At 42.4% G+C, this 144,179-nt stretch overlaps 2 protein-coding genes, 1 long non-coding RNA gene and 3 pseudogenes across 3 annotated transcripts; 5 read left to right on the top strand and 1 right to left on the bottom strand.

Moving 5' to 3' along the window:
- The first annotated feature begins 3,051 nt into the window (after nt 1–3,051).
- LOC139541704 (GTPase IMAP family member 8-like) lies at nt 3,052–23,204 on the top strand. The gene is made up of 5 exons (XM_071346650.1): nt 3,052–3,183; nt 4,439–4,528; nt 7,433–8,061; nt 14,504–15,264; nt 21,571–23,204. The coding sequence occupies exons 2-5, from the start codon at nt 4,447–4,449 to the stop codon at nt 22,637–22,639; spliced, it is 2,541 nt and encodes an 846-aa protein (XP_071202751.1). The 5' UTR covers nt 3,052–3,183; nt 4,439–4,446; the 3' UTR covers nt 22,640–23,204.
- A 21,735-nt stretch (nt 23,205–44,939) lies between these two features.
- Nucleotides 44,940–78,727, top strand: LOC139568286 (GTPase IMAP family member 8-like; annotated as a pseudogene).
- A 10,041-nt stretch (nt 78,728–88,768) lies between these two features.
- Nucleotides 88,769–91,918, top strand: LOC139568279 (GTPase IMAP family member 2-like; annotated as a pseudogene).
- A 4,472-nt stretch (nt 91,919–96,390) lies between these two features.
- LOC139541696 (GTPase IMAP family member 8-like) lies at nt 96,391–109,320 on the top strand. Its single transcript, XM_071346635.1, has 5 exons — nt 96,391–96,629; nt 96,738–97,627; nt 106,567–106,663; nt 106,857–106,928; nt 107,892–109,320. The coding sequence occupies exons 1-5, from the start codon at nt 96,548–96,550 to the stop codon at nt 108,845–108,847; spliced, it is 2,097 nt and encodes a 698-aa protein (XP_071202736.1). The 5' UTR covers nt 96,391–96,547; the 3' UTR covers nt 108,848–109,320.
- A 7,629-nt stretch (nt 109,321–116,949) lies between these two features.
- Nucleotides 116,950–133,669, bottom strand: LOC139568261 (uncharacterized; annotated as a pseudogene).
- Nucleotides 133,670–137,082: 3,413 nt separating this feature from the next.
- LOC139568263 (uncharacterized) lies at nt 137,083–140,200 on the top strand. Its single transcript, XR_011673561.1, has 3 exons — nt 137,083–137,302; nt 137,885–137,958; nt 139,355–140,200. It is a non-coding gene; the product is annotated as an uncharacterized lncRNA (long non-coding RNA).
- The last annotated feature ends 3,979 nt before the right edge of the window (nt 140,201–144,179 follow it).

Genomic DNA, 144,179 nt, shown 5'->3' with positions numbered 1-144,179 from the left:
TTGGCTGTTGTAACAGAGATGGAAGAGGAGGGACTCAGACGACTCTGTTCCTGTTGACACTCTGTTGTCACGACTTCTGCCGAAGTCGATGCCTCTCCTGTTCGGGCGGTGTTCGGCGGTCGAAGTCGATGCCTCTCCTTGTTCGGGCGGTGTTCGGCGGTCGAAGTCGATGCCTCTCCTTGTTCGGGCGGTGTTCGGCGGTCGAAGTCGATGCCTCTCCTTGTTCGGGCGGTGTTCGGCGGTCGAAGTCGATGCCTCTCCTTGTTCGGGCGGTGTTCGGCGGTCGAAGTCGATGCCTCTCCTTGTTCGGGCGGTGTTCGGCGGTCGAAGTCGATGCCTCTCCTTGTTCGGGTGGTGTTCGGCGGTCGAAGTCGATGCCTCTCCTTGTTCGGGCGGTGTTCGGCGGTCGAAGTCGATGCCTCTCCTTGTTCGGGCGGTGTTCGGCGGTCGAAGTCGATGCCTCTCCTTGTTCGGGCGGTGTTCGGCGGTCGAAGTCGATGCCTCTCCTTGTTCGGGCGGTGTTCGGCGGGCGAAGTCGTTGCCTCTCCTTGTTCGGGCGGTGTTCGGCGGTCGAAGTCGATGCCTCTCCTTGTTCGGGCGGTGTTCGGCGGTCGAAGTCGATGCCTCTCCTTGTTCGGGCGGTGTTCGGCGGTCGAAGTCGATGCCTCTCCTTGTTCGGGCGGTGTTCGGCGGTTGAAGTCGATGCCTCTCCTTGTTCGGGCGGTGTTCGGCGGTCGAATTCGATGCCTCTCCTTGTTCGGGCGGTGTTCGGCAGTCGAAGTCGATGCCTCTCCTTGTTCGGGCGGTGTTCGGCGGTCGAAGTCGATGCCTCTCCTTGTTCGGGCGGTGTTCGGCGGTCGAAGTCGATGCCTCTCCTTGTTCGGGCGGTGTTCGGCGGTCGAAGTCGATGCCTCTCCTTGTTCGGGCGGTGTTCTGCGGTCGAAGTCGATGCCTCTCCTTGTTCGGGCGGTGTTCTGCGGTCGAAGTCGATGCCTCTCCTTGTTCGGGCGGTGTTCGGCGGTCGAAGTCGTCGGTCTTCTAGCCATCACCGATCCATTTTTCATTTTCCATTTGTTTTGTCTCGTTTTTCCACACACCTGGTTCAAATTTTCCTCATTATGTGTTTTGTATTTAACCCTCTGTTTTTCCCCATGTCTTTGTGTGGTATTGTTTATCTGTTCATGTATGCGCACGTTAGGCTGGTTAAGCTGGGTAATGTTAATAAACCCTTATTTGTATTTCGAGTTAGTTTGTGCCGTGTGCTTTTGGGTGGCCAATAAAAGGCTCCATTTTGTTACCAACTATCTGCTCTCCTGCGCCTGACTTCCTACAGCCCTTCACGCATACCCTGACAATATGATTCTTTATAATTTTATTTAGAGGAACAAGCCTCACTATCTACGAAAAGATATTCTCACTAATTCCCAAGAACAAGGAGGTCTTGAGGTTTTAGATGTCAATACTCTAAATAATACTTTTAAAATAAATTGGATTCTGAAGTATGTTAAGAACCAGAACAGTATTTGGAATGTCTTCCCTAAATATTTATTTGACTCTGTTGGTGGTTTTAGAACTTTTGCTTCAAAGTAATTTATATGTTGATAAAATTCCAGTAAAGTCTTCCAAATTCCGTAAGCAGGCAATTTAGGCTGGGATGTTAACGTATAAACGCAATTTTTCCCCTCACAGATACGTTATATGGAACAACAAAGATATACGATTTAAAAATAATTCTCTTTTGTTCATAACTGGTTTGAGAATAAACTAATTTTGGTTGGTCAGTTACTGAATGAGGATGGATATCTACTCTCGTATGGGGAATTTCTTGATTAGTTTAAAATTCCAATAACCCCAAAATAATATTCAATTGTTTTTGACGCGATTCCAAGGGAGGTTGTATCTTTTTTAAATTTCTCTGTGGTTGATGTAAGTAACATAGATTTACATGAAATTATATTTATTGGCAATATTAACATAAAAGATAAATGTAGTAATAAACAGATTAGGAATATTGTTTGTGATACTACAATTCCCTCATCAAGACTCTTTTGGTTGAATATCTATGGTGATATACAACGGGGGAAAGCATGGAAAATTGCTAACAAATATTGTATCAGTAACAAGGTAAAGGAAGTTTCATTTAAAATGTTACATAGAATTTATCCTGTGAAACATGTTTTGGAAAGATTCAAGCTGAATATTGCCTATAATTGTGATTTCTGTGGAATGGAGTAGGAGATCATTTTCCATTTGTTTTTTGCCTGTATTTATAGTAGAATTTTTGGGATTGACATATAGAATTTTGTTAGAAAAAAATAGGACCGGTTGTACTATTTAATGGTTTTGATATAATGATTTATTTCGGAAATTCTGACATAGATAAAGATGTAGTATATTTAATTAAACTGCTAATAATACTAGGTCAATTTAATATTCACAAATGCAAATGGTCTAATTCAAAACCTAACTTTTTTCAATGTATAAATTAATTTTAAATAATATGGCACTACTTTAACTAAAATGAAAAACAAAAAGGCAATTAAAACTTGTTGTATTATCAATGAATGTGATTTGTTTGTTTAGGATTCCTGGCTATGTCAATAGTTTGTATGTATGCTTGTTTGCATGTGACTATTCCTCTTTTGTTTGTTGATATTTGTTAATATATATTTTTTTTTAATAAGAAAAAAAAAGAAAAAAAGGAAAGGGAACAAACAGATCTGGGACCAGACTAGGCAACTATAAAGTAACATTTTAAAATTCAATTTAATTTGTTATTTAATGTATAACAATTTTTGTGTCCAATGTGTCCAACACATTTCATCTTCCCCAAAGATGTGGCCTATCTTCTGATTCTGGCAAGCAGCCAAGGTTAAAAAGCTACACCCAATCAGAATTCAAACTCTGCCTATCCTGAGTAGAATCATGTTTACCTAGCAACACTCTCTCAATGGCTAGAAATGACTAATGACTAATTTCTGGGAAAATGAAACTTAACAGAATGTAAGGTGCAGCACATTGGGCGCTTTAGTTTTGCATGAGTTTTAGACCATTCCATTGGTCCTTAAGGTAAATCTCCACCCACCTGGGGCACCTGGCTCTGCAAAACCAGCAGGGCCACTGCTTCAGCTCTCTGTGACAACAGCAGACAACAATATACAGATCTGTGCAACCACAGTAAAAGTGAGTACTCAACTTAACTACCTTACTAATTAAATGTTGTACAACAATCTATGTTAAGTATTTGAATAACTGTAGCACAATATTAGGTAGACATTTTATTGATACCAGGTCTGTTCACATTTATGCATAAATAATCATACGATTACATCACTTAACATCAAAATGTCAAAACAGTTTAATCATGTAGCTGTTAACAATCACATTCTGCTATACAGTAGGTTTGTATTTATACACGTTTTAATATTGTAGAACAGTGAAAGGAGAAGCATGGTTAGACTTTTACCTGAAACATTTACCTTGTTTAGTGCAGAGATAGTGCAGTATACTGTACCTTGGTTAGTGCAGAGATAGTGCAGTAAACTGTATCTTGGTTAGTGCAGAGATAGTGCAGTATACTGTATCTTGTTTAGTGCAGAGATAGTGCAGTATACTGTACCTTGTTTAGTGCAGAGATAGTGCAGTATAATGTACCTTGTTTAGTGCAGAGATAGTGCAGAATACTGTATCTTGTTTAGTGCAGAGATAGTGCAGTATACTGTACCTTGGGTCAACACCCATCATATTGCAGGTTGTTGCTGTGAGGGACACACCTGCAGGTTTTTGTCAGTACCGACTAAGGTCACACTGCTTAGACGTTGCATGCATCAACCAATGGTTGACTGACAGATTGCTGAAACACATGATGTGGTTAGCTGATATGTAAAATACCTATCCAGGCGTTGTAAGATCTGGTGTCAGCAACGTCTGAGCAGAGGATCAGAGGAACACATGCTTTGTGTTCAGACACCTCCTGATTTACACATTAAGTACTGGTTTCAGTTATACTGATTCCACTTAATTATTGTCTGAACTCTTCCTGTCTGTCTACACAGTAGATGTGATGTTTGATGGTAATGGAACACGACCTCTAACTGGTTTATCTGGTCTTAACAGCAGCAGCCAGGAAACGGTAGAATAATAGCCATGTTTAGAATGTCATTTGATACGCCCCATATGAGTACATTATGTTCACCTGATGTAGGCTATGTTGTTTGGGAATGTACTGTGTTTATCCACAGTTATACCGCATATCATCACTATTTTTTTAGTTTATAGTTTAATCGTTTCTATTGTTTGAAAGTCAAATAGCTGAGAAAAAATTATTATCTGTAAAAGTAGGAACTTTGCAGAACACTGCATGAGTCACCAAAGAAATGTGGACTTTATATTTTGTAATGAGGTCATCGTCTGTTTCCATGTTTTTGATTGGCTGCAGTAGTAGAGATGGAACGAGGAAGAGGAAGGACTCTGAAGATTCTATTCCTGTTGACACTCTGTCTGCAAGACTTCACTGGTCAATGCCAAGGTACACACACACACACACACACACACACACACACACACACACACACACACACACACACACACACACACACACACACACACACACACACACACACACACACACACACACACACACACACACACACACACACACACACACATACACATACACACTTGTTTGTTTGTTTATTTGGATCCCATTGTCTTTTCCAGAGGCAGCACATAATTCTTCCTGGGGTCCACAAAAAAACACAAAACATGACAAGTAACAAAACACTGATAGACAAGGACAGTCACACAAATAAATAAATAAATAAATATATATACAGTGGGGAGAACAAGTATTTGATACACTGCCGATTTTGCAGGTTTTCCTACTTACAAAGCATGTAGAGGTCTGTAATTTTTATCATAGGTACACTTCAACTATGAGAGACGGAATCTAAAACAAAAATCCAGAAAATCACATTGTATGATTTTTAAGTAATTAATTTGCATTTTATTGCATGACATAAGTATTTGATACATCAGAAAAGCAGAACTTAATATTTGGTACAGAAACCTTTGTTTGCAATTACAGAGATCATACGTTTCCTGTAGGTCTTGACTAGGTTTGCACACACTGCAGCAGGGATTTTGGCCCACTCCTCCCTACAGATCTTCTCCAGATCCTTCAGGTTTCGGGGCTGTCGCTGGGCAATACGGACTTTCAGCTCCCTCCAAAGATTTTCTATTGGGTTCAGGTCTGGAGACTGGCTAGGCCACTCCAGGACCTTGAGATGCTTCTTACGGAGCCACTCCTTAGTTGCCATGGCTGTGTGCTTCGTGTCGTTGTCATGCTGGAAGACCCAGCCACGACCCATCTTCAATGCTCTTACTGAGGGAAGGAGGTTGTTGGCCAAGATCTCGCGATACATGGCCCCATCCATCCTCCCCTCAATACGGTGCAGTCGTCCTGTCCCCTTTGCAGAAAAGCATCCCCAAAGAATGATGTTTCCACCTCCATGCTTCACGGTTGGGATGGTGTTCTTGGGGTTGTACTCATACTTCTTCTTCCTCCAAACACGGCGAGTGGAGTTAGACCAAAAAGCTCTATTTTTGTCTCATCAGACCACATGACCTTCTCCCATTCCTCCTCTGGATCATCCAGATGGTCATTGGCAAACTTCAGACAGGCCTGGACATGCACTGGCTTAAGCAGGGGGACCTTGCGTGCGCTGCAGGATTTTAATCCATGACGGCGTAGTGTGTTACTAATGGTTTTCTTTGAGACTGTGGTCCCAGCTATCTTCAGGTCATTGACCAGGTCCTGCCGTGTAGTTCTGGGCTGATCCCTCACCTTCCTCATGATCATTGATGCCCCACGAGGTGAAATCTTGCATGGAGCCCCAGACCGAGGGTGATTGATCGTCATCTTGAACTTCTTCCATTTTCTAATAATTGCGCCAACAGTTGTTTCATTCTCACCAAGCTGCTTGCCTATTGTCCTGTAGCCCATCCCAGCCTTGTGCAGGTCTACAATTTTATCCCTGATGTCCTTACACAGCTCTCTGGTCTTGGCCATTGTGGAGAGGTTGGAATCTGTTTGATTGTGTGTGGACAGGTGTCTTTTATACAGGTAACGAGTTCAAACAGGTGCAGTTAATACAGGTAATGAGTGGAGAACAGGAGGGCTTCTTAAAGAAAAACGAACAGGTCTGTGAGAGCCGGAATTCTTACTGGTTGGTAGGTGATCAAATACTTATGTCATGCAATAAAATGCAAATTAATTATTTAAAAATCATACAATGTGATTTTCTGGATTTTTGTTTTAGATTCCGTCTCTCACAGTTGAAGTGTACCTATGATAAAAATTACAGACCTCTACATGCTTTGTAAGTAGGAAAACCTGCAAAATCGGCAGTGTATCAAATACTTGTTCTCCCCACTGTATATAATAATAATAATAATATTTATACAATACAATACAAAACATTTTTTGTTTGTTTGTGTATGTGTCCCTTCACATGTCCTGCCATTCCATGAGAAGTTGATTAATCTTATTTATTTGTTTAATGTTGGACTTGGGGACTGTGAAGAGACCTCTGGTGACATGTCTTGTTGGGTATATATGGGTGTATAAGCTGAATGTTATTTGACTATTTGACTAGAAGAGAAGCAGTTAATGTCTCGTCAACCCTTAACCAGGAAAGACACACACACACACACACACACACACACACACACACACACACACACACACACACACACACACACACACACACACACACACACACACACACACACACACACACACACACACACACACACACACACACACACACACACACACACACACACACACACACACATATATATACAGTATATACATGGACTTACATAGGGTTTTCAGTAGCCTTTTATCAAGACACCCACTATCAGTGTTAGCAGTTGATGTTACTCTTCAATAACACAGACCCCAAAGCAAATCAGCGGGAGAAAAATAGGTTTATTCAAAGAGGACAAATCATAGATGTTATGCTGAGAGGTAGATGTTCATTCTCCCCTGTCCTCAGATATTCTCTCCTTTTAGTGATTCTTTCCACAGAACAAAGGGACGGGATGTAGTTTTATTACGCAAGCCTAGCGTGTGGTTGACCAATCATAATTCCTTGCAATAAAACTGGGCCAATGGCCTATTTCAGGCTCAATGTCAAGACAAATTCCTCCCATGTCTCTGACCCATTGATCAATAATTTGCTTTTACAGAAAAAACACTATTTCCATTGATCGTTAGTACTCTATTGACTTTTAGTCCTCTTGACTTTTAGTCCTCTTGACCTTTAGTCCTCTTGACCTTTAGTCCTCTTGGTCTTTAGTCTTCTGCCTTGTGCATTTATCTTAAAATATTATTACAAAATCAATCATTTCTTGTCTGTTTCCACAGTTTCAGGGCAGCCCTCTAACCTGAGGATAGTTCTGCTGGGGAAGACTGGAGCAGGGAAGAGTGCAACAGGAAATACCATCCTGGGGACAGAGGTGTTTAAAGCGGAGGATTCTCCAGTGTCTGTGACTGCACAGAGTAAGAAACAGAGTGGAGTGGTGGATGGGAGGAAGATTGATGTCATCGACACCCCGGGGCTCTATGACACAACACTGTCTGAAGAAGAGATGAAAAGTGAAATAGTCAGGTGTATAGAACAGTCAGTCCCAGGACCCCACGCCTTCCTGCTGGTGATCAGACTGGGGAGGTTCACAGAGGAGGAGAGGAACACTGTGAAGTGGATCCAGGAGAACTTTGGAGAAGAAGCCTCAATGTACACCATAGTGCTTTTCACACATGGAGATCAACTGAAGGGAAAATCAGTGGAGGAGTTTCTGGCTGAGAGCAAAGAGTTACGGAAACTCATCAATATCTGTGGGGGCAGATATCACTCCCTAAATAATGACAAGAGAAAACACAACACTCAGGTCCCAGAGCTGCTGAAGAAAATAGAGGAGATGGTGGAGAAGAATGAAGGAAAACCCTACACCAATGAGATGTACCAGGAGGCCCAGAGGAAGATCGAAGAAGAGAAGGAGAGGAAGAGACAGGAAAATGAGAAGAGAGAGAGAGAGAGGAGACAGGAAGAGGAAGAAAGAATAAGAAGAGAAGAGAAATTGAATGACTGCAAGTGGTCAGCACTTGCCAGTACGGCTGCATTGGGGTTGGGAGCCATGTACAGCTCTCCATTGTCTTTAGCAGCAGGGGCTGTGTTCGCCGCTGTTAAAGGTTATGAATGCATGGGCACCTATTTCACCTCAGGTAGTTCCAACTCAGAAGACAGGAAGGAATAAGATTTCCACATCCACCATCTCAGATTAAGATGAATTATTGTGTTATATAATATAAAATTAAGATGAATTATTGTGTTATATCATATAATTGTAATTTGATCTCTGAGAAATTAAGCTAATTTATTGTGGCCAAATTTGACATTTTAATTAACAGGATTCATATACTATTCAATAAATATAGTACCCAACATCTGATCTGGATCCAATTTTTCCTCAACAATGATTAAGAACAAAGAATGGTCAAAAGCCTCAGATCAGATGTTGGCTATTATTTCACACTAATGCCTTGTTATCTGGAGGGTGGCCATATGCATCTCCCCAATGGTCCAAATGTGGAATCCGTAACCATGCCGATATCATGGACAGTAATGGTTTGAGAACATTCCAAGATTTGGAAGATACATACACATTACCAGATACATATACATTACCAGATACATACACATTACCAGGTACATACACATTACCAGATACATACACATTACCAGATACATACACATTACCAGATACATACACATTACCAGATACATACACATTACCAGATACATACACATTACCAGATACATACACATTACCAGATATATACACATTACCAGATACATATACATTACCAGATACATACACATTACCAGATACATATACATTACCAGATACATACACATTACCAGATACATACACATTACCAGATACATACACATTACCAGGTACACACACATTACCAGATACATACACATTACCAGATACATACACATTACCAGATATATACACATTACCAGATACATACACATTACCAGATACATACACATTACCAGGTACATACACATTACCAGATACATACACATTACCAGATACATACACATTACCAGATACATACACATTACCAGATACATACACATTACCAGATACATACACATTACCAGATACATACACATTACCAGATACATAAACATTACCAGGTAACTCTTGTTGTTTATATTTACAACTCAGGTCAGGTATGTTAGCCTATAGTGTCCCTTGGGAAACCCAACTACCAAACCATCCAATGATGGGATTTATAAATAAATGATCTGGGCTCCTGAAAGGACTGATCTCTATAACATACATGCTATATATGCTAACTTCTGTAAAGTGGTAAAACATTTTAAACAACTCCACCGCCTTGTTGTCCCAGCAGGGTTTCAAAGCCTCTGGTCGCATACTAGAATACATTTACATGTGTGGTACTTTAATAACCATTTATCTTCAGCTGGACAATTATTAGAAAGGATCATCTCTGAAAATGCATATCATTCTACTAGAGTCCTCTAGTCACATGACCTTGTAGAGAACGATGCACTAACAGACTCACAGACTGTATCTTCATTTCCCCATTTGATGTCTATGATGTACTATGTGCTATGATAAAGAGTGTAAATATATATATCCATAGCTGATTCACGTAATCCCTTCTTACTCTGCACCACTTATCAGAGAACCATTGACCTATATATTATAACTTGACAGTTGTTTCTGGTGTTGTCCCTAATATCTGTAAAGCAGGACATGTCCTCCCCCTACATAAAGGAGGAGATCTTTCTGACTTAAATAACTACCGTACAATTTGCCAATTATCTTGCCTTTCCAAAGTTCTAGAATCCCTGGCCAACTGTCAACTACGAACTTTTTAAACTTCCCACTCTATTCTTAATGTGAACCAATCAGGTTTTAGAATCCCATCTATTCTTAATGTGAACCAATCAGGTGTTAGACCTGGACAGAGCAGGTTCAGCTGCTACTCTTGTTTTAGATGTTCAATTACTTTGATCAGAAACATGATAAAGACTTGGACGCTGTTGACCATCACACTCATTTAAAGGTTGACTGAAATAAGCCTGGATCAGGCTTGTTGAAAGTGGTTTGAGAATGATCTGTCAGACAGGACTCAATGTGTGATTTCTGATGGTGTCATGTCCAGTTTCCTGCTACTGGAACCTGTTCTCTTTACTACTAATATAAATAATATTGGTTCATCTGTTATAACTTGTAATATTCATCTGTATGCAAAGTGGACTTCTGTTTTAGGACTAGATCTTGCCTCTCCCTAAATAGCAGGAAGCTATTTTTCCTGACAGTTCTTGACTATGGTGACACCATTTATCAGATTGCAGCAGCCACTACTCTTAAACCTTTGGCTGCAGTCTACCATAGTGCCCTTCACAGGTGACAGGTTTAATACTCACCACTGCATCCTGTATTAAAAGGTTGGCTGGTCCACATTAAAGTCCCGTAGATCTCTTCATTCCTCCCTTTTTGTTTACAAAGCTCTACTACAGCAGCTTCCAACGTACCTAACTGTGTTACTAATGTATGAAGGAATGAGCTACCAAAGCCGCTCGTAAGATTAGTTAACTCTTGAGGTTCCTCTGGTCTCCACCAATTTAGGTAAATCCTCCTTTAGTTTTATTGCCCCCATTGTTGGAATAACCTACAACATTCCTTGCATCTTGTTTCTCTGGAGACTCAAAGCCCCAACAGCCAAACCCCCTGACCCGGATGACGCTGGGCCAATTGTGCACCGCCCTATGGGACTCCTGATCACGGCCAGTTGTGATACAGCCTGGTATCAAACCCGGGTCTGTAGTGATGCCTCTACCACTGCAGTAAAATACTTTTGACCGCTGCGCAACTTGGGAGGCGGATTTCAGTTGTTTCGATTGATTGCGGTGGTTTATTTGTTGAAATTGTGGCATTGAGGTTGTGGTGTTGAGGGAATGGTGTTGAGGGAATGGTGTTGAGGGAAGGGTGTTGTGGGAATGGTGTTGTGGGAATGGTGTTGAGGTTATGGTGTTGAGGGAATGGTGTTGAGGTTGTGGCGTTGAGGTTGTGGCGTTGATGTTGTGCCTTGTGCTTATTTATATTGTTGCTGTTCTATTTGCAATGTTAGTTTTTCTTCCTGTTTGGGAGAAAATGTTTGTATTCAGAGCACCATTGGGAATGAGACCCTGGTCTCAATTGGGCTACACTCAATAAATATGGGTGCTGGTGGTATGCCTGAAGGCATGGCTGGTGGTCCCCGGTGCTGGTGGTATGCCCGAAGGCATGACTGGTGGATTCCCCCGTGCTGGTGGTATGCCTGAAGGCATGGCTGGTGGATTCCCCGGTGCTGGTGGTATGCCTGTGGGTTCTGACTCTTATGTAGGTGTCATAACCAGCCATAAAATAACTACATCGGTAGGTTCTGTGGGTTTTGACTCTTATGTAGGTGTCATAACCAGCCATAAAATAACTACAGTGGTCGGTTCTGTGGGTTGGACTCTTATGTAGGTGTCACAACCAGCCATAAAATAACTACAGTGGTAGGTTCTGTGGGTTTTGACTCTTATGTAGGTGTCATAACCAACCATAAAATAACTACAGTGGTAGGTTCCGTGGGTTTTGTCTCTTATGTAGGTGTCATAACCAGCCATAAAAATAATGTAAGATATGTCACAACAGGTCTACATATATGTATCATGACAGTGTTGTGACCATCTTATGACAAGTTATGACACATTATGTCAGCTGTTATGACATATGATATAGTTATGACTGTGTCATAACATGTTATGATGCTGGGTGTCAAGTAAAGTGGAACCATTTTAAGTGTTTCTAAAATCTATGGGACAAATGAATGGTGGAAAAACGATTGGAACCATTTCCCTGTTTGACAGCTAGGCTTTATGGGTAATATGACTCATGCTGTGGTACTCTATGGAGTTGGAAAGAGCAGAAACAGATCTGGGACCAGGTTAGGCAACTATAAAGTTACAACTACAGTATAAAGTTACATTTCAAAATGCAGTTTTATATGTTATTACATTTGTAACCTTTATTTGTGTCCCATGTGCCCAACACATTTCATCACCCAAAGATGTGGCCTATCTTCTGATTCTGGCATGTAGCCAAGGTTAAAGTTAAAAAGCAACTTCCAATCAGAATTCAGACCCTACCTGTCCTGAGTAGAATAATATTTGCCTAGCAGCACTCTCTCATTGGCTAGAAGTGATTTGTTGCTGGGAAAATGAAACTTAACAGAATGTAAGGTGCATTAGTTTTGCATGAGTTTTAGACCATTCCATTGGCCGAGGTAAATATCCACCCACTTGGGGCATCTGGCTATGCAAAACCAGCAGGACCACTGCTTCAGCTCTCTGTGACAACAGCAGACAACAATATACAGATCCGTGCAACCACACTAAAAGTGAGTATTCAACTTAACTACCTCACTAATTAAATGTTGTACAACAATCTACTCTACAGTATTTGAATAACTGTAGCACAATATTAAGTAGACCTTTTATTGATACCAGATCTGTTAACATTTATGCATAAAAAATCATGTGATTACATTACTTATCATCAAAATGTCAAAACAGTAAAATCTTGTAGCTGTTAACAATCACATTATGCTATGTGTGTGTATTCAAACACGTTTTAAAATTATAGAACAGTAAAAGGAGAAACATGGTTAGACTTTAACCTGAAACATTTACCTTGTTTAGTGCAGAGATAGTGCAGTATACTGTACCTTGTTTAGTGCAGAGATAGTGCAGTATACTGTACCTTGTTTAGTGCAGAGATAGTGCAGTATACTGTACCTTGTTTAGTGCAGAGATAGTGCAGTATACTGTATCTTGTTTAGTGCAGAAATAGTGCAGTATGCTGTACCTTGTTTAGTGCAGAGATAGTGCAGTATACTGTACCTTGTTTAGTGCAGAGATAGTGCAGTATACTGTACCTTGTTTAGTGCAGAGATAGTGCAGTATACTGTACCTTGTTTAGTGCAGAGATAGTGCAGTATACTGTACCTTGTTTAGTGCAGAGATAGTGCAGTATACTGTACCTTGTTTAGTGCAGAGATAGTGCAGTATACTGTACCTTGTTTAGTGCAGAGATAGTGCAGTATACTGTACCTTGTTTAGTGCAGAGATAGTGCAGTATACTGTACCTTGTTTAGTGCAGAGATAGTGCAGTATACTGTACCTTGTTTAGTGCAGAGATAGTGCAGTACACTGTACCTTGTTTAGTGCAGAGATAGTGCAGTACACTGTATCTTGTTTAGTGTAGAGATAGTGTAGTATACTGTACCTTGTTTAGTGCAGAGATAGTGCAGTATACTGTACCTTGTTTAGTGCAGAGATAGTGCAGTATACTGTACCTTGTTTAGTGCAGAGATAGTGCAGTATACTGTATCTTGTTTAGTGCAGAGATAGTGCAGTATACTGTATCTTGTTCAAGGGGGTCGATCTTGGGTCAACACCCATCTTATAGCAGGTTGTTGCTGTGAAGGACACACCTGCAGGTTTTTATCAGTACTGACTAAGGTCACGCTGCTTAGACGTTGCATGCATCAACCAATGGTTGACTGACAGATTGCTGAATCACATGATGTGGTTAGCTGATATGTAAAATACCTATCCAGGTGTTGTAAGATCTGGCGTCAGCAACGTCTGAGCAGAGGAACAGAGGAACACATGCTTTGTGTTCAGACATCTCCTGATTTACACATTAAGTACTGGTTTCAGTTCATCTGATTCCACTTAATTATTGTCTGAACTCTTCCTGTCTGTCTACACAGTAGATGTGCTGTTTGATGTTAATGGAACACGACCTCTAACTGGTCTATCTGGTCTTAACAGCAGCAGCCAGGCAACAGTAGAATAGTAGCCATGTTTAGAATGTCATTTGAAACGCCCTATATGAGTACATTATGTACATCCTATCTTAGGGAATGTACTGTGTTTCACAACAGTCGTATAGCATATCGTTACTCTTTTTATAGTTTATAGTTTATAGTTTTTATTGTTTAAAAGTCAAATAGCTGAAAAAATCAATAATTTAGTCTTTCCTCATCTGTGAACGTTAGAACTTGGCCAAACGCTTTGGATGAGTCACTGAAGAAATGTGGACTTTGTATTTTGTAATGAGGTCATTGTCTGTTTCCATGTGTTTGATTGGCTGCAGTAGTAGAGATGGAACAAGGAACAGGAGGGACTCTGAATATTCTGTTCCTGTTGACACTCTGTCTGCAAGACTTCACTGGTCAATGCCAAGGTACACACACACACATACTCTGCATGAACACACACATAGTGTCTTGATACATGGCTACTGAAAACGATCAACCTTTTGTCTGTTTCCAGTTTCAGGGCAGCCTTCTAACCTGAGAATTGTTCTGGTGGGGAAGACTGGATCAGGGAAGAGTACAACAGGAAACACAATCCTGGGTAAAAAGGTGTTTAAAGTGGAGGCTTCTCCAGAGTCTGTGACTGCACAGAGTGAGAAACAGAGTGGAGTGGTGGATGGGAGGAAGATTGATGTCATCGACACCCCGGGGCTCTATGACACAACAATGTCTCAAGAAGAGATGAAAAGTGAAATAGAAAAGGCCATCTACATGTCAGTCCCAGGACCCCATGTGTTCCTGCTGGTGATCAGACTGGGGAGGTTCACAGAGGAGGAGCAGAACACTGTGAAGTGGATCCAGGAGAACTTTGGAGAAGATGCCTCAATGTACACCATCATTCTGTTTACACATGGTGATCAACTGAAGGGCAAAACAGTCAAAGGGTTTCTGGCTCAGAGCAAAGCGCTACGGAGACTCATCAATATGTGTGGGGGCAGATATCACTCCCTAATCAATGACAAGAGAAGAGACAACACTCAGGTTAGAGAGCTGCTGGAGAAGATCGAGGAGATGGTGGTGGAGGACAATGGAGGAGAACACTACACCAATGCTGACTATGAAGCGGCTCAGAGAAAGATCATAGAGGAGAATATGTATAACTGTAAACTGGCAGCGTATGGCGGTCTAGCCACAGCAGGACTAGGGATGTTGTTTGCTTCACCAGTATTGGTGGCAGCAGGTGTAGCTGTAGGTGTCAGCCAAGGGTTTGAATGCACTAAGGAGATGCTAGGCTTTTAAAACACCAGGGGTACGTTCAGTTGGTCTTAACGTTTTGCTACGTATGGCAACGGTACTTACTGAATGATATGACAGTTCTTTCAAAACATTTGCAATGTTATAGATATGCTAGCCGTGTGGCAGGATGGCCCTAGCAGGGTGTGAACGTGGAAAATGTTAACAAAACACTCCTGCTGCACTGTACACAATCACCCTCTCATCACCTATAGTTACAATGTTCCTGAACTCAAATCATGACCGTTTTTGAAAGCAGCCCAGGTGTTGACCATGTTTATCTTAGTGCATGTATTTACTGTGGATATATAGTATTGTCATGTCTTTACTATGGATTAAATGATATGACATGCTATTTTATCAAATCAATTCTCTGTAATTAATTTTACCTGATTAAACTAATCATGTTATTGGTAATTAACTAGGAAGTCAGGGCACCACGGAAGAATGTTTATAGAGCTGTTGTCTTCCTAATAAACTCTTAAAGACCTGGTAATCTTTTATATCAATAGCAGTCAATTATTAATCGTCACCTTATTCAGTCTCATCTGAACGTCGTAAACTTATTTGTTATCTTCCCGAACCCTGGCTAACAAGTTGAATCTGCAATACAACATGTGGTTTGATTATTTATTTACTAAATACCTAAATAGTCACACAGAACGACATATACACAGGATGGATCATACATTGATTACTAATTATGTCATAAAAGAAAACGTCCCAAGCGGATGAATCCGATATGACGGCTAGTTACACAAAGGAAGGGGGTTGGGTTTGAATGAAAGTGCGGGAAGACTGAGGAACAAAAGTATTGGGTCTCTATCAGACCTTTATGCTATCATAAATACAGAATCTTATGCATTCTAAATAACCGCCCATTCGGAAAAGGAAAATGCAAGAAATATATTTTCTCTGAGCTGTGCTTCGATAGTTTGGTCGAAGATGGAAGGCTGGGTTGCCCAGCAGAGATCTCCCTTGTCCTTTGAAGAGTATTTCTGGGCGGATACGTTGTAGTCGTTCGTCTGGTGGTAGAACGGATACGAAGTAGTACCCTGTCGTTCCTTAGAGATTCTCCGTCTCTTCCCAGGCCACGCACGTCCACAGCTGTAGTTCCCTGTCGTTCCTTAGAGATTCTCCGTCCCTTCCCAGGCCACGCACGTCCACAGCTGTAGTACCCTGTCGTTCCTTAGAGATTCTCCGTCCCTTCCCAGGCCACGCACGTCCACAGCTGTAGTACCCTGTCGTTCCTTAGAGATTCTCCGTCCCTTCCCAGGCCACGCACGTCCACAGCTGTAGTACCCTGTCGTTCCTTAGAGATTCTCCGTCCCTTCCCAGGCCACGCACGTCCACAGCTGTAGTACCCTGTCGTTCCTTAGAGATTCTCCGTCCATTCCCAGGCCACGCACGTCCACAGCTGCTGCTGATAACTCGACGGCCAGGATGTATCACTTCTTTAGTGAACATAAGTCCCCCCTTGTTGGGTTCGATCTTGCTATTAACCTGCACGTTGCAAACCAACATAAAAATGACCGTGGGTTGTCCTGGTTGTGGACCATCGTTGTGGTCCCCCTCTGGTGGTTGACCCGGGTAGGGTTTATGCGAATGAAGCAGGCCGCTCCAAGGCTGGGCAGCGGATGTCCGGATTGGGATCGTCGTTCCGGACCCATCGTCTGGTCGTCCAGACTGGAAGATCTGGGCAGTAACTTAGGCAGATGTTAAATAAAGGTGAAATAAAAAATACAATGATAAAAAAGTACACACCCCTGTGGGGCCCGTGTTGAGGATCAGCGTGCTAGACGTGTTGTTGCCTACCCTTAACACCTGGGGGCGGCCCTTCAGGAAGTCCAGGATCCAGTTGCAGAGGGAAGTATGTTGTCCCAGGGTCCTTAGTTTAATGATGAGCTTTGTGGACACTATGGTGTTGAACGCTGAGCTGTAGTCAATGAACAGCATTCTCACATAGGTGTTCATTTTGTCCAGGTGGGAAAGGGCAGTGTGGAGTGCGATTGAGATTGCGTCGTCTGTGGATCTGTCGGGGCGGTATGTGAATTGGAGCGGGTGTAGGGTTTCCTGGAGGATGCTGTTGATATGAGTCAGCCTTTCAAAGCACTTCATGGCTACCGAAGTGAGTGATATGGGGCGTTCATCATTTAGGCAGGTTACCTTCGCTTCCTTGGGCACTGGGTGCATACACGTCTTATCTTTATATATATTAAATTATTGGTAACACTTTACTTGACACCCAGCGTCATAACATGTTATGAGACGGTTATAACCATTTTTTTTTTTTATTGATCCTTTATTTAACTAGGCAAGTCAGTTAAGAACAAATTCTTATTTACATTGAAGGCCTACACCGGCCAAACCCGGATAACGATAGGCCAATTGTGTGCCGCCCTATGGGACTCCCAATCACGGCCGGTTGTGTTCCAGCCTGGAATCGAACCAGGGTGTCTGTAGTCTGCACCTGACAATAATGGGCTACTCTCCCTTTTTATTTACCTGTCACTCTCCTGTCATGTCTCTGATATGAGCTGAGACGGCAAGGAAGGAATCCATAGGACTCAATATGATCGATATGACAACAGCCAGTGAAAGTTCAGGGCACCAAATTCAAAACAACAGAAATCTCATAATTAAAATTCCTCAAAAATACAAGTTTCTTATACCGTTTTAAAGGTAATCTTGTTGTTAATCCAACCACAGTGTCCGATTTCAAATAGGCTTTACAGCGAAAGCACCACAAACAATTATGTTAGGTCAGAGCCAAGCCGCAGAAAAACAGCCATTTTTCCAGCCAAAGAGAGGAGTCACAAAAAGCACAAATAGAGATAAAATGAATCACTAACCTTTGATGATCTTCATCAGATGACACTCATAGGACTTCATGTTACACAATACATGTATGTTTTGTTTGATAAAGTTCATATTTATATCAAAACATCTGAGTTTACATTGGCGCATTATGTTCAGTAGTTCCAAAAACATCCGGTGATTTGGCAGAGAGCCACATCAATTTACAGAAATACTCATCATAAATGTTGATGAAAATACAAGTGTTATACATGGATCTTTAGATACACTTCTCCTTAATGCAACCGCTGTGTCAGATTTCAAAAAAGCTTTACGGAAAAAGCAAACCATGCAATAATCTGAGAACGGCGCTCAGAAAACAAATACTTATATCCGCCATGTTGGAGTCAACAGAAATCAGAAATAACATTATAAATATTCACTTACCTTTGATGATCTTCATCAGAATGCACTCCCAGGAATCCCAGTTCCACCATAAATGATTTGTTCGATAAAGTTCATCATTTATGTCCAAATAGCTTCTTTTGTTAGGGCGTTTAGTACACAAATAACGTTCCAACCGGAGAATTCATATGTCTGTAGAAAAGCAAAGGAACGCAGCTCCCTCTCATGTGAAATGCGCGTGACCAGCGCGTGGCTCTCTGCCAGCCCTCTGACTCATTCCCCTCTCATTCGGCCTCACTTCACAGTAGAAGCCTCAAACAAGTTTCTAAAGACTGTTGACATCTAGTGGAAGCCTTAGGAAGTGCAACATAACCAATATCCCACTGTATCTTTAATAGGGGCTGAGTTGAAAACCTACAAGCCTCAGATTTCCCACTTCCTGTTTGGATTTTTTCTCAGGTTTTTGCCTGAGTTCTGTTATAATCACAGACATCATTCAAACAGTTTTAGAAAGAAGTGTTTTCTATCCAATACTACTAATAATATGCATATATTAGCAACTGGGACTGAGGAGAAGGCAGTTTACTCTGGGCACCTTATTCATCCAAGCTACTCAATACTGCCCCCAGCCATAAGAAGTTAAGAGCTGCATAACCAAGACCAAATTTGTGCGCTAGAAGAACCATCCTCACATTTATATTAAATGCCCTATCTCCCCTGGAGCACTCCTGCAACCTGGAGGAAAGTGTGAACTCTCCTCCTAAATGCATCACGATCACCTTCAGTGTGCACATTCTATCCTAACAGAATCCCTGGTTGGTGGGGTCTATGGTGATTTTCAGTCCAGTGTTCAGACACTTAGGGCAAATCAAATCACGTACAAGTTGGTTTATTTGTGACGTGGATTAAAAGCAACTGTTGGCTGGCTGCTGTCTGGTTGATCGTTGCTATCTGTCATCTTCATCTCAACTAATTTGTGACGCGCTGCTGCCTGCTACCTCCTTTTCCTCCTCTACCTGTACTACCACTGTCTCGATCGGCTGATCAGGCAAATGTTTTCTTTCATTCACTGCTTTTCTCGTATTGGCTTACTGAGATCGCCTATTTTTATTCACATACTGTCGGTATATTCTTGTAGATTTTCTCATTTTGTCTCTCTTTACGTGGATTCTTTGCGGGAGATATTTTCAAACAAGAAAGTGCTGCGCAGGACGCGAAGCATTTTAACAAACACTAAACAGGAAACAACCACCCACAAACACAGGTGGGAACAGGCTACCTAAGTATGATTCTCAATCAGAGACAACAATAGACAGCTGCCTCTGATTGAGAACCACACACTGCAAAACACAAAGAAATAGACAACATAGAACACCAGACATAGAATTCCCACCCAAACTCACGCCCTGACCAACCAAAATAGAGACATAAAAAGGATCTCTACGGTCAGGGCGTGACACTACATGAAACATGCTAACAAAAACTAAATGTATGCAGTTGACGGAGTTGGGATACAAATACACAAATCAAGTATTTATATACATTCTTGTCGATTTATTTGTACATTTTATGGAAGTTGCAAAATATCCCCAAATCTGAAAATTGACAGATGGAAGCAAAATCTAAATGTTTGCCTGTGGTGCCTGGCCTTAATATGTCATAACAGCTGACATAACTTGTCATAACCTGTCATAATATGGTCATAAGACTGTCATGATACATATATTTAGACCTGTTGTGACATATCTTACATTATTTTATGGCTGGTTATGACACCTACATATGTGAAAAATGAAAGGTGGAAAAATGAATGGAACCATTTCCCTCTTTGACAGCTAGGTTTTATGGGTAATATGACTCATGCTGTGGTACTCTATGTATAAAGTTACAACAACAGTTACATTTCAAAATGCAGTTTTATTTGTTGTCATTTTATCCAAAGATGTGGCCTATCTTATGATTCTGGCAAGCAGCCAAGGTTGAACGTCGATACCCAATCAAAATTCAGTTTTTGACTATCCTGAGTAGAATAACGTTTGCCCAGCAACATTCTCTCATTGGCTAGAATTGAGTACGTGCTGGGAAAATGAAACTTAACAGAATGTAAGCTGCAGCACAATGGTATTGTAAGGTGCAGCACTTTAGTTTTGCATGAGTTTTAGACCATTCCGTTGGTCCTTAAGGTAAATCTCCACCCACCTGTGGCACCTGGCTCTGTAAAACCAGCAGGACCACTGCTTCAGCTCTCTGTGACAACAGCAGACAACAATATACAGATCTGTGCAACCACAGTAAAAGTGAGTATTCAACTTAACTACCTTAGTAATTAAATGTTGTACAACAATCTACTTAAAGTATTTGAATAACTGTTGCACAATATTAAGTAGACATTTTATTGATAACATGTCTGTTAATATTTATGTGTAAATAATCATAATCATCATAATCAATCAATCATCATCAATCAATAATCATAAATAATCATATTTATGTGTAAATACAGATTGCTGAAACACATGATGTGGTTAGCTGATATGTAAAATACCTATCCAGGCGTTGTAAGATCTGGTGTCAGCAACGTCTGAGCAGAGGATCAGAGGAACACATGCTTTGTGTTCAGACACCTCCTGATTTACACATTAAGTACTGGTTTCAGTTATACTGATTCCACTTAATTATTGTCTGAACTCTTCCTGTCTGTCTACACAGTAGATGTGATGTTTGATGGTAATGGGACACCACCTCTAACTGGTCTATCTGGTCTTAACAGCAGCAGCCAGGCAACGGTAGAATAATAACCATGTTTAGAATGTCATTTGATACGCCCCATATGAGTACATTATGTTCACCTGATGTAGACTACTTTGTTAGGGAATGTAATTTTTCTTACAACAGTTATACCACATAACATTACTCTTTTTATAGTTTGTAGTTTAATAGTTTTTATCAGTTGAAAGTCAAATAGCTGAGAAAAATATATAATTTAGTTTATTCTCATCTGTAAACATTGGAACTCTGCCAAACACTCTCAGATGAGTCATTGAAGAAATGTGGACTTTGTATTTTGTAAGGAGGTCATCGTCTGTTTCCATGTTTTTGACTGGCTGCAGTAGTAGTAATGGCACGAGGAAGAGGAAGGACTCTGAGGATTATGTTCCTGTTGACACTCTGGCTGCAAGACTTTACTGGTCAATGACAAGGTACGCACACACACACACACACACACAGTGTTCAGAAGCCTTTTATCAAGACACTATCAACTCAAGCACTTCTTGTCTGTTTCCAGTTTCAGGGCAGCTCTCTGACCTGAGGATAGTTCTGGTGGGGAAGACTGGATCAGGGAAGAGTGCAACAGGAAACACCATCCTGGGGAGGGAGGGGTTTAAAGAAGACTCCTCCCCTGAGTCTGTTACCTCACACTGTATGAAGCAGAGTGGAGTGGTGGCTGGAAAGAAGATTAATGTGATTGACACACCAGGACTCTTTGACACAAAATTTACTGATACAGAAATGAAAAGTGAAATAGAAAAGGCCATCTACATGTCAGTCCCAGGACCCCATGTGTTCCTGCTGGTGATCAGACTGGGGGTAAGGTTCACAGAGGAGGAGCAGAACACTGTTAAGTGGATCCAGGAGAACTTTGGAGAAGAAGCCTCAATGTACACCATCTTGCTGTTCACACATGGAGATCAACTGAAGGGAAAATCAGTGGAGGAGTTTCTGGCTGAGAGCAAAGAGCTACGGAAACTCATCAATATCTGTGGGGGCAGATATCACTCCCTAAATAATGACAAGAGAAGAGACAACACTCAGGTTACAGAGCTGCTGAAGAAGATAGAGGAGATGGTGAAGAAGAATGGAGGAAAACACTACACCAATGAGATGTACCAGGAGGCCCAGATGAAGATCGAAGAAGAGGAGGAGAGGAAGAAACAGGAAGAGGATAAGAGAGAGAAAGAGAGGCAACAGAAGGAGAGAGAAAGGATCAAAAGAGAAGAAATATTGTCTCGATGCAAGATATCAGCATTGGTCAGTTCGGCCGTATTGGGGTGGGGATACAAATTCTCCTCTCCATTGTGGTTAGCAGCAGGGTCTGTATCAGCCATTTTTGAAGGTTATCAATGCATGGACGCCTATTTCAATTGGGGCGGTTCTGACTCAAAAGAGCACGAGGAATAGGACTTCACCATCTCAGATTGTTCTGAAGTTAAGATTAGTTTTCAAGCTATTTTTTGGGGGGGGTGGAAATATAATTTGATCACTGAGAAATTAAGCTAATTGACTGCACACAAATTGGCTATTTTAATTGATAAGATATTCAATAAATATACACTATATATACAAAAGTATGTGGACACGCCTTCAAATTAGTGGTTTTGGCTATTTCAGCCACACCCATTGCTGACAGATTTATAAAAATGAGCACACAGCCATGCAATCTCCATAGACAAATATTGGCAGTAGAATGGCCTTACTGAAGAGCTCAGTGACTTTCAACATGGCACCGTCATAGGATGACACCTTTCCAACAAGTCAGTTCTTGAAATTTCGGCCCTGCTTGAGCTGCCCTGGTCAACTGTAAGTGCTGTTATTGTGAAGTACAAACGTCTAGGAGCAACAACAGTTGAGCCGCGTCTCTGTCCTCGGTTGCTCATCTCTGTCCGTCTCTGTCCTCGGTTGCTCATCTCTGTCCGTCTCTGTCCTCGGTTGCTCGTCTCTGTCCTCGGTTGCTCATCTCTGTCCGTCTCTGTCCTCGGTTGCTCATCTCTGTCCGTCTCTGTCCTCGGTTGCTCGTCTCTGTCCTCGGTTGCTCATCTCTGTCCGTCTCTGTCCTCGGTTGCTCGTCTCTGTCCTCGGTTGCTCGTCTCTGTCCTCGGTTGCAACACTCATTACCGAGTTCCAAACGGCCTCTGGAAGCAACGTCAGCACAGGAGCTGTTCGTCGGGAACTTCATGAAATAGGTTTCCATGGGCGAGCATCCGTACACAAGCCTAACATCACCATACGCAAAGCGTCGGCTGGAGTGGTGTAAAGCTCGCCGCCATTGCACTCTGGAGCAGTGGAAACACGTTCTCTGGAGTGTTGAATCAAGCTTCACCATCTGGTAGTCCGACAGATGAATCTGGGTTTGGCGGATGCCAGGAGAACACTACCTGCCCACATTCTGTTTGAATTTTGTTTGTTTCCATTCCTGTCATAACATTCTTTATCTGACCTGGACTTTACTTGCATAAAAATGTTGGATGTGAAATGGAAGGAATTCGCGTCTCGACATCAACAAAGTTACAGTAACCTATAATCACAAAACATTAAAAATATTCATATCATGTGTAATAGTACAGTATAAACACCATTAATCATATAAACTTTATAAGTCTAAAAACACTATTCTTTACATCTGCCAAGAGAAACAGAGATTCGTCCTCTTCTTTGATGTGGGGCATCAACAAAAGAATGGCAGAATGGTCTTTTGGCTTTTAAAAATTTTGACAATTCTCTTACTCTTGTCCAGGAGAGCTTGAGTCAGGCGACTGTCAATCACGATGTCAGGGAGGGTTTTGAAGTGGTCGCAGGAAAGGCCACTGTTCCTGGAGGTCACTGATGCTTGGAGGAGGACAAGAGTCCTATCCATTGTTACAGATAATATCCATTCTTCATTTTCTTAAAAAATTACAAAGAAAAAAACGTGCTCCATACCAGCACAACAAGACAAACAAACAATTTAAAGAAACATTTGTATTTTTTTGTACTTTTATGTATTTTTGGCATTTCTGTCCCTTTCATTACATTTGTCTCGCTCCCTCATAGCATAAACCATTTATTTTGAGGGCAAACAAATTCACTTTTTACAGAACCTTTTTAACCTTGTGTGTGTGTGTACACTTAGAAAAAGGGTTCCGAAAGGGTTCTTTGGCTGTCCCCATAGGAGAACCCTTTTTGTTTCCAGGTAGAACCCTTTTGGGTACCATGTAGAACCCTCTGTGGAATGGGTTCTACATGGAACCCAGAATAATTCTACCTGGAACCAAAAGGGTTATACATGTAACGTTACCTGGAATCAAAAAGGGATCTTCAAAGGGTTCTCCTATGGGGACAGCCAAATAACCATTTTACGTTCTAGATACCACCTTTATGTAAATTTGTTACATTCGCCAATCAAGATCTCACCTCTTTGGTTGAAGGACTGAAGCAATTCCCGGCACTATGTTGGCGTCAAATGGTCTTTGATGTCCTCCGGTTGAACATAGTCAAGGTCTTTAATATTCTCCACTCCAACATTTGCCCTCAGATGCTCTGACAAAGATCTCACCGTCTCGGTCTCCAACTTGGGCAATTGGTGTTTTATTGCATCTTGAAGACCCTCCATGCCTACACTGGTTTAAAACCTCTCTGGGATATGTGGGACGGTAGCGTCCCACTTGGCCAATAGCCAGGGAAAATGTAGAGCGCCAAATTCAAAAAAATGATATAAAATCAAACTTTCATTAAATCACGCATGTAAGATACCAAATTAAAGCTACACTCGTTGGGAATCCAGCCACCATGTCAGATGTCAAGAAGGCTTTTCGGCGAAAGCATAAGATGCTATTATCTGATGATAGCACAACAGTAAACAAAGAGAGTGTAGCATATTTCAACACTGCAGGCACGACACAAAACGCAGAAATAAAATATAAATCATGCCTTACCTTTGACGAGATTCTTTTGTTGGCACTCCAATATGTCCCATAAACATCACAAATGGTCCTTTTGTTCGATTAATTCCGTCCATATATATCCAAATTGTCCATTTATTTGGCGCGGTTGATCCAGAAAAAAACAGCTTCCAATTTGCGCAAAGTCACTACAAAATATCACAAAAATGACCTCTAAACTTTGCCAAAACATTTCAAACTACTTTTTTAATACAACTTAAGGTATTTGTAAACGTTAATAATCGATCAAATTGAAGACGGGTCTATCTGTTTTCAATACAGGAGATCAACAAACTAACGCTACTTTTCTAGTCTTGCTCAACTCTCAAACAGTACACATGACGTTACACTGTTTCCAGGTGGCCTTACTTCTTCATTCCACAAAGGAATAACCTCAACCTATTTCCAAAGAGTGGTGACATCCAGTGGAAGCGGTAGGAACTGAAAACAGGGTGATTAGAAATCCACTATTCCAATGAAATCTCATTGAACAGACAGTGACCTAAAAAAAAAAAAAAAAGTAATGGTTAGTCCTCGGGGTTTTGCCTGCTACATAAGTTCTGTTATACTTACAGACATGATTCAAACAGTTTTAGAAACTTCAGAGTGTTTTCTATCCAAATCTACTAATAATATAAATACCTTATATTCTGGGGATGAGTAGAAGGAAGTTGAAATTGGGCACGCTATTTATCCAATAGTGAATTTGCTGCCCCCTATCCTAGAGTTAAGAAGAACACACTAAGGGATTCAGGGAAACAGAGAAACCTGAAAGATCAATGCAACAGACGACATGTCAACTTGGCTACTGTTGGCTAACACAATCCTAACAAGCTAACTTTAGCTAACACAATCCAAACAAGCTAACGTTAGCTAGCTAGTTAGCAGCTTAGTTAAGAAAACCTGCAGAAGGTATATATAGAAGAATATAGTATATGGAATTACTACATACTAATCAGCTGCACAAAAATATTTAGGCGACTTTTCCACAACAATAAAATAGCTAGAGTAGAACATAGAGCTTATTTTCTCATGAGTCTTCCCTCACAGACCGTTTGGCGAGGCGCATCGCATTAGTGGAAATCAAGTCTTTTATTGAAGTTATTGAAGTTAGTCATTCGATGTTAGCCATATTTGTTCGGTAACATTGAAAATGTTGGCACTGAAGATTACAGTCATTGCGGTTGTATTGATTCATGTGTGGGCAGTAGCAGCAATTTCATTGCAGTGAAAATCTGCTCTACTCAATAAAGGGCAAATAGTTAACTGAGCTCAAGGTCTCAGAGTAATATCCTGGCTGATGGTTACCTCATAGCTTGCAATGCCCGTTTCTAATCTCATATGAAAATATATGTACTTAATTAGGGTCAGTTAACCTGCCTGGTTGTAGATAGATTCGAGTCGCTTCGGGGACATTGTTAGTATTTTAGCTTTCCCTAACCTTTACCTAATTCTCCTAACCTGCTACGAAAAGTATATTCTGCTAGTCAAATCCGACAGAGCTGCCCTGAGAACAGTCTTGGTTTCAACTATGAGATAACAGCTCTCTTTCTCTCTCTCACACCACAGACCGTTTGGCGCCGCCAACTACAGCAGTGTTCCTGCACTACTGTAAAGAAATACAGTAAGTTAGAGTAATTTTTACAGGAGGCTTACATTTAAAGTTAACAGTATTTTTCAGCATTTTACCCATGATGCAATGCAATCTACAGTATTAATGCTGTAAAACACATTTAAGTTATTTTACTGTGAATTCTACCGTGTTTTACTGTTGAAATTACAGAAGAGTCTTACAGTGTACAGCATGGTCCAGAAGGTTAATGTTTTCTACAGTTTACTAAACCACTACTGATTTAGAACCATGAAGTTACCTCAAGTCAGCACAAAGACAACAGGAGCACCGCCTCCGCTATTCCAGCAACATTTACACTTAAACATTTAAACGTCATCAAATCAAGAAAGCTATATCTGCATAGTATAATACACAGAAAGCACACTTAAAGGTACCAAAAACAATTTAGTCCAATCAATGTTGCTAAATATCATGTGGCTTCCCTTGGTACTGATTTCTGTGTGCGCAAGTAAAACAAAACATGTTGACTCACCCTACTTGTAGACTAGTTGAACGCCAATGTCATCCTCCTCTCTTTCATGTTGGCTAAACGGTCTATGACTCTGTCATACAGTACACCATTCATTTTTTGTTGTCATATGCTACCTAGCTAAAATGCTTGCTAGCTTAAATTCCTCACATTGGCAACAATGAACCAGCTAAGTTAGCTAGCTAGTTAAAGTGAGCCTACTAGGCTACATCTAGGCTAAGATAGAACTTCAATCTACTTAGGCCAGTGGCACAACATATTAATTTATGGTTAGATCAGAATGCTGTCATAATCATTGACCTGTACAGAGAATTAAGTCAAAACTAGTCTCCATCCATGGCTTAGGAAAGGGCCAATTTAGCAAGCTAGCTACTGCAGGGCACAAACACAAACAGACCAGAAACAGACACGTTTTTATGAAGATTAGGTTTTTCTTAGTATGTGATTTGATTGGTGTATCCCTTGGGGCCGTTTTGCTGCACCAGCACAACCCACATTTCAGCTCAACGCTGATCAGCTAATTATTTTATAATGTTTTTATCAAGAGAGGCTAAATGCTTGCTGGCATCAATCAAATTCTATGGCGGCAACATGTTATATATTCTATTTTGGTCCAGACGGCATCAGACACATGGGTTACACATCCTGAGACAGAGGGGCATTTTACTCGCTCGGATCATTTCTCTGTTGAGATTCAGCCACTTGCAAATTAACTTTTACTTGCTACTCATCCCGGATCCGGGAGCACCCCCATCAGTAAAAAAAGCTGACTAGCATAGCCTAGCATAGCGCCACAAGTAAATACTAGCATCTAAATATCATTAAATCACAAGTCCAAGACACCAGATGAAAGATACTGTTAGTAAAACGTTCACTGTTGACAGGAGAACAAGAGGAGACAACAGGACGAGGTGGATAATTTTATAATAAGGCCGTTTAATCACATGTAAAGATATCCTAGTAAAATCTTGCAGCAAGGCTCTTTCTGTCTGATTCTTATTGAACCGTCCGGAAAAGAGACTAGTTTCAACAGTTGTACAGTTTTATATAGACAACAAGCAAAGTAGGTTGATCTGCGAGTCTGGCCTTCCGATTGGTCGATCTGGGTCTTGGGTAGTCCTGAACAGGCCTGGTGTCCACGTTCCATTGGTTCCTGAGATAGTTCTTTGTCTTGAGCTCCAACCCTGAGTTGTGTGTGTCTGTGTGATTGTCATGGGGGAGGGGAGTTGTGGGTGTCGTGTATATGTCTAATGAGTCCAGCATATGTCCAAGAGAAAGAGGGGGTGTGGGCATATTGTGTCAACTATAGCTAATGTTGAGAAGTTGTTAAAACAAGTTACCAATATCTAATACAATTTCTTACAAATCCCCCTCTTCACGTCTCACAAGAGACGTGACATAAAAGTATATAAAAAGACAAAACTAAAGGATAAAATTTGTCAGAAGACAAATTTTTAATTCCCTCTCTTCACGTCTCACAAGAGACGTGACATAAAAGTATCTTAGTCCTTGAATAGATAAACAGGTCCAGCTTCCCCATCATCAAGCAATGGGAACATTTGGGCCCTTTCCTGAATAGGGTCTATGGCGGCAGTGTTAACACGGCTAACAAGCGTGCGCGCACATGGAATGCAACAGCATCCACAAAGTACAAGAATGGCCGCAAAAACAGAAATTGATACTAGGATGGAGGAAACCAGCGTCTTATATTTACCAAAAGCATCCGTCCATGAGTCCCACATAGAAGTGTCCACTCCAGAATGCTGTTTCATCTTACCATTAAGGGTACGAAGTCCCTCCAATGCTACAGTCAGACTCCCATCCGTAGCTGTGTTATTGGGAATGAAAGTACAACACTGTTCACCAAACATTGCACAGACCCCCCCCCGTTCAGCCAATAACATATCAACCGCGATTCTATTTTGAAATGCCATCAGGGACGTAGCTGCCAATTGTCCATGGACCGCCTCGAAGCCTTGTTGAGTCCAATTGCCCAGTTTCTGGACATTAAAATGAATGTAGTTAATTCTGTCCACATTTTTACTAACTGTTCACCACCAACAGACAGAAGATTCAAACCCAGCTGTCACTTGGTCCACCAGTTTATATTCATCTGGCACCCCCTAGGGACACCAATAGCATCAATGTAAGTTGAGTCGTAAATGAGCAAGGACCAAAAAGGAGACCACTCCAATAACTACACCTGGAGTGGCCAACCACACATTAGTAAACCAAAAAACGAGAATATGTTAAACCCTCAGGTCCATCCCTCTATACAACCTGTACCAGGTGGGCTCGTCGCCACCCGGGAACTTCAAACCTTCACAACAGGGAGGACAAACATCACTTTTTATTCATTCAACAACATCAACTACAGCAAACCAAGGGTCCTCCTCTGTCAGCCCACTCTCCTGCGGAAGCTTGTTTTCGTATCAGCCTCTCCAACTGGAGCATCAAGCAACGGCATCTTACCAGAGGCCCCTTACACATCTGTAACAAACTTCTTCAAACAAGGTATGATACAAGCAACACAGAAATGAAAAACAACAACTAGTGTCAGAAATCCAGTAATCATCATTGCAGTGTACTTACCAAAACAACCACCCAGCCAGGGGAACAGTCCACTCTCCTCCACACCTGCAAGACCCTTCATCTCCACTGATAACCTTGCCAACCCACTCAGAGCTTTTGAAATGCTCCCATCCGGACTAGTATTGTTAGGAACAAACGTGCAACACTGTTACACCTCCCTAGTTGGCCAGACTTATGTCCAGTGTTAGTCTATTGTGTCTACTGGTTTGTGAGGTAGCATCCAATTGTTCAGCCATCCCTGTAAGTCCTGTGTGGGTGTGTTTAACAAATCATAATTAATTATAGTAGATATAATTGATCCAGACCTTTTGTTTTAGCATCAACAATAGCTGGGCCAATGATGGGCATCAGATGCCACAGGCCATCATTCCTGGTTAATGTCTGGAATTCGTGGGGGACCCCTATTGGGACCCCTACAGGTTGGTGTGCATGTTATCTGTACCCTCGGACCAAGGAGCGTCACGTTTCTGCCGTCTCCTGGGCTGGTCCCAAGCCTCTGTGTCCTGTGTAGCTCCCAGAAGTTGATTAGCTATAATAATAGGCAATGGTGGTATCAGACTGGCCAAAACACATGAGCAACGACAATTTCCTTTCAAAAATGGGGTCAACCGCCTGGCAGGTCCACACATCCACCATACATCAGCAACACCTCTAGTTCATAGTGGTATTAGTGATGCAGGTAGTAGCAGGGAGCCCTCCATAGTCTATACCTCTACCTGTACCAGTGATACAGCTGTTATATCCCCCATATGCCTTAACTCCCCACGGTACCTTCTGGGGAGGGACCACTGGGAACACAAGACTCAGAGTTTTACACAGGGTTGAATTTGGCTTGAACTTTTCCAATATGCACATCCAACCTTCCCCATTACTTAGGACAAATGGGTGAGCAGCCAGAATAGGTCTGGCATGTCCACATACGACACCGTCCTTTCTATTAAGTGTTTTGTAGGCCAACCACATATTCTCCCTTTCCTCATAACCAGTTTCAGTCCCCAAATGTTCACTATCTGAGATGTCTTTTATATTTATTACCTGTACCAGATTGGAGAGCTTAGGTGATGGTGTGGGACTTGGTCTTGAAGTGGTGGAGGAGGCCGGCCGAACCCTGGTCCGTTGGAACTGGTGGTGGTTCTGGCAGCACTGCGATGGTAACATCCCCATCGTATCCTGATCAGACAGCTCAGGACTACAAGCAGTCCTGTAAAACCCCACCCTCTCCCAGAGAACACATCATCAGCCAGAGATCAAGCAACACTTTCACTTCTATGAACGAACACAGTGAGGAAAGGTCGGGGGCAGGGAATTCTTCATTAAGGAGTTGATCCCCGAGCTCTATTAGCAACGGTTCTTCTCCCTAACTCTGTGATCATTCGGCAGTGTCAGTGTGTCTCACCCTCCAAGTGCGATATGCCCCCAGGTCGAGTGATTCACCTTCTCCCTTAATTCACCTGCAATGCATAAACTCTTGGACATACAGGTTTGGTTAACTAGACATTTTTAATTTTAAATACGTTTATTATCCAATAGGCCCCATCCTTTCCTAGACCACAATGTACCCTCCTTCGTTTGATACCTGGCTCTGGCCAGGTATCAACCTTACCTACTCTCAATAATGACTTAGTACATCATATTATAAGAACGTCCCTTTTATTCCCCGCATATCCAATTCTCCCTTGGGCGTACATTCATATCTATTCTTTTCCAATTCTCTGTCAAGTGACTTATCTACTTTGAAATGTATCTGTGCTGCTTATATATGTTAACCCCTTTCTCTCCTATCTTATTTCACAGCCTACCTTGCTCATTTCCTGGTCCACCCTCCCCACTCTGCTCTCAAACCTTCAAGGTCTCAACAGTGCGGGGTAGACCCATCTGTCTGCCTTTTTCTAATAATAGTCAATAACAACTATGTGTTCCTTTACAATATTAACTAAGTGTCTCACTGTTTTGACTTTATCTGCATGGATTTAAAAATAACAACAGGTCTTATAGTGTCAATCTCTAAAGTCCTAACATAACCTTAATTAACCTATCTCTATCTTCTAATGGCCAATACAAATGCTTACCTTATGGTCAAGAGTTATAAACTCTATTATAATCAATTTACCTCAAAACTAGTATCCCCAATGACACAACTTCATTATTCTCACTACATTTTCCCCGTGAGTGATCAAGTCACCGGAAAAATGCAACGAAAACAGAAAATAGGTCAAAAGGTTACACCTACATTCGTGTTCCATATCTAGACATACCAAAAGAACCCTTTATCTTCTCAAAGTCCCTTGCCTAAATAAAACTCAGAAAGTAAAACTCCTATTCCAATATGAGTGTATTCTTTTAAGATATCTTATCTCTGGGAACACGGAAACCCTTAACCTTAATGTTTACTCCAAAAAACAAAATTATGTCACAAGCATTCAACCAGGCCCCGCGTCGACTGGGAGACCATTGGGTGCTGCAATACTGCCATCTTCTGTCCATTCTCTGCACAGCTCTCCACCCACTCTTATTCAACCTTCTCAATTTGAGCCATATTAGTTTCTTATTTTAACTATTGTTTTCTAAATTTTTAATTTTTTAAATTAATTATTTTTTTTTTAAATCTATTATTACCTAGTTAGACTAGAGTGTCCGTGACATACATCCATGGGGATCCGGTTATAGTTATTCTATTAACCATGTGAAAGTGCCCAGGGACACCCCAAATATCAGTAGGAATATCACAAATAAGGGGCCAGATATCCCTAGCCTTGCCCAGGGAGGGAGAAATATCCCTCTAACTGGGCGAGGTTCCTTTATCAGGGGAGGCGGAGTTTGATTCCGCATCACCTGAGTCAGGAATGTCTTCATTTGGAATCGAATTTAAGCTGTTTAAATCAGCTCTGACTTCTGTCAGTGTTCTAGAAGGGATTGGGGCTGGAGTGCAATGTGTGAGGTGGTGCCAAGGTGCGCCTGATTTACCTTTGACCTGGACTGAGTGTGAAGTAACCTCCCTCACTTCGTACAGTCCAGTCCACCTGGGTTCTAGCCACTTTCTCTTGCCGACTTTTAACCCCACCCAGTCACCAATTTTTACCTTCAGTGGTGCCAGATCTCCCGTCAGCTTCCCCGTTGGACCTTGTGAATCTGTGTGGAGAGAGCTGCAGAAAGTTCCGTCAATTATCAGACATTACAATTTGTTGTACACCAAGGGCGGGCATATGACCTCCCTCCCCTGGTGAACCCAGCATGACTCCTCCAGCCATTGTCTCATGAGGAGAGAGATGGGTGCCTGCACCTGGAGAGGCTATCATGGCCAGCAACGCCAGGGGCAGGACTTTAACCCAAATCAACTTCAAACCTGCACATACATTTGATTGGCGCGTTCCACGAGACTTATGAGATTGTGGCCTGTACACTAACCCCATCATTAAACAACATCCATTAATCAGTTGACATTTACACATCCGACCCTATTGGTACATGGAGCGTTTGTCATTAAACAATACACATGAGTTCGGTTTGCAGCCACTTCCTTTCAGTGCTGAACGTGAATTCTTTGCTCATCAGATATGCTGCAACCCCATGGTGGGTGTGGATTTCCAATGGATGGCACATTATCATGTGGGCTGTTTTTCCAATAGCTTTTGCCACTGCAGCCACATACCTGGAGCATGTGGTTTGCCCTTCTTCAATGTGGTCCAGTTTGGAGGAGTGATACCTCAACACTCTACTCTCCCCTTCTAGGTTCTGGAAAAGGATGGATGATGTAAATCCCTCTTTTTCAGAAACATCCAGATGGAACTTGTTTTTTTTAGTCAGGTGCTGTTAGGGCTACTGCCACTTAGAGATCTGTTTTCAAGAGTGCAAAAGCCTTTGATGCTTCAGTAGTCCAGGACAATGATGAGTGTAGGTTAGTGGTGAGCAGCTTCAGGGCCATGGGGCATATTCGTCAGCCATGCCCTGAAAAGGGGGAGGTGATTGCTGATTCGGGTCTGGATTGGGGTGATTGTATGCGGGTTGAAGGGCCGCACGTGGTTGATACATCATTGGCCTGACTCCCCCTTGGTCTAGGGGCGTATCCTCGTCCCCTTTTGGCCAGAAACTGGCTTTGGGCCGGGGTTATTGGGTGCGGACACTGTCGCACCATGTGCCCAGCTTGTTTACAATTATGACAGCTTCCATAAGATCCAGAGTACCTCTGGGGCTGTCCCCATGTGGGTGAATATTTTGATTGTGGTAGTGGGTAGTAGGGTTGTAGTGGTGGTTCCGACGAAGGGTATGGCTGAAGCGGGTAGGCATACGGCAGTTGGAATGGCTGCTCCTGGGGTGGGTGTATAGGTGGTCCCTGCTGGGTGAAGATGGGTAGTTGTTGTTGCTGTATCATTCGGGAAACAGTTTTTTCAATAATTTGTGAGATTTCTTGTTGGTCTTCAGCCACCATCTGTTTCTTGGGTTTCTCTCCTTTCTGGGCCTCTTTCAATTGTAGTTTCAAAAGTTGTACCTGTAGGGACTGGATTTGTGGTTCAGCCCCTCCCTTATCCTTATTGTATTGGGTGATGTGGTGATGCACATGGGAGTTGAACTGAGCCTGGGGAATTGCCATTAACCCCACAGTGCCCCTGAGATGGATTGGGGCCGATGGGGCTGCTGTGGTGGTAGGTGGGGCGTCATTATTGTTGGGCCTGCCCTCTTTGGTGTCAGTTGGTGCTCCAGTGCCCACCCCCATCGTATCAGGTTTCCTGTAAGGGAGAGCTTTCCTAATTTCCTCAATCGCCCATAATCCTATTTTCATCTCAGCCTCTGCCTTTTCCCTTTGCTTTGTTCCTGCCTTTTTAAATAAGTGACTCTTATTCTTCTCAACTTCACATTCTATCCCTTGCTTCACTGCTTCCTCCAATTCTTTCTCCATAATGAGGAGTTGCCCTTTTGATGGGGCGACTCCACTAAGGAAACCTGCTTGCGTCCATCTCAGCCTCACTTCTTCCCAAATTCTTTTAACGGGTTTGTAGTGTAATCTCCCGCCTGCTCTGTCTTTCATTCTCTGATCTAAATATTCGTTGAATTTGTGTTTGGGGACGATAGTCGTGGTCATTTTGTCGTTAAGCTATGTCTGGGTCTATTATTATCTTTGTATACTTTAGCCCGTCACTGATCGAAACCAGCGATGTATTTTTTTCTCTTATCCCCCCCCAGTCTCGTGTCCGACCCGCGTGGACAAAGAATTTTATTGCCGTGTATTCGATGAATTATTTTCGTTTTCCAACAATATTTCAGCTATATCTTTTTGAAACAATATACGAATATATTCACGCGCTCCTGATATAATTGGAATGACAGTTTTAGGTACTTATAATAAAAATATTATTGCTTTTCGCTTATTCAATTAATTAAATACTTTGGCAAAATATTTCAGAAGTTTCCTTTTGGAAAAATATACTAATGAATTCAAGCGCTCCTGATATAATTGGAATGGCAATTATAAGATCTTTTATTCGAAAGATATTATTACTTTTAACTTTTTTCGATTAATTTGAACTTTTTTCCGATTAATTAAATACTTTGCCAAAACACTTAAGACATTTCCTTTGGGGACAACATACTAGTATATTCTAGCGCTTCTAAAATAATTGTCAAATTAATTCTAACCCTTAAGGATTTATCAACAGCACAAGAGAGAAAAACCAGGTCAACTCATCAACCGTAAATGGCTGCTTCACCGCGGCCCACAGATTCTGACTCGGCGGTCACTATGAACTGCAGCCTGAACTTAGCATATAGCTAATTAGTAGCATTCGGTCTCGTGGAACGTTCAATCCCCCACATTGCGACAACACAACTTACACATACAATATCACATTAGATTCCTCACGTAACACCTAGCTAAATATAGCTACTGCACGACTATTTGAATCGTATTATATTAATTATGGATTCTTCACGGTACCCCTATCTGATCGACTGTCAAATATGGCCCGACTGTGTGAATCGTTATATATTTTTTTTTATATTTTTTATGGGTCTTCACGGTAACACTTAGCTGATTTGCCAAATCTAACTACTGCCCGGCTATTTGGATCCCATCTTTTAATTATGGATTCTTCACGGTAACCCCTATCTGATCGACTGTCAAATATGGCCCGACTGTGTGAATCGTTATAAAGCTTATTCTTCACTGTACACCTACTCGATCAGCATACCGCGTAGTGCCAGACTATGTGAATAAGTCTTTGACCTATTAATACTTAGATATCTGTACACAATGCCTTAAATTCTAAACAATTCCACATAAATTTAGCAACAATTCACACTCACCACAGTAGTACTGATCATTGAATTTAGATATTGACTATAATACAATATACAGATTTTGATTAAACAGGCATCTGCTCACCCTTTATTTTCGAGCTCTCTGATCAGTTTCCTGGGTGGGTTGAATCGCGATTCTCCCTCGAAAAGGTCACCTCTCCTCTGGAATCTTTCTCCCTCTCGTCTCCTGTCCGATTAATTTTCTATTGGGCCGAATTCAAAGATGAAACCATCCTCTGCTTACCAATTCTGTTAGTAAAACGTTCACTGTTGACAGGAGAACAAGAGGAGACAACAGGACGAGGTGGATAATTTTATAATAAGGCCGTTTAATCACATGTAAAGATATCCTAGTAAAATCTTGCAGCAAGGCTCTTTCTGTCTGATTCTTATTGAACCGTCCGGAAAAGAGACTAGTTTCAACAGTTGTACAGTTTTATATAGACAACAAGCAAAGTAGGTTGATCTGCGAGTCTGGCCTTCCGATTGGTCGATCTGGGTCTTGGGTAGTCCTGAACAGGCCTGGTGTCCACGTTCCATTGGTTCCTGAGATAGTTCTTTGTCTTGAGCTCCAACCCTGAGTTGTGTGTGTCTGTGTGATTGTCATGGGGGAGGGGAGTTGTGGGTGTCGTGTATATGTCTAATGAGTCCAGCATATGTCCAAGAGAAAGAGGGGGTGTGGGCATATTGTGTCAACTATAGCTAATGTTGAGAAGTTGTTAAAACAAGTTACCAATATCTAATACAATTTCTTACAATACAGATCTTGTGAATCCAGCCATCATTTCTGATTTTTAAAATGTTTTACAGGGAAGACACAATATGTAAATCTATTAGCTAACCACGATAGCAAAAGACTCAACTTTTTTCTCTCCACCATTTTCTTACTGCATAGGTAGCGTTCACAAATTCGACCAAATAAAGATATAAATAGTCACTAACCAAGAAAAAAACTTCATCAGACGACAGTCTGATAACGTATTTATTGTATAGCATATGTTTTTTTAGAAAAATGTGCATATTTCAGGTATAAATCACAGTTCTACATTGCAGCTGCAATCTGAAATAGTGCCGAAGCCGCCAGAATAATTACAGAGACCAACGTCAAATAACTAATTACTCATCTTAAATCATTTCTGAAAAATACACAGCGTACAGCAAATGAAAGCCCAACATCTTGTGAATCCAGCCAATATGTCAGATTTTTTAAGTGTTTTACAGCGAAAACACAATATAGCATTATATTAGCTTAGCACAATAGCCAGAAACACAAGCAATTTACCAGCAGCACAGGTTAGCGATCGTAACAATACAGCAAAAGATATATAATTTTGGACTAACCTTGATATACTTCATCAGATGACAGTCCTGTAACATCATATTACACAATGCATATAGGTTTTGTTCAAAAATGTGCATATTTAGCAGCACAAATCGTGGTTACACAATGTGATCAGTGGCAACAGGTCATGCATTCTGGCCGGCGCCATCTTGGAAAGGCACCTAATCTAATCAATAAATAATCGTAAACTTGACTAAAAAATACAGGTTGGACAGCAAATGAAAGATGCATTAGTTATTAATGCAACCGCTGAGTTATATTTTTAAAATTAAAGTTACTAGACATACAGTGTGCGTTACAGCCAGACTAGTGCCGCAATAATGGCGGACAAATGCGTTTACATTTTTCCACATAAATAAGGAATAACATCATAAATAGCTCTTACTTTTGGACGAGCTTCCATCAGAATCTTGGGCAAGTGGTCCTTTGTCCAAAAGAATCGTTGCTTGGTTGTAAAACGTCGTCTTCAACTTCGGAATTAGCAGCTAACAATAGCTCTGTGGCCACAACATGCCCAAATCCTCAATACGCAATACTAAGGAATTTCCGAAAATAGCAATATACTCGCATAAACTGATATAACTCGGTTTAAAATAACTTCGTTATGATGTTTCTAACACCTATATCGAATTAAATTACAGACGGATATATCTAAGGTCGATAACTGAGCGTTTCAAAATGCCATCCTGAGGTCTTCCTTTGCGCAATGACGAACGACGAAAAGAGAGCTCCCTTCGTTCCTTGGCCTTTTATAAGCTCTGAGAACTACGTAGAATCTCCATTCCACTTCTCATTGGTTACTGACATCCAGGGGAAGGCGGGTGCAGTTCATGTCGACCCATAGGATACATACAGAGCTTTAAACTGATCTGAGAACAGAGCCTCGTTTTCAGACCTTCGCAGTTCCTGTCATGGATTTCGCTGCAGAAAGAGTTCTGGTTCACCCACAGACATAATTCAAATGGTTTTAGAAACTAGAGATTGTTTTCTATCCAATAGTAATAATAATATGCATATTGTACGAGCAAGAATTGAGTATGAGGCAGTTTAATTTGGAGACAATATTTTCCAAAGTGGAAACAGCACCCCCTATATTGAAAAGGTTAACGGAAAATGATGTTGACATGGGTGAAAAGTGATTGCATTCGTTTTAGAAGAGGCTGCTTCCCGGGTCTCACTTTCAACAAAAGTGACGAAAGTTATGCACGTAGAGTTAAGAAAGATGCCCCTCCTTTCCCCTTTTATCCGTTCACGTCACGGCCCAAAGCCCGATGCACCACGGTTCAGGTTAATCAAACTCCCCCAGTGGAGGACTCAGGGAATCAAGGCAATGTAACTGAAATCCTCCTTCAGAAGTGTGGGCCTTTTTGAAACCAGCACTGTTCTGTCCTCCACCTCCACCTCCCTCTTCCTCTCTTCTCTTCTTCTTATTCCATCCAGCACCTCCCTCCGCCTCTCTTCCCTCTTATTCCATCCAGCACCTCCCTCCGCCTCTCTTCCCTCTTATTCCATCCAGCACCTCCCTCCGCCTCTCTTCCCTCTTATTCCGTCCAGCACCTCCCTCCTCCTCTCTTCCCTCTTATTCGGTCCATCACCTCCCTCCTCCTCTCTTCCCTCTTATTCTGTCCACCACCTCGTTCCGTCTTTCTTCTCTTCCCTCTTATTCTGTCCACCACCTCCCTCCTCCTCTCTTCCCTCTTATTCTGTCCACCACCTCGTTCCGCCTTTCTTCTCTTCCCTCTTATTCTGTCCATCACCTCCCTCCTCCTTACTTCCCTCTTATTCTGTCCATCACCTCCCTCCTCCTCTCTTCCCTCTTATTCTGTCCACCACCTCGTTCCGCCTTTCTTCTCTTCCCTCTTATTCTGTCCATCACCTCCCTCCTCCTCTCTTCCCTCTTATTCTGTCCATCACCTCCCTCCTCCTCTCTTCCCTCTTATTCTGTCCACCACCTCGTTCCGCCTTTCTTCTCTTCCCTCTTATTCTGTCCACCACCTCGTTCCGCATCTCTTCTCTCCATATTCTGTCCACCACCTCCCTCCTTCTCTCTTCAACACCATCTACAGGACAATAAGAAATACTGCAGGCCAGTTATGGTTTATTTTTCTGTGCTAATTATGATGCCATATTTTTTACATTTACACAAATAACCTAAATTCTTCAACTGTTGCTCGTTGGCGTGGAGAGGTGTGGCCCTTTCTGTCCAATAAGATCAAATTTCTGGGGCCCGATCAAATGAACAGGGTCCCAGTGCTCCTGTCTTGAGGAGCAGACAGATAGGGAAGCCCTGGCTGCACAGACCAGAGTCTCAGGGACCTTTTCCTGTAAACAAACTCTTGTTTTAGACACTTCCCCTCTTTCTGGTCTTTTAGAGGTCACTGTAGAGCGTATGTGTGGTCTTTTAGAGGTCACTGTAGAGCGTATGTCTGGTCTTTTAGAGGTCACTGTAGAGTGTATGTCTGGTCTTTTAGAGGTCACTGTAGAGTGTATGTGTGGTCTTTTAGAGGTCACTGTAGAGCGTATGTCTGATCTTTTAGAGGTCACTGTAGAGTGTATGTCTGGTCTTTTAGAGGTCACTGTAGAGTGTATGTGTGGTCTTATAGAGGTCACTGTAGAGCGTATGTGTGGTCTTTTAGAGGTCACTGTAGAGCGTATGTCTGGTCTTTTAGAGGTCACTGTAGAGCGTATGTCTGGTCTTTTAGAGGTCACTGTAGAGTGTATGTCTGGTCTTTTAGAGGTCACTGTAGAGTGTATGTGTGGTCTTATAGAGGTCACTGTAGAGCGTATGTGTGGTCTTTTAGAGGTCACTGTAGAGCGTATGTGTGGTCTTTGTTTAAAAAATGGCCTGCGTCCCAATGTTTAAAAAATGTACTCATGATGACTAACAGTATCAAATGCTTTTTTGAAATCCAATAATAGAATAACAGGATTGTCATCTAATTAATCGTTATATTCCATCAAGTCCAAGACCTGCCTGATATTTGTTTTTAGATTTGACGCTCTTTCAAAAATCCAGATTGGCACTCATTAATAAAACTACACAGACCAGATTTCTTGCATTTTGCTGGAATGGAAGCGAGTATCTTATCTTTGTTTAGGAGTGTAATTGGGCCTCAATTATCAAGAAAGAATGTATCCTTATGTGGTTTAGGGGTAAGAGTTATAACACCTTATTTTAATGACGCTGGAAGCTCTCGTTTTCCGATGTCTTTCTTAAATGTGGCAAGTAAGAATTAGAGGTTTGCCCATCAGTACCAGGGGATGTGATATTCTTTAACTGTGTGACATCAAATCTGATCTCCTTTGTGGTCAAATCTTCGCAGAAAACTTTATTGAATTCCTCATCAACAGATTTGCCATCAGGAATGGAGCTGAATAATTGATTTGAATTCAATCAGGCAAGAGTCATATTAGTATCAATTCTTCTAAAAGTTTCCAGTGAAGTCTAATATTGATTTATTATCCACAGTGACTATGGCATCAATGCTAAGTCTCCTAACCATATTCAGTTCACCTCTTCTCATCAATGTTGAGTCTCCTAACCATATTCAGTTCACCTCTTCTCATCAATGTGCCGTCTTTCGGATGGGACGTTAAACGTGTGTCCTGACTCTCTGAGGTCATTAAAGATCCCATGGCACTTATCGTAAGAGTAGGGGTGTTAACCCCGGTGTCCTGGCTAAATTCCCAATCTGGCCCTCAACCATCACGGTCACCTAATAATCCCCAGTTTACAATTGGCTCATTCATCCCCCTCCTCTCCCCTGTAACTATTCCCCAGGTCGTTGCTGCAAATGAGAATGTGTTCTCAGTCAACTTACCTGGTAAAATAACGGTAAAATAAAAAATAAAAATAAAAAATGTTGAGTCTCCTAACCATATTCAGTTCACCTCTTCTCATCAATGTTGAGTCTCCTAACCATATTCAGTTCACCTCTTCTCATCAATGTTGAGTCTCCTAACCATATTCAGTTCACCTCTTCTCATCAATGTTGAGTCTCCTAACCATATTCAGGTGACCTCGTCTCATCAATGTTGAGTCTCCTAACCATATTCAGGTGACCTCTTCTCATCAATGTTGAGTCTCCTAACCATATTCAGTTCACCTCTTCTCTTTTACAAAATAAATAAATACCTGCTGTTCTTTTCTAACCACTGTTTTCTAGATCTTATAAAAGCACCTCTATCTTTAAACGTGACATAGAAGAATGTTGGTGGATTGAGACGCATCCAAAGCAAAAAAATGCAACATCGGAGAATGCAGTGGATTGAGACGCAAACCAATGCAAAAAAAACATATGTCTAGCTTAAATTGAGAGATTTTTATGGGGATTTTGGTATTATGCTAATTTGATTTGCATGGGGCATTGACCTTAGTGGGTTAAGTTCTCAAATGGAAATAAAAAAGTGCAATGAATTTAGGAAAATGTAGGAATCAACTGTCTGCCATACAGTAAGTGCACATTGCTAATAGTTAATGTAGGAATCAACTGTCTGCCATACAGGAAGTGCACATTGATAATAGTTAATGTAGGAATCAACTGTCTGCCATACAGGAAGTGCACATTGCTAATAGTTAATGTAGGAATCAACTGTCTGCCGTACAGGAAGTGCACATTGCTAATAGTTAATGTAGCAATCAACTGTCTGCCATACAGGAAGTGCACATTGCTAATAGTTAATGTAGCAATCAACTGTCTGCCATACAGGAAGTGCACATTGCTAATAGTTAATGTAGCAATCAACTGTCTGCCATACAGGAAGTGCACATTGCTAATAGTTAATGTAGGAATCAACTGTCTGCCGTACAGGAAGTGCACATTACTAATAGTTAATGTAGGAATCAACTGTCTGCCGTACAGGAAGTGCACATTGCTAATAGTTAATGTAGGAATCAACTGTCTGCCGTACAGGAAGTGCACATTGCTGATAGTTAATGTAGGAATCAACTGTCTGCCGTACAGGAAGTGCACATGTCACGACTTCTGCCGAAGTCGTTGCCTCTCCTTGTTCGGGCGGTGCTCGGCGGTCGACGTCACCGGTCTTCTAGCCATCATTGATCCATTTTTCATTTTCCATTGGTTTTGTCTTGTCTTCCCACACACCTGGTTTCAATCCCATTCATTACCTGTTGAGTATATAACCCTCTGTTTCCCCTCATGTCTTTATCAGAGATTGTTTTATGTCAGTGTTGTTTATGGTTGTATAGGTGCGCGACGGGTCCTCGTACCCATGTTTATTTTATGTATGTACATATTAGTGTTTGGAGCATGTTAAGTGGACATTTATTAAAAGACTCCATTTACACTCCGTTTGACTCTCCTGCGCCTGACTTCCCTGCCACCTATACACACGACTCTGACAGCACATTGCTAATAATTAATTATATCTATATGATGTGTAATATTTGTGTACAGAATTGTTAATAGAGGACGGGACATGGTGCGTCTGTCGGGTGAGTATGTATACTCATGTTTTACCACACTAATTTAGTTCTGAATACGTTTCTAGCCAACGTGCAGTAATTATATTTCTGTTTTTAAAATGTGGTTGCAAGGGAAATCGTTACAGTTGTTGTGTGAGGCTGAGAGAGAGAGAGGGAGAGAGACACAGCCGTACAGGAAGTGCACATTGCTAATAGTTATATTTGTAGTAGAACATGTATAGCTACTTCCCTTACAGGTTCAGCAACACCTACACCAGAAAATCAGAGAAGTTTGAATCATCATTTTTTGATGTACAGATGTAAAATCTTAATTTTACCAATATTACTGTAGCAAAATAACACTGCGGCAACAGGATTTTAAAGTTTTGTCGATAATGTTGCTTTATCGGTGGTTAGGCCATTAGCTAGACAAAAGTACTGTAGTACTGAGCAATAGTGTTAATATGACCATGTGTTAGGGTGGGTTTTCAGTTCATTTATGTTAATCACAAAGCAGGAAAATTCTCAGCAACAAAACAGTGATTAAATTAAGATCCTACAGCTATATGCATTGTTGTACGTGGCTGAATCAACTCTATATGTATTAAAATCTGTCAAATAAAATGAATTCATTCATTCATTCTTCAGAACTTGGCCAATATTGTCAATACCCACCCTATTGGGTCTCCAGGCCCGGTCCAGATTCAAACAATCCCTAGCCTGGCCTTGGCCTGGCCCCTAGAGCCTGGCCCCTTACAACCAACCCCTAGCCTGACCTCAAGCCTGTTCCTTACAGGCTGGCGCCTTACGACCAACCCCTAGCCTCATTACTACAGCCTACATACTTCCTGTAGATCTGGAGGAGTTGGACAGGTATAAGCAACATGGTAGTGACTCTACCTTGCCTGCTGATAGGTTAGGTGGACCTTCCACCATACTGCTGATAGGTTAGGTGGACCTTCCACCATACTGCTGATAGGTTAGGTGGACCTTCCACCATACTGCTGATACCTACACAAGCCTTTCAGATCTACTCCAGTCCCTGGGGGGTTGGGGCGAGGGGATGCAGGGGGGTAGGGGAAGTTTAGAGAAACAGTCCACGTGTTCGTACCAAATGGCACTCTGTTTCCTATATAGTGCACTTCTTTTGACCAGGGCCCTGCTCTAAAGTAGCAGACTATGAGGGGAATAGGGTGTCGTTTGGGACGCAGGCCATGTTTGTCAGAACTGTAGACAATCCAGGGAAGCAGGAACCTCCCCTCCATTCTGCCAGATGCACAGGATATTCCTTTCTTTGTTTGTGAGAAAACTTCAGTACTCAGACCGCTGGGTCAACGAGGCTTAGGAATCTGAACGAGCTGGTTGAACACAGGCAGGGGAGCTGAAAGAGCTGGTTGAACACAGGCAGGGGAGCTGAAAGAGCTGGTTCAACACAGGCAGGGGAGCTGAAAGAGCTGGTTGAACACAGGCAGGGGAGCTGAAAGAGCTGGTTGAACACAGGCAGGGGAGCTGAACGAGCTGGTTGAACACAGGCAGGGGAGCTGAGAGAGCTGGTTGAACACAGGCAGGGGAGCTGAGAGAGCTGGTTGAACACAGGCAGGGGAGCTGAGAGAGCTGGTTGAACACAGGCAGAGGAGCTGAACGAGCTGGTTCAACACAGGCAGGGGACCTGAACGAGCTGGTTCAACACAGGCAGGGGAGCTGAAAGAGCTGGTTGAACACAGGCAGGGGAGCTGAACGAGCTGGTTCAACACAGGCAGGGGACCTGAACGAGCTGGTTGAACACAGGCAGGGGACCTGAACGAGCTGGTTCAACACAGGCAGGGGACCTGAACGAGCTGGTTCAACACAGGCAGGGGACCTGAACGAGCTGGTTCAACACAGGCAGGGGAGCTGAAAGAACTGGTTGAACACAGGCAGGGAAGCTGAGAGAGCTGGTTGAATACACAGGCAGGGGAGCTGAACGAGCTGGGTCAACGCAGGCAGGGGGGCTGAGAGAGCTGGTTGAACACAGGCAGGGGAGCTGAACGAGCTGGGTCAACGCAGGCAGGGGAGCTGAGAGAGCTGGTTGAACACAGGGGAGCTGAACGAGCTGGTTCAACACAGGCAGGGGAGCTGAAAGAGCTGGTTGAACACAGGCAGGGGACCTGAACGAGCTGGTTGAACACAGACAGGGGACCTGAACGAGCTGGTTCAACACAGGCAGGGGACCTGAACGAGCTGGTTCAACACAGGCAGGGGACCTGAACGAGCTGGTTGAACACAGGCAGGGGACCTGAACGAGCTGGTTCAACACAGGCAGGGGACCTGAACGAGCTGGTTGAACACAGGCAGGGGACCTGAACGAGCTGGTTCAACACAGGGGACCTGACGAGCTGGTGACATTTGACAATATATTGGCAAAGAAGGACAGAACCATGACTGAAGGTAAAACTCAATATTTGGTTTAATATCTTATATTATATAATGAAATATCATATACATTAACTGTTTGAGAAGGATGTAGCAGACTGATCTGTTCATTAAACCTGGAACACGTGTAGCTATCACAATGATTCTGTACTTCAAATTCAGCTGTTTAACATTTAACTGAAATATACTTGTTATGTTATCCTAATAGCTATACCACTCAGAGAGATGGAGCTGAAACGGCTGCCTGAGTCTGATGGGTGTGGCTCAACAAATCATGATGGTATGTACTCTGTTTGGACTGTGATGTTATGGTCTCTAATGGTTGAGTCAAATCATAATGGTATGTACTCTGTTTAGACTGTGATGTTATGGTCTCTCGTGGTTGAGTCAAATCATGATGGTATGTACTCTGTTTAGACTGTGATGTTATGGTCTCTAATGGTTGAGTCAAATCATGATGGTATGTACTCTGTTTGGACTGTGATGTTATGGTCTCTCATGGTTGATACTAACTTTACTAGTAACTTATAATACTAACTCTACTAGTAACTTATAATACTAACTCTACTAGTAACTTATAATTCTAACTATACTAGTAACTTATAATACTAACTATACTAGTAACTTATAATACTAACTATACTAGTAACTTATAATACTAACTTTACTATAATTATAATACTAACTCTACTAGTAACTTATAATACTAACTCTACTAGTAACTTATAATACTAACTCTACTAGTAACTTATAATACTAACTCTACTAGTAACTTATAATACTAACTCTACTAGTAACGTATAATACTAACTCTACTAGTAACTTATAATACTAACTCTACTAGTAACTTATAATTCTAACTATACTAGTAACTTATAATACTAACTATACTAGTAACTTATAATACTAACTATACTAGTAACTTATAATACTAACTCTACTAGTAACTTATAATACTAACTCTACTAGTAACTTATAATTCTAACTATACTAGTAACTTATAATACTAACTATACTAGTAACTTATAATACTAACTCTACTAGTAACTTATAATACTAACTCTACTAGTAACTTATAATACTAACTCTACTAGTAACTTATAATACTAACTCTACTAGTAACTTATAATACTAACTCTACTAGTAACTTATAATACTAACTATACTAGTAACTTATAATACTAACTCTACTAGTAACTTATAATACTAACTATACTAGTAACTTTGAGCAGGATGTTATGGTTAAAATAATCATTGAATGAATCATTGAATCAATTGAATGAATTAAATGAATCAACATACATTATCTCTATTTTACAGTGTGATACTTGAATTACTTTTAATGTTTTGTTGTTGTTATAGTTACTGGTAGCTACATTGACTTTATCTGTGTGGTTTTTACAGGGTCTGGTTTGACTGCTGACCTGAGGATTGTGTTGCTAGGGAAGACTGGAGCAGGGAAGAGTGCAACAGGAAACACCATCCTGGGGAAGAATGTATTTAAAGTCGACTCTTCGCCTGCGTCAGTGACCGGACAGTGTGAGAGACAGAGTGGAGAGGTCAACGGGACGACGGTTCATGTGGTTGACACACCAGGCCTCTTCGACACAGCCAGGTCGGACGAAGAAGTGAAAGAGAAAATAGAGGAGTGCGTTAACATGTCCGTCCCGGGACCCCACGCCTTCCTGCTGGTGATCAGGCTGGGGGTGAGGTTCACAGAGGAGGAGAGGAACGCCGTGAGGTGGATCCAGGAGAACTTTGGAGAGGACGCCTCCATGTACACCATCTTGCTGTTCACCTGTAAAGACCAGCTGAAGGGGAAACAGGTGACAGATTCTCTGAAGATGTGTAAAGAGCTACGGAGACTCTCCATCACTTTAGGCGGCGGGTATCACTCGTTCAACAACGACGCCAAAGACGACCCCGCTCAGGTCCCAGAGCTGCTGGAGAAGATCAAAGAGATGGTGGAGCTGAACGGAGGAGAGCACTACACCAACGAGATGTACCAGAAGGCTCAGAGGAAGATCAGAGAGGCGGAGGAGAGGAGGAAGGAGGAGGAGAAAAGAAGGAAGGAGGAGGAGGAGAGAAAATTAAAAGAAGAGGTAAAGGTAGAGATAGAGAAAGAAAAGGAGGAAGAGAAAAGGGAGAAGGTAGATAAAAAGAGGAATCTCTGCATCGCTCTCGCAGTAACAGTAGTGTGTGTAGTAGTAGGGGTGATCATAGCAGCTGCTGCTGATACCACAGTGGCCCTGGCTCTAGCTCCACTCTTACTGGTGCTGGGAGCAGCCAGTGGAATAACGGCTATCTGCATAAAGAATGGAAGGTGTGGAGCTAAAACAAATAACAGCAGCTAATATAGTCACTATGCTAGTGAGCCTGACCTGAAATAACCCCTGCACATCTCATGACTGTTTTTAATCATGGCAGTTATCTACAGTTTCTCTTTCCCTGTTTGGAAACATGCAAAACTAGTTCATCATTGTTCCATTGGATAATAATGGACGTGGTAACATACAGAACTAGTTCATCATCGTTCCATTGGATAATAATGGACATGTGGTAACATGCAGAACTAGTTCATCGTTCCATTGGATAATAATGGACATGTGGAAACATGCAGAACTAGTTCATCATCGTTCCATTGGATAATAATGGACATGTGGTAACATACAGAACTAGTTCATCATCGTTCCATTGGATAATAATGGACATGTGGTAACATGCAGAACTAGTTCATCATCGTTCCATTGGATAATAATGGACATGTGGTAACATGCAGAACTAGTTCATCATCGTTCCATTGGATAATAATGGACATGTGGTAACATGCAGAACTAGTTCATCATCGTTCCATTGGATAATAATGGACATGTGGTAACATGCAGAACTAGTTCATCATCGTTCCATTGGATAATAATGGTCATGTGGTAAAAGATCAGATAAGTATCTAAAGAGACATCGGCACATGTAGGAGGCGTCACAAATGGCACCATGTTCCCTTAATAGTACACTACTTTAACCAGGACACTAGTGCACTACTTTAACCAGGACCCTAGTACACAACTTTAACCAGGACCCTAGTACACTACTTTAACCAGGACCCTAGTGCACTACATTAACCAGGGCTCTAGTACACTACTTGAACCAGGACCCTAGTGCACTACTATAACCAGGACCCTAGTGCACTACTTTAACCAGGACCCTAGTGCACTACTTTAACCAGGACCCTAGTACACTACTTTAACCAGGACCCTAGTACACTACTTTAACCAGGACCCTAGTGCACTACTTTCTACCAGGACCCTAGTGCACTACTTTAACCAGGACCCTAGTACACTACTTTAACCAGGACCCTAGTGCACTACTTTAACCAGGACCGTAGTGCACTACTTTAGCGCCCCCTTTTTCTCAGACTTTTCTTCACGCAAATGTTGGGGATTTGGGCCAGTTCTCGAGAAGGCAGTACATCCTTTGCGTCGGACTCGTTAAATAAAAAACCTTCATCCAGTTTGAGGTGAGTAATCGCTGTTCTATTATCCAGAACCTCTTTTCGGTCATAAGAGACGGTAGCAGCGACATTATGTACAAAATAAGTAAAACATTTTTGAAACAACGCAAAAAAAGTATCAACATTTCCCAGTTGGTTAGGAGCCCGTAAAACAGCAGCCATCCCAGTTAGTTAGGAGCCCGTAAAACCGCAGCCATCCCAGATGGTTAGGACCCCCTTAAAACGGCAGCCATCCCAGTTGGTTAGGAGCCCGTAAAACGGCAGCCATCCCAGTTGGTTAGGAGCCCGTAAAAAGGCAGCCATCCCAGTTGGTTAGGAGCCCGTAAAACAGCAGCCATCCCAGTTAGTTAGGAGCCCGTAAAACGGCAGCCATCCCAGTTGGTTAGGAGCCCGTAAAACATCAGCCATCCCAGTTGGTTAGGAGCCCGTAAAACGGCAGCCATCCCAGTTGGTTAGGAGCCCATAAAACAGCAGCCATCCCAGTAGTTTTGGAGCCCGTAAAACAGCAGCCATCCCAGTTGGTTAGGAGCCCATAAAACAGCAGCCATCCCAGTTGGTTAGTAGCCCGTAAAACAGCAGCCATCCCAGTTGGTTAGGAGCCCGTAAAACAGCAGCCATCCCAGTTGGTTAGGAGCCCGTAAAACAGCAGCCATCCCAGTTGGTTAGGAGCCCGTAAAACAGCAGCCATCCCAGTTGGTTTGGAGCCCGTAAACAGCAGCCATCCCCTCCAGCACCAGAAGTAAACTAACTCACTCTGGATCAGACCGTCTGCTAAATGACATAACATTTAAAAACATTTTAAAAATATTTGAGGTTCTAGACAGCACTTTTTTCTCTATAAACTGAGCAGGACAGTTATGAATAAAACAATTACATTAGAAGACCTAGGCAACTATGAGCCTTAGTGCCAGTCTGTTTGTGGTATCATTAAATCTCCTTGTTACTCGTCGTCATGGCTTGATAGTGATCAATGGAGTTGGAAAGAGAACAAACTGATCTGGGACCAGGCTAGACAACTACATAGTTACATTTGAAAATGTTTTATTTGCTATTTTAACTTGTCTTTGTCCAACACATTTCATTTTACCCAGAGATGTGGCTAATCCAAGGTTGAGTTGTCAGAGGAGGTTGATAATAGTGACACCCAATCAGAATTTAGCCTCTGCCTGTCCTGAGGTGAATTCTTTCTCTCATTGGCTAGAAATGACTAGTTACAGGTGAAACGAAACTTAACTGGGACTATAAGGTGCAGCACATAGCTTCAGCTCTCACAGTCACAACAGGGGACAACAATTAACAGATACGTGCAACTACACTAAAAGTGAGTATTCAACTACCTTACTGATTAAATGTACAACAATGTATTGTAATAACTGTAGCACAATATTGAGTAAACATTTTATTTATACCAGGTTTGTTGACATTGATGCATACATAATCAAACGATGACATCACTAGACATGTCAAGACAATAATTAATTATTAATTAATATTGTATAACAATGAAAGGAGAATTATCTTTTTCACTTTTACCTGAATCATTTATCTTGTTTTATTGAATAGAAACCAGAGGGTCTAGGACAAGGTAGTGCAGCACAGGTCCAGGTCTATGATATTTACCTAAGAGAGTTCAAGGGTTAAGTAGCCTATATGGCAGGGATCATCAGCTAGATTCAGCCACGGTCCGATGGTTTTTTTCTGGAGGGGATGGTCGAGGGGCCGGAACATAATTACAAATCATTTGTAGACTGGAAATTGACTGCAAGAAGCCCAAACAGATGTTTGACTAAAACATAATAATTTCAAAACTTGCTTACATTTGTGTATGATCACGTCTCTCTATTATGCGTGGGAATATTTAGGAAAAGATTTCTTAAATAAAAATGTATTGGAGCCGATTTCCTCGTGTTGTTTCAGTCTTAATGTTTTGCTCATACAAATTGGTGGGCCAAATTAAACCACCTGCAGGCCAAATTCAGCCTGTGGGCCGCGAGTTGGGTAACCCTGCTATATATCTTATTGAAGTGGGCAAACCTTGAGTCATCACACCTTATAGCAGGTTGTTCACATTGCTTTAAAGTGAAATAGCTGAGAAGAAATTCCAATTTAGTTTATGTGGACTTAGTTTTTGTAATGAGGTCATTGTCTGTTTCTGATTGTTTTTGATTGGCCGACTGTAGCAGCAATGGAACGAGCAAGAGGAGGGACTCTGAAGATTCTGTTCCTGTTGACACTCTGTCTGCTAACCTTCACTTGTCACTGTGAAGGTACAGAACACACACTCACGTACACACATGCGTGCACGTACACACACCAGGGCAATGCACAGACCTTTCAGGGGCAGGTGCTCAAAATTAAAACCAAATGCCTCTGTAGTTTACATTTTAATCATAGGCCTATTTCTTTCTGCAACAACACACTCAGTTCAGTGCCTCATAAGGACATGATTGACACGGGGAAAAGAGGGCGGGCTATCAGCTGATCATTGATGTTGATGATTGATGTTAATCTGCTGGTTAGCTTTATTTATTTTACTGATTGTAATTTACCTCTGTCTTTTCTTCCTCTCTCTCTGCTCCTATCAGCCAATCAGACTGAAGTATTGTCTTCCTCTCTCTCTCTCTCTCTGCTCCTTTCAGCCAATCAAACTGAAAAAGGATGATGATGTAGGCTAAATCAAGTGTTAAATATATGTTATGATGCTGTAGCTGTACTGTTGATATTTAAACTAGGTAGCTAGCTACACACACTCCATCGGTGACCGCATCTCTCAAGCCATTCATGTTTGGATACTGGCCATGCGCAAACTCCTTACAGGGCAGACTGGGAAAGAAGCCTAACCAACAAACTGGGTGGGGGGTGGTGAACTTGACAACTTGGGTTCTGAACAACAATGGCAGAAACATTTATCTTGTCTGTTTTCACAGATTCAGGGCATCCCTCTGAACTGAGGATTGTTCTGGTGGGGAAGACTGGATCAGGGAAGAGTGCAACAGGAAACACCATCCTGGGCAGAAAGTCGTTTAGAGAAGACCTCTCCCCTGAGTCTGTCACTGATCACTGTAAGAAACAGAGAGGAGTGGTGGATGGGAGGAAGATTGATGTCATCGACAAACCCGGGGCTCTATGGCACAACAATGTCTGAAGAAGAGATGGAAAGTGAAATAGAAAAGGCCATCTACATGTCAGTCCCAGGACCCCATGTGTTCCTGCTGGTGATCAGACTGGGGAGGTTCACAGAGGAGGAGCAGAACACTGTGAAGTGGATCCAGGAGAACTTTGGAGAAGAAGCCTCAAAGTACACCATCGTTCTGTTCACCGGTGGAGACCAGCTGGAGGACAAATCAATGGTGGACTTTCTAATGGATAGTGAGGAGCTTATGAAACTCGTCAAGGTCTTTAAGGGCAGAAATCATGTCTTCAATAATAAAAAGAAGAATGACAACACTCAGGTCACAGAGCTGCTGAAGAAGATAGATGAGATGGTGAAGAAGAATGGAGGAAAACACTACACCAATGAGATGTACCAGGAGGTCCAGAGGAAGATCAAAGAAGAGGAGAAGAGGAAGAAACAGGAAGAGAAGGAGAGAGAGGAGGAGAGGAAGAAACAGGAGAAGGAGAAGAGAGAACAGCAAGAGAGGGAGAAACTGGAGGGGGAGATCAGGAAACGTGAAGAGAAGGTGAGAGAGGAGGAGAGGAAGAAACAGGAGGAGAAGGAGAGAGAGGAGGAGGACATCAGAAAACGGGCAGAGAAGGTGAGAGAGGAGGAGAGGAAGAGACAGAAGGAGAAGGAGAGAGAGGAGGAGGAGATCAGAAAACGGGCAGAGAAGGTGAGAGAGGAGGAGAGGAAGAGACAGGAGGAGAAGGAGAGAGAGGAGGAGATCAGAAAACGGGCAGAGAAGGTGAGAGAGGAGGAGAAGAAGAAACAGGAGGAGGAGATCAGAAAACGGGCAGAGAAGGTGAAAAAGGAAAGGAAGAGACAGAAGGAGATCAGGAAGAAGGAAGAGGAGAGATGGAAAAAGTTCAAGGACATATCAGGAAAGATTGTTGGACTGGTAGCAACTGGTGTCACAGCCATTGTATCAGGACCAGCAGCTCTTGCAGTTGGAGGTGCTGTACTTGCAAAAGAGGTAGTTGAATATGTATTTGATTATTTCACAATTTTCAAATTAAGCAAATATGAGGAAGAGGTGGCAGTGTGAAGTACCACTCTCTTCCTCATCTTAATGTCAAGTAGTAGCAGAAGATTAATACTGTACAATGACAACCATCAGGGATTGTTCAACACTTTATAATATGATCAGTTATTTAACATGTTTATTACGACACTACCTCCCTGGTCTGTGTTCTCCCTCTCGCCTTTCTCTACTCTTCCTCCCTGGTCTGTGTTCTCCCTCTACCCTCCCTCCCTGGTCTGTGTTCTCCCTCTACCCTCTCTCTACCCCCCCCAGTCTGTGTTCTCCCTGTACCCTCCCTTTACCCTCCCTCCCTGGTCTGTGTTCTCCCTGTACCCACCCTCTACCCTCCCTCCTTGGTCTGTGTTCTCCCTGTACCCACCCTCTACCCTCCCTCCCTGGTCTGTGTTCTCCCTCTACCCTCCCTCCCTGGTCTGTGTTCTCCCTCCACCCCCCCTCCCAGGTCTGTGTTCTCCCTCTACCCTCCCTCCCTGGTCTGTGTTCTCCCTCTATCCTCCCTCCCTGGTCTGTGTTCTCCCTCCACCCTCCCTCCCTGGTCTGTGTTCTCCCTCCCTGGTCTGTGTTCTCCCTCTTCACTCCCTCCCTGGTCTGTGTTCTCCCTCTACCCTCCGTCTACCCTCCCTCCCTGGTCTGTGTTCTCCCTCTACCCTCCCTCTACCCTCCCTCTCTGGTCTGTGTTCTCTCTCTACCCTCCCTCCCTGGTCTGTGTTCTCCCTCCACCCTCCCTCCCTGGTCTGTGTTCTCCCTCTACCCTCCCTTCCTGGTCTGTGTTCTCCCTCTACCCTCCCTTCCTGGTCTATGTTCTCCCTCTGTTCTTCCTCCCTGGTCTGTTCTCCCTCTAGTGTCAGACTTAGGGTAAAACACCACATGATTAACACAGTGAGTAATGTTGTAATATACTGTACTGTACCTCATTACTGTATTTCTACTGTACCTCATTACTGTAATTCTACTGTACCTCATTACTGTATTTCCACTGTACGTCATTACTGTATGTCTACTGTACTTCGTTACTGTATTTCTACTGTACTTCCTAATCCAGGGGAAGGGACTGTCAGACAATTATTACTGAAATAATTACAATAGAGGAGCTAATAGAGGGATTTTTATTGTATAATTACATTTATGTATGTTTATTCCACTCATGGGTATTTGAAAATTTGTCTCAGCAGTTTGTGCATTAAATTGAAAGATAATCGATAATAGTAAAAGATAATAGTCTGCTGCCTCAGTTTGTATGATGGCTATTTGTGTAACGGCATTCGTCTTCCTCCTCGTCTGAGGAGGAGAAGTTAGAAGGATCGGAGGACCAATGCGCAGCGTGGTAATTGTTCATCTTATTTAATGAAAGTGAACACTACAAAGTACAAAACAACAAAGTAAAAACCGAAACAGTCCTATCTGCTGCAGACACACAAAGACAGAAAACAACCACCCACCCAAAACACAATAGAACACAGGCTACCTAAATATGGTTCCCAATCAGAGACAATGACTAACACCTGCCTCTGATTGAGAACCATATCAGGCCAAACGAGAAACCCCACATAGAAACAGAAAACATAGATCATACCCACCCAGCTCACGCCCTGACCACACTAAAACAAAGAAAATACAAAAGAACTATGGTCAGTACGTGACAATTTGCATATACTCCAGAATGTTATGAAGAGGGATCAGATGAATTGCAATTAATTGCAAAGTCATTCTTTGCCATGCAAATGAACTGAATCCCCCAAAAACATTTCCACTGCATTTCAGCCCTGCCACAAAAGGACCAGCTGACATCATGTCAGTGATTCTCTCGTTAACACAGGTGTGAGTGTTGACGAGGACAAGGCTGGAGATCACTCTGTCATGCTGATTGAATTCGAATAACAAATTGGAATCTTCAAAAGGAGGGTGGTGCTTGGAATCATTGTTCTTCCTCTGTCACCCATGGTTACCTGTAAGGAAACACGTGCCGTCATCATTGCTTTGCACAAGAAGGGCCTCACAGGCAATTATATTGCTGCCAGTAAGATTGCACCTTAATCAACCATTTATTGGATCATCAAGAACTTCAAGGAGAGCGGTTCAATTGTTGTGAAGAAGGCTTCAGGGCGCCCAAGAAAGTCCAGCAAGCGCCAGGATCGTCTCCTAAAGATGATTCAGCTGCGGGATCGGGGCACCACCAGTACAGAGCTTGCTCAGGAATGGCAGCAGGCAGGTGTGAGTTCATCTGCACACACAGTGAGGCAAAGACTTTTGGAGGATGGCCTGGTGTCAAGAAGGGCAGCAAAGAAGCCACTTCTCTCCAGGAAAAACATCAGGGACAGACTGATATTCTGAAAAATGTACAGGGATTGGACTGCTGAGGACTGGGGTAAAGTCATTTTCTCTGATGAATCCCCTTTCCGATTGTTTGGGGCATTTGGAAAAAAGCTTGTCCGGAGAAGACAAGGTGAGCGCTACCATCAGTCCTGTGTCATGCCAACAGTAAAGCATCCTGAGACCATTGCTTCTCAGCCAAGGGAGTGGGCTCACAATTTTGCCTAAGAACACAGCCATGAATAAAGAATGGTACCAACACATCCTCCAAGAGCAACTTCTCCCAACCATCCAGGAACAGTTTGGTGACGAACAATGTCTTTTCCAGCATGATGGAGCACCTTGCCATAAGGCAAAATAACTAAGTGGCTCGGTGAACAAAACATCAATATTTTGGGTCCATGGCCAGGAAACTCCCCAGACCTTAATCCCATTGAGAACTTGTGGTCAATCCTCAAGAGGCGGTTGGACAAACAAAAACCCACATTCTGACAAACTACAAGCATTGATTATGCAAGAATGGGCTGCCATCAGTCAGGATGTGGCCCAGAAGTTAATTGACAGCATGCCAGGGCGTATTACAGAGGTCTTGAAAAGAAGGGTCAACACTGCAAATATTGATTCTTTGCATCAACTTCCTGTAAATGTAAATAAAAGCCTTTAATTGATTCTTTGCATCAACTTCATGTAAATGTAAATAAAAGCCTTTAACACTTATGAAATGCTTGTAATTATACTTCAGTATTCCGTAGTAACATCTGACAAAAATATCTAAAGACACTGAAGCAGCAGACTTTGTGAAAATGTATATTTGTGTCAATCTCTAAATTTTTGACCACGACTGTACAGTGCCTTACAAAAGTATTCATACCCCCTTGGATTTCTTTAAATTTTATTGTGTTACAAATAATACATATATATATATATATATATATCAATATATATATGTCAACAACCTACAAAATAATACTCTAATGTCAAAGTGGTATAAAAATGTTAAAGATGAATACAAATTAAATAACACAAATATAGTCATGACATGTCACGCCCTGGCCATAGAGAGGCTTTTATTCTCTATGTTGGTTAGGTGTGACTAGGGTGGGCATTCTAGTTTCTTTATTTCTATGTTTTCTGTTTCTATGTTTTGGCCGGGTATGGTTCTCAATCAGGGACAGCTGTCTATCGTTGTCTCTGATTGGGAATCATACTTAGGCAGCCTGTTTTTCCACCTTAGTTGTGGGTAGTTGTCTGTGTTAGTGGCCTGTATAGCCCTAGTCAGCTTCACGGTCGTTTTTGTTGTTTCTTGGTTTTGTTGGCGACATTCATAATAAAAAGAAATGTACGCTCACCACGCTGCACCTTGGTCCGGTCATTTCCCTGACGACGTTCGTGACATTACATAAGTAATCAGCTCCAATAAAGACATCAGAAATAAAGAACATCTCAATAAAGAAAGAGTTAATAAAGAAAAACCCTTGAAAGGAAAGGGGGATACCTAGTCAGTTGTACAACTGAATGCATTCAACTGAAATGTGTCTTCCGCATTTAACCCAACCCCTCTGAATCAACCCGGAAGGTTGCTGGATCGAATCTCAGAGCTGACAAGGTAAAAACCTTTCATTCTTCCTCTGAACAAAACACTTTCCCCGAATGAGTATGTGTGAGTACACAGAGAGTGTTTATCTGGCCAATATGGCAGTGTATTATGTCTGTTGTCTGTAAACAGTGTGTTATATGTGAAAATGTGACCGTATTATAAAATGTATTTTAATGTTTAAGGACTCTTGGAAGATTAGTCTGAATGAGGACTAAAAGAGATCCTAATAAAATATGTGTGTGGTAGAGCCCAGAGGTCTGTGATGGTGTGTTCATTCCTCTGTCATAAACACAGACTGACCAGACTGTCTCACTGGAGCACAGCTCAGCACAGAGGAGTGGGAGGAGAGCAGCACTCAGCTGGGCTGGGTACTATGTCTCACACACACACACTCACTCACTCATTCACTCACTCACTCACTCACTCACTCACTCACTCACTCACTCACTCTTCTGTCACTCACTCACTCTTCTGTCACCTATTGAATTCCCGAAAACATCAGTAGCGATATCATTAGGTTTGGCAGCAGGATCCATTTCACTGGACACTGACTTCTGATAGGGAGGGGAAAGCAACTAATGATTCAGATGAAGAATCTACATTTTTTTGAAAATCTCTACAAATTTAACAGTAGTGTAAACTTCTCTGTCACTTCAGATTCAGATCAACTTTATTATCCCACCAGGGGGAAATTCATGTGGTCACATGCTTAAAAAGACAGTACATAAAACATGATAACACAGAAACGACACAAAATAATTAATTCAAAGTGCTATAGCTAAAGTCTCTTTCCCCTTGTCCGGGGGATGAGTATGTCCTGTAAAATCTTTTCAAGTTTTAGGAGGATGAGTTTTCTGCTTGATCTATATACCAATTATCCTTCTCGCCGTCTTAATCAAGCACTGAAACTTGATTTGGTCTTGCACTCGCATGTTTCCGAACACACATATGAGACCAAAGGACAGTACTCTGCAGGACAGATTTATAGAACAGATCAGACTAAAGGACAGTACACTGCAGGACAGATTCATAGAACATTTGGAAGATATGGCGGTTGACATTTAAATGGTTCAGTTTGCGTAAAAAAAAACATTATTTGTTGCAATTACTTTATCTTTGCAAAGGCATAGTCATTTCGATTCCCAGGTACTTATATGTGGCCACTCTATCCACTGAATCCCCATTGATCTTCGAAGGGGGTAGTAGAGTTTTGTTTCCTTCTGAAATCATTTTCCATCTCTTTTGTTTTCTTAATGTTTATTTCAAGAAAGTTATTTACACATCACTGGATGAATTTTGCCGCTTCTCTGTCAAAACCTTGAAGTGAGGCTTGGTCTGGGTGGAGGAAACCCACAACAGCAGTGTCATCTGAATATTTAAAACTCTTATGGGCTGAGTCAGGGGCTTGTCTACAGAGTGTACAGTATCGGTGAAAGTACCCAACCTTGAGGGGCTCCCGTATTCACAGTTCTAGGTGTAAAGATTGCGGAGTTAAACTTCACTTGTTGAGTACGGTTCACAAGGAAACTATTAATCCACTTGATCAGTAGAGAGTTGACATCCAAATTCACCAGTTTATCCACCAGTAGGTGGGGTTGGATGGTGTTAAACACGTTACTTAAGTCAATGAATACAATTTTCACTAGGCTACTTGCCTTTTCTAAATGTTGGTAGATATTGTTCAGCATGACCAGTAACGCATCCTCAACACTCATGGAGGCACAGTAGGCCAATTGGTTTGAGTCTAATTGGGATGAGAGACCAGAGAGAATATGTTTTTGAAATATTATTTTTTCAAAACATTTCATAAGTACAGATGTCAAGTGTACAGGTTGGTGGATTTACAGGGCGTAAATCGTTATTTTCTTTTCGACTGTTGTTTTTAGGTATTGGGACAATCAGCGACTTCTTCCATAAGTCTGGAATTATCCCACGGTTCAGTGACAGCTGGAACAGCTTCTGGAATGGTAAAGCGAGCTGGTCTGCACATGCCTGAAGTGCCTTGCTGCTGACGCCGTCTGGACCATATGATTTTCGTGGGTTGACACGTGGATAGTATTGCTTGACGTCATTCACAGAGATCTGTATATCAACAGCTGGTAAGCTGTCTATACTTTCCACGCCACCTACCGCAGCGATGTAAAATCACACGTCAAACCTACAATAGAAACTGTTCAAATCATTTGCAAAAGCAAGGTCATTTTTGACGGTCATGCAATGTCTCTTTGATTTGTAGCCTGTGATGGTTTGTAGCCCTTGCCAGGCTTTCCTACCGTCCTTGAAGAGGTTTTCTAATTTGTCTTTGTATGCTGCCTTAATTTTGCTTTTAATTTGTCTCTGAATATTTTTCCTTTCCTCTTTACTGCCACCAGGTTTAAACACTATTTTTTTCTGTTTGAGGAGCTCTTTTAATTCCTGAGTTACTCACGGTTTATTATTGGGGAAGATCTTAACTTTATTTTTTGGAATAATGAGATCTTCACAGAAACTAACGTACTCAGAGACGATATCTGCTGCCTCTTCCAGGTCATCGGCTCTGTCCATCAGGGCCGCCTAGTCAGTGGACTCAAAACAGACCTGGAGGGCTTCAGGAGTCCAGCTTTTAATCTCCACCTTTTTAGCCTTCTCTTGTGGCAGACGTGCTTTGTAGACTGGGATGAGCTTAACCATGTTATGATCCCAACCCCCAAGATTGGGTAGTGTCTTAGAAAATACACCTGGGGTGTAACCATTACAGAGGTCCAGACACTTGTTTAGGTCACTGTCTTTTGTTTTAACACACAATTATTTCTGAAGGAAAAATATACAAATATATGCAAGCTATTGTGAGGAGTTTGTAATAAATACTTTTTAACAACTGAAATCATCATTATTCTTTGACTGTTTTCCCCTATTTGGTCTGATGGGTCCTTCGATTGGTGACCTTGAACACAACACTAGATGAGAAGGCCAGTGTTTCTCAACCTTTTTCAGTTACTGTACCACCAAGTATATTCTGCTCAGCCCGGATTACCTCTGAAGTAAACCATCATTAAATTTTACCGGTAAATAATGAGTCTTCTCGCGTACCCCCTTTAGAAAGGCCAAGTACCCCCTTTAGAAAGGCCAAGTACCCCCTTTAGAAAGGCCAAGTACCCTTAGGGGTCCATCAGCCCTCGTTGAGAATCACTGGTGTAGGTCTACTGTAGGGACAGAGTCCTGGTTGATATCCACTGGTGTAGGTCTACTGTAGGGACAGAGTCCTGGTTGATATCCACTGGTGTAGGTCTACTGTAGGGACAGAGTCCTGGTTGATATCCACTGGTGTAGGTGTACTGTAGGGACAGAGTCCTGGTTGATATCCACTGGTGTAGGTCTACTGTAGGAACAGAGTCCTGGTTGATATCCACTGGTGGAGGTCTACTGCAAGGGGCAAGGGTAGAGACAGGTAGAGTCTGATTTAACCTAACACAGCTAAAATAGAGTAAAATAGATGCCTGTGCGGGGTCCCAAAAAGTTTCTTTCAGACCCTGCTGAGGGTGTCTTCTTGTGGAAGAATGGTGTCACATCTCTCTAATAGACAGACACTTGTAGAATCTATGCCAAGGCACATTGAAGCAGTTTTGGCGTCTTGTGGTGGCCCAACGTCCTATTAAGACTCATTATGTTGGTGTTTCCTTTATTTTGTCAGTTTCCTGTAAGGTCCAGCTAATAGCTTCACCTCTCAGCAGGCGACAACAATTAACAGATTTGTGCAACTACACTAACAGTGACTATTCAACTTAACTACCTTACTAACTAAATGATTTACAACAATTACATTAGAAGACCTAGGCCACTAATACCCTGAGTGCCAGTCTGTTTGTGCTATCTTTACAGCTACTTGTCACTCATTGGCATGGCTTGATAGTGATCAATGGAGTTGGAAAGGGCACAAACAGATCTGGGACCAGGGTAGACAACTACATCGTTACATTTTAAAATGCTGTAAAAAATAAATAAAAAATAAATAAATAAATCATATACCTTTTCCCCTAAAGGTGTCAGACACATTTCATTTTACTCAGAGATTTGGTATACCTTCTGACTCTGGGCAGACAGCCAAAGTTAATTTGTAAGGAGGAGGTTGATATGCAGCGACACCCAATCAGAATTCATCCTCTGCCTGTCCTGAATTTAAATATTTTTGCCTAGCAACACTCGCCCATTGGCTAGAAATGACTAGTTACGAGGAAAACGAAACCTAACTGAATATAGGCTCTCACAGTCACAACAGGGGACAACAATCAACAGATCAGTACAACCACACTAAAAGTGAGTATTCAACTTAACTACCTCACTAATTAAATGTACAACAATCTACAGTTTTTTTAACAGCTATAGCACAACATCAAGTAAATATTTAATTGATACCAGGTCTGTTGACCTTCATGCATAAATAACCATGTTTAGAATGTAATTTGATCTTGATACATGTTATGGGAACATTATGTTGACCTGGGAAGGGAATTGTTGATAATTCGTTTTACTTGAGACAGGAGATCAAGTGGAGACATAGGACGAGGTGGATAATTGTATAATAAGGCCGTTTTATTCAAGTGTAAAGATATTAGGCAAAGCGTGCAGCACGGCTCTTTCTGTCTGATTTGTATGAAATCGTCCGGAAGAGAGAGCGCTCTACACAGTACATACAGATTATATAGACAACTAGCAAAGTAGGTTGATCTGAAGTCTGGCCTTCCGATTGGTCGATCTGGGTCGTGGGTAATCCTGTTCGGCCTGATGTCGACGTTCCATTGGTTCCTGAGATTGTTCTTTGTCTGGAGCTCCAACCCTGAGTTGTGTGTGTCTGAGTGATTGTCATGGGGGAGGGGAGTTGTGGGTGTCGTGCATGTGTCCAATGAGTCCAGCATATGTCCAATATAAAAGGGAGTGTGTATATTGTGTCAACCATAGCTAATGTTGAGAAGTTGTTAAAACAAGTTACCAATATCTAATACAATTCCTTACAAAACCCCCTCTTCACGTCTCACAAGAGACGTGACATAAAAGTAAAAAACAAAAACTATGGGATGAAATTTATCAGAGGACAAATTTTGTAATTCCCCCTCTACACATCACACAAGAGACATGACATAAAAGTAAAAAAAAACAAAGCTATGGGATAAAATTTGTCAGAGGACAAATTTTTGATTCCCTCTCTTCACGTCTCACAAGAGACGTGACATAAAAGTATCTAAAAAGACAAAGCTAAGGGATAAAATTTGTCAGAAGACAAATTTTTTAATTCCCTCTCTTCACGTCTCACAAGAGACGTGACATAAAAGTATCTTAGTCCTCAAATAGATAGACAGGTCCAGCTTCCCCATCCTCAAGCAATGGGAACATTTGGGCCCTTTCCTGATTAGGGTCTATGGCTGCAGTTATAACACGGCTAGCAAGCGTGCGCGCACATGGAATGCAACAGCATCCACAAAGTACAAGAATGGCCGCAAAAACAGAAATTGATACTAGGATGGAGGAAACCAGCGTCTTATATTTACCAAAAGCATCCATCCATGAGTCCCACATAGTAGTGTCCACTCCAGAATGCTGTTTCATCTTACCATTAAGGGTACGAAGTCCCTCCAATGCTACAGTCAGACTCCCATCCGTAGCTGTGTTATTGGGAATGAAAGTACAACACTGTTCACCAAACATTTGCACAGACCCCCCCCCGTTCAGCCAATAACATATCAACCGCGATTCTATTTTGAAATGCCATCAGGGACGTAGCTGCCAATTGTCCATGGACTGCCTCGAAGCCTTGTTGAGTCCAATTGCCCAGTTTCTGGACATTAAAATGAATGTAGTTAATTCTGTCCACATTTTTATTAACTGTTCACCACCAACAGACAGAAGATTCAAACCCAGCTTTCACTTGGTCCACCAGTTTATATTCATCTGGCACCCCCTAGGGACACCAATAGCATCAATGTAAGTTGAGTCGTAAATGAGCAAGGACCAAAAAGGAGACCACTCCAATAACTACTCCTGGAGTGGCCAACCACACATTAGTAAACCAAAAAACGAGAATATGTTAAACCCTCCGGTCCATCCCTCTATACAACCTGTACCAGGTGGGCTCGTCGCCACCCGGGAACTTCAAACCTTCACCACAGGGAGGACAAACATCACTTTTTATTCATTCAACAACATCATCTACAGCAAACCAAGGGTCCTCCTCTGTCAGTCCACTCTCCTGCGGAAGCTCGTTTTCGTATCTGCCTCTCCAACTGGAGCATCAAGCAGCGGCATCATACCAGAGGCCCCTTACACATCTGTAACAAACTTCTTCAAACAAGGTACGATACAGGCTACACAGAAATGAAAAACAACAACTAGTGTCAGAAATCCAGTAATCATCATTGCAGTGTACTTACCAAAACAACCACCCAGCCAGGGGAACAGTCCACTCTCCTCCACACCTGCAAGACCCTTCATCTCCACTGATAACCTTGCCAACCCACTCAGAGCTTTTGAAATGCTCCCATCCGGACTAGTATTGTTAGGAACAAACGTGCAACACTGTTACACCTCCCTTGTTGGCCAGACTTATGTCCAGTGTTAGTCTATTGTGTCTACTGGTTTGTGAGGTAGCATCCAATTGTTCAGCCATCCCTGTAAGTCCTGTGTGGGTGTGTTTGACAAATCATCATTAATTATAGTAGATATAATTGATCCAGACCTTTTGTTTTAGCATCAACAATAGCTGGGCCAATGATGGGCATCAGATGCCACAGGCCATCATTCCTGGTTAATGTCTGGAATTCGTGGGGGACCCCTATTGGGACCCCCAACAGGTTGGTGTGCATGTTATCTGTACCCTCGGACCAAGGAGCGTCACGTTTCTGCCGTCTCCTGGGTTGGTCCCAAGCCTCTGTGTCCTGTGTAGCTCCCAGAAGTTGATTAGCTATAATAATAGGCAATGGTGGTATCAGACTGGCCAAAGCACATGAGCAACGACAATTTCCTTTCAAAAATAGGGTCAACCGCCTGGCAGGTCCACACATCCACCATACATCAGCAACACCTCTAGTTAATAGTGGTATTAGTGATGCAGGTAGTAGCAGGGAGCCTTCCATAGTCTATACCTCTACCTGTACCAGTGATACAGCTGTTATGTCCCCCATATGCCTTAACTCCCCACGGTACCTTCTGGGGAGGGACCACTGGGAACACAAGACTCAGAGTCTTACACAGGGTTGAATTTGGCTTGAACTTTTCCAATATGCACATCCAACCTTCCCCATTACTTAGGACAAATGGGTGAGCAGCCAGAATAGGTCTGGCATGTCCACATACGACACAGTCCTTTCTATTAAGTGTTTTGTAGGCCAACCACATATTCTCCCTTTCCTCATAACCAGTTTCAGTCCCCAAATGTTCACTATCTGAGATGTCTTTTATATTTATTATCTGTACCAGATTGGAGAGCTTAGGTGATGGCGTGGGACTTGGTCTTGAAGTGGTGGAGGAGACCGGCTGAACCCTGGTCCGTTGGAACTGGTGGTGGTTCTGGCAGCACCGCGATGGTAACATCCCCATCGTATCCTGATCATACAGCTCAGGACTACAAGCAGTCCTGTAAAACCCCACCCTCTCCCAGAGAACACATCATCAGCCAGAGATCAAGCAACACTTTCACTTCTATGAACGTACACAGGGTTGAGAGGTCAGGGTCAGGGAATCTTCATTAAGGAGTTGATCCCCGAGCTCTATTAGCAACGGTTCTTCTCCTTAACTCTGTGATCATTCGGCAGTGTCAGTGTGTCTCACCCTCCAAGTGCGATATGCCCCCAGGTCGAGTGATTCACCTTCTCCCTTGATTCACCTGCAATGTATAAACTCTTGGACATACAGGTTTGGTTAACAAACAGTTCCTCATTTGTTCTTTCTGATTATATATTTAACTTCTATGCCTAATTTTTTAGCTATAAATGTTTAATTTTAAATAAGTTTATTATCCAATGGGCCCCATCCTTTCCCAGTCCACAATGTACCCTCCTTCGTTTGATACCTGGCTCTGGCCAGGTATCAACCTTACCTACTCTAAATAATAACCTTGTACATCATATTATAGGAACGTCCCTTCTATTCCCCGCATATCCAATTCTCCCCTGGGCGCACATCCATATCTATTCTTTTCCAATTCTCTGTCAAGTGACCTATCTACTTTGAAATGTATCTGTGCTGCTTATATATGTTAACCCATTTCCCTCCTATCTTATTTCACAGCCCACCTTGCTCATTTCCTGGTCCACCCTCCCCACTCTGCTCTCAAACCTTCAAGGTCTCAACAGTGCGGGGTAGACCCATCTGTCTGCCTTTTTCTATGTGTTCCTTTACAATATTAACTAAGTGTCTCACTGTTTTGACTTTATCTGCATGGATTTAAAAATAACAACAGGTCTTATAGTGTCAATCTTTAAAGTCCTAACATAACCTTAATTAACCTATCTTTATCTTCTAATGGCCAATACAAATGCTTACCTTATGGTCAAGAGTTATAAACTCTATTATAATCAATTTACCTCAAAACTAGTATCCCAAATGACACAATCTCATTATTCTCACCACATTTCCCCGCGAGTGATCAAGTCGCCGGAAAATGCAATGGAAACAGAAAACAGGTCAAAATGTTACACCTACATTCGTGTTCCATATCTAAACATACCAAAAGAACCCTTTATCTTCTCAAAGTCCCTTGCCTAAATAAAACTCAGAAAGTAAAACTCCTATTCCCATATGAGTGTATTCTTTTAAGATATCTTATCTCTGGGTACACGGAAACCCTTAACCTTAATGTTTACTCCAAAAAACAAAATTATGTCACCAGCATTCAACCAGTCGGCTGGGAGACCATTGGGTGCTGCAATACTGCCATCTTCTGTCCATTCTCTGCACAGCTCTCCACCCACTCTTATTCAACCTTCTCAATTTGAGCCATTTTAGTTTCTTATTTTAACTATTGTTTTCTAAATTTTTTAATTAATTTTTTTTAAATTTTTTAATCTATTATTACCTAGTTAGACTAGAGTGTCCGTGACATACATCCATGGGGATCCGGTTATAGTTATTCTATTAACCATGTGAAAGTGCCCAGGGACACCCCAAATATCAGTAGGAATATCACAAATAAGGGGCCAGATATCCCTAGCCTTGCCCAGGGAGGGAGAAATATCCCTCTAACTGGGCGAGGTTCCTTTATCAGGGGAGGCGGAGTTTGATTCCGCATCACCTGAGTCAGGAATGTCTTCCTTTGGAATCGAATTTAAGCTGTTTAAATCAGCTCTGACTTCTGTCAGTGTTCTAGAAGGGATTGGGGCTGGAGTGCAATGTGTGAGGTGGTGCCAAGGTGCGCCTGATTTACCTTTGACCTGGACTGAGTGTGAAGTAACCTCCCCCACTTCGTACAGTCCAGTCCACCTGGGTTCTAGCCACTTTCTCTTGTGGACATTAACCCCACCCAGTCACCAATTTTTTACCTTCCTTGTGCCAGATCTCCCTTCTGCTTCCCCGTTGGACCTTGTGAATCTGTGTGGAGAGAGCTGCAGAAAGTTCCGTCAATTATCAAACATTACAATTTGTTGTACATCAAGGGCGGGCATATGACCTCCCTTCCTTGGTGAACCCAGCATGACTCCTCCAGCCATTGTCTCATGAGGAGAGAGATGGGTGCCTGCACCTGGAGAGGCTATCATGGCCAGCAACGCCAGGGGCAGGACTTTAACCCAAATCAACTTCAAACCTGCACATACATTTGATTGGCGCGTTCCACGAGACTTATGAGATTGTGGCCTGTACACTAACCCCATCATTAAACAACATCCATTAATCAGTTGACATTTACACATCCGACCCTATTGGTACATGGAGCGTTTGTCATTAAACAATACACATGAGTTCGGTTTGCAGCCACCTAATGACCTATTTTGCATCCTCCCTTGCTGTTGGTATTGCCTCAACCCATTTAGAGAACCTGTCTACCATAACTAACAGGTACCTTTTTCCATTTGTCACATTGTCTTTCCCCATATCTGTGTGTGTTGGTGAGTGGTTCGTTCCCCAGGTCAGGTCTCCGTTTCAGTTCCTGTGCAGCTCTTTCTGCACAGGAGTGGGGTAGACCTTCAGCATTGAGTGCGTCTGCCATGTTTTTGTCAGTGTTGACAAATGTGATGTGTGATTGTGTGCATTTATTCTGGATTTCCGTTTTCCTTTCAGCGCTGAACGTGAATTCTTTGCTCATCAGATATGCTGCAACCCCATGGTGGGTGTGGATTTCCAATGGATGGCACATTATCATGTGGGCTGTTTTTCCAATAGCTTTTGCCACTGCAGCCACATACCTGGAGCATGTGGTTTGTCCTTCTTCAATGTAGTCCAGTTTGGAGGAGTGATACCTCAACACTCTTCTCTCCCCCTCTAGGTTCTGGAAAAGGATGGATGATGTAAATCCTTCTTTTTCAGAAACATCCAGATGGAACTTGTTTTTTTTGTCAGGTGCTGTTAGGGCTACTGCCACTTAGAGATCTGTTTTCAAGAGTGCAAAAGCCTTTGATGCTTCAGTAGTCCAGGTCAATGATGAGTGTAGGTTAGTGGTGAGCAGCTTCAGGGCCATGGGGCATATTCGTCAGCCATGCCCTGAAAAGGGGGAGGTGATTGCTGATTCGGGTCTGGATTGGGGTGATTGTATGCGGGTTGAAGGGCCGCACGTGGTTGATACATCATTGGCCTGACTCCCCCTTGGTCTAGGGGCGTATCCTCGTCCCCTTTTGGCCAGAAACTGGCTTTGGGCCGGGGTTATTGGGTGCGGACACTGTCGCACCATATGCCCAGCTTGTTTACAATTATGACAGCTTCCATAAGATCCAGAGTACCTCTGGAGCTGTCCCCATGTGGGTGAATAGTTTGATTGTGGTAGTGGGTAGTAGGGTTGTAGTGGTGGTTCCGACGAAGGGTATGGCTGAAGCGGGTAGGCATACGGCAGTTGGAATGGCTGCTCCTGGGGTGGGTGTATAGGTGGTCCCTGCTGGGTGAAGATGGGTAGTTGTTGTTGCTGTATCATTCGGGAAACAGTTTTTTTAATGATTTGTGAGATTTCTTGTTGGTCTTCAGCCACCATCTGTTTCTTGGGTTTCTCTCCTTTCTGGGCCTCTTTCAATTGTAGTTTCAAAAGTTGTACCTGTAGGGACTGGATTTGTGTTTCAGCCCCTCCCTTACCCTTATTGTATTGGGTAATGTGGTGATGCACATGGGAGTTGAACTGAGCCTGGGGAATTGCCATTAACCCCACAGTGCCCCTGAGATGGGTTGGGGCCGATGGGGCTGCTGTGGTGGTAGGTGGGGCGTCATTATTGTTGGGCCTGCCCTCTTTGGTGTCAGTTGGTGCTCCAGTGACCACTCCCATCATATCAGGTTTCCGGTAAGGGAGAGCTTTTCTAATTTCCTCAATTGCCCATAATCCTATTTTCATCTCAGCCTCTGCCTTCTCCCTCTGCTTTGTCCCTTCTTTTTTAAATAAGTGACTCTTATTCTTATCAACTTCACATTCTATCCCTTGCTTCACTGCTTCCTCCAATTCTTTCTCCATAATGAGGAGTTGCCCTTTTGATGGGGCGACTCCACTAAGGAAGCCTGCTTGAATCCATCTCAGCCTCACTTCTTCCCAAACTCTTTTAACGGGTTTGTAGTGTAATTTCCCGCCTGCTCTGTCTTTCATTCTCTGATCTAAATATTCGTTGAATTTGTGTTTGGGGACGATAGTCGTGGTCATTTTGTCGTTGAGCTATGTCTGGGTCTATTATTATCTTGGTGCACTTAGCCCATCACTGGCCAAAACTAACAATGTATCTCTGGTGCTGACACAGTCTTATCTCTGGTGTCTGTCTCCCCCTTGTGTACAAAGAATGTTATTGCTTTATGTTTGGCGAATTAATTAAATACTTTCCCAAAGTATTTCGGCAATATCCTTTTGGAACACTCTACTAGTATTATCTAGCGCTTCTATTTTAAATATAATAATAATTTTAGGAACTATTTTCAAACAGTTATTATTCGTTTTCACTTTTTCGATTATTTAAATACTTTGCCAAAACATTTCAGAAATGTCCTTTCGTGACATTATATTAGTATATTCAAGCGTTTCTAGAATAAATATTTAATTAATTCTAGGACTCATTTTTCTCAAAAACTAATTAAAAAACTGAAAACTCAAAAACTAACTTAATTAATTAAATACTTTCCCAAAGTATTTCAAACGTGTCCTTTTAGGACAATATATGGTGTATCCTAGCGCTTCTAGAATAATTATCAAATTAATTCTAACCCTTAAGGATTTACCAACAGCACCAGAGGGAAAAACCAGGTCAATTTATCAGCAGAAAAATAGCTGCTTCACAGCAGCTCCCACCATCTGACTCGGCGGTCACTTAAACACAGCCTCAACCTAGCATATGGCTAAATAGTAGCAATCGGTCTCGTGGAACGTTCAATCACTCACATTAATTTGGAGAGTTTCAGGTTTAATACCATTACTCCTATTTCAAGCTTAGATTTATCACCGATGCTCCTAGTTGAAGAATATTTCGACTAGTCCCAGATTACTAATGCAACTTGAATCCCAATACGCCAAGCTTAGATTTATCACCGATGCTTCTAGTGGGGTGCCATTTCCACTAACCCCAGATTACTAATACGACTTGAACAGGCTACATGTCATGTTTTGTCTTTGATCATGTCTTGTCCCTGTGCTTCCCTCTGCTGGTCTTATTAGGTTCTTTCTCTTTCTCTCTCTCTATCGTTCCGTTCATGCTCCCAGCTGTTTCTCATTCTCCCTACGACCTCATTTACTCTTTCACACCTGTCCCCTATTTTGCCCTCTGATTAGAGTCCCTATTTCTCCCTCTGTTTTCCGCTCCTGTCCTTGTCGGATTCTTGTTTGATGTTTGCAGTTCCTGTGTCTTGTTCCGCCCTGTCGTGTTCTTTTACCTTCTTCAGATGCTGCGTGTGAGCAGGTGTCTATGTCAGCTACGGCCTGTGCCTTCCTGAAGCGACCTGCAGTCTGTGGTCGCGTCTCCAGTCGTTCCTCTCTATTGACGAGAGGATTTCAGTTTCCTGTTTTGGATTTCCATTGATTTATATCCAGGAGTATCATTATTTGTTTTATACTGGAATAAAGACTCTGTTACTATTACGTCGCTTTTGGGTCCTCATTCATCTGCATAACAGAAGAATCCGACCAAGAATGGACCCAGCGACTACGGATTCTCTCAACACTGCCGTCGAGTTCCAGGGAGCTATGCTCGGCAGACACGAGCAGGAATTGTTTGCTGCTCGTCATGCCGTTGAGACCCTGGCCGCTCAGGTCTCCGATCTCTCTGGACAGTTTCAGAGTCTTCGTCTCGTGCCACCAGCTACTTCCTGGTCTTCCGAGTCTCCGGAACCTAGGGTTAATAACCCACCATGTTACTCTGGGCAGCCCACTGAGTGTCGCTCCTTTCTCACCCAGTGTGATATTGTGTTCTCTCTCCAGCCCAACACGTACTCAAGAGAGAGAGCTCGGATCGCTTACGTCATATCACTCCTTACTGGTCGGGCTCGGGAGTGGGGCACAGCTATCTGGGAGGCAAGGGCTGAGTGTTCTAACGATTATCAGAACTTTAAAGAGGAGATGATACGGGTTTTTGATCGTTCAGTTTTTGGGAAGGAGGCTTCCAGGGCCCTGGCTTCCCTATGTCAAGGTGATCGATCCATAACGGATTACTCTATAGAGTTTCGCACTCTTGCTGCCTCCAGTGACTGGAACGAGCCGGCGTTGCTCGCTCGTTTTCTGGAGGGACTTCACGCTGAGGTTAAGGATGAGATTCTCTCCCGGGAGGTTCCTTCCAGCGTGGACTCTTTGATTGCACTCGCCATCCGCATAGAACGACGGATAGATCTTCGTCATCGAGCTCGTGGAAGAGAGCTCGCGTTAACGGTGCTTCCCCTCTCCGCATCTCAACCATCTCCTCCCACCGGCTCAGAGACTGAGCCCATGCAGCTGGGAGGTATTCGCATCTCGACTAAGGAGAGGGAACGGAGAATCACCAACCGCCTTTGCCTCTATTGCGGTTCTGCTGGACATTTTGTCATGTCATGTCCAGTAAAAGCCAGAGCTCATCAGTAAGCGGAGGGCTACTGGTGAGCGCTACTACTCAGGTCTCTCCATCAAGATCCTGTACTACCTTGTCGGTCCATCTACGCTGGACCGGTTCGGCTGCTTCCTGCAGTGCCTTGATAGACTCAGGGGCTGAGGGTTGTTTTATGGACGAAGCATGGGCTCGGAAACATGACATTCCTCTCAGACAGTTAGGGAAGCCCACGCCCATGTTCGCCTTAGATGGTAGTCCTCTCCCCAGTATCAGATGTGAGACACTACCTTTAACCCTCACAGTATCTGGTAACCACAGTGAGACCATTTCCTTTTTGATTTTTCGTTCACCTTTTACACCTGTTGTTTTGGGTCATCCCTGGCTAGTATGTCATAATCCTTCTATTAATTGGTCTAGTAATTCTATTCTATCCTGGAACGTTTCTTGTCATGTGAAGTGTTTAATGTCTGCTATCCCTCCTGTGTCTTCTGTCCCCTCTACTCAGGAGGAACCTGGTGATTTGACAGGAGTGCCGGAGGAATATCATGATCTGCGCACGGTCTTCAGTCGGTCCAGAGCCAGCTCCCTTCCTCCTCACCGGTCGTATGATTGTTGTATTGATCTCCTTCCGGGGACCACTCCCCCTCGGGGTAGACTATACTCTCTGTCGGCTCCCGAACGTAAGGCTCTCGAGGATTATCTGTCTGTTTCTCTCGACGCCGGTACCGTGGTGCCTTCTTCCTCTCCCGCCGGAGCGGGATTTTTCTTTGTTAAGAAGAAGGACGGTACTCTGCGCCCCTGCGTGGATTATCGAGGGCTGAATGACATAACGGTTAAGAATCGTTATCCGCTTCCCCTTATGTCGTCAGCCTTCGAGATTTTGCAGGGAGCCAGGTGCTTTACTAAGTTGGACCTTCGTAACGCTTACCATCTCGTACGCATCAGAGAGGGGGACGAGTGGAAAACGGCGTTTAACACTCCGTTAGGGCATTTTGAATACCGGGTTCTGCCGTTCGGTCTCGCTAATGCTCCAGCTGTCTTTCAGGCATTAGTTAATGATGTACTGAGAGACATGCTGAACATTTTTGTTTTCGTTTACCTTGACGATATCCTGATTTTTTCACCGTCACTCGAGATTCATGTTCAGCACGTTCGACGTGTACTCCAGCGCCTTTTAGAGAATTGTCTCTACGTGAAGGCTGAGAAGTGCGCCTTTCATGTCTCCTCTGTCACTTTTCTCGGTTCTGTTATTTCCGCTGAAGGCATTCAGATGGATCCCGCTAAGGTCCAGGCTGTCAGCGATTGGCCCGTCCCTAAGTCACGTGTCGAGTTGCAGCGTTTTCTCGGTTTCGCTAATTTCTATCGGCGTTTCATTCGTAATTTCGGTCAAGTGGCTGCCCCTCTCACCGCTCTGACTTCTGTCAAGACTTGCTTTAAGTGGTCCGGTTCCGCCCAGGGAGCTTTTGATCTCCTCAAGAAGCGTTTTACATCCGCTCCTATCCTTGTTACTCCTGACGTCACTAAACAATTCATTGTCGAGGTTGACGCTTCAGAGGTGGGCGTGGGAGCCATTCTGTCTCAGCGCTTCCAGTCTGACGATAAGGTCCATCCTTGCGCTTACTTTTCTCATCGCCTGTCGCCATCGGAACGCAACTATGATGTGGGTAACCGCGAACTGCTCGCCATCCGCTTAGCCATAGGCGAATGGCGACAGTGGTTGGAGGGGGCGACCGTCCCTTTTGTCGTTTGGACTGACCATAAGAACCTTGAGTACATCCGTTCGGCCAAACGACTTAATGCACGTCAAGCTCGTTGGGCGTTGTTTTTCGCTCGTTTCGAGTTCGTGATTTCCTATCGTCCGGGAAATAAGAACACCAAGCCTGATGCCTTATCCCGTCTCTTTAGTTCTTCTGTGGCTTCTACCGACCCCGAGGGGATTCTCCCTGAAGGGCGTGTTGTCGGGTTGACTGTCTGGGGAATTGAGAGACAGGTAAAGCAAGCACTCACTCACACTGCGTCGCCGCGCGCTTGTCCTAGTAACCTTCTGTTCGTTCCTGTCTCTACTCGTCTGGCTGTTCTTCAGTGGGCTCACTCTGCCAAGTTAGCTGGCCACCCCGGCGTTCGGGGTACGCTTGCTTCTATTCGCCAGCGGTTTTGGTGGCCTACTCAGGAGCGGGACACGCGTCGTTTCGTGGCTGCTTGTTCGGACTGCGCGCAGACTAAGTCAGGTAACTCTCCTCCTGCCGGTCGTCTCAGACCGCTTCCCATTCCTTCTCGACCATGGTCTCACATCGCCTTAGACTTTATTACCGGTCTGCCTTCGTCTGCGGGGAAGACTGTGATTCTTACGGTTATCGATAGGTTCTCTAAGGCGGCACATTTCATTCCCCTCGCTAAGCTTCCTTCCGCTAAGGAGACGGCACAAATCATCATTGAGAATGTGTTCAGAATTCATGGCCTCCCGTTAGACGCCGTTTCAGACAGAGGTCCGCAATTCACGTCACAGTTTTGGAGGGAGTTCTGTCGTTTGATTGGTGCTTCCGTCAGTCTCTCTTCCGGGTTTCATCCCCAGTCTAACGGTCAAGCAGAAAGGGCCAATCAGTCGATTGGTCGCATTTTACGCAGCCTTTCGTTTCGAAACCCTGCGTCTTGGGCAGAACAGCTCCCCTGGGCTGAGTACGCTCACAACTCGCTTCCTTCGTCTGCTACCGGGCTGTCCCCGTTTCAGAGTAGTCTTGGCTACCAGCCTCCTCTGTTTTCGTCCCAGCTCGCCGAGTCCAGCGTTCCCTCCGCTCAGGCTTTTGTCCAACGTTGTGAGCGCACCTGGAGGAGGGTCAGGTCTGCACTTTGCCGTTACAGGGCGCAGACTGTGAGAGCCGCCAATAAGCGTAGGATTAAGAGTCCTAGGTATTGTCGCGGTCAGAGAGTGTGGCTTTCCACTCGTAACCTTCCCCTTACGACAGCTTCTCGCAAGTTGACTCCGCGGTTCATTGGTCCGTTCCGTGTCTCTCAGGTCGTCAATCCTGTCGCTGTGCGACTGCTTCTTCCGCAACATCTTCGTCGCGTCCACCCTGTCTTCCATGTCTCCTGTGTCAAGCCTTTTCTTCGCGCCCCCGTTCGTCTTCCCTCCCCCCCCCGTCCTTGTCGAGGGCGCTCCTATTTACAAGGTACGGAAGATCATGGACATGCGTTCTCGGGGACGTGGTCACCAGTACTTAGTGGATTGGGAGGGTTACGGTCCTGAGGAGAGGAGTTGGGTTCCATCTCGGGACGTGCTGGACCGTTCGTTGATCGATGATTTCCTTCGTTGCCGCCAGGGTTCCTCCTCGAGTGCGCCAGGAGGCGCTCGGTGAGTGGGGGGGTACTGTCATGTTTTGTCTTTGATCATGTCTTGTCCCTGTGCTTCCCTCTGCTGGTCTTATTAGGTTCTTTCTCTTTCTCTCTCTCTATCGTTCCGTTCCTGCTCCCAGCTGTTTCTCATTCTCCCTACGACCTCATTTACTCTTTCACACCTGTCCCCTATTTTGCCCTCTGATTAGAGTCCCTATTTCTCCCTCTGTTTTCCGCTCCTGTCCTTGTCGGATTCTTGTTTGATGTTTGCAGTTCCTGTGTCTTGTTCCGCCCTGTCGTGTTCTTTTACCTTCTTCAGATGCTGCGTGTGAGCAGGTGTCTATGTCAGCTACGGCCTGTGCCTTCCTGAAGCGACCTGCAGTCTGTGGTCGCGTCTCCAGTCGTTCCTCTCTATTGACGAGAGGATTTCAGTTTCCTGTTTTGGATTTCCATTGATTTATATCCAGGAGTATCATTATTTGTTTTATACTGGAATAAAGACTCTGTTACTATTACGTCGCTTTTGGGTCCTCATTCATCTGCATAACACTACATTACATTTCAACACTTTGAGTTTCAAGTTTAATACCATTACTCCTATATCAAGCTTAGGTTTATCACCGATGCTCCTAGTGGGGTGCCATGTCCACTAGTCCCAGATTACTAATACGACTTGAACGGCGTCAAGCTTAGATTTATCCCCGATACTCCTAGTTGAAGAACAATTCAACTAGTTCCAGATTACTAATTCGACTTGAACAGCATCAAGCTTAGATTTATCCCCGATACTCCTAGTTGAAGAATAATTCAACTAGTTCCAGATTACTAATTCGACTTGAACAGCATCAAGCTTAGATTTATCCCCGATACTCCTAGTTGAAGAATAATTCAACTAGTTCCAGATTACTAATACGACTTGATTTTATACTTCGCAAATATCTTTACACAATGCCTTAGATTCTAAACAATTCCACATAAATTTAGCAACAATTCACACTCACCTCAGTACTTCTGATCATTGAATTTAGATATTGGCTATAATACAATATGCAGATTTTGATTAAACCGGCTCTGCTTACCTTAATATTTTCGAGCTCTTTGATCAGTTTCCTGGGTGAGTTGAATCGCCGACGTCTCCCTCGAGCGGGTCACCTCTCCTTCTTGAATCTTTCTCCCTCTCGTCTCCTGTCCGATGAATTTTCTATTGGGCCGAATTCAAATATGTTTTGACCATCCTCTGCTTACCAAGTCTGTTGATAATTCGTTTTACTTGAGACAGGAGATCAAGTGGAGACATAGGACGAGGTGGATAATTGTATAATAAGGCCGTTTTATTCAAGTGTAAAGATATTAGGCAAAGCGTGCAGCACGGCTCTTTCTGTCTGATTTGTATGAAATCGTCCGGAAGAGAGAGCGCTCTACACAGTACATACAGATTATATAGACAACTAGCAAAGTAGGTTGATCTGAAGTCTGGCCTTCCGATTGGTCGATCTGGGTCGTGGGTAATCCTGTTCGGCCTGATGTCGACGTTCCATTGGTTCCTGAGATTGTTCTTTGTCTGGAGCTCCAACCCTGAGTTGTGTGTGTCTGAGTGATTGTCATGGGGGAGGGGAGTTGTGGGTGTCGTGCATGTGTCCAATGAGTCCAGCATATGTCCAATATAAAAGGGAGTGTGTATATTGTGTCAACCATAGCTAATGTTGAGAAGTTGTTAAAACAAGTTACCAATATCTAATACAATTCCTTACAGAATGTACTGTGTTTAACGACAGTTATACCACATAGCATTAATATTTTTTATAGTTTAGATTTTTAGAAAGACAAATTGATGAGACAAATTATAATTAAGTGATAATGACCGACAAGGCAGTATTAATGGCACGGGTGTTGTTAGGTGTTGCAAATCATGTCACAATGCCAATATTTCCTCCAAGCACCAGCTTTCAGGGCATTATCACTTTTATACAACGTGTTACCAACATATTAAAACAATGATTGACATATTTTAATTAAAAAGGTTATTTTGATTAATTGATTCATACTATTTCATCATTCATCGAGATTTAGTCCCCACACATCTAGGACAGATATACCACATATTATTACTCGCTTTATAGTCCCCACACATCTAGACAGTTACACCACATATCATTACTCTCTTTATAGTCCCCACACATCTAGGACAGTTACACCACATATCATTACTCTCTTTATAGTCCCCACACATCTAGGACAGATATACCACATATCATTACTCTCTTTATAGTCCCCACACATCTAGGACAGATATACCACATATCATTACTCTCTTTATAGTCCCCACACATCTAGGATTGTTACCTCTACAGTTATACCACATATTATTACTCTCTTTATAGTCCCCACACATCTAGGACAGATATACCACATATCATTACTCTCTTTATAGTCCCCACACATCTAGGACAGATATACCACATATCATTACTCTCTTTATAGTCCCCACACATCTAGGACAGTTACACCACATATCATTACTCTCTTTATAGTCCCCACACATCTAGGACAGATATACCACATATCATTACTCTCTTTATAGTCCCCACACATCTAGGACCGATATACCACATATCATTACTCTCTTTATAGTCCCCACACATCTAGGACAGATATACCACATATCATTACTCTCTTTATAGTCCCCACACATCTAGGACCGATATACCACATATCATTACTCTCTTTATAGTCCCCACACATCTAGGACCGATATACCACATATCATTACTCTCTTTATAGTCCCCACACATCTAGGACAGATATACCACATATCATTACTCTCTTTATACTTTAGATTGTTTGAAAGTTAAATAGCCGAGAAGAAATTCTAATTTAGTTTATCCTCATTTGCAAAAAATGGAACTCGGACAAAAAAGATGAGGTCATTTTAATGAGGTCTTCGTCTTTTACCATGTTTTTGATTGGCCATTGTAACAGATATGGGACGAAGAAAAGGAGGGACTCTGAAGATTCTGTTCCTGTTGACACTCTGTCTGCAAGCCTTCACTGGCCAATGCCAAGGTACACACACACACACACACACACACACACACACACACACACACACACACACACACACACACACACACACACACACACACACACAGACACACACACACACACACACACACACACACATTTTTCAGAAGCCTTTAATCAAGACACTATCAACTCAAACACTTCTTGTCTGTTTCCAGTTTCAGGGCAGCTCTCTGACCTCAGGATAGTTCTGCTGGGGAAGACTGGAGCAGGGAAGAGTGCAACAGGAAATACCATCCTGGGGACAGAGGTGTTTAAAGCGGAGGATTCTCCAGAGTCTGTGACTGCACAGAGTGAGAAACAGAGTGGAGTGGTGAATGGGAGGAAGATTGATGTCATCGACACCCCGGGGCTCTATGACACAACAATGTCTGAAGAAGAGATGAAAAGTGAAATAGTCAGGTGTATAGAACAGTCAGTCCCAGGACCCCACGCCTTCCTGCTGGTGATCAGACTGGGGAGGTTCACAGAGGAGGAGAGGAACACTGTGAAGTGGATCCAGGAGAACTTTGGAGAAGAAGCCTCTATGTACACCATCTTGCTGTTCACACATGGTGATCAACTGAAGGGAAAATCAGTGGAGGAGTTTCTGGCTGAGAGCAAAGATCTACAGAAACTCATCAATATCTGTGGGGGCAGATATCACTCCCTAATCAATGACAAGAGAAAACACAACACTCAGGTCCCAGAGCTGCTGAAGAAGATAGAGGAGATGGTGGAGAAGAATGGAGGAAAACACTACACCAATGAGATGTACCAGGAGGCCCAGAGGAAGATCGAAGAGGAGGAGGAGAGGAAGAGACAGGAAGAGGCGAAGAGAGAGAGAGAGAGGAGACAGGAAGAGGAAGAAATAAGAAGAAGAGAAGAGAAATTGAATGACTGCAAGTGGTCAGCACTTGCCAGTACGGCTGCATTGGGGTTGGGAGCCATGTACAGCTCTCCATTGTCTTTAGCAGCAGGGGCTGCATTAGCCGCTGTTAAAGGTTATGAATGCATGGGCACCTATTTTACCTCAGGTAGTTCCAACTCAGAAGACCAGAAGGAATAAGATTTCCACATCCACCATCTCAGATTAAGATGAATTATTGTGTTATATAATATAAAATTAAGATGAATTATTGTGTTATATCATATAATTGTAATTTGATCTCTGAGAAATTAAGCTAATTTATTGTGGCCAAATTTGACATTTTAATTAACAGGATTCATATACTATTCAATAAATATAGTACCCAACATCTGATCTGGATCCAATTTTTCCTCAACAATGATTAAGAACAAAGAATGGTCAAAAGCCTCAGATCAGATGTTGGCTATTATTTCACACTAATGCCTTGTTATCTGGAGGGTGGCCATATGCATCTCCCCAATGGTCCAAATGTGGAATCCGTAACCATGCCGATATCATGGACAGTAATGGTTTGAGAACATTCCAAGATTTGGAAGATACATACACATTACCAGATACATACACATTACCAGATACATACACATTACCAGATACATATACATTACCAGATACATACACATTACCAGATACATATACATTACCAGATACATACACATTATCAGATACATACACATTACCAGATACATACACATTACCAGATACATACACATTACCAGATACATACACATTACCAGATACATACACATGACCAGATACATACACATGACCAGATACATACACATTACCAGATACATATACATTACCAGATACATACACATTACCAGATACATACACATTACCAGATACATACACATTACCAGGTACATACACATTACCAGATACATACACATTACCAGGTACATACACATTACCAGATACATACACATTACCAGATACATATACATTACCAGATACATACACATTACCAGATACATACACATTACCAGGTACATACACATTACCAGGTACATACACATGACCAGATACATACACATTACCAGATACATATACATTACCAGATACATACACATTACCAGATACATACACATTACCAGATACATACACATTACCAGATACATAAACATTACCAGGTAACTCTTGTTGTTTATACTTACAATTTAGGTCAGCTATGTTAGCCTATGGAGTCCCTTGGGAAACCCAACTACCGAACCATCCAATGATGGGATTTATAAATAAATGATCTGGGCTCCTGAAAGGTCTGATCTCTATAACATACGTGCTATATATGCTAACTTCTGTAAAGTGGTAAAACATTTTAAACAACTCCTCCCCCTTGGGGTTGGCAGAGCGCCAAGACATTAGAGCATTGGGCCAGTAACTGGAAGGTTACTGGATCAAATCCCTGAGCTGACAAGGTATAAATCTGTTGTTCTGCTCGTGAACAAGGCAGTTAACCCACTGTTCCCCAGGTGCTGAAGATGTGGCTGTTGATTAAGGCAGCCCTCTGCACTTCTCTGATTCTGAAGGGTTAAATGTGGAAGACACATTTCATTTGTACAACTGACTAGTATCCCCCTTTCCCTTGTTGTCCCAGCAGGGTTTCACAGCCTCTGGTCCCATACTAGAATACATTTACATGTGTGGTACTTTAATAACCATTTAGCTTCAGCTGGACAATTATTAGAAAGGATAAACTCTGAAAATGCATATCATTCTACTAGAGTCCCCTAGTCACATGACCTTGTAGAGAACGATGCACTAACAGACTCACAGACTGTATCTTCATTTCCCCATTTGATGTCTATGATGTACTATGTGCTATGATAAAGAGTGTAAATATATATATATATATCCAGAGCTGATTCACATAATCCTTCTTACTCTGCACCAGTTATCACAGAACCATTGACCTATATATTATAACTTGACAGTTGTTTCTGGTGATGTCCTTAAGAACTGTAAAGCAGGACATGTCCTCCCCTACATAAAGGAGGAGATCCTTCTGACTCTTATGGCTCAAAAATCAGCAGTGAGTATCAGCAGTGGAAAGAGGTGGCCATTTCAAACGGCCTCGTACTCAATTCTTGCTTGTACAATATGCATATTATTATTACCTTTGGATAGAAAACACCTTTTAGTTTCTAAAACAGGTTTAATTATTTCTCTAAGTGAAACATAACTCTTTTTACAGCCCATTTTCTGTAAAAAGTGACATTTCCAAGAAGCTATGTCTCTCTTCAAGATACTCTCTATAAAAGGCCTTGGCACTTAGGACTGTAGAAACACGTCACACATCTTCCCCTGGTTGTCATGCGGAAGTGAGAGAAAAAATGACTTGATTATCTCTGTCAGGGACTGAAAAGAACATCTTTGAGTGATAAGTGCGCACTTAATTTTTTTTCTGGGCACGAAGTAGGAACTGGACTGCGCTCCTGGAAAACACTCGTTATAGGTGAATATGACCTCCAGCTTCGATTTTCTTTGATACATGTCACAATATCATCCTAAAGTATGTTTTTTCAATATACTTTAATTATATTATTGAAATTTATTCTGGACTTTAGACGTGATGCGACGCAAGAATTTTGTCAAGACGGAGAGGTTAGCACGGCATGGCCAGTGTGTCATGCTAATTCAAGAGGGACATCGTTCGTTCTAGGTCCAAATGAACACGGTTCTGAACAAAGGACCCTTTGGAGAACATTCTGATGGAAAATCAACAAAGATAAGGACCCAATTTGGGATGCTTTTTCATATATCTGTCGAACTGTGCTATCGCTAGCGTTTGACTAGAATCAATGCTGCTGTGTGTTAGCTATTGTAGTAAGCTAATATAACGATATATTGTGTTTTCGCTGTAAAACACTTCAGAAATCGGAAATATTGTCTGTATTCACAAGATCTTTCTCTTTCATTAGCTATCCACCATATATTTTTCTGAAATCTTTTCTGATGTGTAATAAGGTAGTTGACGTTGGTGTCTCTATTTTCTCTGGCTACTCCCGTGCGATTTCTTACTGTAGCTATGATGGTAGCAGTAATGTAAAACTGATTTATAGCTAAAATATGCATTTTTTTTGAACAAAACATAGATTTATTGTGTAACATGTTATAGGACTGTCATCTGAGGTAGTTTTTTCTAGGTTATTTAGGTTGGTTTTAGGTTAGTTAGGTTGGCTTGTGCATGCTACTTCATCCTACTTGTGCTGTGAAAAATGTCTGTCCTCTTTTTTATTTGGTGGTGAGCTAACATAAATATATGTGGTGTTTTCTCTGTAAAACATTTAAAAAATCGGACATGTTGGCTGGATTGACAAGATGTTTATCTTTCAAATGCTGTTTTGGACTTGTTAATGTGTGAAAGTTAAATATTTTACAAAAATAGATTTTGAATTTCGCGCCCTGCACTTGCAGTGGCTGTTGTCATATTACGCCCGGTGCCGGGCTTGCAGCCTGAAGAAGAACTTCTCACTATATTCTTAATGTGAACCAATCAGGTGTTAGAATCCCATTATATTCTTAATGTGAACCAATCAGGTGTTAGACCTGGACAGAGCAGGTTCAGCTGCTACACTTGTTTTAGATGTTCAATTACTTTGATCAGAAACATGATAAAGACTTGGACACTGTTGACCATCACACTCATTTAAAGGTGGACTGAAATAATCCTGGATCAGGCTTGTTGAAAGTGGTTTGAGAATGATCTGTCAGACAGGACTCAATGTGTCATTTCTGATGGTGTCAAGTCTAGTTTCCTGGTAGTGGAACCTGTTCTCTTTATTACTAATATAAATAATATTGGTTTATCTGTTAACTTGGAATATTCATCTGTATGTAAAGTGGGCTTCTGTTTTAGGACTAGATCTTGCCTCTCCCTAAATAGCAGGAAGCAGATTGTACAGTCAACTTTCCTGACAGTTCTTGTCTATGGTGACACCATTTACCAGATTGCATCAGCTACTACTCTGAAACCTTTTGTCACGAACGTCGTAATCCTCCTCGTCTGAAGAGGAGATGTAGCAGGGATCGGACCAAAGCACAGCGTGGTTTGATGAATACATACTTGTTTATTAAACGAAAATGAAACGAAGAACACTTGACAAACTATACAAAACAACAAACGAACGTGAAGCTATATAACGAAAGTGCAGAACACAAGCAACTAACGTATAGACATAGACAATAACCCACAACCCACAATACAAAACAGGCTACCTAAATATGGTTCCCAATCAGAGACAATGAAAAACACCTGCCTCTGATTGAGAACCATATCAGGCCAAATGACACACCTAAACATAGAAACACAGAACATAGATTGCCCACTCCAACTCACGCCCTGACCAACTAACTAAAGACAAAAACAAAGGAAATAAAGGTCAGAACTTGACAGTGCCCCCCCCCCCCCCCAAGGTGCGGACTCCGGCCACAAAACCTGAACCGATGGATGGGCATCTGTCCGCGGTGGCGGCTCTGGCACTGGACAGACGGGCAGCTCAGGCGGCGCTGGACAAGTGTCAAGTGTTCTTTGTTTCGTTTTCGTTTAATAAACAAGTATGTATTCATCAAACCACGCTGCACTTTGGTCCGATCCCTGCTACACCTCCTCTTCAGACGAGGAGGATTACGACGTTCGTGACACCTTTGGATGCAGTCTACCATAGTGCCCTTTGCTTTATCACAGGTGACTGTTTTAATACTCACCACTACATCCTGTATCAAAATGTTGGCTGGCCCATATTAGATCACTTCATTACTCCCTTTTTGTTTAAAAAGTTCTACCACACAAGCTTCCAACGTACCTAACTGTGTTACTAATGTATGAAAGAATGAGCTACCAAAGGTCTCCACTATTTATGTAAATACTCTTTTAGTTTTACTGCCCCCATTGTTGTGATAACCTACAAAATTCATTGTGTCTTGTTTCCCTGGAGACTCTAGTGCAGGTTAGGACTCTGCTGTTGAATTATTTCAATGAAGATTGTATTTTACCCCCTTTTTCTCCAAAATTTCGATCTTGTCTCATCGCTGCAACTCCCCAATGGGCTCGGGAAGCGAAGGTCGAGTCATGTGTCCTCTGACCCACCAAACGGCGCTCCTTAACACCCGCCCACTTAACCCGGAAGCCAGCCGCACCATTGTGTTGGAGGAAACACTGTTCAACTGACGACCGGGGTCAGCCTGCAGGCACCCGGCCTGCCACAAGGAGTCGCTAGAGTGCGATGAGCCAAGTAATGGCCCCCCGGCCAAACCCTCCCCTCACCCGGACGACGCCGGCCTATTGTGTGCCGACCTATGGAGACTCCCGATCACAGCCAGTTGTGATACAGCCTGGGATCGAACCCGGGTCTGTAGCAACACCCCTAGCACTGCGATAAGGGCTTTAGACCGCTGTGCCTCTCGGGAGGCGGATTGCAGTTCTTTTGATTGATTGTGGTGGTTTATATGGTGAAATTGTGGTGTTGAGGTTGTTCCTTGTGCTTATTTTTATTCTCCTTGTTCTATTTGTCAGTTTTTCTTCCTGTTTGGGAGAACATTTTTGTATTCAGGGCACCATTGGGATGAGACCCTGGTCTCAATTGGGCTACCATGAATAAGTTAAACCAAAAATATTGGAAAGCTCTTATTCTGAGCTAGCCATTCAAAAAGTATGGTCCACAGGTCTAATTGAATCTGAACAACCCTTTAATTAACTGGAACAGAATATGTAAAAATATGGCATCCTGTAGTCCGAACCATCAATTTACACGTTGTGTGCAACCCAATCATCACCAAAACGTACCAGGGTGCTGGTGGTATGCCCGAAGGCATGGCTGGTGGTCCCCGGTGCTGGTGGATTCCCCGGTGCTGGTGGATCCGCTCCTGCAGGCGGTGGATCATCTGGACATAATATTGATGAAGCCGACTAAACCATTCCACCGTTTCTGCAAATACCTCCCCCTAACAAGCAACGTTTGAAATGTTTAACACTCTTGTGGCTTTGAGTCAATGGCTATTATAACAGTGACTTTTATCACAACCTGTGTAAAGTCACTCCAGTTCACACTGAGCGTAGTAGTAGTCCATCACAACTTTTCCCCACTGATCTTTGTCTATAGTGTCTGCTGAATTCAAGGCAGCAATGTTGTTGAGAGCAGTCCATTGCTGACGTTATATTAAAGCTGCTCAGTATTTTCACATAGTGAGCAGGTCACATTATAGACAGAAGCGGGCTACATGGCGGACCAATCCGAACTCATCTTTCGGCATGTCCAGCCCATCCATTATCTCAGCCAATCATGGCTAGCGGGAAGGTTCCTGTCTTTTTCTGTGGCTAACCCGACTGGGCCTGTATTTGCAGACATACAAGTTAGTTTTTTAAGGGATTTCTGTCAAACAATTAGTGTGGTAGCTAGCTTCTTGAATCGGGTCACTAATGAACATTCTATCATTAATGAGCTCGAACAGATAAGAGGATTTATCCTGATTTAAAAACCCTCACATATATCCTTATCACAAGGGTTGTGTAAATACAGTAAGTCTTTCACAGATCACGTTTTGTCCAACAGATCACATTGGTGTCCGGTTACTAAGCAAATGTTTCATAAGCTAAACTGACTGTTACACACAAAGAAATAGGATCCGGGTACACACGCTACGATGCCACACCTTTTACTGGAAATTACATTAGAAACACACCTCATGATGACAAGGACGTCATTCCATCAAAACACACCTCGTGATGACAAGGACCGTGAGGGAAGTCAGTGCATCATGTTGATGACTGCAGAACAAAGCAGACATTTCATACACCTGTGCAAAGAGACAGGTATCTAAATAGGAAGGACAGTCTCAAACACATCAACACATGTGGTAAGAGACAGGTATCTAAATAGGAAGGACAGTCTGAAACACATCAGCACATGTGGTAAGAGACAGGTATCTAAATAGGAAGGACAGTCTGAAACACATCAGCACATGTGGTAAGAGACAGGTATCTAAATAGGAAGGACAGTCTGAAACACATCAGCACATGGGGTAAGAGACAGGTATCTAAATAGGAAGGACAGTCTGAAACACATCAACACGTGGTAAGAGACAGGTATCTAAATAGGAAGGACAGTCTGAAACACATCAGCACATGTGGTAAGAGACAGGTATCTGAATAGGAAGGACAGTCTGAAACATATCAGCACATGTGGTAAGAGACAGGTATCTAAATAGGAAGGACAGTCTGAAACACATCAGCACCTGTGGTAAGAGACAGGTATCTAAATAGGAAGGACAGTCTGAAACACATCAGCACATGTGGTAAGAGACAGCTATCTAAATAGGAAGGACAGTCTGAAACACATCAACACATGGGGTAAGAGACAGGTATCTAAATAGGAAGGACAGTCTGAAACACATCAGCACATGTGGTAAGAGACAGGTATCTAAATAGGAAGGACAGTCTGAAACACATCAGCACATGTGGTAAGAGACAGCTATCTAAATAGGAAGGACAGTCTGAAACACATCAGCACATGTGGTATGAGACAGGTATCTAAATAGGAAGGACAGTCTGAAACACATCAGCACATGTGGTAAGAGACAGGTATCTAAATAGGAAGGACAGTCTGAAACACATCAGCACATGGGGTAAGAGACAGGTATCTAAATAGGAAGGACAGTCTGAAACACATCAGCACATGGGGTAAGAGACAGGTATCTAAATAGGAAGGACAGTCTGAAACACATCAGCACATGTGGTATGAGACAGGTATCTAAATAGTAAGGACAGTCAAACACATCAGCACATGGGGTAAGAGACAGGTATCTAAATAGGAAGGACAGTCTGAAACACATCAGCACATGGGGTAAGAGACAGGTATCTAAATAGGAAGGACAGTCTGAAACACATCAGCACATGTGGGATGTGTCACAAATGGCACCCTGTTTATGTCATAACCAGACATAAAATAATGTAAGATATGTCACAACAGGTCTAAATATATGTATCATGACAGTGTTGTGACCATATTATGACAAGTTATGACACGTTATGTCAGCTGTTATGACATATGATATAGTTACGACTGTGTCATAACATGTTATGATGCTGGGTGTCAAGTAAAGTGGAACCATTTTAAGTGTTTCTAAAATCTATGGGACAAATGAATGGTGGAAAAACGATTGGAACCATTTCCCTGTTTGACAGCTAGGCTTTATGGGTAATATGACTCATGCTGTGGTACTCTATGGAGTTTGAAAGAGCAGAAACAGATCTGGGACCAGGTTAGGCAACTATAAAGTTACAACTACAGTATACAGTTACATTTCAAATGCAGTTGTACATGTTATTACATTTGTAACCTTTATTTGTGTCCCATGTGTCCAACACATTTCATCACCCAAAGATGTGGCCTATCTTCTGATTCTGGCAAGTAGCCAAGGTTAAAGTTAAAAAGCAACTTCCAATCAGAATTCAGACCCTACCTGTCCTGAGTAGAATAATATTTGCCTCGCAGCACTCTCTCATTGGCTAGAAATGATTTGTTGCTGGGAAAATGAAACTTAACAGAATGTAAGGTGCAGCACATTGGGCGCCTTAGTATTGCATGAGTTTTAGACCATTCCATTGGTCCTTAAGGTAAATCTCCACCCACCTGTGGCACCTGGCTATGCAAAACCAGCCCACTGCTTCAGCTCTCTGTGACAACAGGGGACAACAATTAACAGATTTGTGCAACCATACTAAAAGTGAGTACTCAACTTAACTACCTTACTAATTAAATGTTGTACAACAATCTACTCTACAGTATTTGAATAACTGGAGCACAATATTAAGTAGACCTTTAATTGATACCAGGTCTGTTAACATTTATGCATAAATAATCATATGATTACATTACTTATCATCAAAATGTCAAAACAGTAAAATCATGTAGCTGTTAACAATCACATTATGCTATGTGTGTATTTATACACGTTTTACAATTATAGAACATTGAAAGGAGAAACATGGTTAGACTTTAACCTGAAACATTTACCTTGTTTAGTGCAGAGATAGTGCAGTATACTGTACCTTGTTTAGTGTAGAGATAGTGCAGTATACTGTACCTTGTTTAGTGCAGAGATAGTGCAGTATACTGTACCTTGTTTAGTGCAGAGATAGTGCAGTATACTGTACCTTGTTTAGTGCAGAGATAGTGCAGTATACTGTACCTTGTTAAGTGCAGAGATAGTACAGTATACTGTATCTTGTTTAGTGCAGAGATAGTGCAGTATACTGTACCTTGTTTAGTGCAGAGATAGTGCAGTATACTGTACCTTGTTTAGTGCAGAGATAGTACAGTATACTGTATCTTGTTTAGTGCAGAGATAGTGCAGTATACTGTACCTTGTTTAGTGCAGAGATAGTGCAGTATACTGTACCTTGTTTAGTGCAGAGATGGTGCAGTATACTGTACCTTGTTTAGTGCAGAGATAGTACAGTATACTGTATCTTGTTTAGTGCAGAGATAGTGCAGTATACTGTACCTTGTTTAGTGCAGAGATAGTGCAGTATACTGTATCTTGTTTAGTGCAGAGATAGTGCAGTATACTGTACCTTGTTTAGTGCAGAGATAGTGCAGTATACTGTACGTTGTTTAGTGCAGAGATAGTGCAGTATACTGTACCTTGTTTAGTGCAGAGATAGTGCAGTATACTGTACCTTGTTTAGTGCAGAGATAGTGCAGTATACTGTGCCTTGTTTAGTGCAGAGATAGTGCAGAATACTGTATCTTGTTAGTGCAGAGATAGTGCAGTATACTGTACCTTGTTTAGTGCAGAGATAGTGCAGTATACTGTACCTTGTTTAGTGCAGAGATAGTGCAGTATACTGGACCTTGTTTAGTGCAGAGATAGTGCAGTATACTGTGCCTTGTTTAGTGCAGAGATAGTGCAGTATACTTGACCTTGTTTAGTGTAGAGATAGTGCAGTATACTGTACCTTGTTTAGTGGAGAGATAGTGCAGTATACTGTATCTTGTTTAGTGCAGAGATAGTACAGTATACTGTATCTTGTTTAGTGCAGAGATAGTGCAGTATACTGTATCTTGTTTAGTGCAGAGATAGTGCAGTATACTGTACCTTGTTTAGTGGAGAGATAGTGCAGTATACTGTACCTTGTTTAGTGCAGAGATAGTGCAGTATACTGTACCTTGTTTAGTGCAGAGATAGTGCAGTATACTGTACCTTGTTTAGTGCAGAGATAGTGCAGTATACTGTACCTTGTTTAGTGCAGAGATAGTACAGTATACTGTATCTTGTTTAGTGCAGAGATAGTGCAGTATACTGTACCTTGTTTAGTGCAGAGATAGTGCAGTATACTGTGCCTTGTTTAGTGCAGAGATAGTGCAGTATACTGTATCTTGTTTAGTGCAGAGATAGTGCAGTATACTGTACCTTGTTTAGTGCAGAGATAGTGCAGTATACTGGACCTTGTTTAGTGCAGAGATAGTGCAGTATACTGGACCTTGTTTAGTGCAGAGATAGTGCAGTATACTGTGCCTTGTTTAGTGCAGAGATAGTGCAGTATACTTGACCTTGTTTAGTGCAGAGATAGTGCAGTATACTGTACCTTGTTTAGTGCAGAGATAGTGCAGTATACTGTACCTTGATTAGTGCAGAGATAGTGCAGTATACTGTACCTTGTTTAGTGCAGAGATAGTGCAGTATACTGTACCTTGTTTAGTGCAGAGATAGTGCAGTATACTGTATCGTATTCAAGGGGGTCGATCTTGGGTCAACACCCATCATATAGCAGGTTGTTGCTGTGAGGGACACACCTGCAGGTTTTTATCAGTACTGACTAAGGTCACACTGCTTAGACGTTGCATGCATCAACCAATGGTTGACTGACAGATTGCTGAAACACATGATGTGGTTAGCTGATATGTAAAATACCTATTCAGGCGTTGTAAGTGTCATGTTTTGTCTTTGATCATCATGTCTTGTCCCTGTGCTTCCCTCTGCTGGTCTTATTAGGTTCTATCCCTCTCTCTCCCCCTTCCTCTTTCCCTCTCTCGCTCTCTCTCTCTGTCGTTCCGTTCCTGCTCCCAGCTGTTTCTCATTCTCCTAACGACCTCATTTACTCTTTCACACCTGTCCCCTATTTTGCCCTCTGATTAGAGTCCCTATTTCTCCCTCTGTTTTCCGCTTCTGTCCTTGTCGGATTCTTGTTTGATGTTTGCTGTTCAGTGTCCTTGTTCCGCCCTGTCGTGTTTTTTGCCTTCTTCAGATGCTGCGTGTGAGCAGGTGTCTATGTCAGCTACGGCCTGTGCCCTCCTAAAGCGACCTGCAGTCTGTGGTCGCGTCTCCAGTCGTTCCTCTCTATTGACGAGAGGATTTCAGTTTCCTGTTTTGGATTTACCATTGATAATATCCAGGAGAATCATTATTTGTTTAATACTGGAATAAAGACTCTGTTTCTATTACGTCGCTTTTGGGTCCTCATTCACCAGCATAACAGTAAGATCTGGTGTTAGCAACGTCTGAGCAGAGGAACAGAGGAACACATGCTTTGTGTTCAGACATCTCCTGATTTACACATTAAGTACTGGTTTCAGTTATACTGATTCCACTTAATTATTGTTTGAACTTCCTGTCTGTCTACACAGTAGATGTGATGTAATGTAATGTAATTATTGTTTGAACTCTTCCTGTCTGTCTACACAGTAGATGTGATGTTTGACGTTAATGGGACACGACCTCTAACTGGTTTATCTGGTCTTAACAGCAGCAGCCAGGAAACGGTAGAATAGTATCCATGTTTAGAATGTCATTTGATATGCATGTGAGTACATTAAGTACGCCCTATCTTAGGAAATGTATTGTGTTTCACAACAGTTGTACCGCATATCATTACTCTTTTTATAGTTTATAGTTTTATAGTTTTTATTGTTTAAAAGTCAAATAGCTGAAAAAAGAAATAATTTAGTCTTTCCTCATCTGTGAACGTTGGAACTTGGCCAAACGCTTTGGATGAGTCACTGAAGAAATGTGGACTTTGTATTTTGTAATGAGGTCATTGTCTGTTTCCATGTGTTTGATTGGCTGCAGTAGTAGAGATGGAACAAGGGACAGGAGGGACTCTGAAGATTATGTTCCTGTTGACATTCTGTCTGCATGACTTCACTGGTCAATGCCAAGGTACACACACACACATACTCTGCATGAACACACATAGTGTCTTGATAAATGGCTACTGAAAACGATCAACCTTTTGTCTGTTTCCAGTTTCAGGGCATCCCTCTAACCTGAGAATAGTTCTGGTGGGGAAGACTGGATCAGGGAAGAGTACAACAGGAAACACAATCCTGGGTAAAAATGTGTTTAAAGTGGAGGCTTCTCCAGTGTCTGTGACTGCACAGAGTGAGAAACAGAGTGGAGTGGTGAATGGGAGGAAGATTGATGTCATCGACACCCCGGGGCTCTATGACACAAAACTGTCTCAAGAAGAGATGAAAAGTGAAATAGAAAAGGCCATCTACATGTCAGTCCCAGGACCCCATGTGTTCCTGCTGGTGATCAGACTGGGGAGGTTCACAGAGGAGGAGAGGAACACTGTGAAGTGGATCCAGGATAACTTTGGAGAAGATGCCTCAATGTACACCATCATTCTGTTCACACATGGAGATCTACTGAAGGGCAAAACAGTCAAAGGGTTTCTGGCTGAGGGCAAAGCGCTACGGAGACTCATCAATATGTGTGGGGGCAGATATCACTCCCTAATCAATGACAAGAGAAGAGACAACACTCAGGTTAGAGAGCTGCTGGAGAAGATCGAGGAGATGGTGGAGGAGGACAATGGAGGAGAACACTACACCAATGCTGACTATGAAGCGGCTCAGAGAAAGATCAACGATATTACCTTTGTACTGTAAACTGGCAGCGTACGGCAGTCTAGCCACAGCAGGACTAGGGATGGTGTTTGCTCCACCAGTATTGGTGGCAGCAGGTGTAGCTGTAGGTGTCAGCCAAGGGTTTGAGTGCACTAAGGAGATGCTAGGCTTTTAAAACACCAGGGGTACGTTCAGTTGGTCTTAACGTTTTGCTACGTATGGCAACGGTACTTACTGAATGACATAACAGTTCTTTCAAAACCATTTGCAATGTTATAGATATGCTAACCGTGTGGCAGGATGGCCCTAGCAGGGTGTGAATGTGGAAAATGTTAACAAAACGCTGCTGCACTGTACACAATCACCCTCTCATCACCTATAGTTACAATGTTCCTCAACTCAAATCATGACCGTTTTTGAAAGCAGCCCAGGTGTTGACCAATTTTATCTTAGTGCATGTATTTAGTGTGGATATATAGTATTGTCGTGTCTTTACTATGGATTAAATGATATGACATGCTATTTTATCAAATCAATTCTCTGTAATTAATATTACCTGATTAAACTAATCATGTAAATGTAATTAACTAGGAAGTCAGGGCACCACAGAATAATGTTTATAGAGCTGTTGTCTTCCTAATAAACTCTTAAAGACCTGGTAATCTTTTACATCAATAGCAGTCAATTATTAATCGTCACCTTATTCAGTCTCATCTGAACGTCGTAAACTTATTGGTTATCTTCCCAAACCCTGGCTAACAAGTTGAATCTGCAATACAACATGTGGTTTAATTATTTATTTACTAAATACCTAAATAGTCACACAGAACGAGCAGAGATCTATTCTGGGCGGACACATTGTAGTCGTTCGTCTGGTGGTAGAACGGATACGATGTAGTACCCTGTCGTTCCTTAGAGATTCTACGTCCCTTCCCAGGCCACGCATGTTCACATCTGCTGCTGAAAACTCGAAGGCCAGGATGTATCACTTCTTTAGTGAACATAAGTCCCCCCTTGTTGGGTTCGATCTTGCTATTAACCTGCACGTTGCAAACCAACATAAAAATGACCGTGGGTTGTCCTGGTTGTGGACCATTGTTGTGGTCCCCCTCTGGTGGTTGACCCGGGTAGGGTTTATGCGAATGAAGCAGGCCACTCCAAGGCTGGGCAGCGGATGTCCAGCTGGTGATCACTGTTGCGGTCCCCACTCTGGTGGTCTACCTTGGTAGGTATTCTGGCAGCTGCAAAGCATCACAGGAATCGCCAGGAGATGTCCGGATTGGGGATCGACATTGCAGTCCCCCTCTGGTGGTTGACCCGGGCAGGACTTCTGCAAATGAAGAATTCCGCTCCAAGGCTGGGCAGCGGATGTCTGGATTGGGATCGTCGTTCCGGACCCATCGTCTGGTCGTCCAGACTGGAAGATCTGGGCAGTAACTTAGACAGATGTTAAATAAAGGTGAAATAAAAAATACAAGAATAAATAAGTACACACCCCTGAGGGGCCCGTGTTGAGGATCAGCGTGCTAGACGTGTTGTTGCCTACCCTTAACACCTGGGGGCGGCCCTTCAGGATGTCCAGGATCCAGTTGCAGACGGAAGTATGTCGTCCCAGGGTCCTTAGCTTAGTGATGAGCTTTGTGGGCACTATGGTGTTGAACGCTGAGCTGTAGTCAATGAACAGCATTCTCACATAGGTGTTCCATTTTTCCAGTTGGGAAAGGGCAGTGTGGAGTGCGATTGAGATTGCGTCGTCTGTGGATCTGTCGGGGCGGTATGCGAATTGGAGTGGGTCTAGGGTTTCCTGGAGGATGCTGTTGATATGAGTCAGCCTTTCAAAGCACTTCATGGCTACCGAAGTGAGTGCTACGGGGCGTTCATCATTTAGGCAGGTTACCTTCGCTTCCTTGGGCACTGGGTACATACACGTCTTATCTTTATATATATTAAATTATTGGTAACACTTTACTTGACACCCAGCGTCATAACATGTTATGAGACGGTTATAACCATTTTTTATTTTTATTGATCCTTTATTTAACTAGGCAAGTCAGTTAAGAACAAATTCTTATTTACATTGAAGGCCTACACCGGCCAAACCCGGATGACGATAGGCCAATTGTGGGCCGCCCTATGGGACTCCCAATCACGGCCGGTTGTGTTCCAGCCTGGAATCGAACCAGGGTGTCTGTAGTCTGCACCTGACAATAATGGGCTACTCTCCCTTTTTATTTACCTGTCACTCTCCTGTCATGTCTCTGATATGAGCTGAGACGGCAAGGAAGGAATCCATTGGACTCAATATGATCGATATGACAACAGCCAGTGAAAGTGCAGGGCACCAAATTCAAAACAACAGAAATCTCATAATTAAAATTCCTCAAACATACAAGTTTCTTATACCGTTTTAAAGGTAATCTTGTTGTTAATCCCACCACAGTGTCCGATTTCAAATAGGCTTTACAGCGAAAGCACCACAAACAATTATGTTAGGTCAGAGCCAAGCCGCAGAAAAACAGCCATTTTTCCAGCCAAAGAGAGGAGTCACAAAAAGCACAAATAGAGATAAAATGAATCACTAACCTTTGATGATCTTCATCAGATGACACTCATAGGACTTCATGTTACACAATACATGTATGTTTTGTTTGATAAAGTTCATATTTATATCAAAACATCTGAGTTTACATTGGCGCATTATGTTCAGTAGTTCCAAAAACATCTGGTGATTTGGCAGAGAGCCACATCAATTTACAGAAATACTCATCATAAATGTTGATGAAAATACAAGTGTTATACATGGATCTTTAGATACACTTCTCCTTAATGCAACCGCTGCGTCAGATTTCAAAAAAGCTTTACGGAAAAAGCAAATCATGCAATAATCTGAGATCTGCTACCTCCTTTTCCTCCTCTACCTGTACTACCACTGTCTCGATCAGGTGATCAGGCAAATGTTTTCTTTCATTCACTGCTTTTCTCGTATTGGCTTACTGAGATCGCCTATTTTTATTCACATACTGTCGGTATATTCTTGTAGATTTTCTCATTTTGTCTCTCTTTACGTGGATTCTTTGCGGGAGATATTTTCAAACAAGAAAGTGCTGCGCGGGACGCGAGGAATTTTAACCAATCAGATTGCCGGAAAGGGCATTTAAATACCAGTAACCAATCGGATATCTGGAAATTACTAGTCTTTCAGTGTGAAGTACTACGTCTACAAAGGATATATCCATTTATGGACCAAAACGCACCTGAAAACTAGCTTTTAAAAATAATGGTTGATATGCTACATGACGTCGTTGGTGGAAGGAGAAGAGGACCAAGGTGCAGCGTGGTAAGTATTCATATTTTTTTATAAAATACGAAACACTTGACAAAACAAAAAAAATTACAAACGAACAGTCCTGAAAGGTGAAACAAACACTAAACAGGAAACAACCACCCACAAACACAGGTGGGAACAGGCTACCTAAGAATGATTCTCAATCAGATACAACGACAGACAGCTGCCTCTGATTGAGAGCCACACACGGCCAAACACAAAGAAATAGACAACATAGAACACCAGACATAGAATGCCCACCCAAACTCACCAACCAAATACCAACCAAAATAGAGACATAAAAAGGATCTCTACGGTCAGGGGGTGACACTACATGAAACATGCTAACAAAAACTAAATGTATGCAGTTGACGGAGTTGGGATACAAATACACAAATCAAGTATTTATATAAATATTTGTCGATTTATTTGTACATTTTATGGAAGTTGTAGTTGCAAAATATCCCCAAATCTGAAAATTGACAGATGGAAGCAAAATCGAAATGTTTGCCTGTGGTGCCTGGCCTTAATATGTCATAACAGCTGACATAACTTGTCATAACCTGTCATAATATGGTCATAAGACTGTCATGATACATATATTTAGACCTGTTGTGACATATCTTACATTATTTTATGGCTGGTTATGACACCTACATATGTGAAAAATGAAAGGTGGAAAAATGAATGGAACCATTTCCCTCTTTGACAGCTAGGTTTTATGGGTAATATGACTCATGCTGTGGTACTCTATGTATAAAGTTACAACTACAGTTACATTTCAAAATGCAGTTTTATTTGTTATTTCATTTTATCCAAAGATGTGGCCTATCTTATGATTCTGGCAAGCAGCCAAGGTTGAACGTCGATACCCAATCAAAATTCAGTTTTTGACTATCCTGAGTAGAATAACGTTTGCCCAGCAACATTCTCTCATTGGCTAGAATTGAGTACGTGCTGGGAAAATGAAACTTAACAGAATGTAAGCTGCAGCACATTGGGCGCTTTAGTTTTGCATGAGTTTTAGACCATTCCATTGGTCCTTAAGGTAAATCTCCACCCACCTGTGGCACCTGGCTCTGTAAAACCAGCAGGACCACTGCTTCAGCTCTCTGTGACAACAGCAGACAACAATATACAGATCTGTGCAACCACACTAAAAGTGAGTACTCAACTTAACTATCTTACTAATTAAATGTTGTACAACAATCTACTTAAAGTATTTGAATAACTGTTGCACAATATTAAGTAGACATTTTATTGATAACATGTCTGTTAATATTTATGTGTAAATAATCATAATCATCATAATCAATCAATCATCATCAATCAATAATCATATTTATGTGTAAATACAGATTGCTGAAACACATGATGTGGTTAGCTGATATGTAAAATACCTATCCAGGCGTTGTAAGATCTGGTGTCAGCAACGTCAGAGCAGAAGAACAGAGGAACACATGCTTTGTGTTCAGACACCTCCTGATTTACACATTAAGTAGTGGTTTCAGTTATACTGATTCCACTTGTTTATTGTCTGAACTCTTCCTGTCTGTCTACACAGTAGATGTGCTGTTTGATGGTAATGGGACACCACCTCTAACTGGGCTATCTGGTCTTAACAGCAGCAGCCAGGAAACTGTAGAATAGTAGCCACGTTTAGAATGTCATTTGATACGCCCCATATGAGTACATTATGTTCACCTGATGTAGGCTACTTTGTTAGGGAATGTAATTTTTCTTACAACAGTTATACCACATAACATTACTCTTTTCATAGTTTGTAGTTTAATAGTTTTTATCAGTTGAAAGTCAAATAGCTGAGAAAAATATATAATTTAGTTTATTCTCATCTGTAAACATTGGAACTCTGCCAAACACTCTCAGATGAGTCATTGAAGAAATGTGGACTTTTTATTTTGTAATGAGGTCATCGTCTGTTTCCATGTTTTTGACTGGCTGCAGTAGTAGTAATGGCACGAGGAAGAGGAAGGACTCTGAGGATTATGTTCCTGTTGACACTCTGTCTGCAAGACTTCACTGGTCAATGCCAAGGTACGCACACACACACACAGACACAGACACACAAACACACACACACACAGTGTTCAGAAGCCTTTTATCAAGACACTATCAACTCAAGCACTTCTTGTCTGTTTCCAGTTTCAGGGCAGCTCTCTGACCTGAGGATAGTTCTGGTGGGGAAGACTGGATCAGGGAAGAGTGCAACAGGAAACACCATCCTGGGGAGGGAGGGGTTTAAAGAAGACTCCTCCCCTGAGTCTGTTACCTCACACTGTATGAAGCAGAGTGGAGTGGTGGCTGGAAAGAAGATTAATGTGATTGACACACCAGGACTCTTTGACACAAAATTGACTGATACGGAAATGAAAAGTGAAATAGAAAAGGCCATCTACATGTCAGTCCCAGGACCCCATGTGTTCCTGCTGGTGATCAGACTGGGGGTAAGGTTCACAGAGGAGGAGCAGAACACTGTTAAGTGGATCCAGGAGAACTTTGGAGAAGAAGCCTCAATGTACACCATCTTGCTGTTCACACATGGAGATCAACTGAAGGGAAAATCAGTGGAGGAGTTTCTGGCTGAGAGCAAAGATCTACGGAAACTCATCAATATCTGTGGGGGCAGATATCACTCCCTAAATAATGACAAGAGAAAAGACAACACTCAGGTTACAGAGCTGCTGGAGAAGATAGAGGAGATGGTGAAGAAGAATGGAGGAAAACACTACACCAATGAGATGTACCAGGCGGCCCAGATAAAGATCGAAGAAGAGGAGGAGAGGAAGAAACAGGAAGAGGATAAGATAGAGAAAGAGAGGCAACAGAAGGAGAGAGAAAGGATCAAAAGAGAAGAAATATTGTCTCGATGCAAGATATCAGCATTGGTCAGTTCGGCCGTATTGGGGTGGGGATACAAATTCTCCTCTCCATTGTGGTTAGCAGCAGGGTCTGTATCAGCCATTTTTGAAGGTTATCAATGCATGGACGCCTATTTCAATTGGGGCGGTTCTGACTCAAAAGAGCACGAGGAATAGAACTTCACCATCTCAGATTGTTCTGAAGTTAAGATTAGTTTTCAAGCTATTTTTTTGGGGGGGGTGGAATTATAATTTGATCACTGAGAAATGATGCTAATTGACTGCACCCAAATTGGCTATTTTAATTGATAAGATATTCAATAAATATACACTATATATACAAAAGTATGTGGACACCCTTTCAAATGAGTGGATTCGGCTATTTCAGCCACACCCGTTGCTGACAGATTTATAAAATCGAGCACACAGCCATGCAATCTCTATAGACAAATATTGGCAGTAGAATTGCCTTACTGAAGAGCTCAATGACTTTCAACATGGCACCGTCATAGGATGACACCTTTCCAACAAGTCAGTTCTTGAAATTTCGGCCCTGCTTGAGCTTCCCTGGTCAACTGTAAGTGCTGTTATTGTGAAGTAGAAACGTCTAGGAGCAAAACAACAGCTGAGCCGCGTCTCTGTCCTCGGTTGCTCGTCTCTGTCCGTCTCTGTCCTCGGTTGCTCGTCTCTGTCCTCGGTTGCTCGTCTCTGTCCTCGGTTGCTCGTCTCTGTCCTCGGTTGCTCGTCTCTGTCCTCGGTTGCTCGTCTCTGTCCTCGGTTGCTCGTCTCTGTCCTCGGTTGCTCGTCTCTGTCCTCGGTTGCTCGTCTCTGTCCTCGGTTGCTCGTCTCTGTCCGTCTCTGTCCTCGGTTGCTCGTCTCTGTCCTCGGTTGCTCGTCTCTGTCCTCGGTTGCTCGTCTCTGTCCTCGGTTGCTCGTCTCTGTCCTCGGTTGCTCGTCTCTGTCCTCGGTTGCTCGTCTCTGTCCTCGGTTGCTCGTCTCCTTACCGAGTTCCAGACGGCCTCTGGAAGCAACGTCAGCACAGGAGCTGTTTGTCGGGAACTTCATGAAATAGGTTTCCATGGCCGAGCATCCGTACACAAGCCTAAGATCACCATACGCAAAGCGTCGGCTGGAGTGGTGTAAAGCTCGCCGACATTAGACTCTGGAGCAGTGGAAACACGTTCTCTGGAGTCTTGAATCAAGCTTCACCATCTGGTAGTCCGACAGATGAATCTGTGTTTGGTGGATGCCAGGAGAACACTACCTGCCCAAATTCTGTTAGAATTTTGTTTGTTTCCATTCCTGTCATAACATTTTTTTATCTGACCTGGACTTTACTTGCATAAAAATGTTGGATATGAAATCAAAGGAATTCACGCCTCGACATCAACCAGAGTTACAGTGACCTAAAATCACAAAACATTACAAATATTCATATCATGTGTAATAGTACAGTATAAACACCATTAATCATATCAACTTTATAAGTCTAAAAACACTATTCTTTACATCTGCCAAGAGAAACAGAGATTCGTCCTCCTCTTTGAAGTGGGGCATCAACAAAAGAATGGCAGAATGGTCTTTTGGCTTTTAAAAATGTTGACAATTTTCTTACTCTTGTTCAGGAGAGCTTGAGTCAGGCGACTGTCAATCACGATGCAAGGGAGGGTTTTGAAGTGGTCGCAGGGCCATAACTTGGTGAAAAGGAAAGGCCACTGTTCCTGGAGGTCACTGATGCTTGGAGGAGGACAAGAGTCCTATCCATTGTTACAGATAATATCCATTCTTCATTTTCTTTTAAAAATTTCAAAGAAAAAAATGTTAGGCTATGTGCTGCACTACATACCAGCACAAGAAGACAAACAAACAATTTAAAGAAACATTTGTATTTTTTTGTACTTTTATGTATTTTTGGCATTTCTGTCCCTTTCATTACATTTGTCTCGCTCCCTCATAGCATAAACCATTTATTTTGAGGGCAAACAAATTAACTATTTACAGAACCTTTTTAACCTTGTGTGTGTGTGTACACTTAGAAAAAGGGTTCCGAAAGGGTTCTTTGGCTGTCCCCATAGGAGAACCCTTTTTGTTTCCAGGTAGAACCCTTTTGGGTACCATGTAGAACCCTCTGTGGAATGGGTTCTACATGGAACCCAGAATAATTCTACCTGGAACCAAAAGGGTTATACATGTAACGTTACCTGGAATCAAAAAGGGATCTTCAAAGGGTTCTCCTATGGGGACAGCCAAATAACCATTTTACGTTCTAGATACCACCTTTATGTAAATTTGTTACATTCGCCAATCAAGATCTCACCTCTTTGGTTGAAGGACTGAAGCAATTCCCGGCACTATGTTGGCGTCAAATGGTCTTTGATGTCCTCCGGTTGAACATAGTCAAGGTCTTTAATATTCTCCACTCCAACATTTGCCCTCAGATGCTCTGACAAAGATCTCACCGTCTCGGTCTCCAACTTGGCCAATTGGTGTTTTATTGCATCTTGAAGACCCTCCATGCCTACACTGCTTTAAGAAGAACACACTGAGTGATTCAGGGAAACAGAGAAACCTGAAAGATCAATGGAACAGACCGACATGTCAACTTGGCTACTGTTAGCTAACACAATCCAAACAAGCTAACGTTAGCTAGCTAGTTAGTAGCTTAGTTAAGAAAACCTGCAGTAGGTATATAGAATAATATAGTGTATGGAATTACTACATACTAATCAGCTGCACAAAAATATTTAGGCGACTTTTCCACAACAATAAAATAGCTAGAGTAGAACATAAAGCTTATTTTCTCATGAGTCTTCCCTCACAGACCGTTTGGCGAGGCGCATCGCATTAGTGGAAATCAAGTCTTTTCTCAGGGCAGGCCTGGTTGTAGATAGATTCAAGTCGCGTCGGGGACATTGTTAGTATTTTAGCTTTCCATAACCTTTACCTAATTATCCTAACCTGCTGCGTTAATTCTCCTAACCTGCTACGAAAAGTATATTCTGCTAGTCAAATCCGGCAGAGCTGCCCTGAGAACAGTCTTGGTTTCAACAGTGTTCCTGCACTACTGTAAAGAAATACAGTAAGTTAGAGTAATTTTTACAGGAGGCTTACATTTACAGTTAACAGTATTTTTCAGCATTTTACCCATGATGCAGTGCAATCTACAGCATGCTGTAAAACACATTTAAGTTATTTTACTGTGAATTCTACAGTGTTTAACTGTTGAAATTACAGAACAGTCTTACAGTGTACAGCATGGTCCAGAAGGTTAATGTTTTCTACAGTTTACTAAACCACTACTGATTTAGAACCATGAAGTTACCTCAAGTCTGCACAAAGACACCAGGAGCACCGCCTCTGCTATTCCAGCACCATTTACACTTAAACATTTAAACGTCATCAAATCAAGAAAGCTATATCTGCATAGTATAATACACAGAAAACTCACTTAAAGATACCAAAAACAATTTAGTCCTTTCAATGTTGCTAAATATCATGTGGCTTCCCTTGATACTGATTCCTGTCTGTGCAAGTAAAACAAAACATGTTGACTCACCCTACTTGTAGACTAGTTGAACGCCAATGTCATCCTCCTCTCTTTCATGTTGGCTAAACGGTCTATGACTCTGTCATACAGTACACCTTTCATTTTTTGTTGTCATATGCTACCTAGCTAAAATGCTTGCTAGCTTCAATTCCTCACGTTGGCAACAATGAACCAGCTAAGTTAGCTAGCTAGTTAAAGTGAGCCTACTAGGCTACATCTAGGCTAAGATATAACCTCAATCTTCTTAGGCCAGTGGCACAACATATTCATTTATGGTTAGATCAGAATGCTGTCATAATCATTGACCTATACAGAGAATTAAGTCAAAACGAAGTCTCCATCCATGGCTTAGGAAAGGGACAATTTAGCAAGCTAGCTACTGCAGGACATCAACAGGATGTTGCTACTGCAGGACATCAACAGGATGTTGCTACTGCAGGACATCAACACAAACAGACCAGAAACAGACACGTTTTTATGAAGATTAGGTTTTTCTTAGGATGTGATTTGATTGGTGTATCCGTTGGGGCCGTTTTGCTGCACCAGGACAACCAACATTTCAGCTCAACGCTGATTAGCTAATTATTTTATAATGTTTTTATCAAGAGAGGCTAAATGCTTGCTGGCATCAATCAAATGCTACGGCGGCAACATGTTATATATTCTATTTTGGTCCAGACGGCATCAGACACATGGGCTACACATCCTGAGACAGAGGGGCATTTTACTCGCTCGGATGTTTCTCTGTTGAGATTCAGCCACTTGCAAATTAACGGAAAATTATGTTGACATGGGTGAAAAGTGATTGCATTCGTTTTGGAAGAGGCTGCTTCCCGGGCCTCACTTTCAACAAAAGTGACGAAAGTTATGCACGTAGAGTTGAGAAAGATAACCATATTCAGATGACCCCTTCTCATCAATGTTGAGTCTCCTAACCATATTCAGATGACCTCGTCTTATCAATGTTGAGTCACCTAACCATATTCAGATGACCCCTTCTCATCAATGTTGAGTCTCCTAACCATATTAAGATGACCTCGTCTCATCAATGTTGAGTCACCTAACCATATTAAGATGACCTCGTCTCATCAATGTTGAGTCACCTAACCATATTAAGATGACCTCGTCTCATCAATGTTGAGTCACCTAACCATATTAAGATGACCTCGTCTCATCAATGTTGAGTCACCTAACCATATTAAGATGACCTCGTCTCATCAATGTTGAGTCACCTAACCATATTAAGATGACCTCGTCTCATCAATGTTGAGTCACCTAACCATATTCAGATGACCCCTTCTCATCAATGTTGAGTCTCCTAACCATATTAAGATGACCTCGTCTCATCAATGTTGAGTCACCTAACCATATTCAGATGACCTCGTCTCATCAATGTTGAGTCACCTAACCATATTCAGATGATCTCGTCTCATCAATGTTGAGTCTCCTAACCATATTCAGATGACCTCGTCTCATCAATGTTGAGTCTCCTAACCATATTCAGTTCACCTCGTCTCATCAATGTTGAGTCTCCTAACCATATTCAGTTCACCTCTTCTCATCAATGTTGAGTCTCCTAACCATATTCAGTTCACCTCTTCTCATCAATGTTGAGTCTCCTAACCATATTCAGGTGACCTCGTCTCATCAATGTTGAGTCTCCTAACCATATTCAGATGACCTCGTCTCATCAATGTTGAGTCTCCTAACCATATTAAGATGACCTCGTCTCATCAATGTTGAGTCACCTAACCAAATTCAGATGACCTCTTCTCTTTTACAAAATAAATAAATACCTGCTGTTCTTTTCTAACCACTGTTTTCTAGATCTTATAAAAGCACCTCTATCTTTAAACGTGACATAGAAGAATGTTGGTGGATTGAGACGCAAAAAATGCAACATCGGAGAATGCAGTGGATTGAGACGCAAACCAATGCAAAAAAAACATATGTCTAGCTTAAATTGAGAGATTTTTATGGGGATTTTGGTATTATGCTAATTTGATTTGCATGGGGCATTGACCTTAGTGGGTTAAGTTCTCAAATGGAACTAAAAAAGTGCAATGAATTTAGGAAAATGTAGGAATCAACTGTCTGCCATACAGTAAGTGCACATTGCTAATAGTTAATGTAGGAATCAACTGTCTGCCATACAGGAAGTGCACATTGCTAATAGTTAAGGTAGCAATCAACTGTCTGCCATACAGGAAGTGCACATTGCTAATAGTTAATGTAGCAATCAACTGTCTGCCATACAGGAAGTGCACATTGCTAATAGTTAATGTAGGAATCAACTGTCTGCCGTACAGGAAGTGCACATTACTAATAGTTAATGTAGGAATCAACTGTCTGCCGTACAGGAAGTGCACATTGCTAATAGTTAATGTAGGAATCAACTGTCTGCCGTACAGGAAGTGCACATTGCTGATAGTTAATGTAGGAATCAACTGTCTGCCGTACAGGAAGTGCACATTGCTAATAGTTAATGTAGGAATCAACTGTCTGCCGTACAGGAAGTGCACATTGCTGATAGTTAATGTAGGAATCAACTGTCTGCCGTACAGGAAGTGCACATTGCTAATAGTTAATGTAGGAATCAACTGTCTGCCGTACAGGAAGTGCACATTACTAATAGTTAATGTAGGAATCAACTGTCTGCCGTACAGGAAGTGCACATTACTAATAGTTAATGTAGGAATCAACTGTCTGCCGTACAGGAAGTGCACATTGCTAAGAGTTAATGTAGGAATCAACTGTCTGCCGTACAGGAAGTGCACATTGCTAATAGTTAATGTAGGAATCAACTGTCTGCCGTACAGGAAGTGCACATGTCACGACTTCTGCCGAAGTCGTTGCCTCTCCTTGTTCGGGCGGTGCTCGGCGGTCGACGTCACCGGTCTTCTAGCCATCATTGATCCATTTTTCATTTTCCATTGGTTTTGTCTTGTCTTCCCACACACCTGGTTTCAATCCCATTCATTACCTGTTGAGTATTTAACCCTCTGTTTCCCCTCCTGTCTTTATCAGAGATTGTTTTATGTCAGTGTTGTTTATGGTTGTATAGGTGCGCGACGGGTCCTCGTACCCATGTTTATTTTATGTATGTACATATTAGTGTTTGGAGCATGTTAAGTGGACATTTATTAAAAGACTCCATTTACACTCCGTTTGACTCTCCTGCGCCTGACTTCCCTGCCACCTATACACACGACTCTGACAGCACATTGCTAATAATTAATTATATCTATATGATGTGTAATATTTGTGTACAGAATTGTTATTAGAGGACGGGACATGGTGCGTCTGTCGGGTGAGTATGTATACTCATGTTTTACCACACTAATTTAGTTCTGAATACGTTTCTAGCCAACGTGCAGTAATTATATTTCAGTTTTTAAAATGTAGTTGCAAGGGAAATCGTTACAGTTGTTGTGTGAGGCTGAGAGAGAGAGAGAGACAGAGAGAGAGAGGGAGAGAGAGAGACAGAGAGAGAGAGACAGAGAGGGAGAGAGAGAGAGAGAGAGAGAGAGAGAGAGAGAGAGAGAGAGAGAGAGAGAGAGAGAGAGAGAGGGAGAGAGAGAGACAGAGAGAGAGAGAGAGAGAGAGAGAGAGAGAGAGAGAGAGAGAGAGAGAGAGAGAGAGGGAGAGAGAGAGAGGGAGAGAGAGAGACAGAGAGAGAGAGATGGAGGGAGAGAGAGAGACAGAGAGAGAGAGAGAGACAGACAGCCGTACAGGAAGTGCACATTGCTAATAGTTATATTTGTAGAAGAACATGTATAGCTACTTCCCTTACAGGTTCAGCAACACCTACACCAGAAAATCAGAGAAGTTTGAATCATCATTTTTTGATGTACAGATGTAAAATCTTAATTTTACCAATATTACTGTAGCAAAATAACACTGCGGCAACAGGATTTTAAAGTTTTGTCGATAATGTTGCTTTATCGGTGGTTAGGCTATTAGCTAGACAAAAGTACTGTAGTACTGAGCAATAGTGTTAATATGACCATGTGTTAGGGTGGGTTTTCAGTTCATTTATGTTAATCACAAAGCAGGAAAATTCTCAGCAACAAAACAGTGATTAAATTAAGATCCTACAGCTATATGCATTGTTGTACGTGGCTGAATCAACTCTATATGTATTAAAATCTGTCAAATAAAATGAATTCATTCATTCATTCATTCATTCATTCATTCTTCAGAACTTGGCCAATATTGTCAATACCCACCCTATTGGGTCTCCAGGCCCGGTCCAGATTCAACCAATCCCTAGCCTGGCCTTGGCCTGGCCCCTAGAGCCTGGCCCCTTACAACCAACCCCTAGCCTGACCTCAAGCCTGTTCCTTACAGGCTGGTGCCTTACAACCAACCCCTAGTCTCATTACTACAGCCTACATACTTCCTGTAGATCTGGAGGAGATGGACAGGTATAAGCAACATGGTAGTGACTCTACCTTGCCTGCTGATAGGTTAGGTGGACCTTCCACCATACTGCTGATAGGTTAGGTGGACCTTCCACCATACTGCTGATAGGTTAGGTGGACCTTCCACCATACTGCTGATAGGTTAGGTGGACCTTCCACCATACTGCTGATAGGTTAGGTGGACCTTCCACCATACTGCTGATAGGTTAGGTGGACCTTCCACCATACTGCTGATAGGTTAGGTGGACCTTCCACCATACTGCTGATAGGTTAGGTGGACCTTCCACCATACTGCTGATAGGTTAGGTGGACCTTCCACCATACTGCTGATAGGTTAGGTGGACCTTCCACCATACTGCTGATAGGTTAGGTGGACCTTCCACCATACTGCTGATAGGTTAGGTGGACCTTCCACCATACTGCTGATAGGTTAGGTGGACCTTCCACCATACTGCTGATAGGTTAGGTGGACCTTCCACCATACTGCTGATAGGTTAGGTGGACCTTCCACCATACTGCTGATAGGTTAGGTGGACCTTCCACCATACTGCTGATAGGTTAGGTGGACCTTCCACCATACTGCTGATAGGTTAGGTGGACCTTCCACCATACTGCTGATAGGTTAGGTGGACCTTCCACCATACTGCTGATAGGTTAGGTGGACCTTCCACCATACTGCTGATAGGTTAGGTGGACCTTCCACCATACTGCTGACACCTACACAAGCCTTTCAGATCTACTCCAGTCCCTGGGGGGTTGGGGCGAGGGGATGCAGGGGGGTAGGGGAAGTTTCGAGAAACAGTCCACGTGTTCATCCCAAATGGCACTCTGTTTCCTATATAGTGCACTTCTTTTGACCAGGGCCCTGCTCTAAAGTAGCAGACTATGAGGGGAATAGGGTGTCGTTTGGGACGCAGGCCATGTTTGTCAGAACTGTAGACAATCCAGGGAAGCAGGAACCTCCCCTCCATTCTGCCAGATGCACAGGATATTCCTTTCTTTGTTTGTGAGAAAACGTCAGTACTCAGACCGCTGGGTTAACGCAGGCAGAGGACCTGAACGAGCTGGTTGAACACAGGCAGGGGAGCTGAAAGAGCTGGTTGAACACAGGCAGGGGAGCTGAACGAGCTGGTTGAACACAGGCAGGGGAGCTGAACGAGCTGGTTGAACACAGGGGACCTGACGAGCTGGTGACATTTGACAATATATTGGCAAAGAAGGACAGAACCATGACTGAAGGTAAAACTCAATATTTGGTTTAATATCTTATATTATATAATGAAATATCATATACATTAACTGTTTGAGAAGGATGTAGCAGACTGATCTGTTCATTAAACCTGGAACACGTGTAGCTATCACAATGATTCTGTACTTCAAATTCAGCTGTTTAACATTTAACTGAAATATACTTGTTATGTTATCCTAACAGCTATACCACTCAGAGAGATGGAGCTGAAACGGCTGCCTGAGTCTGATGGGTGTGGCTCAACACATCATGATGGTATGTACTCTGTTTGGACTGTGATGTTATGGTCTCTCATGGTTGAGTCACATCATGATGGTATGTACTCTGTTTGGACTGTGATGTTATGGTCTCTCATGGTTGAGTCAAATCATGATGGTATGTACTCTGTTTGGACTGTGATGTTATGGTATCTAATGGTTGAGTCACATCATGATGGTATGTACTCTGTTTGGACTGTGATGTTATGGTCTCTAATGGTTGAGTCACATCATGATGGTATGTACTCTGTTTGGACTGTGATGTTATGGTCTCTCATGGTTGAGCCACATCATGATGGTATGTACTCTGTTTGGACTGTGGTGTTATGGTCTCTAATGGTTGAGTCACATCATGATGGTATGTACTCTGTTTGGACTGTGGCATGTACTCTGTTTGGACTGTGATGTTATGGTCTCTAATGGTTGAGTCACATCATGATGGTATGTACTCTGTTTGGACTGTGATGTTATGGTCTCTAATGGTTGAGTCAAATCATGATGGTATGTACTCTGTTTGGACTGTGATGTTATGGTCTCTAATGGTTGAGTCAAATCATGATGGTATGTACTCTGTTTGGACTGTGATGTTATGGTCTCTAATGGTTGAGTCAAATCATGATGGTATGTACTCTGTTTGGACTGTGATGTTATGGTCTCTAATGGTTGAGTCAAAACATAACACACTGCACATTACAGCTGGGCAACTTATAATACTAACTATACTAGTAACTTATAATACTAACTATACTAGTAACTTATAATACTAACTATACTAGTAACTTTGAGCAGGATGTTATGGTTAAAATAATCATTGAATGAATCATTGAATCAATTGAATGAATTAAATGAATCAACATACATTATCTCTATTTTACAGTGTGATAGTTGAATTACTTTTAATGTTTTGTTGTTGTTATAGTTACTGGTAGCTACATTGACTTTATCTGTGTGGTTTTTACAGGGTCTGGTTTGACCGCTGACCTGAGGATTGTGTTGCTAGGGAAGACTGGAGCAGGGAAGAGTGCAACAGGAAACACCATCCTGGGGAAGAATGTGTTTAAAGTCGACTCTTCGCCTGCGTCAGTGACCGGACAGTGTGAGAGACAGAGTGGAGAGGTCAACGGGACGACGGTTCATGTGGTCGACACACCAGGCCTCTTCGACACAGCCAGGTCGGACGAAGAAGTGAAAGAGAAAATAGAGGAGTGCGTTAACATGTCCGTCCCGGGACCCCACGCCTTCCTGCTGGTGATCAGGCTGGGGGTGAGGTTCACAGAGGAGGAGAGGAACGCCGTGAGGTGGATCCAGGAGAACTTTGGAGAGGACGCCTCCATGTACACCATCTTGCTGTTCACCTGTAAAGACCAGCTGAAGGGGAAACAGGTGACAGATTCTCTGAAGATGTGTAAAGAGCTACGGAGACTCTCCATCACTTTAGGCGGCGGGTATCACTCGTTCAACAACGACGCCAAAGACGACCCCGCTCAGGTCCCAGAGCTGCTGGAGAAGATCAAAGAGATGGTGGAGCTGAACGGAGGAGAGCACTACACCAACGAGATGTACCAGAAGGCTCAGAGGAAGATCAGAGAGGCGGAGGAGAGGAGGAGGGAGGAGGAGAAAAGAAGGAGGGAGGAGGAGGAGAGAAAATTAAAAGAAGAGGTAAAAGTAGAGATAGAGAAAGAAAAGGAGGAAGAGAAAAGGGAGAAGGTAGATAAAACGAGGAATCTCCACATCGCTCTCGCAGTAACAGTAGTGTGTGTAGTAGTAGGGGTGATCATAGCAGCTGCTGCTGATACCACAGTGGCCCTGGCTCTAGCTCCACTCTTACTGGTGCTGGGAGCAGCCAGTGGAATAACGGCTATCTGCCTGAAGAATGGAAGGTGTGGAGCTAAAACACCTGTCTCTGTAGCTGTATAACAATCACATACTGTATACCTCATTAAGGCTGTTTTTTCACAGGCAACCCAATTCTGATCTTTTGCCACTAATTGGTCTTTTGACCAATCCGATCTATTATCAATAATTGGGCAAAATATCAGAATTTGTCTGCCTGTATAAAGATCAGAATTAGGCTGCCTGTGTAAAGATCAGAATTAGGCTGCCTGTGTAAAGATCAGAATTAGGCTGCCTGTGTAAAGATCAGAATTAGGCTGCCTGTGTAAAGATCAGAATTAAGTTGCCTGTGTAAACGAAGCCGAACAAGACCTATCAACAGAAACATAGATTGAATGATTGATTGATAGATGTTTTTTTTGATAGATAGATAGATAAAAATTGTCTTAAATCTGTTCCCTTAAGTATTTCTCTGGGTGTCCAGTGATCTATTTATTTAATCATGTGTTCAGGGATAACATTTATGAACACTTAATAAAGAGAAGTAAAGAGTCTGACTGATGACTAATGTTTTTATTACATTTCTCTGATATGCTTTAGAACATGTTTCATCCCTGTATTATGTCAGAGTGACTGTCTGCCTTATAGTTTCACCATCTAGGTTTCAAACCTCGAGAGGAACCAGGCTCTGAGGGGTGTGCCGGGTGGAGATTATAACAGAACATGGCCAAGATGTTCAAATGTTCATAGACGACCAGCAGGGTCAAATAATAATAATCACAGTGGTTGTAGAGGGTGCAACAGGTCAGCACCTCAGGAGTAAATGTCAGTTCGTTTTTCATAGCCAATCATTGAGAGTGTCTCTACCGCTCCTCTTGTCTCTAGAGACTTGAAAACAGCAGGTCTGGGACAGGTAACACGTCCGGTGAACAGGTGAGGGTTCCATAGCCACAGGCAGAACAGTTGAAACTGGAGCAGCAGCACGACCAGGTGGACTGGGGACAGCAAGGAGTCATCAGGCCAGGTAGTCCTGAGACATGGTCCTAGGGCTCAGGTCCTCCGAGAGAGAGAAAGAAAGAAAGAAAGAAAGAAAGAGAGAGAGAAAGAAAGAAAGAGAGAAAAGGAGAGAAAGAATTAGAGAGAGCATACTTAAATTCACACTGGATAAGACAGGATAAATACTCCAGATATAACAGACTGACCCTAGCCCCCCGACACATAAACTGTTGCAGCATAAATACTGGAGGCTGAGACAGGAGGGGTCGGGAGACACTGTGGCCCCGTCCGACGATACCCCCAGACAGGGCCAAACAGGCAGGATATAACCCCACCCACTTTGCCAAAGCACAGCCCCCACACCACTAGAGGGATATCTTCAATCAACAACTTACCATCTTGAGACAAGGCCGAGTATAGCCCACGAAGATCTCCCCCACGGCACAACACAAGGGGGGGGCGCCAACCCGGACAGGAAGATCACGTCAGTGACTCAACCCACTCAAGTGACGCACCCCTCCTAGGGACGGCATGGAAGAGCACCAGTAAGCCAGTGACTCAGCCCCTGTAATAGAGTTAGAGGCAGAGAATCCTAGTGGAGAGAGGGTTGGTATCACAACATATATAGACTGCTATGAGTACAGCAGGAGGAATGAATGGATACCACAACATATATAGCCTGCTATGAGGACAGCAGGAGGAATGAATGGATATCACAACATATATAGCCTGCTATGAGGACAACAGGAGGAATGAATGGATATCACAACATATATAGCCTGCTATGAGGACAGCAGGAGGAATGAATGGATATCACAACATATATAGCCCGCTATGAGGACAACAGGAGGAATGAATGGATATCACAACATATATAGCCTGCTATGAGGACAGCAGGAGGAATGAATGGATATCACAACATATATAGGCTGCTATGAGTACAGCAGGAGGAATTAATGGATATCACAACATATATAGACTGCTTTGAGGACAGCAGGAGGAATGAATGGATATCACAACATATATAGCCTGCTATGAGTACAGCAGGAGGAATGAATGATATCACAACATATATAGCCTGCTATGAGTACAGCAGGAGGAATGAATGATATCACAACATATATAGCCTGCTATGAGGACAGCAGGAGGAATGAATGGATATCACAACATATATAGCCTGCTATGAGGACAGCAGGAGGAATGAATGGATATCACAACATATATAGGCTGCTATGAGTACAGCAGGAGGAATGAATGGATATCACAACATATATAGCCTGCTATGAGGACAGCAGGAGGAATGAATGGATATCACAACATATATAGGCTGCTATGAGTACAGCAGGAGGAATGAATGGATATCACAACATATATAGCCTGCTATGAGGACAGCAGGAGGAATGAATGGATATCACAACATATATAGCCTGCTGAGGACAGCAGGATGAATGAATGGATATCACAACATATATAGCCTGCTATGAGGACAGCAGGAGGAATGAATGGATATCACAACATATATAGCCTGTTATGAGTACAGCAGGAGGAATGAATGGATATCACAACATATATAGCCTGCTATGAGGACAACAGGAGGAATGAATGGATATCACAACATATATAGCCTGCTATGAGGACAACAGGATGAATGAATGGATATCACAACATATATAGGCTGCTATGAGGACAACAGGAGGAATGAATGGATATCACAACATATATAGGCTGCTATGAGTACAGCAGGAGGAATGAATGGATATCACAACATATATAGCCTGCTATGAGGACAACAGGAGGAATGAATGGATATCACAACATATATAGCCTGCTATGAGGACAACAGGATGAATGAATGGATATCACAACATATATAGCCTGCTATGAGTACAGCAGGAGGAATGAATGGATATCACAACATATATAGGCTGCTATGAAGACAGCAGGAGGAATGAATGGATATCACAACATATATAGGCTGCTATGAGTACAGCAGGAGGAATGAATGGATATCACAACATATATAGGCTGCTATGAAGACAGCAGGAGGAATGAATGGATATCACAACATATATAGGCTGCTATGAGTACAGCAGGAGGAATGAATGGATATCACAACATATATAGGCTGCTATGAAGACAGCAGGAGGAATGAATGGATATCACAACATATATAGCCTGCTATGAGGACAGCAGGAGGAATGAATGGATATCACAACATATATAGGCTGCTATGAGGACAGCAGGAGGAATGAATGGATATCACAACATATATAGGCTGCTATGAGGACAGCAGGAGGAATGAATGGATATCACAACATATATAGGCTGCTATGAGTACAGCAGGATGAATGAATGGATATCACAACATATATAGGCTGCTATGAGTACAGCAGGAGGAACGAACACATAAGCTATAAAGCAGGTCACATCAGGGATATTGTCCTTGCGTATTGAAACAGGTAAGATCAGGGATATTGTCTCTGCGTATTGAAACAGGTCAGATCAGGGATATTGTCTCTGCGTATTGAAACAGGTAAGATCAGGGATATTGTCCCTGCGAATTGAAACAGGTAAGATCAGGGATATTGTCTCTGCGTATTGAAACAGGTCAGATCAGGGATATTGTCTCTGCGTATTGAAACAGGTCAGATCAGGGATATTGTCCCTGCGTATTGAAACAGGTAAGATCAGGGATATTGTCTCTGCGTATTGAAACAGGTCAGATCAGGGATATTGTCCCTGCGTATTGAAACAGGTAAGATCAGGGATATTGTCTCTGCGTATTGAAACAGGTCAGATCAGGGATATTGTCCCTGCGTATTGAAACAGGTAAGATCAGGGATATTGTCTCTGCGTATTGAAACAGGTACGATCAGGGATATTGTCTCTGCGTATTGAAACAGGTTGGTATTGTGGTGAAATGGAAGAGGAAAGACGATGTAACTGTGTAACTGCTGTGAATGTTGTATTGTCAATTTGTTGTCTGTTGTATTGAAACGGCACTTTAAACATGTAGGTGATACTGCAACGTTTCCCCATGGGGACAGTGAAGTCAGTAAAGTGAAGTATATCACCTCGGAGAGACACATGTTCTCCTCTATTGCCCTTTCTACCACAATATACAATGTGAAATATTGTGATTAGTATATCTGTATAATCACGTATTGTTTCCCTATTATACAGCCTGAACGTAGTGAAAAGTGGATCCTTTTTCGGGGTACATTTGAAACCCCATTGGAGCTCACAGGACTATTTATTCTCTCTTTTCTCATACCTTCTGTCTTTTCTCATACCTTCTGTCTTTTCTCATACCTTCTGTCTTTTCTCATACCTTCTGTCTTTCCTCATACCTTCTCTCTTTTCTCATACCTTCTCTCTTTTCTCATACCTTCTCTCTTTTCTCATACCTTCTCTCTTTTCTCATACCTTCTCTCTTTTCTCATACCTTCTCTCTTTTCTCATACCTTCTGTCTTTTCTCATACCTTCTCTCTTTTCTCATACCTTCTCTCTTTTCTCATACCTTCTCTCTTTTCTCATACCTTCTTTCTTTTCTCATACCTTCTCTCTTTTCTCATACCTTCTGTCTTTTCTCATACCTTCTCTCTTTTCTCATACCTTCTGTCTTTTCTCATACCTTCTGTCTTTTCTCATACCTTCTCTCTTTTCTCATACCTTCTGTCTTTTCTCATACCTTCTGTCTTTTCTCATACCTTCTGTCTTTTCTCATACCTTCTGTCTTTCCTCATACCTTCTGTCTTTTCTCATACCTTCTCTCTTTTCTCATACCTTCTCTCTTTTCTCATACCTTCTCTCTTTTCTCATACCTTCTGTCTTTTCTCATACCTTCTGTCTTTTCTCATACCTTCTCTCTTTTCTCATACCTTCTCTCCTTTCTCATACCTCTCCATCCAGAACTGACACCATTCAGCCAGCAGCAAACCACCCTGCATCCCACAGCTGGCTTGCTTCTGATGCTAAGCAGCGTTGGTCCTGGTCAGTCCCTGGTGGTGTTGGAGGGCCAGTAGGAGGCAGCCTTTCCTCTGGTCTAAAAAAAAATCCCAATCCCCAGGGCAGTGATTGGGGACATTGCCCTGTGTAGGGTGCTGTCTTTTGGATGGGATGTTAACCTCTAACGAGCCTCTACCCCGGGTCCGGGAGCACCCCCCATCCCCCCACACACTGATTAGCATAGCTAGCATAGCTTCACAAGTAGATAGTAGCATCTAAATATCATTAAATCACAAGTCCAAGACACCAGATGAAAGATACAGATCTTGTGAATAAAGCCACCATTTCAGATTTTTAAAATGTTTTACAGGGAAGACAAAATATGTAAATCTATTAGCTAAACACGTTAGCAAAATACACCACTATTCTAACTCCATCAGTTTCTTACTCCTTCAGGTGCTATCACCAATTCGGCTCAACTAAGATATTGATATCCACTAACCAAGAAAAAACCTCTTCAGATGACAGTCTGATAACATATTCATGGTATAGGATAGTTTTTGTTAGAAAAAAGTGCATATTTCAGGTAGAAATCACAGTTTACAATTGCACCGACCATCGCAAATCGACTAGAATTACTAGATAGAGCAACGTGTATGACCAATTTACTCATCATAAAACATTTCATAAAAATAGACAAAGCATAGCAATGGAAAGACCCAGTTCTTGTGATTTCAGACCATATTTCAGATTTTCTAAGCGTTTTTCAGCGAAAACACAATAAATCGATAAGTTAGCATACCACATGTGCAAACGTTACCAGAGCATCGATTCCAGCCAAAGAGCGCTATAACGTAATCACCGCCAAAATATATTAATTTTTTCACTAACCTTCTCAGAATTCTTCCGATGACACTCCTGTAACATCATTTTACAATATACATATACAGTTTGTTCGAAAAGGTGCATATTTAGCCATACAAAACCGTGGTTACACAATAAAAATACTAGGAAATCAAGCCTCAATATGTCTGACGTCATCTATCAGAGTGATCTAGTTTAATTGAAAGCTAATCATATACTTGACTAAAAAATACAGGGTTGACAGCAATCGAAAGACAAATTAGTTCTTAATGCAACCGCTGATTTACATTTTTAAAATTATCCTTACTTTTCAATACAGGGTTGGCCAAGTGAAGCTATACCAAACAAAATGGCGAAATATGCGTTTAAAATATTTCGACAGAAACACGATTTATCATATTAAATATTGCTTACTTTGAGCTGTTCTTCCATCAGATTCTTGGGCAATGTATCCTTTCTATGTTATAAACGTCTTTTGGTCGATAGATGTCCTCTGTCCTTCGAAATGTCCACCACCAACGACCGACACCCCAAAACGTGTCCAAAGTTTCAGAGTGCACAACAAATAAATTCCTCAAAATCGCACTAAACGGATATAAATTGCTATAAAACGGTTCAAATTAACTACATTATGATGTTTTTAACAACTATAACGACTGAAAACATGACCGGAGAAATATTGCTGGTTAGACAACGATTTGGAACGAGGCAAGTCCGATGGCCTTCACGCTTCAGGCGCACGACGAGAAAGGGCGGTCTCTATACATTTTGGTCTTTTATAATGGCTGTGAATGTCCCATCGATTCCATTGAAAACGTGATGACGTACAGACACCCAGAGGAAGACGTAGGCAGTGTCGGTTTCTTCATAGCATTCACTGTCGCCTTAAAAACAGACTCCAGATCAGAGGTAAAAATTTCTGAAATCTGAACCCTGTCATGAAAAGTGCTGTAGAAATTGTTCTGTACCACTCAGAGACAAAATTCCAACTTCTATAGAAACTAGAAGGTGTTTTCTATCCAATAATAACAATAATATGCATATTGTACGATCAAGAATTTAGCACGAGGCAGTTTAATTTGGAGACACAAATATGCTAATGCGGAACAGCACCCCCTATAGTTCCAAGAAGTTAAACGGGTGTCCTGACTCTCTGTGTTCACTAAAATATCCCATGGCACTTATCATAAGAGTAGGCGTGTTAACCCTGGTGTCCTGGCTAAATTCCCAATCTGGCCCTCATACCATCACGGTCACCTAATAATCCCCAGTTTACAATTAGCTCATTCATCCCTGTAACTATTCCACAGGTTGTTGCTGTAAATGAGAATGTGTTCTCATTCAACTTGCCTGATAAAATAAGGGATAAATAAATAAAAGCAGGCAATATTTTAGCTCTGGATTTTCAAGATTAGTAACACTGTAAATGCAATTAGGAATGATGAATACATTGTCTTATAAACCAATGTGGGCTGGGCATTCTGAAGACGCTTAATAATACAATCAATCAAATCAAATCTACCTTAAGTTTGTGTGTGAGATGAATTCAAACTCAAAGGCTGTCTGTGATGTTCCTGCATCATCATTCCTTAAATCACAGACAGTATTCAGAGCTGGTTACTTGTGGAATAGACACCAACTGGAATGCGGTTTTAACCAATCAGCATTCAGGATTAGACCCACCCATTGTATAAAAGGGCATAACTGTCCTGAATCTCTAGTACATCTGTAGTTCTCTGAGTCTCAATAAAATACCAGAGGGGAAAACTCACTAGAATTCTGGATGATTTCATTTGTTTTTACGTCAGCAAGTAGAGAGTGAATTACATCTCATATGTAAATACAAACAAAGTAAGTCTGATGTTGACAAACAAACAGGATGAGACAAGCACAAGTAGCCATGAAACCAGGAAATCAACCAGAAGGTGGGAACCATTCTTTAATAACGTTGGTGGACAGTGGACACTAATGAACAGAAAAACATTAGTTTAGGTGGGAGATGGTGCTGGTGACTGAAGCTCAAAGGAGGGTTAGGGTACGTTTATCATTAGCTGAGCCATAAAAAAGATGTCGTGTCTGTGACTATCATTAAATGTGAAGACTGCTTTTTTATCAAATAAATGCTCTATGTGTAATTATTATTACGTGATTAAACTAATCATGCACACTTTAATTAACTAGGAAGTCGGGGCACCACGGGAAATGTTTATAGAGTCTCTATTTCCCGAATCGACTCTTCAGATATTTTCATATCTTATCGAGTACAGTCTTGTATTAATGTATCATTATTACCTCATCAGTTGTCATTATTGAACGTCGCAAACCCTTGGATGTCTGCACGAACCCTAGCATAAATTATGAATCAGCGATATACAAATTGGCTTAATTATTTATTTACCGACTAACTAAATAAGCACAGAAATACATAACAAACAGTAGATATTGGTTACTAACACAATGCATTGATAAGTCCCTAGTGGGCTAAACCGGTATGACGGCTTGGTAGACAATGGAAAGGGGTAGGGACAGATAAAAGAGTGGGAAAGACAAAATGGATTCACTACACAGTTGATAATTAATGAATTAAAATGCTAATCGTTTGCACATGAACCGCCGCTCCTTCGAGAATAATTGCAATGTATACATTTACGCCCATATGTCGTTGTTGTCTTCTCTGTTGGAATCCGGTCCGTCTGCTGGAGAGTCAGTTCATCAGAGTCTCTGGTTAACTTCCCCAGAAGTCACAATGTCTTTTGTGGTTGTAACTTCCTCAGTGGCTCTGGATAGTGTACAGTGGGTTAACTGCCTTGTTTAGGGGCAGAACGACAGATGTTTACATTGTCAGATCGGGGATTCAATCTAGCAACCTTTCGGTTACTGGCCCAACGCTCTATCCACTAGGCTACCACACCCCCTTGTGTGTTATTGCTTAAATAACATTGGTGGACAGTGGACAGTAATGACCAGAAAAAAACATTCGTTTAGGTGGGAGATGGTGCAGGTGACTGAAGCTCAAAGGAGGGTTAGGGTACATTTATCATTAGCTGAGCCATATACAGTCATAGAAACAGACAGCATATTTTTTTTATCCAGAGTCAATTACCTTCCTACAGAGAGTAAAGTCTAAAATCAACGACCCAGTTAAGTAATAGTCAGCATGTTTTTGTATTTATTGAATAACAGGGATTTAATGTGAAAGGTAAGTTGAAGATTGGTATGATTATGGAATGTTATGACGGTAAAAGTCTGGTTAATGTTTGTATAAAGATGAAAGTACACACAGTTCCGCTCATTGGGTTAGAGCATGGTGCTGGCCACAACAAGGTTAAAGGTTTAAAACCCGCTCGAACCAATTTCTCCTGCTCCTCTTCCTCCTCTCCTCTTCCATCTTCCCCCGCTCCTCTTCCATCTTCCTCCTCTCCTCTTCTATCTTCCTCCTCTCCTCCTGTCTCTCCTCTTCCATCTTCCTCGTCTCCTCTTCCGTCTTCCTCCTCTCCTCCTGTCTCTCCTCTTCCATCTTCCTTCTCTCCTCCTGTCTCTCCTCTTCTATCTTCCTCAATTCCTCCTCTCTTTTCATTTCCTCCTCTCTCCTCACCTCCTCTTCCCGTTTCCTGATCGCCTCCTCTTGTTTCTTCATTTCTTCCTCTTTTTTCTTCCTCTCCTCCTCTCTCTTCCTTTCCTCCTCCTCTTCGATCTTCCTCTGGACCTCCTGGTACATCTCGTTGGTGTAGTGTTGTCCTCCATTCCTCGTCACCATCTCATCTATCTTCTTCAGCAGCTCTGGGACTTGGTCAGGGTTGGCGCTACTGTCACTGTCATTGATGACAGAGTGATATCCACCTCCACATTTGCTGATGAGATCCTGGAGGTTAACACTTTCTCCTATAAACTGCTCAACAGATTTTTTTCTCAGCTGGTCTCCTCCAGTGAACAGCACCATGGTGTACTTTGAGGCTTCTTCTCCAAATTTCTCCTGGATCCACTTCACAGTGTTCTTCTCTTCGGGTGTGAACCTCCCCAGTCTGATCACCAACAGGAACACATGGGGTCCTGGGACTGACATATAGAAGCACCTTTCTAGTTCACATTTCATTTTCTCTATAGTCACTGATGTGTCAAAGAGTCCTGGCGTGTCAATCACATCAATCTTCCTTCCATCCACCTCTCCACTCTGTTTCTCACACTGAGCAGTCACAGACTCAGGGGAGGAGTCTTCTTTAAACCCCTCCCCACCCAGGATGGTATTTCCTGTTGCGCTCTTCCCTGCTCCAGTCTTCCCCACCAGAACTATCCTCAGATGAGCTAGACCAGTTTCTGTGAATAAAAACAAATAACATAGAGGCACCATTATATGCTGAATAAATTATCAAGTAAATTATTCAAATAATGTAATTTGCAGTACATAGTAATGTTGATGATTATAACAACAAAAAATGTACTTACTCTGTCTCTCTCTCTCCTCTTCCTCCTGTCTCCTCATCCTCCTGTCTCTCTCTCTCCTCTTCCTCCTGTCTCCTCATCCTCTCCTCCTCCTGTCTCCTCATCCTCTCCTCCTCCTGAGAGAGAGTGGGAGAGTAAAGAGAGAGAGAGAGAGGGAGGGAGGGAGTGAGGGAGGGAGGGAGGGAGGGAGGGAGGGAGGGAGGGAGGGAGGGAGGGAGGGAGGGAGAGAGGGAGGGAGGGAGGGAGAGAAAAGGTGGCACTAAAATGAGGAGTTGATCAGTTATGTTGCTATAAGTGAATGTTACACATACAGAACGAGAGGCTTTGAATCAGAGTGTCTTGTAAAGTACCAGTTTAAGGAGCACTTGATGGACAACGTCGTTTATTGACTGCTTGTGCCTCTCATATGTTCTCTCTGTCACAGTGAGGCAATCTGGATAATAAGCAAAAAGAGTTAACAACCAAATAGTCTCCTGTGACAGAACGCTGACATAAATGTCCAATCAGTATCTGGTCCTGGGTTCCAATACGAACAACCTAACAACATACCAAGGTATCCAAAAAGGTTAATGATCATGATTAATGACACCTGTTCCTCATCAAGTAACAGGGCAAAGTATAAACAACCTTCCTGTAGTCTCACCCAGGAAATGGGGTCTATTAGAAGGCTCTTGGTCCCAGCAATTCACCATGAGGTCCACCATCTCCCCCAGCCCACCAGCCTGGTCCCTGTCCACTGCCTCCAGAGGGGGCCTGTCGCCCAAGGGGACCCGGAACCTCACCATACTGGACTGGAGATCTACAGGAGAGTGACATAAGAGAACAAGAAAGTCTAAATAATAGTGAGAAGTGAGGGGTGAGCTGGAGGAGAGACGGAGAGGAAGACGTGTGTGTTAATGTGTGTGTTAATGTGTGTGTTAATGTGTGTGTTAATGTGTGTGTTAATGTGTGTGTTAACGTGTGTGTTTAGGTGTGTGTTAACATGTGTGTTTATGTGTGTGTTAATGTGTGTGTTAATGTGTGTGTTAACGTGTGTGTTTAGGTGTGTGTTAATGTGTGTGTTAATGTGTGTGTTAATGTGTGTGTTAATGTGTGTGTTAACGTGTGTGTTTAGGTGTGTGTTAACATGTGTGTTTATGTGTGTGTTAATGTGTGTGTTTAGGTGTGTGTTAATGTGTGTGTTTAGGTGTGTGTTAACGTGTGTGTTTAGGTGTGTGTTAATGTGTGTGTTTAGGTGTGTGTTAACGTGTGTGTTTAGGTGTGTGTTAACGTGTGTGTTTAGGTGTGTGTTAATGTGTGTGTTTAGGTGTGTGTTAACGTGTGTGTTAATGTGTGTGTTAATGTGTGTGTTAATGTGTGTTAACGTGTGTGTTTAGGTGTGTGTTTAGGTGTGTGTTAACGTGTGTGTTAATGTGTGTGTGCTTAACAGTGACACTACCACTTACGAGGGTTATCTGCATAATAGGGCTCTTTTCCAGTGAAGATGGACCACAGCAGTATGCCGTAACTGAGACAGAGGAAATAGAGAGAGTTAGCGAATGTCCACGGTGCTTTCTGAGTGCTGTCTCTCTGTGTGTTGTACCTGTAGATGTCAGTGGTGCTTTCTGAGTGCTGTCTCTCTCTGTGTTGTACCTGTAGATGTCAGTGGTGCTTTCTGAGTGCTGTCTCTCTCTGTGTTGTACCTGTAGATGTCAGTGGTGCTTTCTGAGTGCTGTCTCTCTCTGTGTTGTACCTGTAGATGTCAGTGGTGCTTTCTGAGTGCTGTCTCTCTCTGTGTTGTAGATGTCAGTGGTGCTTTCTGAGTGCTGTCTCTCTCTGTGTTGTACCTGTAGATGTCAGTGGTGCTTTCTGAGTGCTGTCTCTCTCTGTGTTGTACCTGTAGATGTCAGTGGTGCTTTCTGAGTGATGTCTCTCTCTGTGTTGTAGATGTCAGTGGTGCTTTCTGAGTGCTGTCTCTCTCTGTGTTGTACCTGTAGATGTCAGTGGTGCTTTCTGAGTGCTGTCTCTCTCTGTGTGTTGTACCTGTAGATGTCAGTGGTGCTTTCTGAGTGCTGTCTCTCTCTGTGTTGTACCTGTAGATGTCAGTGGTGCTTTCTGAGTGCTGTCTCTCTCTGTGTTGTAGATGTCAGTGGTGCTTTCTGAGTGCTGTCTCTCTCTGTGTGTTGTACCTGTAGATGTCAGTGGTGCTTTCTGAGTGCTGTCTCTCTCTGTGTTGTACCTGTAGATGTCAGTGGTGCATTCTGAGTGCTGTCTCTCTCTGTGTTGTACCTGTAGATATCGGTGGTGCATTCTGAGTGCTGTCTCTCTCTGTGTTGTACCTGTAGATGTCAGTGGTGCTTTCTGAGTGCTGTCTCTCTCTGTGTTGTACCTGTAGATGTCAGTGGTGCATTCTGAGTGCTGTCTCTCTCTGTGTTGTACCTGTAGATGTCAGTGGTGCTTTCTGAGTGCTGTCTCTCTCTGTGTTGTACCTGTAGATGTCAGTGGTGCTTTCTGAGTGCTGTCTCTCTCTGTGTTGTACCTGTAGATGTCAGTAGTGCTTTCTGAGTGCTGTCTCTCTCTGTGTGTTGTACCTGTAGATGTCAGTGGTGCTTTCTGAGTGCTGTCTCTCTCTCTGTGTTGTACCTGTAGATGTCAGTGGTGCTTTCTGAGTGCTGTCTCTCTCTGTGTGTTGTACCTGTAGATGTCAGTGGTGCTTTCTGAGTGCTGTCTCTCTCTGTGTGTTGTACCTGTAGATGTCAGTGGTGCATTCTGAGTGCTGTCTCTCTCTCTGTGTTGTACCTGTAGATGTCAGTGGTGCTTTCTGAGTGCTGTCTCTCTCTGTGTTGTACCTGTAGATGTCAGTGGTGCATTCTGAGTGCTGTCTCTCTCTGTGTTGTACCTGTAGATGTCAGTGGTGCTTTCTGAGTGCTGTCTCTCTCTGTGTTGTACCTGTAGATGTCAGTGGTGCTTTCTGAGTGCTGTCTCTCTCTGTGTTGTACCTGTAGATGTCAGTGGTGCTTTCTGAGTGCTGTCTCTCTCTGTGTTGTACCTGTAGATGTCAGTGGTGCTTTCTGAGTGCTGTCTCTCTCTGTGTTGTACCTGTAGATGTCAGTGGTGTTTTCTGAGTGCTGTCTCTCTCTGTGTTGTACCTGTAGATGTCAGTGGTGTTTTCTGAGTGCTGTCTCTCTCTGTGTTGTTCCTGTAGATGTCAGTGGTGCTTTCTGAGTGCTGTCTCTCTCTGTGTTGTACCTGTAGATGTCAGTAGTGCTTTCTGAGTGATGTCTCTCTCTGTGTTGTACCTGTAGATGTCAGTGGTGCTTTCTGAGTGCTGTCTCTCTCTGTGTTGTACCTGTAGATGTCAGTGGTGCTTTCTGAGTGCTGTCTCTCTCTGTGTTGTACCTGTAGATGTCAGTGGTGCTTTCTGAGTGCTGTCTCTCTCTGTGTTGTACCTGTAGATGTCAGTGGTGCTTTCTGAGTGCTGTCTCTCTCTGTGTGTTGTACCTGTAGATGTCAGTGGTGCATTCTGAGTGCTGTCTCTCTGTGTGTTGTACCTGTAGATGTCAGTGGTGCTTTCTGAGTGCTGTCTCTCTGTGTTGTACCTGTAGATGTCAGTGGTGCTTTCTGAGTGCTGTCTCTCTCTCTGTGTGTTGTACCTGTAGATGTCAGTGGTGCTTTGAGTGCTGTCTCTCTCTGTGTTGTACCTGTAGATGTCAGTGGTGCTTTCTGAGTGCTGTCTCTCTCTCTGTGTGTTGTACCTGTAGATGTCAGTGGTGCTTTCTGAGTGCTGTCTCTCTCTCTGTGTTGTACCTGTAGATGTCAGTGGTGCTTTCTAAGTGCTGTCTCTCTCTGTGTTGTACCTGTAGATGTCAGTGGTGCTTTCTGAGTGCTGTCTCTCTCTGTGTTGTACCTGTAGATGTCAGTGGTGCTTTCTGAGTGCTGTCTCTCTCTGTGTTGTACCTGTAGATGTCAGTGGTGCTTTCTGAGTGCTGTCTCTCTCTGTGTTGTACCTGTAGATGTCAGTGGTGCTTTCTGAGTGCTGTCTCTCTCTGTGTTGTACCTGTAGATGTCAGTGGTGCTTTCTGAGTGCTGTCTCTCTCTGTGTTGTACCTGTAGATGTCAGTGGTGCTTTCTGAGTGCTGTCTCTCTCTGTGTTGTACCTGTAGATGTCAGTGGTGCTTTCTGAGTGCTGTCTCTCTCTGTGTTGTAGATGTCAGTGGTGCTTTCTGAGTGCTGTCTCTCTCTGTGTTGTACCTGTAGATGTCAGTGGTGCTTTCTGAGTGCTGTCTCTCTCTGTGTGTTGTACCTGTAGATGTCAGTGGTGCTTTCTGAGTGCTGTCTCTCTCTGTGTTGTACCTGTAGATGTCAGTGGTGCTTTCTGAGTGCTGTCTCTCTCTCTGTGATGTACCTGTAGATGTCAGTGGTGCTTTCTGAGTGCTGTCTCTCTCTGTGTTGTACCTGTAGATGTCAGTGGTGCTTTCTGAGTGCTGTCTCTCTCTGTGTTGTACCTGTAGATGTCAGTGGTGCTTTCTGAGTGCTGTCTCTCTCTTTGTTGTACCTGTAGATGTCAGTGGTGCTTTCTGAGTCCTGTCTCTCTCTGTGTTGTACCTGTAGATGTCAGTGGTGCTTTCTGAGTGCTGTCTCTCTCTGTGTGTTGTACCTGTAGATGTCAGTGGTGCTTTCTGAGTGCTGTCTCTCTCTGTGTTGTACCTGTAGATGTCAGTGGTGCTTTCTGAGTGCTGTCTCTCTCTGTGTTGTACCTGTAGATGTCAGTGGTGTTTTCTGAGTGCTGTCTCTCTCTGTGTTGTACCTGTAGATGTCAGTGGTGTTTTCTGAGTGCTGTCTCTCTCTGTGTTGTTCCTGTAGATGTCAGTGGTGCTTTCTGAGTGCTGTCTCTCTCTGTGTTGTACCTGTAGATGTCAGTAGTGCTTTCTGAGTGATGTCTCTCTCTGTGTTGTACCTGTAGATGTCAGTGGTGCTTTCTGAGTGCTGTCTCTCTCTGTGTTGTACCTGTAGATGTCAGTGGTGCTTTCTGAGTGCTGTCTCTCTCTGTGTGTTGTACCTGTAGATGTCAGTGGTGCATTCTGAGTGCTGTCTCTCTCTGTGTTGTACCTGTAGATGTCAGTGGTGCTTTCTGAGTGCTGTCTCTCTGTGTTGTACCTGTAGATGTCAGTGGTGCTTTCTGAGTGCTGTCTCTCTCTGTGTTGTACCTGTAGATGTCAGTGGTGCTTTCTGAGTGCTGTCTCTCTCTGTGTTGTACCTGTAGATGTCAGTGGTGCTTTCTGAGTGCTGTCTCTCTCTGTGTTGTACCTGTAGATGTCAGTGGTGCTTTCTGAGTGCTGTCTCTCTCTGTGTTGTACCTGTAGATGTCAGTGGTGCTTTCTGAGTGCTGTCTCTCTCTGTGTTGTACCTGTAGATGTCAGTGGTGCTTTCTGAGTGCTGTCTCTCTCTGTGTTGTACCTGTAGATGTCAGTGGTGCTTTCTGAGTGCTGTCTCTCTCTGTGTGTTGTACCTGTAGATGTCAGTGGTGCTTTCTGAGTGCTGTCTCTCTCTGTGTTGTACCTGTAGATGTCAGTGGTGCATTCTGAGTGCTGTCTCTCTCTGTGTTGTACCTGTAGATGTCAGTGGTGCTTTCTGAGTGCTGTCTCTCTCTGTGTTGTACCTGTAGATGTCAGTGGTGCATTCTGAGTGCTGTCTCTCTGTGTGTTGTACCTGTAGATGTCAGTGGTGCTTTCTGAGTGCTGTCTCTCTCTGTGTTGTACCTGTAGATGTCAGTGGTGCTTTCTGAGTGCTGTCTCTCTCTGTGTTGTACCTGTAGATGTCAGTGGTGCTTTCTGAGTGCTGTCTCTCTCTGTGTTGTACCTGTAGATGTCAGTGGTGCTTTCTGAGTGCTGTCTCTCTCTGTGTTGTACCTGTAGATGTCAGTGGTGCTTTCTGAGTGCTGTCTCTCTCTGTGTTGTACCTGTAGATGTCAGTGGTGCTTTCTGAGTGCTGTCTCTCTCTCTGTGTGTTGTACCTGTAGATGTCAGTGGTGCTTTCTGAGTGCTGTCTCTCTGTGTGTGTTGTACCTGTAGATGTCAGTGGTGCTTTCTGAGTGCTGTCTCTCTCTCTGTGTTGTACCTGTAGATGTCAGTGGTGCTTTCTGAGTGCTGTCTCTCTGTGTTGTACCTGTAGATGTCAGTGGTGCTTTCTGAGTGCTGTCTCTCTCTGTGTTGTACCTGTAGATGTCAGTGGTGCTTTCTGAGTGCTGTCTCTCTCTCTGTGTTGTACCTGTAGATGTCAGTGGTGCTTTCTGAGTGCTGTCTCTCTGTGTTGTACCTGTAGATGTCAGTGGTGCTTTCTGAGTGCTGTCTCTCTCTCTGTGTTGTACCTGTAGATGTCAGTGGTGCTTTCTGAGTGCTGTCTCTCTCTGTGTTGTACCTGTAGATGTCAGTGGTGCTTTCTGAGTGCTGTCTCTCTCTGTGTGGTGTACCTGTAGATGTCAGTGGTGCTTTCTGAGTGCTGTCTCTCTCTCTGTGTTGTACCTGTAGATGTCAGTGGTGCTTTCTGAGTGCTGTCTCTCTCTGTGTTGTACCTGTAGATGTCAGTGGTGCTTTCTGAGTGCTGTCTCTCTCTGTGTTGTACCTGTAGATGTCAGTGGTGCTTTCTGAGTGCTGTCTCTCTCTGTGTTGTACCTGTAGATGTCAGTGATGCTTTCTGAGTGCTGTCTCTCTCTGTGTGTTGTACCTGTAGATGTCAGTGGTCCTTTCTGAGTGCTGTCTCTCTCTGTGTTGTACCTGTAGATGTCAGTGGTGCTTTCTGAGTGCTGTCTCTCTCTCTGTGTTGTACCTGTAGATGTCAGTGGTGCTTTCTGAGTGCTGTCTCTCTCTCTGTGTTGTACCTGTAGATGTCAGTGGTGCTTTCTGAGTGCTGTCTCTCTCTGTGTTGTACCTGTAGATGTCAGTGGTGCTTTCTGAGTGCTGTCTCTCTCTGTGGTGTACCTGTAGATGTCAGTGGTGCTTTCTGAGTGCTGTCTCTCTCTGTGGTGTACCTGTAGATGTCAGTGGTGCTTTCTGAGTGCTGTCTCTCTCTGTGTGTTGTACCTGTAGATGTCAGTGGTGCTTTCTGAGTGCTGTCTCTCTCTGTGTTGTACCTGTAGATGTCAGTGGTGCTTTCTGAGTGCTGTCTCTCTCTGTGTTGTACCTGTAGATGTCAGTGGTGCTTTCTGAGTGCTGTCTCTCTCTGTGTTGTACCTGTAGATGTCAGTGGTGCTTTCTGAGTGCTGTCTCTCTCTGTGTTGTACCTGTAGATGTCAGTGGTGCTTTCTGAGTGCTGTCTCTCTCTGTGTTGTACCTGTAGATGTCAGTGGTGCTTTCTGAGTGCTGTCTCTCTCTGTGTTGTACCTGTAGATGTCAGTGGTGCTTTCTGAGTGCTGTCTCTCTCTGTGTTGTACCTGTAGATGTCAGTTGTGCTTTCTGAGTGCTGTCTCTCTCTGTGTTGTACCTGTAGATGTCAGTGGTGCATTCTGAGTGCTGTCTCTCTGTGTGTTGTACCTGTAGATGTCAGTGGTGCTTTCTGAGTGCTGTCTCTCTCTGTGTTGTACCTGTAGATGTCAGTGGTCCTTTCTGAGTGCTGTCTCGCTGTGTGTTGTACCTGTAGATGTCAGTGGCTCGAGTTGGTTCATATGATGATTCAAAAGCCTCAGGGGGCATGTAGCTTAGAGTGCCTCCTTCTGTCCCAGGCTCCTCTCTGGGCGTCTTCAAAGCACTATGGGAGACTTCAGCAAGGCCAAAATCTGTAAGCTAGAGAGAGAGAGACAGCGAGAAAGAGAGTGAGCGTGTGAGAAAGAGAGAGAGAGAGAGAGAGATGGGCTTCACATAGACTAAACAGAAATAGTCATGTTCAGTAAATATGTATACTGCCAGTTGGTAGTGATGACTGCACATAGTTCAGACGTATCTCACCACTAGTAGAGACTCAGGATCTTGGGACTTGCCTTTGCATTAAGGTTGTCATCCAGTAGGACGTTATTGGGCTTCAGGTCGCGATGCAGAAGTGGCTGAGGGAGGTTGTGAAGGAAGTTAATTCCCAGAGCGATCTGGTGGGCCAGGCGGAAGGCCAGGGGCCAGGGTGGGGGGCCAGAGAGGCTGGCCTGGAGGGTGGCCAGTGAACCTATCTTCATTAACTCCATCACAATACCCAGCTGGGTGGAGAGGCCTCTACCTGGAGATGGAGGGCACCCCTGGTACACCCCCAGAATCCTCACCACATGGGGGCTCCCTCCCTTCTGCATATTTTTTACCTCCTTAAGCAGGGAAGTGCTAGAGCTGGAATGAGGTGTGTGTGTGGGGAGGGGGGGATAAAGACAGGGATTATAGTCCATGAGCCAGACCAACAAGTTATTGATCACATACTGCACACCCTTTTAGAAAGATTAGAGTCACAGCTATCCATCAGACTAATTTTCGGGAAAAGTTCAGGTCAACATAACTTTAGGTTACATATTAGAATAACCTGTATAAATTGCTTTAAAAAAGAAACATACATTTTAACTTTGTTTGACAAGTGGTACTGAAAGGTCATGAAATTACCTTTCAAATGATATATAACATAACCCACTTTGAAAGGACCAGCTACAACTATTGTTTAAAAATCAGCCATATTATGCCATTGACATTAGAATGTTGGAAGCTTTGCCATAGAATTCCACGAAGAGGGGAAGCTATGTTTTTGGATTGTACACTTTGTTGATAGAGGCACCGCATTTCACACACACGGCTAGAACAGGGTTTAAAAAAAGATTTGTAGATACAGGGCCATCACAGGATTTACACAATAACCCGACAGAAGACTCATTCCGATATGGCCGCCAAACAACTCAATGGGGTCTTATTGGATTCATTTTGAATGACCATACCTGTATGAAATATAATTGTAGTTCGCCCAATAATGTCTTAAAATGTCCATAGTGATGTAGAACACACAACCACATGACCCAGATATATAAAGATGTCACATTATGATGTCACATTAAGATGTCACATTATGATGTCACATTATGATGTCACTTTATGCTGTCACATTAAGATGTCACAATATGATGTCACATTATGATGTCACATTAAGATGTCACATTAAGATGTCACATTATGATGTCACACTATGACGTCACATTATGACGTCACATTATGACGTCACATTATGATGTCGCATTATGATGTCACATTATCCACAGAATTGTGGTGTCTTAAAAGCTGTACGAATTGATAACTTCTGAATATTTTACCTTCAAACCATTTAAAATGGATATGTACAAGTGAATAGTCATGGATGTGAGCTTATTCAAATGACATACAATGTTATCCTATCGACTGTTTTCATAAAAGGTTAATTAAAGAGCAGAAGCTCTGAATGATCCGTTCAGACTCCAGTTCTACCGACCTACAGGTTATGGAAAATGTGCTGCTTTAATATTGCACCAGTCGGTTTCCTCAACTAGAAAGCCTGCACTTCTATGTAAAACCCAACAACAACTAAAACACTTTAGTAAAAGCTACGGTAATGTCCGCAACAACAACAAAAAATATTAAATACTACAGTACACTACAATTAGCAAAAACACCAGATTAATTACTATGGTATATTAAACTATATTTTCTTTCACTACAGTGTTTATACTCTTAGAAAAAAAGGTGCTATCTAGAACCCTAAAATGGTGCTCTACAGACTGAGCTACACGGGACCAGTTTACCCTAGTATTTCACTGAGCTACACGGGACCAGTTTACCCCAGTATTTCACTGAGCTACACGGGACCAGTTTACCCCAGTATTTCACTGAGCTACACGGGACCAGTTTACCCCAGTATTTCACTGAGCTACACGGGACCAGTTTACCCCAGTATTTCACTGAGCTACACGGGACCAGTTTACCCCAGTATTTCACTGAGCTACACGGGACCAGTTTACCCCAGTATTTCACTGAGCTACACGGGACCAGTTTACCCCAGTATTTCACTGAGCTACACGGGACCAGTTTACCCCAGTATTACACTGAGCTACACGGGACCAGTTTACCCCAGTATTTCATGTGGGTGATCAAATAAAACCACACTGAGATTTTAAGTCACACAGCAGGGTGTCAGCGATGTGCACGCCGAGGGATTTTAAGCTTTTCATCCTCTCTACTGTGGCCCTGTCGATGTGGAGGATCTCTGTTGTCTCCTGAAGTCTACGATCAGCTCCTTCGTTTTGTTGAAGTTTAGGGAAAGGTTATTTTCCTGGCACCTCTCTGCCAGGACACTCACCTCTTCCCTGTAGGCTGTCCTCATTGGTGGTTATCAGGCCTACCACTGTTGTGATGTCAGCAAACTTGATGATTGGGTTGGAGTCATACGTGGTCACACAGTCATGGGTGAACAGGGAGTACAGGAAGGGGCTGAGCTTGCACCCTTGTGGGGCCCCCATGTTGAGGATCAGTGTGGCAGAGGTGTTGTTACTTCCTTCCAGGACCCAGTTTCACAGGACGGGGTTTGGACCCAGAGTCCTGAGTTTAGTGATGAGCTTGGAGGGCACTATGGTGTTGAAGGCTGAGCTGTAGTCGATGGACAACATTCTTAGCATAGATTCCGATTGGTCAGACCATCATTGAACAGTCCTTACCACGGGTACTTACTGTTTAGGTTTCTGCCTATAGGAAGGGAGGAGCAAAATGGGATTTGCTGAAGGGAGGGCATGGAAGGGCCTTGTAGCCTTCCTGGAAGGGGGAGTAGTAATAGTCAAGATCCAAGAGTAGCAGAGGAGGTGTTTATAAAACGTTGGCAGCATTTGTCAGATTTCCTTTGTTAAAGTCCCCAGATATAATAAATAAGGCATCAGGAAACGCGGTTTCCAGTTTGCACAAAGTCCAGTGTAGTTCATTGAGAGCCGTCGCAGTGGGGTGTGTGTGAGGGGGGGGGTACACAGCAGTGACGATGACCGAAGAAGGTTGGGAGGTAATACAGGCACCGTTTGATGGTGAGGTATTCCAGATCGAGAGAACAAAAGGACTTGACTTCTTGTACGTTACTACGGTGACTTAATCATGAAACAAACACCTCCTATTATTTTTCCCCAGAGGGTTCTTTCTTCCTGTCCGTGTGATGGACGGAGAACCCCGCTGGCTGAATGGACGGGGACAGTATATCCGGAGAGAGTGATGATTACGTAAAACAGAGTCCCTGATATCTTTCTGTACCCCAGGGGAAAATACTGTACCCTAACCGTAACCTCATCTCTAAGAGTGTAGATTCACCCCTTCCACATATTCTAGACTGACCCTTCAGCCCTGCGTCTACAGATGCTTTTTAAACCCTGTTCTAGCTGTGTGTGAAATGTGGTGCCTCTATCACCAAAGTTACAATACAAAAACATAGCTTCCTCTCTTCGTGGAATGTCAATGGTACAATTTTCGCAATGTTTTAATAGTTGTAGCTGGTATTTTCAAAGTAGGTTATATTACATATAAGTTGAAAGGTAATTTCATGATCTTTTAGAACTACTTGTATGAGGGTTTTTTCTTGGTTAAAGCAATTTATACAGGTCATTCTGATGTGTACCCTAGAGGTCAAAGGTAACATTTCTGTTGACCTGAACATTCCGAAAATGTGTCTGACGGATAGCTGTGAATCTTAGCTTTCCAATGATGAGGGAATACGTGATCAGTAACTTCTTGTATACTGGCATTGTTTGTCATAGGGTAAAATCCCTATGGGAACAATGGATGGGATGGATGAATAAAAGAGTGATAACACAGAGAAAATGGATGGGATGGATGAATAAAAGAGTGATAACAGAGAAAAGCTCCCATTGCTACACTGCTATCACACTTTTTCAAACTTGAGGGAATTAGACCTTCAACAAAAATCTCTATGAGACATCGTCACCCCAAGTGAGCCGGTCCGACCCCCCTGGCTCATGAACTAGAGCAGGGGTGTCAAACGCATTCCATGGAGGGCCTAGTGTCTGCAGGTTTTTGTCCTTTCAATGAAGACCTAGACAACCAGGTGTGGGGAGTTCCTTACTAATTAGTGACCTTAATTCATAAATTACGTACAAGGGAGGAGTGAAAACCTACAGACACTCGGGCCCTCTGTGGAATGAGTTTGACACACGGACTAGAACCTTAACGAAACCTTTACTTCCCCTAGTGGTACCTTGACGTAAATACATTTGACCTAAGAGCAACAACAACAACAAAAATATTTAACAAAGACTGTAGGGGCAGCACTTTAAACCAGAAATAAATTACAGATTGCAATTTTAATCAAAATGGTTGACATCATTAAAACATATACACTACCGTTCAAAAGTTTGGGGTCACTTAGAAATGTCCTTGTTTTTGAAAGAAAAGCACATTTTTTGTCAGTTAAAATAACATCAAATTGATTAGAAATACAGTGCAGACATTGTTAATGTTGTAAATGCCTAATCCAACCCACAAATGCTGATGCTCCAGATACTCAGCTAATCTAAAGAAGGCCAGTTTTATTGCTTCTTTAATCAGGACAACAGTTTTCAGCTGTGCTAACATAATTGCAAAAGGGTTTTTCTAATTATCAATTAGCCTTTTAAAATTATAAACTTGGATTAGCTAACACAACGTGCTATTTGAACACAGGAGTGATGGTTGCTGATAATGGGCCTCAGTACGCCTATGTAGATATTCCATTAAAAATCAGCTGTTTCCAGCTACAATAGTCATTTACAACATTAATAATGTCTACACTGTATTTCTGATCAATTTGATGTTATTTTAATGGACAAAAAAATGTGCTGTTCTTTCAAAAATAAGGACATTTCTAAGTGACCCCAAACTTTTGAACGGAACGGTAGTATATATTATTTTTTAAATGTAATACAGTTCTATTAGTTTTCTTTCATATTGGCCAGGGCCCTTATTTGGAGATTGTGAATGCACCGGAGCAAACAGAATGAACATATTGTCTTATGCACGGCTGTGGGATGGTCATATTTACCCATCATCATAATGCAGCAACTTGATGGCCACATCAAACCTCCACTTTATATGCCTGGCCTTGTGGATCTGTCCAAATCCCCCTCCACCAATCACTTCCCAGTCCTGCAGGCTGTCATTCCCCATCAAGTCCAGTGCCGGGCTGCTGGGCAGCGGCAGCGCCATCTTTCATTAAAAAAAATATTTAAAAACACTGATGTTAAATACTTTACCTAAGACTTATCAAAATAGCATGAAAACATTTACAGTCAAGATATGGAGTTGATACAAAAAGTAGATAACAGACTATTGCAACAGTTATTTGGCCTAATTAGTTTGTTTATATATATATATATATAGTTTAATTGACAGTTTAATTGTTTAGACTCTGTGTTGGGATTCGCATGCCAATAACCTGTGAAATGAACCTTTCGCTTCACTTCAGTATCATGTCCTAAAGGTCGTGTTCCCCTGCTCAGCGGTTGCATTCATCAACCAATGGTTGAGTAGCATATCATCAACTGTGCCGTTGGGCACCAGATTGCTATAACATATGATGTGGTCAGCTGATATATAAAATAGCTATCCAGCCGTTGTAAGATCTGGCACGTGTCAGTAATGTCTGACCAATGGAACATGACCATCATTTATTTAAAATGCAGTCATTTAATATAATATATATATATATATATATATACAATTACATTCATATTGGGTGCGGGGGTTCTGAATTAATGTAAATTTAGAAAATGCAAAAAGATAGTTGTTTTAGACCGGCAAACTGTGGAAAAAGAGACATCATACAGCTGGTGGGAGTTGTAGTTCCTGTTTGTAGTTCTAAATAAACAAATGTAACTTTTCGGCTTCGCGCTTCTTCTTGGGAGTCAAATACAGAGTTTCGAAACCCAGAGGTGCAAGACTAGACTTCCGGGAAAGATTGCGATACACACCAAACAGACCAGCCCGGGGTTTGGGGTTTCAGAAGTCAATTAGAGAAGTGAAAGATTCTTCCGAAGTTGTTAACTTTCTCGAAATCTAAAGGCACAACCTAGATTGGAGCCAATGTCTTAAGTAGTTGAACATGGTATTATTTCAACCTCTGAAAGTAAAAACGGACACGTTTTCATTTTCGAAAAAAACTTTATATTGAAGTAGTGCCTTTGATTTGACGGTCCGCACATGCGCAGTTTGCGTTAGACTAGATGACGTCATCAGTTTGAATAGTTTCATACTGTACGGTCTTTGTCAAATACTCTAAAAACCGGCAAATAAAAGTAAATTCACCCGGAAACACTTACACGTTTTAATATTTCTCTTAACATGATCGCGTTTTCATGTCTTTGACAATGCAAACTTTTAGACTAATTTTTAGCGTACAAAATAAAAATACGGAAGTTACATTTCAGGATCTGACAGTTTCTTCGAGGTAAATAATGTAAATGTTATTCAATAGAAAATGTTATTAGCGATCATTATGAAACAACCACGTACCTGCATTTGGTGTGATTTGTTGAAACTGATGGTTAATCGCGTGCAAATCGATGTCGGCTTCTTGGTTCAGTTTAGCGAAGCGTGAATTACTCGCTGATAGTTTATTGGAAAAGAGTCTGGCTGCTCTGTGTCTGGGAGTAGTGGGGATTTCCACTCTTATGCCATTTTCTATCACGTCATTTCTGGTGAAATATAATTCTTGTAGGATTTACTGATTCTGTTACACATAAAGGCAACAACAATAACAACATTGTTGAGATTTGTAGTGACCTGATATTAGCCTTTAGCTGTTGGGAGGACAGTCCCTGGGTTCGTGCCCCAGCTGGGGCTCACTATTTTTGTGTTCATAAATGATTCTTTGATCGTGTATATTTGTTTGATCTAGACATGCACAGTGCTTAATTTGAGCCGGATCCGGTACATCTACATGAGAAAGAAAATCACTGTTTGTAATGTAAAAGATTATAATAAAAGCAACCAGAGTTAATTTGAGTTGTCCCCTCATTACCTAATTATCCTGCCCCCTAAAAAAAACGTAATTGTGAAACGTAGATGTTCAGCCCGCGCCTGATATTCTTAAAATTCATTCGTGTTGGTCCGGCCCGGTCTTATGGTTTGCGCAATATTATAAACTATGTTTTTGAGACCAACGCGTGGCCGTTGCTGCGGTGAGAGAGAGATCTATGATCTCGCTCCCTCTTTCTGCTCTAATAGACACGCAACTCTCATCTCTTAACGGTTGCACTTCATCATTTATACACTTATAGAATCATACCGCGGCAAGGTGCTGGAGGAGCTGCAGCACCCCTGATTCATTTAAATACATTTGCCGAAGTTATAAAATTACTGCTATCTGTTCAGAAAGAAATTCAGTTATTCTGAATACTACACCAGGAGTAGGTCTATAATTTAGCCACAGAAGAACAATAGCTTTTTAAAACAATATCCTAGCTGTGGATTGTGTTTGTGTAGCCCAATCATAAGGCATATAGACCTAATCCAGGAACGCGCGGCAAATCTGTCAGTGAACAGCATGCAGCCAGAACAAACCTTTACCAATATTTCAAATAGGCAACAATCGCAGGAAAACACAGGTTGGAAAGCAAATGTCTCCTGCTTAAAACAGAAGACTCTACTCTGACTGTAGGCTAACAAAATATTGTATAAACTTCCAAGTAGGCCTAATGAGCAAACATTGTTTTACAAAGTAATACAAAAGAGAAGAGGCTTTTGACAAGAGACTATTGGCCATCGCCAATGAGTGAGCTGTGCATCATTGGGTGAGTCAGTGAAAGTGGAAAGCTTTTCTAGCTCAGGAGGTTGGTGGCACCTTAAATTAGGGAGGACGGGTTTGTGTTAATGGCTGGAGCGGAATCAGTGGAACGGTATCAAACACATCAAACACATGGTTTCCATGGTTTCCAGGTGTTTGTTGCCATTCCATTGGCTCCGTCCCAGACATTATTATGAGCCGTCCTCCCCTCAGCAGCCTCCACTGTTTTCTAGGACTATCATTTCCTCCTTATATTGTACAATATGTCACACCTAGGCCTAGGTTATTGATATAGTCAAGACAAGTTTACTTTATAGATCTCAGTTTGCAAGTGTCAAAGTAGCCTGTCGTAGTCCCGTGTGGCTCAGTTGGTAGAGCATGGCGCTTGCAACGCCAGGGTTGTGGGTTCATTCCCCACGGGGGACCAGGATGAATATGTATGAACTTTCCAATTTGTAAGTTGCTCTGGATAAGAGCGTCTGCTAAATGACTTAAATGTAATTTAGATAATTTGTGCGGAATAAAAAATTATTCTGCCAGTCTCCAGCCATATAAAATGAGTTAGAATTGCATGAAATGTGTTCATAAAATGCAAAAGGCATTTCTTCCCGGACCCAAGTAACATATATAAACGCCATGAGCGCAACTTCTGTAAGTGTAACTCTACTTTAATGCCACGATGCAAATGCTATGATGTGCAATGCTTTATTATGAAGGAAATATTGTTTTTCATCTGTTCCGTTACCTCAGAGCCCCTCAGGTCCTGTTCTGTTCTGGCACCACCCGATGTACAACTTAAACACTGGTCATGTTCTGTTCTGGCACCACCCGATGTACAACTTAAACACTGGTCATGTTCTGTTCTGGCACCACCCGATGTACAACTTAAACACTGGTCATGTTCTGTTCTGGCACCACCCGATGTACAACTTAAACACAGGTCATGTTCTGTTCTGGCACCACCCGATGTACAACTTAAACACTGGTCCTGTTCTGTTCTGGCACCACCCGATGTACAACTTAAACACTGGTCATGTTCTGTTCTGGCACCACCCGATGTACAACTTAAACACTGGTCATGTTCTGTTCTGGCACCACCCGATGTACAACTTAAACACTGGTCATGTTCTGTTCTGGCACCACCCGATGTACAACTTAAACACTGGTCATGTTCTGTTCTGGTACCACCCGATGTACAACTTAAACACTGGTCATGTTCTGTTCTGGCACCACCCGATGTACAACTTAAACACTGGTCATGTTCTGTTCTGGTACCACCCGATGTACAACTTAAACACGGGTCATGTTCTGTTCTGGCACCACCCGATGTACAACTTAAACACTGGTCCTGTTCTGTTCTGGCACCACCCGATGTACAACTTAAACACTGGTCCTGTTCTGTTCTGGCACCACCCGATGTACAACTTAAACACTGGTCATGTTCTGTTCTGGCACCACCCGATGTACAACTTAAACACTGGTCCTGTTCTGTTCTGGCACCACCCGATGTACAACTTAAACACTGGTCATGTTCTGTTCTGGCACCACCCGATGTACAACTTAAACACTGGTCATGTTGTTGTTATTGTTGTTGTTATTGTACACTGTGATGGTTTTACAGGGTAGGATAGAGGCTTATCATTGGCCTGGCCATAACTCCTGTCACACAATATCTGAATACTTTAAATAATTGAATTTAAGTTAAAGGTCGGGTGAAAACACAACGAAATGCCTTTCACGTCATCCACTTTTTACAAAACCAATCGTTGTTTGCTTGAAATGACGTAGAAACAACGTTGATGCAACCAGTGGGTTGAATCAGGATTATCTGATCATGTGTTTTTGGTGAACTAGTCATAAATTCTGGTTAATGTTATTTTTAAGGATTTTACAGGGTAGGATAAAGGCCTTTAATTCAGTGGCCTGGCCTGTAACTCTCGTCACACAATATCTGAATACTTGGTCAGATGAAAATCAGGGAAAGATATTTCTGGATGAATCTCATCCGGATGTTTTAATCCCTTCATGACTAACAGGTTCAGACCCATATCAGGACTGACTTCACAGAAGTAGGTTAGCACTGGGGATGAATATGAGAGTTTCATCTCTCTTTAAAATAATCAATATATTCTCTGTTTCTTTTCTCTCTTTATTGGGATTTTATTCACTTCCAAATGATTCATAATTAAAGTTCGATAATCGCATCAAGAAACATGATCCATCACCAAAGCCCTTCCATCTATACACATCAGAATAGGTGTTATTATCCTGTGTTAATAATGGTTTGTATCTGTCACTTAGCAGTAGTGAACTATGAATGGGGGTGGTGCCTCTCATCTTGGTTTCAGTTCAGGGAAAATGAAACTTAAATCCTCACCATGACAATATCATCAACTAAGGCAGCAGAGACAGACGGAACAAAGTAACAGACACCGCTATATCTCGGCCACCTTCTTCCTCCGCAGATGCAGATATTCGGATTTGGTAGATTGAGAAGCAGTGGAAAACAGAAAGGAAAACGCTGCACACTTTTCCATGAGTTTGCCTACAACTCCAGTGCCTGCGGAAAGTGCTTGGACGTGCGTATGTTCTTCCGTTTTGAGTTTGAGAAGCAGCCCATGCAAAACAACACACACAGTATCTTTAACTTAAACTGAAGGATTTTAATGGGGATTTTTTAATTATTTTTACTTTGATTGAAGCAAGGATGAATCAATAGACTCGTTGTTTATTGTGAAACAGTCTGTTCTGTTTAAATCTGTTATTGTGTTCTATGTTTATTCTGTTCTATATTTATTATCTTCTGTCCTGTGTTTATTCTGTTCTATGTTAATTATGTTCTGTGTTTATTATGTTCTATGTTTATTCTTCTCTATGATCTATGTTTATTCTGTTCTATTTTCTGTGTTTATTATGTTCTATGTTCTATGTGTATTCTTCTCTGATCTATGTTTATTATGTTCTATGTTCTATGTGTATTCTTCTCTGATCTATGTTTATTATGTTCTATGTTCTATGTGTATTCTTCTCTGATCTATGTTTATTTTGTTCTATGTTTTATGTTTATTCTGTTCTATTTTCTATGTTTACTCTGTTCTATGTTCATTGTTTAACTAGTAAACAACCTCACTTCGTTGTCTAATTTCTGTGCTTTATTGTAGACACCCTCTTCATTGAGTTGAATTGAGTTCAGGATCAACAACAGAGGAAAAGTACAACAACATGACGACTTCAGGTGAGTGCTTTACCGTGATTAAAACCCAAACTTCCCTATCCTATAGGAGAGGACAGTTCAGTAGTGATGCTGTACTATTGTAGTGTAACAGCTTCCCTATAGGAGAGGACAGTTCAGTAGTGATGCTGTACTATTGTAGTGTAACAGCTTCCCTATCCTATAGGAGAGGACAGTTCAGTAGTGATGCTGTACTATTGTAGTGTAACAGCTTCCCTATCCTATAGGAGAGGGCAGTTCAGTAGTGATGCTGTACTATTGTAGTGCAACAGCTTCCCTATCCTATAGGAGAGGACAGTTCAGTAGTGATGCTGTACTATTGCAGTGTAACAGCTTCCCTGTCATATAGGAGAGGACAGTTCAGTAGTGATGCTGTACTATTGTAGTGTAACAGCTTCCCTATCATATAGGAGAGGACAGTTCAGTAGTGATGCTGTACTATTGCAGTGTAACAGCTTCCCTATCCTATAGGAGAGGACAGTTCAGTAGTGATGCTGTACTATTGTAGTGTAACAGCTTCCCTATCATATAGGAGAGGACAGTTCAGTAGTGATGCTGTACTATTGTAGTGTAACAGCTTCCCTATCCTATAGGAGAGGACAGTTCAGTAGTGATGCTGTACTATTGTAGTGTAACAGCTTCCCTATAGGAGAGGACAGTTCAGTAGTGATGCTGTACTATTGTAGTGTAACAGCTTCCCTATCCTATAGGAGAGGACAGTTCAGTAGTGATGCTGTACTATTGTAGTGTAACAGCTTCCCTATCCTATAGGAGAGGGCAGTTCAGTAGTGATGCTGTACTATTGTAGTGCAACAGCTTCCCTATCCTATAGGAGAGGACAGTTCAGTAGTGATGCTGTACTATTGCAGTGTAACAGCTTCCCTGTCATATAGGAGAGGACAGTTCAGTAGTGATGCTGTACTATTGTAGTGTAACAGCTTCCCTATCATATAGGAGAGGACAGTTCAGTAGTGATGCTGTACTATTGCAGTGTAACAGCTTCCCTATCCTATAGGAGAGGACAGTTCAGTAGTGATGCTGTACTATTGTAGTGTAACAGCTTCCCTATCATATAGGAGAGGACAGTTCAGTAGTGATGCTGTACTATTGTAGTGTAACAGCTTCCCTATCCTATAGGAGAGGACAGTTCAGTAGTGATGCTGTACTATTGTAGTGTAACAGCTTCCCTATCATATAGGAGAGGACAGTTCAGTAGTGATGCTGTACTATTGTAGTGTAACAGAATGGGGAACATAGAACTGACAGAGATGCCAAAGGAAAAGATAACCACTTGTTTTGTTTTTATTCTTTCAAGAATCATTAAATGACAGATCTGCTGAATACTGTAAAATGCAGCAGATTCTAAATGATTAATACTCGGTGTGTATGTGTGTCACAGCTCCTGATATGCCAGATTGTGGGCCGATGGTGGTTACTGTTGGATTGTTGACGTTGATCATTGGAATCGTTGTTGGAGTGAAACTGAAGGAGGCCACAGACCAGTTCATTCAGCAACATAAATGGAAGCTCATTGCCTTTGTCACTGTTTTTATTGTTGTTTCTATCATGGTGCTTCTGAACTTGAAGAAACAGGAAGTTTAGAGGGATACTGAAGCATGGCTCCTACAATTAGCAAACACTTCTCAGTCAGTCACACAAAACTATTGAATGAATGACTGATTTGTACGTTGTTATGTACATTTGTTATACATAGCAATAAAATACTTTTCCAAAAATGCATGTGTCCATTGTTGATGAAAAAGGGGCTGCAGATATCCTAGCTGTTGAGATTGTTGGGCCAGTAACTGAAAGGTTGCTGGTTTGAATCCCCAACCCGACTAGGTGAAAGATCTGCCGATGTGCCCTTGAGCAGGGCACCTAATTCCTCCTGCAAGTCGCTCTGGATAAGAACATCTGCTAAATGACTGAACTGTAAACAACATTTGGAAAAAGTGATTCATAGTTGGCTAGATGTATTTGTCTAAGGTTGTATTTGTCATCCCATTTTAATGTGAAGAAGATCCCTTTCCATCTCTGGCCATCTGTGTACTCGTACTTTTCTTGTACTTTGTCACTATGTGTGATTTATAGTTGTAAGTGCCTTATAGATCAGTTGGACATAGACTTAATATGTTTTCTAACCACTCAGTTGAATGCATGTTTCTCTTCAACTCATTTGTTTCTGGTCATCAACATGTCAGTATCTCCAGGGCTCATTGAAACAAATAAAGCAGATTTTAACTAACGCGGTCTATTATTTTAGATATTGACCTTTAAACTTCAACCCAGTGACTAAAGAGATGTAGTAAAAAAAGCATTTCAATTCTAAAAACACAAACACAAGTATAACAGTATCATGTTAAATCATAGTTTAAACACAATAAACACACGTTGCATTATTCTGACAAGACAAACTCATAGTTGATGATTTGTTAGCACACACACTAGGTTATTTGTTTCAGGAAACAGAAATATACTTGAAAAGTTGTAAATGAAACAAAGAAAATAAACATACAAGGAAGGTTGAGGACTGGTTTGAAAGATGATCCAGTCCCATCAACTACAGCAGATGGCATCATATACAATGCCTTGGGAAAGGATTCAGACCCCTTGACCTTTTCCACATTTTGTTAGGTTACAGACTTATTCTAAAATTGATTGAATTGTTTTTTCCCTCATGAATCTACACACAATACCCATAATGAAAAAGCAAACACAGGTTTTTAGATTTTTTTTGCTAATTTATTGATAATAAAAAACTGAAATATCACATTTACATAAGAATTCACCAATTACAGCCTTGAGTCTTCTATCTTGAGTCTTCTACAAGCTTGGCACACCTGTATTTGGGGAGTTTATCCCATTTGTCACTGCAGAGCCCCATTTTCCCATGCTTCACCGTAGGGATGGTGCCAGGTTTCCTCCAGTTGTGAGGCTTGGCAATCAGGCCAGAGAATCTTGTTTCTCATGGTCTGAGAGTCTTAAGGGGTCTTTTGGTAAACTCCAATTGGTCTGTCATGTGCCTTTTACTGAGGAGTGGCTTCCGTCTGGCCACTCTACCATAAAGGCCTGATTGGTGGAGTACTATAGAGATGGTTGTCCTTCTGGAAGGTTCTCCTATCTCTACAGAAGAGCTCTATAGCTCTGTCAGAGTGACCATTGGATTCTTGGTCACCTCCTTGACCAAGGCCCTTTTCCCCTGATTGCTCATTTTGGTCTGGCTGCCAGCTCTAGGAAGAGTCTTGGTGTTTCCAAACTTTTTCCATTTAAGACCTGTTTTCGCTTTGTCTTTATGGGGTATTGTGATGTCATCGTGGGGTATTGTGATGTCATCGTGGGGTATTGTGATGTCATCGTGGGGTATTGTGTGTAGATTGCTGAGGACATGTTTTTATTTAATCCATTTTAGAATAAGTCTGTAACGTAACAAAATGTGGAAAAGTCAAGGGGTCTGAATACTTTCCGAATGCACTGTACCTGTGTAAAAGTCAGTTTAGCTTACAAAACACTTGCTTAGCAACCGGACACCAACACAAAAATAAGGTAAATGTTCCAATATTTGCATAACCCTTGTGATTTAAGGGCATCGATGAGGGTTATTGAATCAAGATCAAATCCTCTGATCTCTTCCAGCTCATTAATGATAGAATGTTCATATGTGAAGGTTACTGAGAGGCCAGTATGTTTGGCAATGACACGGATTATAAGCCGGCCTCCTTCAGCTCTCTTGTCTGCCTCACAGATACCCAGGTGAAGTAGACTTTCAGAAGGATGTTTGTGTTGTGGAGGTACATGTGGGTTTCTTCCCAAAAGGCACCCTATTCCCTTTATAGTGCACTAGGGTCCTGGTAGAAAGTAGTGAACTAGGGTCCTGGTAGAAAGTAGTGCACTAGGGTCCTGGTAGAAAGTAGTGAACTAGGGTCCAGGTAGAAAGTAGTGCACTAGGGTCCTGGTAGAAAGTAGTGCACTAGGGTTCTGGTAGAAAGTAGTGCACTAGGGTCCTGGTAGAAAGTAGTGCACTAGGGTCCTGGTAGAAAGTAGTGCACTAGGGTCCTGGTAGAAAGTAGTGCAGTATTAAGGGAATATGGTGCCATTTATGACTCATGCTACATGTGCCGATGTCTTTTCTAAATCCAACACAACACATCCCTGAGTACCACTCTTAATATTTTCAAGCATGGTGATGGCTGCATCATGTTATGAGTATGCTTGTATTTGAATTCACCTCTCAGCAGGACAACAACCTAAAACAAAAGGCCAAATATACCCTGGAGCTGCTCACCAAGTCAACATTAAATGTTCCTCAGTGGCCTAGTTCCAGTTTTGACTTAAACAGGCTGGAAAATCTATAGCAAGACTTGAAAATGGCTGTCTACATCAACCAACTTGACAGAGCTTGAAGAATTAAAAAAACGAATCATGTGTGCAAATAGTATACAATCCAGGTGTGTAAAGCTCTTAAAGACTTACCCAGATAGACTACAGCTGTAATCGCTGCCAAAGATGATTCGAAAATATATTTACTCAGGGAGCTGAAAACGTATGTATGTGTAATATTTCTGCATTTTGTTTTTAATACATTTGCAAAAATCTCTAAAAACAAGTTTTCACTTTGTCATTGTGGGGTAAGTGTGTAGATGGGTGATACAATTTTCAATTCAGTTTTTAATACAACAAAATGTGGAATACTTTCTGAACAGGAAGAGGAGAAGAAGTTAAGAGAAGATCAAAATAAAATGGAAGAAAGAGAAAGTCTGAAGTCGGAAATAACAAACTTTAAAAGCCTTTTTAAAGCTGTATTTAAAAAAACACTACAAGTTTGCATTTTCTGCATTGCAGGAAAATTCTCAGCAATAAAGAGTGATAATATTAAGATCCAATATCTGTGCATAGTTAAATTCTTAAAGTAAACCATGTTTCAAATAGTAGACTAGTTTAATAAAAACCACTGTCCTCTGTATTAGAATATGTTAATGATTCTGGGAAATCAGAGATCAGCAAAGAACAGGAGGAACTATAGAGGTGTGGTTTGCATGTTGCTGGAGGAACTGGTTTTATGGTGACGACATATCAGACGTGGCGAACAACACTCCAGTTTTGGAGCTGCCGGCTTGACACACACACACACACACACGCACACACGCACACGCACACACGCACACGCACACACAAATACAAATACAAATGCCCACAGAGTTTAGGAAAACCCCTAGCTCTGCCTTATTAATAATCTTGTGGTATCTACCTGTAGAGTCATTGTTAGGTATGACAGCAGCATTTCAAGAGAAACAAACCAAAACATTTGTCATTTGTGTTGCCTTTATGTTTGCTACCAACGTGTCAGATGTTTCTGGGCTGATTTTGTTAAAATTACAAAACAAATATGCCTATTTTATTTGACATGATATCCAATATCAATGACTAAGGAGATGCAGTACTACATATTCTCTACTGAAGAAATGCATGTTGTGTCGTGTGTCAAACACAAAAGTGTTGGTAGAACATGAAACCGTTAATCTGACATAAATTCATATCATACTACATTTAGCAGATCATCTTTTCCAGAGCAACTTACAGGAGCATTTAGGGTTAAGTGCCTTGATCAAAGGCACATAGACAGATTTTTCACCTAGTCGACTCAGGGATTCCAACCAGCAACCTTTTGGTTACTGGCCCAACGCTCTTAACAGCTAGGCTACATTTCACCCTCATATCACAATACCTTAAATAACTTCTGTGGTAAGGAGAGATGAAACATTGAATCAGCATTCAGCATTCAATCAAACACCTTATTCAATCTTCTATTGTTTGGCCGAAAAACACGCTGCAGCTAGTAATGCTAACCCACCTGTAACAGTTGTTAAAATCAAGAGTTCCTTCTGCTCCTCTCTCTTCCTCTCTTCTATTTTCTTCTTCTCCTCTCTCTTCTGCTCCTCTCTCTTCCTCTCCTCTATTTGCTTCTTCTCCTCTCTCTTCTGCTCCTCTCTCTTCCTCTCCTCTATTTTCTTCTCCTCCTCTCTCTTCTGCTCCTCTCTCTTCTCCTCCTCTCTCTTCTGCTCCTATCTCTTCTGCTCCTCTCTCTTCTGCTCCTCTCTCTTCTGCTCCTCTCTATTCTGCTCCTCTATTTTCTTATCCTCCTCTCTCTTCTGCTCCTCTCTCTTCCTTTTGTATATCTCTCTCTTCATCAATTCCACTATTTTCTTCTTCTCCTGTGTACTCTGCTC

This window comes from Salvelinus alpinus, chromosome 2 (assembly GCF_045679555.1).
Source record: "Salvelinus alpinus chromosome 2, SLU_Salpinus.1, whole genome shotgun sequence".
NCBI lineage: Eukaryota > Metazoa > Chordata > Actinopteri > Salmoniformes > Salmonidae > Salvelinus > Salvelinus alpinus.
The sequence above is the reverse complement of the archived record's forward strand: the minus strand, read 5'-3'. Positions and strand labels throughout refer to the sequence as shown.

Bases quoted from the DNA above. Each gene is read 5' to 3' on its own strand.
- LOC139541704 (XM_071346650.1), top strand. From the start codon at position 4,447: ATGGAACGAGGAAGAGGAAGGACTCTGAAGATTCTATTCCTGTTGACA. The intron at 4,529-7,432 runs GTACACACACAC...CTGTTTCCACAG, and splicing joins CTTCACTGGTCAATGCCAAG to TTTCAGGGCAGCCCTCTAAC. The intron at 8,062-14,503 runs AAGGAGAGGAAG...CAGCCTTCTAAC, and splicing joins AGAGGAAGATCGAAGAAGAG to CTGAGAATTGTTCTGGTGGG.
- LOC139541696 (XM_071346635.1), top strand. From the start codon at position 96,548: ATGGCACGAGGAAGAGGAAGGACTCTGAGGATTATGTTCCTGTTGACA. The intron at 96,630-96,737 runs GTACGCACACAC...GTCTGTTTCCAG, and splicing joins CTTCACTGGTCAATGCCAAG to TTTCAGGGCAGCTCTCTGAC. The intron at 97,628-106,566 runs TAGAACTTCACC...GGTTGAACACAG, and splicing joins ACTCAAAAGAGCACGAGGAA to GCAGGGGAGCTGAACGAGCT.